Here is a 144,179-nt window from a genome sequence, read left to right as displayed (position 1 = left end):
TTATGTATATTTAATAATCCTTCAATACAGATGCCTACACCTTACCTCGGAACATGTGCTTTGGATCTATTTTGAAGTTATTTACTTCTTGCTCTTCCTGTTAGTTTTTCTGTACCGTGACTTTGAGCAGCGCACTCTCGACTTGTGTATACACTGTTAAATTGGGGGTCCCCCCTTTCCTCACATATTCCCTAAATTCTTAATTTCAGGAGGCTCTGCTTGGTTGCAACCTCCACTTTAATTTATTGCATTACTTCCTCCACTATTCCTTGGCTCATCATTTAGCGCAGTGGTTTTATTGCTTTAATTTCTCCACCAATTCTTGGCTCATCATTCAGCACAGGTTTTTGTTTTCGCTGCATCATATTTATATACATTGCCCGATCAATGCATGTTATATATTTATGTTGCCCGATAATGTTACTTCAGGAGCACTTTGGTTTCAGCAATTGGGCTTTTGTTTACTAATATATGGGCTTCTGCCTTCGTGCCTAACACTTTCATTCTTTAAGGTTCCGGTAAGTACAAGGTTTTAATTTTGTCTTTCTTGGTTGCTGTAGTTCTTTCTACACTCACCCAACATGGCGGCCTCCCTCGGTATGCTAAATTGCTCTTAGCTACGGTTGCTCGTACACTACGTGGGTGAGGGTTTGTATAAAAGTTAGTCCTACCTTCCTTTTGTGGCTCTCTCACTGGAATACCAGCAGACACTTCCATATGCACGTGCAAGTAAGATGGTTTTTCACGCTCCCCTGTGTTCTCTAACATCAGGGAAGCTTTCAATTGCCTTATTACCTTATGCATCCCCCGCGGCAATCCACTTTGTGCTTCTACATGTCGTATTTAAATTAAGTTAATATGCTAACTGTCACTTAACAGCATTGCAATTTACTTTGTGACTCATTTGGTTCGTTTTTCTTATTTCAGCCGTTCCGCAATTGCGAGGCATTTGAGGTATGCTTTCATTTTCTTTTTCTTTTTGGAGGTTTCCTTTATCAAATTTGTTACATTTGGTATTTATAGCCTTGATTCCTTCCTTGCAGTTTCACATTCTGGCATTATCCTTTCCTCCACTTCTCTTGGGAAGTCCTCTAAGTGGTGTTTAAGGTAATTCATTTGAACTTATTTTTTCTATATGTCAAGCCTAATTCTGGCATATTTAAGTGTATTCTTTAGTCTTTGATTGCGCTGCTAAAGCTACGTACTCACCTTTAATTTTGCAACATGATCCTCTTCTTTTTCATACCTTTTTCCGATTGTGTAACACTCTTCAATCAATCCAATTCTACAATTTGGAGTATTTAATTTTACTCTTCAATGTTATGTATGTTGATTTTGCTTTGATACCTTTCGCTTTCAATTTGCATGTGAATTTTTGTTATGTATTGTGCTATACTACCTCTTGCTTTCCAATGTGCATTATACCTGGTTCCCCCCTTTTCCTAAATTGTCTATTTTTAGTATTCTTATTTTTTGTACCATGATTTTCTACCACAACTTTGTAAATTAATTTGTGTGAGTTAAGCCTCAGATGAAGAGCCGTTCAAAGCTCGAAACACGTGTCAGGCTTTCCTCCTTACATTTCAAATAAATTCTTTGGAAATCATTCTTCAATTTTTCCAATCCCTTGGCGTAGAGAGACTGGGACTATTTCGTGTTTTCATTAAAAAAAATACAGACCCGAATTTGAATTTATTTGAAAAAGTCGAGTGCGGTTTTGTCAAGGGAGACAAAGTTGTAGGGGGAAACCATGCCTTTTGAAATCCTGATAGACTTCAATGGGAAACACATTTTGCTCGCAGCTACAGCCGAAACACTGGATGGATTTGCACAAAACTTGCACGAGGAACGGCTGCCTGGTGTCGGGCAAAGCGTAGGTACAAAACATGTAATGATATCTTGATATGGTCCATGGACTCACTTCCTGATTTTGTGTCCACAGATTCCTCTGGACCAATCGAGGACCCACGAAACACCCACAAACATTGCGCAAAGGCACTGATTGGTCTCCTGAGAAACATGAGGTCCTTCAAAACAACTGAAGCAGCTTCCAAGTTGGATTCGCAAACTGCACCCACAGTCCACCACATCACACATTTCTTTTTTTAAAACACAACATTACCCTTTTCTTACAAACGAACCAACCTCTGGGAAGATGAGGGGGTGAGGATGGGGTGGAATATATCTAGAAAAGGGCAAAAGAAGGCTTTTTTGAACTCCGAAGTCTGTGAGCATCTGAGATGTTTGCGAACGTGAGAAATATTCGGAAACGTTTTGCATATGTGATCCTATATGTATATTACAGAGTTTCTGGTAGCAACCATGTAGTTATGGATACGTTGGCTTTCCCATAGGTTGAACCCCCCATTCAAATTCTACTGTAGATTGATTGGCAGCGTCTGCAATATGACTAGAGCACATGTCCCAGGGATTGCAGCCACTGGTCATGGCTGCAAACCATGAACAGTGGCTCCCGATGCCACTATGGGGTGCAGTGGATACTGGATCTGGCTGCAGGCTAAGTCCAGTGGATTTTGATGGTGGTTTGGTGGGGCCGCGGTCATGGTTAAGCCTCAATCCCTAGGCCATTAACCGTGACTTGCATTCCCATCATGTGCTGCTCAGAGTGACACACATCAGTATGTGCTGCAAAAATATGTTTCTTAAAGGAGCATTACAGTTCTTTCATATATGTTTACAGTGGAATCATTAATAACTTACATACAGTGCTGAAACATAATGAAACATCTTTACTCGTAAAAACCGTTGAAATTCAGTGAACAATCTTTGTTAAATGGATGTTATGGTTCAGTTTCCCTTATAAAAACCTGTGCAATTCAGTGAAAAACATTGCTAAATGGACGTTAAGGTTAAGTTGTTCAAATTAAACCCTTTGAAATTAAGAGAAAACAAAACTTTGTTAAAAGGATGTTATGATTCAGTTACTCTAACAAAAACCTTTGAAATTCAGAAAAAACATGTTGTTATAGGGACAGTATGGTTGCAGCATAACATTGAAAAACCAAAGAAGAAATTTGCCAGTTATGGTAAGCTATGTAACCATGACTCGAACCACCGCAAGTCAGTGCTCAGACTAACACCCAGGATAGCAAATATGACATCAGAAATTACATAATTGATGACATCACTGATGACATCACACATAACATCACTAATCTGTAACAATCCTAATGGAAACTGCTTAAACATGGTTCTGTTTAGGGTATTTCTACCAGCATATGAAGGGTGATAAATATGCTTCTCTTGAACTACTCCATGTATTAAATACATTACATAGACAATCGCTGTAGCATGAACCACAGGAAGGAGAGTATCCCTGACCCGGTTGACTTAACCAGAAAAATGATCTGTTTAAGTCTTTCAGAATCTTGAGAAATGTAAAAGAGACAATGGCAATATATATATTAATTAATAGACACGTCTGTAGATACAGAGTATACTTAAGGAATCAATACATACAAATCTGATGCACACAGATGTAAACTGGAAAGAGAGAAAGAAATACCATGACCAGAGAATGGAACTAAAATTAAAGTTTGTCGTCATGCATAGAAAGTTTGTCACAAGTCCCCCGAAACTGGACATTTTGAAAGATTTGTTAAAAAATGAAAAAGGTCATGAATAAAATAAAAAAGTGCAGTTTTCATCCTGCTCCCATTGATGTTGCCATAGCGAAAAAGTGCAATTTGTCAACAGTAATAGCGTGAAAACCCCTGGACGGCCTTGACCAAATAAGAAACAACTTAGGCCGAAAGCATTGACTTCATCTCCTTGACAGGTTTGTGGTAAATCCATCAAGTAGTTTTTAAAATATTCGATGGAGAAGGTGGTACCCACCTGCTCCCGAACACTTGTATTTATCTCCCATGTTGCTTTGCTGCAGAGAAAGCAAAAACAAAGATAAAGATATGATTCCTTGAAGGTTTAGAAGTCATCTTAAAACTGGCAATTGCTCTGGGCAACCCTCCAAACCATCATTATTTGCCTGGCAAGCCAGTGACCTAGCAGTTCAGGCAGCCCTGCCCCTTTTGTGGTGGGACCAAGCCTTATTTACATATGGTCTTTCCCCTTCTGTCATTGCTTGTCAGGTGAAGAACAATGATCTGGAAGGTTGCCCAGAGCAATGCAGGGGTTAAGATTAATTCTAATCCTTCCAGCCATCCCCTCTTGTGTTTTGCTATAGCTTTCCACAGGAGAGACTTTTCATAAATGAAATCCGCCATTTGCTTTGCTCAATGTGAACTGTTCCCGCAATAACACAGGGGGAAAGCCAAAAACGAGAAGCGCTCAAAAGGCTGTTTGGAGGAGGAAAAAGGATGCAATCGCATCATGGTAGAGGTTGGGAGGCGGAAAAGGGACACCATGTGCATTTGGGGAGTTGTGGGTGATCTGGGGAGCCAGTTATAGTTTGAAAATCTTTGGCTTATCTGGTAAATATAGGGGGAATCTAATGAAATTACAATGGTAAGACACGTTCAGCAAAGAAAGGGCATCACACAAACCGAAGAGTGATAGGGTATAATGGGAGAGGGCCAGGGAGGCAAAAATCATTTGAGGGGTGTAGTGGTACCAAGGAAAGAGGAGGGTGGCACATCATGAGTGACTTTTAATGGTGGGGAAGAGTTTTTAATTTTCAAGCATTATCTGGGGAATACCGGGGCAATCTCGTGAGAATCAGAAGACTGTAACACTACCGCAGGAATCAGCGTAATCAGAATTGATTTCCACAAAATGATTGCAGGAATGGAGAGGGAACAAAAACTGGATACCTGCAGGGGGGCCTGTTGCACACTAGCAAGATGTCCGCTTCCTGAGAAGCTCCGGCGATGGCACCAACATCCTTTAAATTATCCTGCAAGTTGCTGCCCTGTACTCTCCCTGGAGCAGATGCTGGAGAATCGTAACTGAGAAAGGCAACACCGGAGCACAGTGCCGAATTGTAGCAGAACCCTGGTGAGACGAACGAGGAGAGGAGACGCAGCCCTATGCTGGCCCAGACCCTACGAGACCTGCCGAGAGAGAGGCCGGCCCGAACCTGCACCCGCAGAAGTGACTGAGACCTTCAGTGGTGTCCAGCTGCCGACGCTGCAGGGATGTGCGAAGGGAATGTGGCCACGTCCCCCTGGGACGGTGAAGCTGTGAGATCCCGTCGAGTGGTGGGCCCGCCGTACCGTGTGGTACCCCCCCCCTCAACAAGATCTGAATGGCTTTGTGTGCAGCTCCCTAGGTGGGTGTGGCTGCGTTACCTCGGTGGGCTGTTGCCTCTGTGTGCCGCTCCCCGGATCTTTGGCCGGCAGAACCGGAGGAATGCTGCGACTGCCTGTGAATTGTATTCATGGACTGAGTACCAAACAACCAACGCACTGCAATATTTTACCACTGCAGAGCATAACACATCGTAGATGCAGCAAGTACATGTCGGAGTAATTTTGTATTGCATTGCCTAAGCTGCCGGCCTGCTGCCTACTCATGATACCCAATACCTGAAGTCTTCCTGGTGTGCATATATCCACTGTACTGGGGCCTCCGTTGATATCCGCAGGAGGCATCAAACAGTGACTGGGAGAACGGATGGGAAGCAGAAGGCTCCCAGGGGCAATGGGCCACTGAATCAATATGACTGGCTCAGGACTGTCATATCAAGGACTCTGCATGATAGTCAGAACGGATGGCACCTCATAGCCCATATACATTTATGACACAAGGCACAGAGGCCAGAGCCGCAACAGAAATTGCACCAATTCATAATACATTACCTAAGGTAACACTGCTGGTGCTAGGGTTGGCACAAACCCAGTGGACGTCACAGCGAACCTCCTGAGTGACCCAATTGCTACTTACCTGCACTCCGGTGGGGGGGGTGATCCCGAAATAGACCCAATGCAGCCTTAGGCCCACAACCAAAGTCCAAGTCAATATAGACTGACATACCCGGAACGCATTCGTTACACGCCTCCATGACAACTCTGGACATTGCTGGGGCCTGGATCACATTTGCACAGACAAATCAACCACACCCTTCCCCATCCCCAGAGCAGAACCACACATCAGCCCACGTAGACATGACTGCCTTAAACCAGACTCTGCTGGCCCTGAAAAGCAGCATGGACAACCTAGGGGCAAAGATCAACGGCCTCAACTGTAAGGTCGATATCTCTGCCATACAAATTCGATAGGTTGTGCAGTCAAATGACAGAGGCAGAACAAAGGATAGTGGAGGGGGAAGACAAAGTAACCACCCTACAGCGGGAAGTAGCCGAACTACAGCAAAACCATCACGAAATTGGTGGCGAAGAATGAGGACCTGGAAGGGCAATGTACGCAAAACAATATTTGTATCCTAGGAGTACTGGAATCCACACCAATCGACAACATGGAGACGTTTGTGGAGAAACTATTGGTCGAGGTCCTGGGGCACCCCCCGCTCATGACCATATTCATGGTAGAGCAAGCACACTGATCACTAGCAGCAAGACTCCCCCCTGGGGCCCTGGAGCGTCCCATCATCGCTCGAATTTTTAGCTATTGAGACAGAGGCATTCTGCTCCGCTCTTCCAGGGACAAGAAGGAACTACGTTGGGGATCCTCCACAATATGGCTTTTTCCAGACTTTAGCCCATCGGTTCAAGAACAATGCAAGACCTTCCAATCCGTAAAGAACATCCTGGGCAGAAAGGAAGTACAATACTTGATGATATACCAGGCTAAACTGAGAGTACTACATAATGGCTCGACGACCTTCTTCACCTCACCGGAGGCGGCTTAACCCTTCGCTATGATTCTGCCAGATCCAGGGAGATCACCTCGACACTCGCCTTGAAGGCACCCATGTATTCCTTCTTGAATCACTGTGAGGATGCCTCATTAGCTTACATTGATGGCTCCAGAGGAGTTAGACGGGACCGCAGGATATCGTACAGCAGCCATCGCCACGAGGAGTGTACTGGCCGCCCTCGGCGCCCTGATATCCACAGACACTGCAGGAGTTGTTGAAGGGGTGTTAATGTGGAATGTTTCGGTAGGGGGAGGGATGATGGAGCCGGTAGGTTTTTGTTTCTGACATGGGTGCGAAAGGGAGAGTACAAAGGTTGGGTATAAAGGAAGTTTAATTAGAGTAGTTTGTATAAGGTACAAGAGGGAGAGCTCTAAGGATTGCGCAAGGGAGGGATTTCCGACTCTTGAAAAGTGCCATGTTAACATGCGGCCTGTAGTCCACCATATAGATCAATTTAATACAATCTATAACTCAGGGAACTCTGTATCACCGTTTGCATCAACGGTACACCTAACGTAGGGAAGGAATCAGACGGCAAACTGTCATTAATGTCAAGGAATATACGTGGGTTCACTAACCAGAAGAAAACCTGGTTAATAGCGAATTATAGCAAGAATCATAATATAAACATACTATGCTTGCAGGAGATGGACCTAGCTCAGGAAGCTACCCTTCCTAGGCTAGTGGGCTTGGGGGTCCACAGGTACTGCCCTCTCACACCACACACTCCAGAGGGGTGGCGGTTTACATGCACTGCTCATTGGAATTCAAGTTACACGAGCAGATTAGTGACGAGGAAGGGCGGTACATCATACTAGCTGGGGAAGTCGCTGGACTAAAACTGCTGTTGCTAAACATGTATGCCCCTAATATTGACTCCCCTGATTTTTTTCTCCAATGCGCCAGTCATATCCCCAAATTCCTGGGTTACGATATCGTTTGGGTGGGTGATTTCAATATGTCCTTCATGCTAGAACTGGATAGGTCCTCCACAGTACAACAATCCCTACCGCGTGACACCCAGGCATGGTCCGCTATCGCTAAATATCCCGAGTTGCATGATGTGTGGCGCTAGATGCACCATACAGATAGGGAATATACCTTTTTCTCTGGCATTCATTGCAGCTCTTCAAGAATTGAATAGGTCATGGCCTCTCCCTCCATAGCTAGGTGTGTGGCGGAGACTAGTATACTTTCCCGAACCTTTTCGGACCACTCCCCAATTCTGACCCGCATAGTTGGTCTGACGGGACCCCCGAGGCAACTGTACTGGTGATTCAAGGCCACGTCACTAGAAGACATTGCATTCAAGGGGGAAATTGGCCAGGACATACAGAACTACTTCTAAACTAATGTGGGCTCAGTACCTGATCTGGTGTTGATCTGGGAGGTCATTAAAGTATATGTCAGGGGATGCTGCATATCAAAAGAAGAGGGAGTGCGGAAAGCCCTGCAAAGGACCATGCAAGCATTGGAAGTGATCATTAAGGAATTAGAGATCCAACAGGGGACCCAAGATATGGCTGAAGTGTGCGCTGCTTTGAAAACTCCATCAAATGCCGCTTAGGGAGGAGAGATTTCTTGGGGACCCGATAGCTGTGACAAGGTATGGAGAGGGTGACCACCCCATTAAGACACTAGCATGGGCTATCAAGCGGGAGCATCAGGTAACACCTATTGTGGAGATCATGGACTGAAATGGGGACCTCATTAAAGATCTTGTAGGGATTAACAGCACCTTTCGTGAATACTACGATCAGCGATATACATCCTGCTCCAGCATAGAGCATGATGCCATAATGCAATACCTAGACGAGATAGCCCTGGGATGGTTAGACCCAGACCATGGGGAGATTTTAAATGCACCCATAACTGATGAGGAGATCCCTAATGCAATACTCTGCCTCCCTAATGGTAAGGCCCCAGGCCTCAAAGGAATAACTGCAGAATTTAATAAAAAGTATATGGACTTCTTGCTCCCATCTCTGCGTGAAATGTGTGAAAACGCCTTGTCTACGGGCACCCTCCCAGACTCTACAAGAGCTGCACTGGTAACAGTGCTCCTTAAGCCAGAAAAGGATCCCCAAAGCTGCAATTCATATAGGTCGTTGTCATTAATTAATACTGACAACAACATACTTGCTAAAAATACTGGCGTACCGACTCCTACCGCACATGCCGGCACTAGTCTTGTCAGATCAGGCAGGCTTTAGCCCGGGCCGCTCGATTCAAAATAATCAGAGGTGGCTGTTCACATTAATGCGTAATGTTGACTTGAAGGTCCCTATGGCAGTGCCAGGAATGGATGCAGAGAAGGCCTTCGATTCCGTCAAATGGCCCTTCCTCTTTGAGATCCTATACCGCTCCGGATTTGGTCTGACATTTATAATCTGGATCCGCTTGCTGTATACTGCACCAAAGGCAGCAGTTTATGCAAATGGGATGACATCAGAATATATCTATCCAATGTGGGGCACGCGGCAGGGGGGCCCCTATCACTGATCTTGTTTGCCCTTGCAGTGGAACCCATAGCTTGTGACATACGAAAATTCCACGCACACCGAGACATACAAATACATTCACATCTTACCATTGTTTCCCTCTATAAGTGGAAACGCTATATCGACTATATCTTTATGATCGGTGAGGGGACCAAAGAAGATTGAAAGAACTTCTACCTCTGGCTGAACCAACAGGACAGGTTACTAAAGTTTACGTCTCACCATAGTACAAAGTCATTGTATTTCCTTGATATTACGATTACACGGGATGACACTAATAATCAACTTTATGTGAAACCATTCAATAAACCCACTGATAAGAACGCGATGCTTCACTACACCAGCTTCCACCCTCGGCACATGAGAGACAACCTGCCACTAGGACAATTCCTAAGATTAAAAAGAAACAACCCAAAGAGGGTAGATTTCAAAGCTGAGCCTGATCAAATGCAAGAACGCCTGACAAACAGAGGATACCCCTCCAAAGTGACCAACAATGCTCGGAAGAGAGCGCACAACAACAATAGAGATGCCCTATTGAAATATAAGGAGCAAAGAAATGAGAAAAAAAGAACTGGAAAAATCGTTTTTGTCAATACCTACAGCCAGATGTCTAACAGTATTTTAAAAATCATCGGTAAACACTGGCACATTATGGGAAAAAAGTGACCAACCTATTCCTAGACCTATCATTGCGTTTAAAAGAAGCAGGAATATTAAAGATCGGATCACTCGGAATGACATCAGTTTAAGACTCATTAAACAACCAACTTTACCCCAACAGTGGGGTTTGCCTGCCATGGTCGGACACCACCCCTGCGGCCACTGCGCATGCTGTTCAGGCACCGAAAAGAGCTCCACAATAGGTCTAGGACTGCCAAAAGCATGGCAACAAAAAAACGCTTTAAATTGCAATTCACCAATGGTTATTTACGCCATTTGGTGTCCTTGCAAAAAATTCTATATAGGCAAAACGGAATGTAAATAAAGGTCAGGAATTGTGAACACAAAAGCTGCATAAAAAATCGCACGCCTAATGCACCGCTGGTTGATCACTGGACGGAATTTCACCATAGGACTGAAGACATTAGCTGGTTGGTCGTATAGAGATCATTTTTCTAACTAAAAGCATGCTGACTGGTCTGAATGATAAAATCGATTGGAACACCTAGACAAGCACGCTTTGCTGTATTCAAATTTCCTTACCTGGCCAAAAAGGTTTAGTAATCGACACTTGCATTAAGAAAGTGATTAAAATATCTGCCGAGTGAATTCTAGACGTGGTCCCCCTGAAGGACATTTCCAAGTAAGCTGGGCAACAGCGGCGGTACATTAGCAATAAGCGCGGGATGTTTTGCCTCATTTCGGCCGGCACGAACTAAGATTGACATGAAAAGAGGACAAGCTAAACAACCATTGAAGCACGTTTCCATGACAACGCGTGGCACTCATAGGGATCCGACAGGCAGCACCGCACTGACGTCAGTACAGAGCGAAAGTGAAGCCAGACGAACAGGCGAACTAGAGAGATACGCACGGGGACCAGGAGCTCGGAAGGTAAGCCATTTTCATTATGGAGGAAAGTGGCGAGAGGAACCATCGACCTGACAAATCATGCAGATCTATTGGGCTTAATCTAGGAACTTGAATATTGTGTTTTATCCTGTAGCTATTGCTTTGTTTCGGAGCGTGAACCAATATCGGAGATCCTCCCACACACCAACGGAGTTTGCATGCCCCATCGTGCTGCTACTTTAATAAGCATCCCGTAATGTCTAGCCACCATCCGGGAGCTTTGATGCCGTGAATAACGTGACCAGGAGGTAAGACCTCCATTTGTGGGAACCACTTGACCCGTACATTTAATAAACAGATGATGTGAGACGTAACTAGGAATGCCGACTAGGACGGCTAAACGCACTATTGTTTGACTTAAAACTAGTGCAATGCTTATGCTGCTCAATGTTAAAATAGGCTAGTTTTTTATGCCTTTGGAATTTAACTACATGTCCGTGGTTGGGGCCATTTTGTTCCCCTAGATCACAGACCTATAATCTATCATAGACAACTTGAGCCACGACAGTGGATACACAATACGCACCAGATACACTCGACTGGCCTGGGATTCAACTAGCAGTGTTAGCAAAACACAAACCGGACGGAAACCTGAGGGTCTCTCACGTATACCATTTCAGGTATAATTCAAATAGCTTAATGGGCGAATAGTGATATAACTAACAAACCAGACGATGGCACGTCTAACTTAAACTACTTTTCCTCCGTTCAGATCGATGTACCCTTTGAAATGGAAGGAGCAAGATGGATGGCGCGGTAACTGATGCAAATAACCACAGTACAGGAGCTGATTTACAGCTGACGTTCCCATTGGAATCAATAACTGGTAAGAATACGAACCAGCCCCAACAGTGGTGATGAAGAGGGTTGAACTTCAATACATGAGACATCTTACGTAGACAAGATGTGAACCTCAGATGATGAATCGAACACAGGTAGTAAATATCAGCGATAGTAAGGAACCTCTGTGTGGGGCACCGAGAGAGAGATGTGGTGCAGTAAAGTTTATACTCAGGTAGCTGAGATTGACTTAAAGAATCTGTAAGCTGCAACGAGATTGATGCTCTTTTACATATGGATCTTCAATATCCAATGTATACCATATGTTTTTGTACCGTAGGGGAAGACACCCAGGACAATCTAAACACTTTTTGAAACTCTACTTTCCGGGAAATCAAGACCGGCGAGATCAAGTGGAACGTGACATTAGTAGTTGTATTTGGATTATTTGAATAATGTGTATTTTGTTCTTCCTTATTTACAAAGAGTATAAATCGATATATTGACACATGCCCCTGATGAATTTCCTACACTTTAGAAAAAGGGAAAGAAACATGTTGGGCCTTATGAACACGAGTATGACAGAATGAAGATGTGTTTTTAGATACCAAGGATGTATTTTAGCATGAATGCAGCCATGTGAATGGGTTGTAAGAAAGATGGTGTTGATGAATGAGGTGCAATGAGTACACAGCACTATGATTTAAGTGTGGGTAAAACACAATTCCCGCCTGTTTTATATGTCGTGTGTGTATTTGTGTTTTCACTCTTCGTTTGAATTGATTTAAGGTGTAATGTTGAAAGACAGGCTTATTCTTTGCCCTGTTTTTGGATCTTTTAAGATTTAGATTAATTATTAAAATATGTTTTTTTTTATTCTAATCTGTACTAGTATTTAATGCAAAGGTACAGCATCTACTGGTGCTCTTCTCCCACACAGTGACAAATTCAGGTATACCACAGGCATTTTATGTGTGCAAAGTTTAAGGTTTAATTCCTTGGTGAAGGGTTTGCCTGTTGGTATTATTTCCTTCAAACCTCCCTTAGTTGTTTTGTTCCCTCTGTGCGGACGACATATTACTCTACATCAAACACCCTAGGCTGAACTTACCCCCACTGACACAAAAGATTGGTAGATTTAATTGGAATAAATCAGAAGTACTGCCCCTGATGCCAGGTGTTCAACAGACGGAAGTGGGAGAGGAATTCCGTTGGTGCCCCCAGGGCATAAGATATTTGGGTATCCATGTGACTTCATCGGTGGGAGATCTTTATAGGGAAAACTATGTGAGAGCTCTGGAGCTACTGGAACACATAGTGGATTTATGGATTCTTTTGCCCATCTCCCAGGCGGCATGCATAGCGCTGGCTAAAATGGTCGTCCTGCCCAAACTAATCTATATTTACAACAACATACCCATCTGGACTCCTGCGCACTTCTGGTCCTGAGGCAAAAGCTTAATGATACGATTGGCCTGGGCAGGTTAGAAGGCCAGAATATCCTATGACACCCTTACACTGCCATATGAGCGGGCGGGTTGGAGTACCCTGACCTATACTTATATTTTTTGTCGGCGCAGGTCCAATACATAGCGGGTTGAGGGGCTCCCATCTCTGATTCCCCTCACTCTCAACTAGAAAGGTCTGTTGTGAGCCTAAACAACCTACTTGGAATGCTCTGGGGCACCCAGGAGAAAGTACCACAGGCTGAGGTCCAGCCTATAGCAGCGACATGTAGAGCCTGGGAGCAGATCAGCTGGATCATTGGCGCCGGGACATGCTACTCCCCGGACTTCCCTTTATACAAAATTCATGGGATGCCACTTACACATGAGAGAGTTTTCTGGATACACTTTCAGAACTTGGGAGTCCAGGTATTGGGGGATTTAGTTAACGAAGAGCAGTTTATAAAATGGGCACCCTAAGAGCCAAAGGTGAATGGACTGCCATGACCATGCTTCTGTACTTTAGGATCAGGGAGATACTGCGATCCAAATGGCCCATGTTCCCCCGGACCCCCACCTCCCACCCAATTCTTCAATATGTACTCAATCCTCTATCCACCAAGAAACTGGTGTCCAGCATCTATAAGATGGTCAGGGGGATGAGGGTGGCGGGTGGACAGACATATAGAAATACCTGGGAGAGGGCACTGGGCTCTATGATAAGTGAAGAGCATTGGAAACTCATATGCATGCAGACACGTAATTTGTCCCTAAACAGCCGGTTTAGGCTAATACACTACAAATTCCTTCACCAAGCTTATTAGTCTCCAGCCCGGTTATGCAGATTCTTTCCTGAGAGGTCCCCCTCCTGTAGAAGATGTGACAAGAGCCCTGCTGACTTTTATCATGTGGCCTGGGCGTGTTCACACATTAGAACCTTCTGGGGGAAGATTGAGGAGGCAATGTCTACGAAGTTACCGACATCGTGGAACTGCTCACCAGAGCTATGGCTATTGATATGATATGATATGATAAGGCATTTGTAACGCGCCTATACACAGGTGTTTCAAGGCGCGACGAGGCAGGGAGGGGGGAACAAGGGGAAGAACAGACAACGATCCTACTAGGCCAGGTGTCATTCAGATCGCGCAAGTGCAGGGGGAGGGGGAGGTCCAATCCCCCTGCGGGAGGGGGATTGGCACTGGTTGGGGAGGGGCCCCATCCTGAAAAGAAGCTACTAGGGATGGCCACATTGACAGCAAGATATATGGTTGCCAAAACATGGAGAAAAGTAATGCACCCTGTTTTATGAGATGGTTGGAATTTATGAATACATCTGAACAAAGAGAGACCCCATATGCAGCAACACTCCCAAACAATAGCAGGCCGATATATTACTGGCCCCGCTTTCGACAATACTACTCAGAATTGAAGCAGAACATGCTGGCGAGTGGGGAAATCTTGTAATAAAATGACATAACCCAGAAAGACAAAGTTACCTCAATGGTAATGAGACGGTTAAATATTCTTGAAAGGACATATAATAAGCTGGAACTTGCCCATCGATCAGCGTTACCCACTAATTGCTGCTCACAAATGGAACTGGATAACGGTGGCGTGACTCTTATGACAGGTATACGTTGTTAATAACGCTTGCAGAATTACTGTGATGGACAGACACGCGCAATACCCTATGTGCAACGCCAAGAGCTGGGTAAGGAGGTGGGAGGAGGGGGCTAAGGGGACTGATGTTTAACTGTTATGTAATCTCAGGTGAATCAGGTGTGTGTGGGTTTTTTGGGGGATTTTTTCATTATATTTTTGGTTTGCCCTCCTTTCTGGTTTTCTTTTGAAAATTCAATATTTAAAACTGCTTCACAGATGAAAAACGTTTCCAAGTTTTGTTCCATTTCTCTGTCTACAGGATTTAAACATTTCTGGCCAAAGAAAACAATTCTAGATTGCCAGAAAGAGCCTGTGTTCTGTTTGTTATTTTTTGGAAACACAGTATAAAATAATCTAGAATTGTTTTCTTTGGCCTGCAATTGTTTAATCCCGTGGACAGAGAAATGGAATAAAACTTGGAAACGTTTTTCATCTGTGAAGCAGTTTTAAATATTGAATTCTCAACAAAAAAAAAAACGAGAGGAGGGCAAACCAAAAATATACTGAAAAAATCCCCCCAAAAAACCCACACACAACTGATTCATCCGAGACCTCCAATGTGTGAATATAACTAATAAGTGTACACTCAGGTGTAAGACCCCCTTTTGGTCCTATTGGTGTAAGGTGTAACTGTTATGTAAACCAATAAAGAAAGTTAAAAAAAAACGGATACCTGCAGTCACCACATCTACTAGGCATGGGGCGATGGGTCTTTGTGCCACTGTCACTTTTAACACTGTTGACCACTTCTCTCCAAAGCGTTGGGTTACACAAATCTGTTTATGCATGGATTGCCTCCTACCTGTAGGGTTGTTCCTTTAAACAGTGCTGGAACTGGCAAACCTCTGTTCCCACCTCACTCCCTGGTCCTCTCTTCTTCACCATCCAAACATCTTCCCTAGGTAAACCTATCATCTACTTGGCTTTCACTATCACCTCTTTTCTGATGACATTTAAAAACGGTTCTCCTTCCCTTTCTTCACACCAGTCATCTCAGAACAGATTACTAGCTGCCTCACTGCAAGCCATCACTGGATGGCTTATGGTGCCTCATGCAGAACTCTTTAGAGTTCCAGCTTCCAATGCCTTCTATATCCTCCCCTCTCCCATCTCTTTCCCACCTGACCTTCTTTCTCCCTCACCCAAGACTGGTGATCTTTGGGTCCTCCTGGATAGCGACCTCAGACAGCAACAATTCATCACTACCACCACCGCTTCTTCTCATAGTTACCTACCTAGAGACTCCCACACTTCCACCTACTGACACCATGCTGGTTGGCTCTCCATGCACAACCACTCACATTTCTAACTCTGTTTTCAAAGTCTACAAAGCTATCAATATTCTTGCTCTTAAGTACCTGGCTGACTGCATGTCTGTCCTCTTGCCATATCATTCCCTCCACTCCTCTACACTCAGCCTTACCATTGTGTGCCCCCATTTTGACTTCTCTCACTTCTGCTCTTTTTCCCTACCAGCCCTACACCATTCAAACCCTCTGCCCATCACAATCAAAGCCAGCCCCGTTGTGGATCTCTTCAAAGTTTGGCGTAAATACCTCCATCCCTCCTCCATGCCTTGTCCCTACCTGACCTCACCACTCCCTCCAAAGCTGTGCAATAATGTATTTTGTTTATATTTGTACAGTACTGTTCTTTAGTTTAGAGAACGTTCCTCTACCTGCGGTAATGTCACCTTTCTAAGTGACCTGTTGTTATGACATTGATCAATGTCCTACTTTGTTCACACCCTTATAAACTGGGTCACCACGTGTTCACGTCTTTGTGCTACCGTATCGGCACGCTTACAGAGAATGCATCAGCTTTTTGTAAATGTGGTACTGTTAGTCATTCCCGACCGAAATTGACACCCCTGCTCTTCATATAACTACAAATGCAAACGTGCTTGAACGGTGAGGATTCCAGTTTTAGTGGCACTAGAAGACATTGGTCATTCTTATATTAAACAATTGAACATAAACCAAGTTGTTTGAGGTACACACTTTGAATTCTTCCTTCAGTTTTTCTAATGCACAATGTCTTCAGTATGGACCTAAACCAGAAACATCTGAATGTATCATTCAAGGTGCAAAAAAACAAAAAGGGGGCATTGATTTATGGCTGAAACTTATATACAAAAACTGGAAGGAGTGCTGGGTGGATTCCTTCTCATGGATCCACCAGCTAAGGCAAGAACACCCAACCTACATGTGGCATACATTACCCTTCCACGGGCCTGGTACAGCCTATATAATAAGATACACAACCATATAAATGTTTTGTTACCTTTAAGTCCAAATCCACAAGGTGAAAGCTCCCCATCTCAGAGTTGCTCTTGCCAATATAATCCCAGTACATATGCAGGGACGTCTTGCCTGCTTTAACTATTTTCTTGGGATTGAACTGAAGGAACCTGCACCTATATCATTAGGTGTATTATTCTCATAGCTCACCCAAGGAAGACAAAGCATGTCATGTTGAGGCAAGGGGTCTGTTAATGCATCCCTACAAAAACATCCATCTTTATTAGTACATAGGCAAATCCAAAATGTGAGGGACTGATTTAACCTCAAGTTCTTCCTACCAGCAATATGTTGGTGGGCTAGAGGGAAGACTAAGACGTGTTTCATTCAAATCCTTTTTGTCCAGCTGATTTAGAGCTTGCTCCAGGCTTTAAAGACCTAGCAGATCTGTTACTTGTTTTACTGCCAGAGTTTGACCGCAGTTGACCTGTATTTGTGTGTTTTTAATAAAGCACAGCCGTGTTAATTTACCACAGAAAAGCCTACTGTTTACATCCATTATACTTTTCTGTGACAATAGTGCACACCTTTTACACATACAGAAAGCCAGATCAAGATAGACTTCCTTCTCAACTCGTCCCATATTCAAGGTTGATTAAGGTCATTTTGCAGCGCAAATGAAGGCATGAATTTAGGAAGGTTCAAGATATTTTTAGGAAAAACATCCTCAGTCCTCTGTAGAATGGCAACATTGTTGAAGTGCCGTATCTCAGTGTCACCCAGAGCAATAACACATGTTTTAGGTTGGTACGCACACAAATTAGAGCAAATAGAATCTTTAACTAAAAATCATTATGTGATAAATAACCCCAGATACTCGGGTCATCTCCTATGTGTAAACCCTTTTAAGTTCTCGGAGGGCACATCACCAAGATATTTGATGTTGTTCCCCCTTTCAGTACTTTCACCATTCAACATGAGGTATCTAGATAAGTAATTTCTTCCTCCGAAAATGAACAACCTAGTTTTAACAAAATTAATAGGCAGTTTCACCTCGGTCATTTTACCTGTTTGTCAATTGTTGTAAGGCCAGTGGGGATCTGGCTAATAACGCAGTATCGTCCACATATGTAAGTGCCAGAGTTGGACACCCTCCAGAAGTTCGTACATCTAAATCCCCATTTGTCAAATCCTTCTGAACGGATGTTGATTATAAATTATACAACAGAGGTATCAGCATTGTTTTCAGAAGCCCCTGGTCACTGAAAATGTTTTAGTACATTTGCATTCCAGACCATACATGACACATGCAATTGAACACTGGGGCAAAAATGTAAGCACATTCAACAAGAAAATAGAAATGTTAATTGGATAGAGAATGTTGCAAAGTTTCACTCGTGACATCTTGTTGAATGCTAAAGAGAGATTTGTGAATGCCAAGTAGGTAGGACTGTGACCGAAATGATAGCACTCTGCCAGCAAGAAGTATACTTTATGAAGTATATGTTCCAAGTTCGAATGCAGGCCTGAAACCCTCCCTGAGAGTCAGCCAGAACATTTCTCGTGGTAACCTACTCCATATACCTGGCACAGCCAATTTGGAAAAGAATTCAGAGGAAGCATCAAACAGGGAAACGGGGTGCTATGATTTTGCCTAAGAATAATCGCTTTTTGGTAGAAATGGGCACAATAACTACCTGGTGACAACTATCAGAGCTCTTACCAATAAACCATTAAAATATCTTGCCCATATAAGATCCCATAAGTCAATATTGTGCTTGAAGAAATCAAAAGGAACTGAATCTGGTCTTTGACTTTTATATGAGGCTTAAGATTGAATAGCTATTGTGACCTCCATTCCAGAAGCCTTTTGGCCTGAGAGTACAAGTTCCCTTAAGTGTAATCCAGGATCTGAAGACAACATGCTCAAAGGGGAACTTTATACAACAGAAACATTATAAACCCGTGCTGAAGATGTAACACATTTATCATCTGGATTTCAACCTCTTTTGACCTATGCCTACCAGATTTCAGACCAACCAAGTGTCCCATGATTTTGTAGCCCATTCAACTTCTGCCCAGGAATTATCAGCCCATTTAGAAATGGACTTCACACATATTTTTATACCTCTGGTGTACCTCTGCAATCTTTACTGAGCATCAGACTAAGGCTTTCAGTTCCTGTAAAAACTTTAGTGTGGCTATTCTGGAAGAACTATGAAATCGTCCATTAAACTTATTTATCCTCTTGAGTTTCACTACTTTACAAGAGACTTTGGAAATTGGTTCAATTTTGAATATACGTGTATTAAAGGTCACAAAGGTAGCAGAAGAAAATTAATCCTCAGTTAGGATATATGTCAAGTTTAACAGCATCTATTACCATGATGCAGTGAAAAGACTCTTTGGGCAAAGCAATTCCCACCCAGCAAATCTCCTCTTTAGAGATATGGTGTTATCACATAGGCAACCTAATACAGTGGTGGGTGTGGAAATATTAATGTTGTTTAGAGCAATGCCAGATGTTATGATTCATTCAAACCATTCCAGCAATCACCTTTCTGTGTTGCTCACATCCCAGAACGTGGAACAGGTACGTTTAGAAGTGGATTCCTGAGCTTGCCATGCCTAGAGACCAAAGCAGCATCTCACTGACCATGGCCAATGAACCTAAAACATGTCTGGGGTTGCTTGCAGTTTTCGGCTGAAGGGATGTGACCTAGCAGTTTGTGCTGGACTGCCCATTTGGGGTTGGACCAAGCTTGCTATGCATATGTCTTTCCCCTTTTGTAAATGGTATGGCAGGCTGAACAACGATGGTCTGGACGGATGGCCAAACTGATACCAGAGTTTATGATCCATTCAAAACCTTCCAGCCATCACCTCCCTGTTTTAATTAGGTTATAACGGTAGCAGCAGTGAATCAATTCTCATTCAGGGATATGACAAGTTCAAGAGCACCCATTGCCATAAGGCTATGTAGCGGTAAGGTCTCACTGCAAGGGCATCCTAATACAATGGTGGGCGGAGACATAAGGAGATTAGTACAAATGTTAGATGGTGTTTCAAATGATCAATTTCTGCCCGCTCAACTATGATTACATTTTTTTACATAATGCCAATCCCTCCCACGTATTATAAAACAGTCTGTAATGCACATAGACCTTTTGTTTCCAAAGGTCATCGTGACAGGATGGTCTGATGGACTGCTAACATGTATGGGACAATTCTGTTAATAAGGTATATCAACCCAAACCTTCATTATCACAGTAAGGATCTAATGCATCAACATCTGACATTCCTCAAGCAAATTCTTCCTCACGCTCAGAAAATCCCTCAATTCCAATTTAAAATGCCCCCAGATTATTACAATTTAATCCAGTGAAGTCTCCTTAGTGGGTTATTTAATACATGAGAAGTCAGATCTTCCATCTGGCCTATTGGCACTTTTTACTTCACTTTTCTAGTGGTGTTTGTGATTTTAATGATAAGGACATCTTTAGTAGTTGTGTAGAGGAGCAGGTGTACACATCCGCAGGAGATCCTACCCCCCCACCTTCCCTGTATTGGAGACATGGGACCGTGCCCTGTCTAACACCAGCTATTATACCAATCCCGCAGCGACTATTCGGAAGACAGAATCCATTAAGACAACCATATCGAATGTACCCTCGAGTTGATGACGGCCTGCAGGAGGAAATCCCTGAAGGAATATGAGAAAAAGCTAAGAAAATAGACTGATGACGTTATAGGAAAGTCCTGAAATACTGAATGAAGACAATGTATGAATCCTAGAAGAGAAATGAGGAAGTAAAGAATCAAGTGAACCTTAAAAGTATAAAAGAAGAAGATTCCATGTTAGAAAGTGCCGTAGATCAAGTCATCGTATAAGCTAGCTACAATTAGTGAATAGAATGCAGGCGGAGCCTCAATTGTACAGGAACTGGACATTGGTACCATGAAATAATTAATCCAAAGAACCATGAAGAGAAAATGAAAGGCTGTGCCGCAATAGAATAGCAGGTTGTTGGAGCTGCATTGCAAAGCTGTCTGGCCTGAAGTCAAGAACTGAGAAGTCGAGGTCAGATATTTACGCTGAAGAGGGATATGTGTGTGGAGGATGAATCCTCTCACGATAAGGTGCAAGAAAGAAAACAAAGGATGCCAAGTCTTTATTCATTTAAAACATTTAGAAGCTTGCAGAATGAACAGAATCGTGGTCTCTTGTCACGTGAGTGGAGGCTGAAAATAGGGCTTGAACTTGGAGTTCCAGACACGATAGCTAGAACCCCCACTCCAGTTGCATTCTTAGGACAATAATACTCTGCAAGGCCTAGTACAAAGAGAATTTCAAGGCAGAAGGCATGGGTTATGAGAGAAATTCGGATAAGTGGGTGGTAGGGCAGCTTCAAGTCCTATCTACTTGCACCAAGGTCTTGTCTTATGTGCTGCTAATGGAACTGAATGTTCCAGACATGGCACAAGCGTGCCAGACCAATTGTATTTGTCCATATAACAAAGGACCTAATAGTCCGAGAAACCAATGAAATACTGTGTAACTGATTTTTCTTAAATAACACATATGAAGAGGTAGTCATGTGTTGTCCACCTGATATCTGATAGTCAATAACAAACCTAGCTCCTATATGATTGTATATCTAGATCGGTCCCTTTACCAATCCTGGGCCTTATTTATTTATGTGTTCATTTATATGGCGCACCTAACCCTCAGGTATCTGAACGTGTTACCTATGGTTACATATTGAGTACATGACAGACAAAAGGGCAATGCATAGATTTGTTACAGACACATCACAGAGATAGGGAAATTAACATATAATACAAGTTACCAGGATGATGGGTACAGTTATGGTCTTCCTGAGTTAGGAGTCAATTTTTTGCATTATTCCTGAAGCAAGAGAATGATGGTTCTAATCTTAGGGCTACAGGCAGGGAATTCCAAAGTTCCGCTGCTAATACAGGGAAGCTACTGCCTCCCGCTTTCTGTAGCTTGAATCTGGGAACTTTGAGGCAGTGTAGCTGTGAAGACCTGGTAGGTCGGTCAGAAAGTTTTCTTGTGAATTTTGCAGGCAAGATATTTGGGAGCTGAGTTAGAAAGGCATTTATGAGTGAGTGCTAAGGTTTTGAATGCAATTCTATCCTTAACTGAGAGCCACTGTGCATTCCGTCTTGCTGACGATATATGGTGAGTTCTTGGGATGTTTAGAGCAGTTCGAAGGGCATTGTTTTGGAGTATTTGCAGTTTTTTTAGGTTTCGTTTATTAGTTCCTAGGTACAAGGGATTGCAATAATCTAGTTTGGATAAAATAAGCACTCTAGCCAGGGTGGTGCAGCTTGCTGTCGATAGGAAGGGTCTGTAAGTGTTTATTAGTTTGTACATGTAGGCTGTGGCAGAGGCTGTTGCATTGACTTGTCTGGTCAAAGTTAGTGAGGGGTCAAGGTAAATTCCAATATTTTTCAATTGCTTGGACACACTAATATTGATGCCATCTATATTGAAAGATTTGAACTGGTTATCTAGTTTTTTAAATCTGAGAACCAATAAGAAGTAACTTGGTCTTATCATCATTTAGGCAGAGGCTGTGTGTGGCCATCCATGCTTGGATGAATAGATGGATTTTGTTCGGCAATTCCATGTCAGTGTCGTAGTCCCCAGTGATAGGGATGAGGATTTGGGTGGCATCTGCATAATTAGTGTAGGTGACACCCAAATGATCAAGGTTATCGAAAATGGGTATAGTGAAAATATTAAAGAGCGTTGGGGAAATGCATGAGCCCTGTGGTTCTCCGCAATTGACTGGTGCTGGTTCAGCCGCTGCAGTCGGTGTGAACACTATCATGGTTCTTTTGTCCAGGAAGGATTATAGCCAACCGGTTGCTTCAGCTGAGTAATGAGCTGCTGAAGATAGGTGTTTGCACAGGACTTTATGATTGACTAAATCAAAGGCGGCTGATAGGTCAAGTAGAAGAAGGAGTGCTAGTATGCCTTTATCTTTTAGTTCATCCATATGAGTATTTAGATCTAGCAGGGCCGTTTTGGTGCCATGTCTCGGTCTAAAGCCTGATTGCCAGAGGCCAAGAAGATTATTGGTTTCAAGGTGTTCCTGTGTCTGTAAGTATGCTGCCCTGTCTGAGATTTTCAGCAGGAATGGTACTGTAGTTATTGGTCTGTAATTAGTAGGATCAAGGTAAGTTTTTTTAATAGTGGGATGACCCAAGCATCATTCAGATTAGAGGGGCCCGTACTAGTTTCAAAGGAAGCGTTTATTAGTGTAGTGATAAACGGCACAAAATCTGGCTGCCTCTTTTTTGATTGTTGCTGGTCAGATATCCCCTTGGCATCTAGATGGTTTGAGGCTATTTATTATGCCATCTACATCATTGATGGTGAGAGGGGAGAATTTAAATAGATTGCAATGTTTTGAGGAGGAAGGCTGGACTCGGGTTGATGTGAGTCAGTGGTGTGACTAAGTTTTTTCGTTTAAATGTTTGTTTAGAAGCACTATTTTGTCAAGCAAAGCTTTTTGTGTGCTAGTGCACCAGGTCTTATCTTTGGTGCAAGTTTCTGGTGGTGGTATGGGAGACTCTAATTCTCTGAGGATAGTGAATAATTCTTTGGTGCCTGATTTAGCTTGTTGATTCTGTTATTGTAAGTGTCGCTTTTGGTCTGGTGAATAGCAATTTTGTAGCAGTTAGAGGCATTTAGGAATGTTTCTTTGTTCAATACTGAGGGGTGATATTTCCATGAAGTTTCAGCACTTCTTTTATTATTGCGTAGGGTTTTAAGGTTAGGGGTGAACCAGGAGTTTAGGTGAGTACGTGACTTGGCTTTGCTCATTTTCATCAATGGTGCTACAGTATCGATGGCTTGTTTTTTTTTTTTTTATAACATATTTTATTGATTTTATAAACATACAAATTAACAACAATTAATACGATCACATCGATTGGGCATACAAGCATTCACTAAGCACGGTTATACATACACATTTCAAATTTCAAATAGCAAAGTCCTTCATATAATAAGTAACAGGGCTTTCAAATTATACATGGTGCAGATGGGTCTCTGAGGGACTCCAAAAGTCTATCGAGTCTATTCATGAGTTCACAACATTCTATGTGTCTTCCCATTTTTGCCAGATCTTGCGTGCTTTCCCTGGGCATCCTCTGGTAGTGTATATTCTCGTTTCCATTTGCACACAGATATCTATGTCCGTTATCCATTGTTCGTATTGTGGGGATGATAGTGAGCCCCATAGTTGGGCCAGGTTCCTCTTTACGAGTCCTGTGGTTGTTGCCGGCATGAGTTTCTCAAATCGGGATATATCTAAGTCTTCATCCATCCCGAGTAACAGCAGTTTGGGGTCCATAGGTATTCGTTGGCCCATGACCGCTGATAATCTGTCACAACATTTCTGCCAAAAGATCTGGATTCGTGGGCACTCCCACAAGATGTGAAAAAAGGTCCCTCTCGCCTGTTGGCATCTTAGACAGTTGGGGTCCGTTGCTCTCCCCCATTGATGTAAGGCCTCTCTTGGGTAGTATACCCTATGTAGGATTTTAAGTTGGATCAATCTGATTCTAGCTGACATGGCGACTTCCCTTGGGTACATGAGTGCTTTGGTCCATTCTTCCGGTTGTATTGGTCCCACATCTCTTTCCCATTTTGCTTTCAAGTCTGTAAGTTCCGTTGTGGCGAAAGAGACTATTGCATTGTACATTATGGAGGTTATTTTACTATCGATACGTTCTACTACAATGTTCCTCTCAATTGGTGTGCAATCTGGAATGTTTGGTGGGTCTATCGCACATGTGGTAAGTGCATGACGCATCTGTCTGTAATGAAAGTGTTCTGTGGGAGATAGCTTGAATTTGTCTCTCAGGGTCTGGAATGGCATTATAACTCCATTTTGTATTATGTCTGCTAGCCTTGTTATCCCAGCTACTTCCCAGGTTGCCCATTTCGGAAGTTTACCAAGCTCCGGTAGGTGCCTATTTCGCCATAGGGGCTGTGCCAGTGTGAGCTTCCCATCCCATCCTAGGTGCTTGTGTGCGTCTAGCCATATTTGCGTTCTGTGTGCTTTAGTTGTGTTGGGGATCATGCGTACCCTGTTTTGGTAGAGGGTCTCTAGTGGGGTGAGCCCTGTTCTCATCTGGCTATCCGCTTTAATGTGTGGTAATTCAGGGTTGTTGTGCAGGATGTCATTTATTATCGGCATCTGGGCTGCCCAATAGTATGTTTGTAGGTGGGGAAGTCCTATACCTCCTTCCCATATGGAGCGTTGTAGGGTTTTTAGTGCAATTCGGGGGTGCCCTCCACCCCAGAAGAGCTTTCTGAGAATCTCGTCTATTTTGTGGAATTCTATTTTGGGTACATACAGTGGAGCATTCTGGAGGATGTATACGAATCGTGGTAGAGCCAGCATTTTGAACATTGCCGCCCTTCCTGATAGGGTAAGAGGGAGGGTCATCCAGTGTTTCACATCGTTTGCGAATCTATCTCTGATTGGGTGTAGATTTTGGGATACGTATTGCGTGAGGTCCGTCGTAACCTGTACCTCAAGATATTTGAACTGCTCAGTTTCTATTCTGTATGGGCAATTATTTAGAGCTGTCGCATCAATTCCTTTAATCGGGAATAGAATGGATTTGCTATAGTTTACCCGTAGTCCGCTAAATGCTCCATATCTATTTAGTATGTGGGTGACGATGGGGTATGACACTGATGGATCGCTCAGGTAGATCAGTAGATGATCGGCATAGAGGGAGACTCTATCCTCCCAGTCCTGGGCCCATTGGAACCCCTTCCACAGCTGTGATTCTCTCAGCATTATTGCCAGGGGTTCAATTGCCAGTGTGAATAGCATCGCCGAGAGGGGGCAGCCCTGCCTGGTCCCTTTACCCAAATTGATGCTACGTGAGGTCCATCCATTCACCCTTATCTCAGCTGCCGGTGCATTGTATAGCAGTTTGACCCAACCTATGAATTGTTCACCCAGCCCCATTCTACCCATGATGCTCCACAAGGCCTACCAGTGGACTGAATCGAAGGCTTTTTCGAAGTCAATTGTGAGGAGTGCTAGTGATTCCCGCAGTGTTGGGGACTTTTCAATGGCGGCGTGCAGCCTATGGATATTCATTCGTGTGGATCTCTGCGGCATGAAGCCACATTGGTCTGGGTGGATAAGAGTGTTTATTACTGTCTGGAGCCTGTTAGCCAGTATCTTGGCTAGTATTTTGGCTTCTATGTTTATAAGTGAAATCGGCCTGTAGGAGCTGCATATGTCTGATGGTTTGCCTTCCGTATGTATCACCACTATAGTGGCCTTTCTTAGATCTGGGGGCAGGATTCCTCTTTCTTTGGCATACAGGAACATTTTATGCATATGTGGTACTATTTGTTCATTGCCGATCTTTTTCCAAGCCTCTACTGGGAAGCCGTTAGGCCCTGGGGTTTTCCCATTTTGGAGTTGGGATAGGGCTGTTGATAGTTCTTCTTCTGTGATTTCTGTTTCTAGACTCATTCTTTGCGTATCGTTTAGGTGTGGAATGGTGAGTGTATCTAGGATGCTGGGGTCCACCGAAGTCGTCGGGGAGGCGTATAGTGCCTCATAGTACGCTGCGAAGTTTTCAGAAATGGCTGAATCAGTCCAGGTCCGTTCTGCATTTATGGTGGTTATACATCTTATCTGGGGTTGCCCCTCCTCTCTCTTCTCCAACCACGCCAGCATCTTGCCGGCTTTGTCTCCAGTCTTGTATAGTCTAGTGCGCATAGCTCTGTGTGCTTGTTTCGCACAGGTGAGTGTGATATTATGCAACTTCTTTTGTGCCACTTGCAGGGTTCTGTTGTCATCTGGTGCGCCTGTATTTATATATTGCATTTCGGCATTTCTGACCTCCGTTTCAGCGTCTTCGACCTCTTTCCTGTGCGCTTTTTTGTAAGCTGCTGTCCAACTCAGTATTTCACCTCTCAGAGTTGCCTTATACACTTCCCATATGGTTCCTTGGTCGTTTATCGAGTCTTGATTTAGTTCGAAATATGAAGCAGTGGCTTCCTGAATCTTTTCTACTAGCTCTGGGAATCCTAGATAATATGAATTTAGTCGCCATGTCAGTGGGGGCAGGGGTCTTTCTGTGTCAAGTAGGATCATCAGCGGAGAGTGGTCTGAGATCCCTCTGGGCTGTAGAGTTGCCTCCGTTACCTTGTGTATGTCTTCGCCAGGGAGGAAGAAGTAGTCCAGTCTAGACAACGATGCGTGTGCACCCGAGTGGAAAGAGTATTGTCTTTTTGTCCGACGCAAATCTCACCATGCATCCTTCAGTCCCATTGCCGCAGCGAAGGTGGCTATTTAAGTTGGTATCGCTGGATTTCTCCCTCTTATATGTGTGCGGTCCATATTGACATCCATTACTTCATTGAAATCTCCACCTATTACTAGTATATCTGCAGTATTATTGGCTATGATCGGTGTGATGTCGTCGAGTAGAGTAGTTATAAGCGCCGGGGGAGCATAGACTGCCAGTATGGCAATGGTTTGGTTCCATAGTGTTCCTTTTATGAGGACAAATCTCCCTCCAGTATCCTGGGTTATACTGGATATCTCAATAGGGATTCTCTTATTTATTAGTATTAACACACCTCTCGAGCCCATTGAAAAGCCTGCATGTATTGCTGTACGGTATTTGGTTCTCTTGAAAAATTGGCATCGTGTGCCAGCCAGGTGTGTCTCGGTAAGTAGTACTATGTCTGGATTATAACGATTCAAGTATTGTGTTACCAGTCTTCTCTTAATACTGTTTCCCAGGCCATTAACATTCCACGTCATGAGAGTAAGCTTTTTGGTATTTGGCCCAGTCGCACTCATTCCTTGTCGTGTATGAATGTCTGTGTCAGTGGTCGCAGTTTAGACGAGAGGAGTCCTGCGCTGTGGCTGTTTGGGCTGCCCTGGTGTCTTCCCATCTCAAAGTGCATGTCTAAGCCGTGCTTTCCTTGTTGCCAACAAATAACGCGAACAAGTCCCAACTCTCCTCCCTCCCCATACTCCTTCCCCAACTGAAGCATATGTCGCCCACACAACCAAACTTAATCAAACTGTTGAACTTGGGGTGTCTCTTGTCACTGTGGCGTTGGAGGTGCCACAGTGGAGACTCTGGGTTTTCTTTTCGCCGTCGTGGGTTGGAGATGCCACGGTGGGTGATTGCAAGCTTCCTTCTTTGCCGGTTGCAATCGAGGGGGTGGATTGCGTGGTGTGGCTTATCGTAGCCGCCAGCCGTTCTGTGTGGTATTTGTTCCAGCTTGTGCCTCCGTTTGTCCACTTGCGGAAAGTGTTTCATGCAGTTGTCTGTTGGTTGTGTTTAATCATCTACGTTCTGTGGTATTTCTTCCATTTGTTGCTGTGGTGGCTCATTTGGTGGTCTGTTTGGTCGGGGTCTGTTTCTCCGGTTTTCTTGCCGTCTCCATGGCCCCATTCACCTTCTAGGTTGCGTTCCGCCCAGCTCCATGCCTCTTTTGGGTCTATGAAGTGCACTGTTGTGCCCTTATGGTATATTTTCAGCTGTGCCGGAAACAGCAAACCGTATTTCACATTCAGCCCTTGTAGCCGCTTTTTAAGAGTGTCAAAGGATTGCCTTGCTCTTTGTACTTCTCTAGTAAAGTCAGGGAAGAAGGCTATCCTGGAGCCATTATATGTCATGGTCCCCTTCGTCCTCGCCATGTGGAGTATCGCATCTCGATCCCTGTAATTTAGGATCTTGGCTATCACTGTTCGTGGTGGTGCTCCGGGAATTGGCCTGCCAGTTGGTATCCGGTGTGCCCGCTCAATTGAAAAGAAGTTTGAGAGGGATTTGGGAGCGAATAGATCGGCGAACCATTGTTCGAGGAACAGCTCCATGCTGGGTCCCTCTGTTTTCTCGGGCAGGCCGAGGATTCGAATATTATTCCTTCTCGATCGGCCTTCTCCTTCCTCCACCATCTCCTCCAGTGCTTTGATGCGGTCTAGTGCGGTATTTATTTGTTGACCCATGCTTCTTATACTGTCCTCCGTCACTGATATGCGCGTTTGTGCCTCCCCTGTTCGAGATGATAATTTCTGGAGATCATGACGCAGCAAGGAGACCTCTGTACAAATGCTGTCCATTTTGACTTCCATGGCGGTTCGAGGATTGGAGATGGCATTCATCACGTCTCTAAGGGATATGTCGTCCTCGGGCTCTGGTGATTCGTCAGTTTTATTCTGATCCATAGGCGGTGTCGGGGTAGACGTTGTGTATTGCTCCATTGTGTTCTGGGTTCCAGTTCTCTTAATCCTTTCTTTGCCCATTTCTGGTGTGTGGGGGTACAGCGCGAGGTTTCCCCCGGCTATTCTTAGCAGTAGGTCGGGCTTTGGAAGTCAGGGGGGTAGAGGCAGGCAGGCGGACGGTCATTCCGGGGTGCCGTCTGCTATGCTTCGGTGTCTCAGGAGATCACCTCCCCTCCTCCCCCTTCTCCTTACCGGTTCTGCCTTGCGCTGCTCTCCAGGTTCCCTCCGTCACCGCAGCGGTCACTGCTGCTGGCGGCAGGCGCTCTACGGGGGACCGGAGCGCCCGCGCGGTCCTCGGCCTGCCGTGTGTTGGGCGCGCGCACTCGCCGGATGGAGGTAGGTTTCCCAAGGTACGCTGGTGTTGTAGGCCTCGGATGTCGTCCCGGAGGATGGCTAGCCCAACGAGGGCCACAGGGGAAGGGGAGGTGCTTGCTCTTTTCCGTCAGCAACGATTGTCAGAGTCGGAGCAGCTGACTTTTCCAGGCGGAGGTTGGCGCCACTTCCGTCGGATCTGTGGGCTGGGTCTCTCCCAGTTTCATACGATTTATCTTCAGCTTCCGCGAGAGGCAACGCCTGTAGTTCTAGATTGTGTCGCCGCCGGCCATTTTGGTTTTGTTTTGGCGCCGACTGCTTCTCTCTCCAGCTGTAGATATCTTGGGATTGACGCTTCGGAATTAGCACCAGTTGCAGATAGTGTTCCTACTGGGTTTCCGCCACCTTTGAGGAACCTTTTTCGTGATATATTTGCCCAAATTCCCAGGATATTTCAGAATGTGTCTGGCGGCTTCGGGAGCTCTACGGGCTCATGTCTTCATCGGTCGCCAGCTGGCCACGCCCCCCACGATGGCTTGGTTTAACGTTTGGTTGTATAGCTCTACTAATGATGAAGGGTCTGTTTTAATGATAGGGTGATTGATGATGGGTTATAATAAGGGTAGTAGTTTCTCTACTGTAATATTACGTTTGCTTCTGGTAAGTGGCGGTGGAGTCGAAGACTTGCAGTGGTTTGTTACAGTGCTGTTCTGTAGGGTGAAAAAGATGATGTGGTGGTCAAACCAGGCAGATGATACATTTGAGTGGATGTTGGTGTCACAGTTAAGGTCAGCGATCCAGTCTAGGGTTCTCCCTTTTATTGTGCGTAGGCTTGGTAACCCAGTGTGAAAAACCTAGCTAATTGACTGTGTTTGCAAGGGCTGAGGCATTGTCGTCAGTTATGTCATGGGGGCCTAAATTAAGGTCTTCCAGCAGCATAATTTGGGAACCTAGTTTGGTGTTTGCAGAAAGGAGTTGTGTTATATCTTCCTCAAAGGTAGATTCAGGGACTGGGGGTCTGTAAATGATGTCAATTGTTACTGTTTGTGATGCCATAATCGGTAATTTAATGGATAGGAGTTCTCCTGAGGGGAATAATTGATTAGGTAGAGCCCTTATGCCAAGTTGGGTCTTGGCAATAAAGGCTACTCCACCACCTCTTGAGGATTCTCTGTCAAGTCTAATGATAGTATAATTGCCCGGTATGGCTAGTGAAAGTACAGGTCCTGCAGCAGCGTGGAGCCATGTTTCAGTTATAGCTAAGAAGTGAAGCTCATTGAAGATTATCAGGTCAGCGATGTCAAGAGCATCTGCAGTGAAGGATCTCATGTTTATGAGTGCTCTCTTGATAGGTGGGGGTGATGCTGTCAGGGCTATTTAGTGGTAGAGTGGTATTTGTTGACAGGATTGAGTTGATATTGTCTGTGTTTTTCTTAGGTTTGGTCATATTGCTCTTTATAGGCAAGGTCTTGGTATTCATTTTGCTTCTACGGTTCGTAGGTGATAGATAAGGGGTATTGGGTCTGGATCCTAACCTAAGGTTCCGAATTTTTATAAGGCATGGTTGGTTGGCTATTGGTCTGGAGGCATATCGCTGAATCCATTGGAGAGGTGTAAGAGAGTAGTTGTTATTTGCTGCTGGCCTTGCAATATAGTTACGTTTTATTTGCTCTAGTTGCAAAGATGGCGGGAATTTCATAGGTATTATAGTGTCATAGTTAGTGAAATGCTAGGTTTGTTAGGCCTGGAATAGTAGACATTGGTAGGCTGCAATGTGTCATGCCTCTCAGCTATGGCGATGGCACTTAAAAAGCAAGTCAATTCCTTTGCCTCATCCACAACGTACACTTGCAAACTCATCAGAGCTTCCAGACCATACCTCTCGAGAGCGAGCTGCACCACACTAGCCAATGCTCTTATCAGGTCAAGATTAGATTACTGTAATGCCCTGTACTCGGGAGTCAACAAATACATTACAGACAAAATCCAAAGACTGCAGAATAACGCCCTGAGGGCAGCATTGAACATCCCTTACAGAGAGCATATTACCAAATTCAGGAAGGAGGTTAACTGGCTGAAAATAACGGACAAAATTATCCTCAAAACAGCATCCCTCACCTCCAAATGCCTGAATAACATAGCACCCCCATACCTTATGGATAAAATTACCAGGAAAATAGCTACCCGCCCTACGAGATCTGCTAACTCATTTATGTTAGAGATTCCTAGGTTCAAACGCTCGACAGCAGGAGGAACCAGTTTCCGTTAAAGCGGCACAATGTTGGAACAAATTACCACTTGACCTCAGACTAGAACAACACTACCCTATATTCAGACATAAGATACTCAATTGGCTACACACTAACGACACCTAACTGCCGAACTACACTTCTACCTCTCCAGCCCCTACACGACCCTTTGTTCCCTCAAACTACACTGTAGATTGGTTAACTATACACGCATGGTCGTCTGTTCTGTCATATTTGCATGCACCATGGATACACGTTAACGTAGACATGTAAGGTTGTATATACATATCTGTATATGTATGTGTGCATATATTGTTACTCACGATAATGCCTCCTTGACTTACCAAGACCATTGCTTTGCGTTTAATGTATATTGTACCAGTATTTTTGCTCCTACTGCAATCACTGCTCTACGTATTGCTACCTTGTACTGTAACTAAGTTTTAAGATTTCTTGTTTCTGTTGTGCCCGTCTACCTAAGGGATTGGTGCGCATTACCAAACCAATATACAAACAAACAAACTTGAGGCGTGTAGTACCATTGTGAGCAGTGAGGCAGTCCAAAGTACAGACAGTATCCACGTGGAAATGATGTTGTTAAAGAGTATGATTTGACTAGCTTGAGCTGGTCTGAGTAGTGAGACAGAGTATTAGTTTAAACAATTAGGTGTGCTATTGCTATATTGATTGTTTGAACTGTTTCACTTTAGCAGTTGCTATGTCGGATGCTAGGAGAAGCAGGTTATGCAGATGCGAAGGAGGAGGTGTCAAGCACAAGCCTATTCTAGCATCATAGGATCAAAGTAGCTGATAAAAGCAGTTTTACATTTCAACATGTAGGCAGCATAGAGCAAATGTCGATATGCCGAGCAAGGCTTATTCTAGTGTCATAGGATCAAAACAGCTAATAAAAGCAGTTTTACATTTCAAATGTGTAGGCAGCATAAAGCAAAATCTGATTGCCGAGGAGAGGTGAGCACTGATTACGTATCCACAGGCAATTTTGCATATCAGATAGGTAAACCGCTAAAGCAATATCGGATTAACAGAAAGTGGTGAGCCGCAATCAGCTGTAATCATGGGAACGTGAGCTAGCGTAAAAAGGTTAGCAGAGCCGAAGGCGGGAAGCCGTGGACAGTTTGGTAGCATAGTATCAGTGCTAGGCAGGAAGCAATTTTACATTTCAAGTACGGTGTAAACCATAATGCAAGTTCACTTTAACATTACCATAAACTGACATGGAGCCGATTTGTGGTGTCAAAGGTAAAGGTCAGTGGACCGTTTATCAGCTTAAGATCGACACTGGGTAAGAGCACATTTTAGATTACAGATAAGGTGAACAGTCTTCAGCAGTTTCACATTAACAATGGTGGTGCACAGCGATCAATTATCAGCATAGGATCTTAAACTAGCCCAAAATAATGACGTAATACTGATATTAAGGTGCAGGGAACCTATAGCAACTACCGATTGGAACAAGGTAGAAATAACGTCATGATCTTAAGTATGTAGCATTCAGTTGGCGGGTCAGGCAAGTGGCATAGCAAGAGTTATGTTGCAAAACAGATGTGGCAAATCAGGTTAGAAGCAGCAAATGATGAACTGTGTTTTGCTGGAGCGTATATATGGTATGCCCATATAGTCAAGACGCCAGTTCGAAGGAAACATGATCAGCGAGCATCATATTATTTTGTATAGTCATAGATAGTACTGTAGTTCGGGCAATCGTGGAAATTGCAGCAGGAGGTATCGTGGCAAATTGACTATATTCGAAGATGGTAATTGCTGACTGCGGGAGGAAGGAGGCAGAAGGTGGCGTCCCTTGGAGGTCTCACTGAAGTTTCCCATGGGTAGGTAGTACTTTGGTCAGGTCGGCGAAACAATGAGGCATTAAACAGGGGTGCCATGTAGGACGGGCAGCATGTCTGGCCCACAGCTCCAGAGGACTGGTCAAGCAAAGCCAGGGCCTTGTTGAAATCGGCCCTTTGTTAAAGTGGACCGACTTCCGCCTACCGGCCAATGCTATTGGCTAAAGTAGGGGAAGCAGGCCAATCAATGGGTATACCAATGGGCTTAGGGCTGCACCTAGCAAGGTGTGAAAGTAGCAGTGGCCACTTTGTAATGGCGAAGGTGATTTCAGCAATAAAGGAAATAGCAGTTTGTATGCAACATTATGGTATGTAGCTAAACGCTGAGGCTTACAAATGCTGCAGAATTGTGCTCTGGCATAGACCCAGAATTATGAATGATATTGGGAGCGGGTGGGTCAGAAGGCTTGAGCTCCTCCAAATCTCACCATAAAATCTTGCAGAGTTCCTGTAGTGATCCTCAGCGTCAAGTGAAACACCTGGTGGAGAGGGCTCCTGCCCTCTCGCCGTCGCAGCCGGCTGTGTGAGGATACTAAGGCACAGACCGGGCCTTGTTGAAATCAGGCCTTTGAAAAGCTTGATAGGTGTTTCACTATTGCCACATATTATAATGTCTGTACAAAGAGAGTATATCATTGTATTTCATGTGGAAATTGCTGAGAAAGAACGTACATCTGTTGATGTTCATTTTAACTCCCTGTTTTAGATCATTGCTAATAAACCAGCAACTTGCCATCTTATTGGTTATTTGGACTCAGAATTATTCTGGTGTAATCCCATCCAGTAACAGATGCACATTTCCAAGGGCCATTAGCACATGTGATAGTAGCGCGGATGGTTTCAATCTAAATTAGTTTGACTTCAAAGTTTTGGGCGATTGGTCATCCTCCGCCATTAACTGAAAGATCGTGGAGTTTCCTGTGGAGAGCAGGCGATAGAAATAAACTTGCAATGAAAAACCGAGACTGATGGCAGGTCCCTCTTTGAAGAAATCCCTGCTCAGTTTGCACGGGTGCTCTGCGGACAGAAGACAAATTGGTCGGATTGGAGGAGGAGTCGATACCGAAGGCCTCAAGTCAATTAAATGGATGTAAGTAGACTAAGGGAAATGGCAATATAAAGGGGCGGGGTTGCAATATTTTATGTAAATAGTTTGGGTAATGGGAATTTTATGTGGATAAAGGAACAGCTAGGTAATCCTATCTCAAGGGAGATAGAAGAAGACGTATCAAATTCAAATTGTAACATTTGGATTTGGAGTTGTTTTGAGTTAAGTGTAGTAAATGACTGGTGCCAGTCAGAAGACAGATAGGGACAGTTAGAACAAATACGACCAATCAGAAGACTGATAGGTGGTTGAGATAAAAGAGGATTGAGCGGCGATTGATGGTGCTTGCTCACATTTATTGTTTTTCTGATTAAAAGTGGTGAGCAATAAGCTTTGAGTTAAGTAGAGATTTATTGAATATAACAAGGTAAAGATCTGGTAAGTATCCACAGTTAATTGTGACTTGTCATTATGGAGGACACTCCTTTCATGCACCTTTGTAAAACATTATATGCCCAAGCTCAAACAGTACAGTGCAGAATGGGTAAAGGGCACAGCTGATAAAATGTTCATGGCACGGCCACAAGGGGGATCATTGTCAAAGGCAGTATTGCAACACATGGCCACATAGGTGCCTGCTGCGAACACAGGAAAGAAATTAGAGAAAAGACTGGCAGTTTTAGAACTCTGGAAAATGTATCAAGAGGAGAAAGCGGACCTGCCACTGGAGGGATGAATGCTTAATCGGCATAATGGGGAGGGCGCTGAACCCTCTGCTCTCCTTACTCCACCTGAAACTAAGAATGTAGATGCAGAGGAGACAGGATTGTATCCCTTAAAAGAATTAAAAGCAGCAGCAGGGTATAGTAACCCAGTATATGCACCCCAACTTACAGTAGTGATGACAGTCCAGAAGAGAGTAAAAAGAAAGAATACGTATTTAGGTTCATATGAGAAAAAGAACGAGGCAAGAGATCGAATTTATCAACAGATATAGACAAGGAAATTAAGAGATGGGAAGGAGAGAAGGATGTGGCTGGTGAGGTAACGCTTGTACAGAACAAATGGGTGGGAGGACAGATATTACTCAAGTTAGATTGGAAAAGCATCAAGGAGGTAAGGCAAAAGGAAGACAAAGACAAACAAGAAAAGAAGGTTAAAGAACGAGAGAAGCGGTTTAGGAAGGACAAGCAAGGAACGACGGACAAAAGATATATAGAGAAGAACAAGAGAAAGATGTAAAGCAGGCAGAGAAACAAAGAAAGTCTGAAAGTCGGATAAAAGAAAAGGAAGAAAGAGATAGGAGAGAAAGAAAGGGAGATGAAGAAGAAGCACAATGAGTAAAAGAAAAAGGATTACAGACAACAAGAGAAGAAGAAGAACGAAGAGAAGAAATAAGAAGGGAAGCACGAAAGCAAAAAGAAGAGAGGGTAAAAAGAGATGCAAGAGAGTGAAGGGAAGTGGAAGAAGGAATATAACAGAATAGAAGGCAGCAAGATCTTGACACCAGTCTTGTTCTTAAAGAATGAATAAGACCGAGTGACGAAATTCAGGGCCGATGGGAATTGATAAGAGAAGTTTTCCCGATAAGGGAAGTGACTCAAGAAATACCTAAAGTAGCACAAGAAGAGGAAAGATATGATGCAGAAGGTATTGGAGAGAGGCTCAATAAGGTATATCAGCAAATAAGTCAGAACAGCAAGTATGGGAATCAGGGGAGCGGCAGACGATCCCTGATACAGAAAACAAGGGATGAAGAAGAAAACAAGTACATTGATGAATGTAGAGCATTGTCTTTGAGTGGGTTAGATTTAGATAGGGAAGAGGAGGATGATAGTCACACCCAGTTGGGGTGCAGCAATGTCAGATAACAAAAGGGAGTCAGGTAGAAAGATAGAAGGGGAGAGTACATGCACCCCCTTGGGAAGTCGAAATCTGGATAAAGAAGTAAGATGCCAGATCTGGAACACCCTAAGGAAAGAGCACCAGATCCTATACCATATCCCAAACTTTTCTGAAGACGATCATGTAGTGTGAGAGGAGAATCTCCACCCTATGTGAGTAGGTTAAGGTTGTTACCAACAGGAAGACAATCAAGGGTGACTACATCTGGATTGAATAAACAAATAATAGGGTCCATTTATGGGACACGGTACACACAATTTCCATTGTTAGAAAAGCGAGGGGCAACACCACACTATATTCCATGGCCCCATGTGGATGAGGATAACTTAAAATGCAAGTTGCCTTGGGGAAAAAAGTGGCATTATTCTATCACATTTTGTGTCAGTGATTGCTAGATACAGTACAGAGACAAATAAAAAAACAAGTAGGAATGGAAGCAAAGCCGTGGGCTGAGATACAGCTGACTGTTGTGCATCATTGCCGATTGTTACCAGAGAAGAATAAAAAGAAAGATGAGAACAGGAAGGTTGAGGAATTCAACTCAGTTCAGAGGAAATTGTCAATATTTGCTATAGAAGGGGCAGTATTGACAAGTGGAGAAGGAGGAAGAATGCAAGAAACAACGTGTGCATCACAGGTGAATAATGTACACCCAATGGATCAAAGTGGGTATCTGTTTTGGCCACGAGGTAGAGATGTAGGATTCCGAGGAAGAGGATTTCAGAAACCCAAGGTGGATTTCAAAATGCATAGGGTAGAAATCAGAACAGACTGGGAGGATATGATGGAGGGTTTGCCAGAGGGCCAACCTCATTGTGTTCGAATTGTGGGATAATATGGCATATTGCGCGTGTATGTAGAAACCGAGGAAACATGCAACAAAATGGTCAAAACTCAAGAGGTGGGACAGGTCATCCACCGACATACAGCACACAAACGCAAGAGGGATGTGCCCCAGTTCACACATCCTATCTGATACAGGCACCACAAGCACATCAAGCAAAACAACAGGAACCAATGTATATGCACCCACAGGTTCATAGTCATTTTTTCGAAAACAAAAATGTCGAAAGTCATTTTTTCGAGAAAATAAATTTGGAAAAAAAAGTCGAATTTCTTTTTCAATACGTTTTTTTTTTTAAATGGAGGGGGTTCCCCCCCCCCCACACCCCTTTTTCTATTTTTTTTTTTATTTTACCCCCTTTTTTTTATTCCCGGACCCCAAAATAAATATATAATTTAAAAAAAAAGAATTTGACTTTTTTTTTCCATATTTATTTTTCAACATTATTGTCTTTCGACATTATGTTTTTGAAAAAATGACTGCACACCGCACCCACAGCAAGGGCAGTCACAACAAGCACCTATGCAAATACAACAGAATGCGAACACAGGGCAACCACTTGCACCGAGGACAGGGGGTGTCACTGTGGTAGGAGGGAATCCTTTTACGGGACAGGGATGAATGTGTACCCTCAATAGGACTGCTCACAGGGTGACTTTATGTATTAATTACTATCAGTAACACCAGACCCCCAAGAGGAACCAAGGGTCAATGTGATGATAGGAGGCAAATCATTTTCTTTTCTTGTAGACACTGGGGCGACTCGCTCTTGTTTAAGAGCGGGTAAATATCCAATCTCCGGTATTGCCATGAATGCTCAAGGGTTCTCTGGAGCAATGAATTTAGTTCCTTTTACTGATAAATTACCTGTTTCTATAGGGGAATGTGACATGTCTGCCCTCTTGTTATATTCGCAAAAAACGCCAGTTAACATTCTGGGTAGAGATTTGATGACAAAACTAATATGATGATTTCATTCTCGGATCAAGGAATGGTGTGCTCCACACCATGGATACACTATTTAAATGTAGGAGAGTTTATACTAACATTTACAGAGGGGTCCTGGTAGATCCAGACATTTCCCTGTATGTGCTGAGCATTTTATTAACATGGCTTCCTGAATTAGTAGGAAGAATTGTGAGGGTACCTAATGAATTTATATTTAGACTACAAGTAGTACCTATGGATGAGGAAGAAGGGTAGATTATTCCCATAGAATTGGAAGCCACTATAGTACGAGGGTAAATAGCAATGCTTGAAGGCATAGATGACAAAGGCAGATCATGGAGAACGGTAATAGCTCTTGAGGAGGGATATAGATTGACTTATATAACAGATAATGATATGTCCAGAGATGAACGTATAGATGAGCTAGTGTTTTTCATAAGCATTACACAGTGGACAAAGATAGAGAAAAGGGAAGTCCCACAGGGAATGGCACTAATGTGGCAAAGACCAGCGTTCTTTCAGGAAGACATAGAACATGTGCCAAGTGTCCTTTGGACTATGGCCAATATGGCGTTGGCCTATTGAAGGGAATTGGGGAGGTTCAAATAAAACTGAAGCCATGAGCAATTTTGCCCCAAGTAAAACAGTACCCCATGACTCGAGAAGCTGATGAAGGCATATTTGAGACTATCTCAGCGTTGATGAAACAGGGAATCCTATTGCCATTGGAGTCCTTGTGCAATAATGCATTGTATCCGATAAAAAAATCAAAAGGGGGTTGTAGAGATTTATCCAGGACTTGCACCCTCTTAATCATATTGTAGAAGCAGTATTTCCATTAGTTCCGAACCCTGTGTTGATATTGTGTAGCATCCGAGTTGAAGCTAAGTATTTCACAGTGATCGATTTGAAAAAAGCATTTTTCTCGATCCTGTTGCACAAAGACTCACAAGATGTTACTTCCTTTACGTTCAGACAAAAAAGACTAAAACATACTAATTTGCCTCAGGGGTACTGTGAGTCCCCTTCAATTTTTAATAAGGTCCTACAGATGGATCTAGGTAATATTGGACTCAAAATTGTGGTAATTCAGTACATAGATGACATATTAATCTGTAGTGAAACAGAGGATGAATGTAGGCAGGATTCTGTTCAGTTAATGACTGTATTGGCAGACAAGCGATATAATGTAGATAAGGAGAAATTACAATATTGCCAGGAAGAGGTGTTGTACATAGGCCAGTTAATTTCACATGAAGGAAAGAAAGTGACACCTGACAGCTGAGGTTATCATGAAAACACCAAAGCCAAATACAGTGAGGCAAATGCAGCAATTTCTGGGCCTATGCACTTATTGTAGGGCCTGTGTGTTCGACTACAGCACATACATAAGACCACATTTGCAAGCACTTAAGAAAGCACAAGCGGGTAAGGAAAAGATAAAATGGACTGAATAAATGGAAGAAGGATTTGAGGAATTAAAAAGAGCAATTTGTACAGCTTCAGTTTTGGGAATTCCCAATTATAGTTAAGAGTTGTATTTGTTTTCACACACCAACGGGTCAGTGATGACAGCAGTGCTCACACAAAGAACAACATTAGGGTACAAATCTTTGGCGTATTAGAGTGGGATTTTAGAACCAGTTATGAGAGGACATTTTCCATGCCAACAATCTTTGGCTGCCACTGCATTTGCAATTGAGAAGTCCACACGTATTACTATGGGCTGTGCAATGACGTGATGTGAGAACACGCCTTATTTGCCATTTTAGAGAAACCCAAAAGTACATTGATGTCACAAACAGCATCTGCATTTGAAGTACTGATTTCTAATCCAGCGATCTGTATCTGAACCTATAGAATAAGGTTATCATGCACACAATTGCACTAACTATGTTGAATTCTATGACACCCTGTGTGAAAGAAAATGCCTTAGCGGGAGGGGGAATTATTTTTATTGATGTGTCATCAATAATTGATCAGACAAGTGCAGATGGCATACAGGATCGGCAGTTGTAAGACACAGATTGAATGGTGAATTTGAGGTAATGGCGAGTGCAAGACTCCCATCCCATTTTTCGCCACATGCAGCAGATTTGGTAGCGCTATTGTTGCGCTCGAGAAACACAAAGATCAGGTAGTGACAGTGTACAGTGACTCCACCTATGTGACGTCAACTGTACATGCATGGCTGTCACATTGAAAAAGGAGGGGTTATTTTCGTGCAGACAGAACTCCAGTTCAAAATGCATCTTTATTGGACAGGCTCATTGAGGCACTACAACTCCCAGTGGCCATAGCAGTCATACAAGGCGCAGGGCATACTAAACAAACATACTTTATTTCTTGCGTTAACAAAGCCACAGATTTTCAAGCCAAAATGGTTGCCTATTCCTCTGAAATTTTGAGTTTCGAAACTGAAAATGTTAAAGAAGTATCAAATAGAAGTATGCTGGTACGAGAGGGGTTTAATATACTGTCAATTATGCAATTAAAGGAGCTACAAGTAAAGCCCTATGAGAAGAGCAGGAGTTATGGAAACGAAAGGAGGTGTTCTTTAACCCCATGTAGACAGGAAGCACTGGAAAGCCAGTGATGCCATTGGCATTACTAAAGGTCGCACTTGAGCAGCTGAATTACCCCACACATATTACCCAAGAAATTCTTGCTGCCACTATTGCAGAAGACTGGTTTGTTCCCAATTTTCTGGTGGTATCGCATTCAATGCCTTTTCCATATCTAATGAGGCATAGTTCCCCCTTTTCACTCTAGTCGCACCTAGAAACACTTGTGTAGAGGCAAATTATAAATTCCATATCATATCATTATCATATCTACAGATCTCTCTTTCTTGTGCTCGTATCCATTTTAGGGAACCCTTCTATTTGTATGTCTTTCCAGTGTTTAGATGTACAAGTGAACATATTCCTCTGCAGTTGGGTGGCAGCTACAGGTATGCCTTCGATCCGCAGGCCCGATAGTGGTCCATGTTCTGTTCTGATCTTCATGCCTGATATCTTTGAAATCTGCTTACATCCTTCATTTTCCCCAACCTCTACTTCACCATCATTCTGGAAACATACAGCTGCTCCCTTGAGTGGTACGATGGGTATGGGCCCAGCTTCGTTTTCTACCCATGTTAGCAGTTTCTCACTTGCTTCCCATTCCCCGAGGCACTTGTCATTTTCTTGCTGTAATACTTCCACTGGAACCGTTAGGAGACCACGTCCTTTGCTCCCAACCACTCCTTCTTTCCATCCATCTGTTGTATATACTTGTCCATACACAAGCATCTGCAATCTTTCCCAGCATACTGGCATTCCTCCTATTTGTGGGTCCAGTCTTGGAACACTGTAACACCTTCTGGATGCACTCATGACATAGGGGATGAGAGAGCAGACATAACATCTCTGTTTTGTCATTTGCTTTCCCACTTTGGCCATATGGCTATACCACATGTTGTTTGATACATAGGAATTTACCTGGTTAAAATCTACTTCTGCACTGTGCCTGACTCTCTTTACTTCTTTAGCAGTGCTTATTGCCTGCCCAGATATGGCTTCCGTAACAGCATGAATTGGGGTTAGGTTAGTGAGGGTCAAAGCTTGTGCTTAGGAAAACAGCAATCTTCATAGAACAAGGAGTGTAAAGAGGTAGAGACAGCAGAAGGCACAAAACATTATCACAATATTACAAATAACATTTTCTTGATTGCTTCTTTGTGTTTATCCAAGGGTTTGTGCACCTCACCTGAAAAGCCTGTGAAATGCTTTATTGTCAAATTAGTGTATGTGAGATTAGGCTCTACGCCTATAGTATTGGGTGAGTGCTGTGAACAGCAATCGCTCCCACACTATACAGATTCTTGAATCACCAAGCACCGTAATGATAGACGGATTTCTAGGGGTCAATTGTGGGTAGATGTGGGCAGCATATACCAGGAAAGCATGAAGTAATATCCTTGGAGGAATCTTTTGTTCAGTTTCTGTCCGTATCACAAAGCAAAGGAAACATTCCTGAAATGAGTTATCTCTATTCAAAACATTGTGGCTTGGACAGTCCTTTCTTTCTTGATAAATACCTATTGTAAGGAAAAGATAGTGTGCCTATTCTAGGTGTTTGTATTTTCCCTCCCTAACTCTCTGGCTCTGGAACGTGTTATCCCGCTCTGGCTCTGGACTGTGTTGTTGTTGTTCTTTGTCTTCTTCTTGCATCAGATCGTCTTATTTTAGACAGGAAGAGGTCTCACCTCAGCAGGGCTTAACGTCTCCAATGTATTTCCACACTTTCTTCCTATTTAGTTTGACTGCAGGCTCTGTTGCTTGCTCTAGTAGGTTTTGGACAGAGGACAGAGGACTATTATTTTGACTGACTTTCTGACAGTTTCCTTAGTTTTGCTTGAAGCAGGGAAACCTCTCATAGATTTAGAGAAAGGTAGGATTTTCATTTTCGGCTTAATAAAAAGGCTACCAACAATTAAAATGCCACCACTGTATCTGCATCCTGCTTCTGACTCTTAAACTTGTTTTAACTCATTTGATAGAGGGGAATTGCACAATTGCAAAACACATTTGTTTCTACATAATATTGTTGTGGAGTTATGTCCAAAATCATTTTTATGCATTTTTGATGCTAACTTTACATGAGTTTCATTTACTTCAATTAAGAACACTTTTGTCCAAGCATGCCTTTCAGTTAATGATTAGTAGGGCTTGTTGGCATGTCTACTTTGTTTGTACAGTCTTTCATGGCTCCAGCTGTAGAATTCTATGGTAAGCCCTCGTCAAGAGTTAAAATCTTAAGTGCAATTTGGACTTTTGAAGCTGGGGAGCTTGGAAAACAGAGCCTCATGGCATATGTTAATCCCATAATGTATCAGTTTGAGGCCCATGGCTTTGCATTTAATTTCTGCAATTTTTCTATATTTGGGTGAGCCGTGGACAGATGGTGTTATTTTCACAGGGTGTGAAATGGATTTTTCTGCTGCAAGATAAGTAATGTTTGTTTGTCTTTAGATGGCCAGGCTAATCCCTGGGACTTTAAAACCACCCCCATCTTAAATACGGGGCTGAACATTTATTCAGCTTGTTATCAGCTTCCCTGAAAAATTTGCATTAGGAAAGACACACTAGAAAACCAAGGGTTTCCTATACATGAAAAGCCTGTTATATTAAGGGCACGTAAGCCATTCTTTATAAATACCTGAAGTGATTTCTTTCTTTTGTGTTCAACATTTCCTGAATCAATAGCACATGGGCGATGCATACACTATGTCATTTCCATTTGTTCCCTACTGAAATAGAAAGGTGTTTCATTCAAACACATACCAACATTTTGATTTATGAAATTAGAGATGAATGCATTAAGCTTGGTTGAGAAATTAACAATTTAATTTTTTCAGGGTAATGTAGGTGTAGAGGAGCAGGTAGACACGTTCTCACTAGTTCCAGCCCCCTCACTGCCATCATATTGGAACAGCAGGAGAAGAGCATTACATGGGACCTGTGTGTTTTTCTCATACCGCAGCAAGTGCACAAGAGATGTTATGCACTCAGACAGCCGTAGGGAATGTGCCCTCGCACTGAAAACATGGAAGGATGCTACATGGAAGGATGTTAGCACGCACCTGTGGATGTCATAGACGTATGTTAAGTGAAATCTGATTAGGGCAGAGTGATGTCATAAAGAAGATATATGAACCTATGCTGAAACTATATGAAAATACTTAACAATTACAATGTAACTGAAGCAAAAAGAGAAACATGTACTTAAAGCTAAAGTAATCATGTAAACAAGGAAGATGAAGTAACTTACTGGTCAATAACTGTAAATACACACTAATGCAAGGTAGAAAGGAAACATATAGAGGTTTGCTATAGAGGAATATATAACGCGGCTAGGACAGCCATAATAAGAAAATGGACGCTGGCTCATGTTGAATTCAAACAAGCTACCTCAGAGACAAACCAAGGCTGTGGAACCAGGGGACGTGGAAGAACAGCTCTGTGTGCAGAGCTGACGATGGGTCAAAGTTGGCCCAGAATTAAGGATGCTATTTAGGGGGATGAGCACAGAGCACAAAGGGAGTTAAATGGATGAGCTCTAAATGTGGGACATTCCTCGTAGAGTGAATAAGTAGAAGACATCTGCAAGAGACAAACTGTTGGTCAATTAAAAGTATACAAAGTTCATATAAGATAGATTGAGCAAGTCTCTAGAGGCAAAGAGGAGTAACAGCACCCTGCATAATTAAATCAAATAGCAGTAAATAGAAGGCTGAAATGTACAAATTTGGGGTCTCTTCAAACGTGACTTTGAACTAAAAAACAAGGGCTATTCATTAGAGCCTCAGACTTAAGATAGCGGTGTGCTCACGGTCCCTTGAATGTTCCAGGAAAGAGAGCCTTCAACAAGGTCAATTACAAATGGAAGACTTTGGCTTATGGCCTACCAATGAGAGATGACGGACTAATTGGGGAAAACGCAGAGTAGTCTGACTGGATTCAAACACATACATTTTGTTTCTCAAACATGCTGCTAAAGAGCCAGAAGTCCAAGGTTGGGATAGTATTCCAACCAATCAGTGGGGTTGAGGGACAAACTAATATACAATGTTGCATAGACCAATCCACTGCTGTTCTGTCTGCTATAATCAGTACTATATGTATTTAGAGGTAGTTCAATGTGTGCTCTACAGATAAGGGATATCCACTGATGCACTAATCCTTATATTTATTTATTTATTTATTTATTACATTTGTCAAATGCCCAAACCCTCGGGTATCACGGCGTTGTTACAGACATCTTGCAAAAACATTCATTAATATTCCAATTATTTCCAGCGAAACACTGGTACAAAAACACCTGGGTTAAAACATTACATGGTCAATTACAATATATAGACATTCTAATGACAGTCAACCCTAGGGAGGCAGCTGTCTGGCCTACAACAGATAAGTATTTAGGTTATATGTGTTTAGCTAGCATTGGTTGAATTGACAGGTTTTTGGAGCTTTTTTGAAGTGGTGGAAGGAGTCTACATTTTTTATGTTTAGTGGAAGCTCATTCCAAAGTTTTGTGGCCATAACTAGGAAGCTACTGCCCCCTGCTCTATAGCTTTTGAAACGGGGGATAGCAAGGAGCGATATGCTTTATAAGTAGATATGTTCCATTAACTAATCCCTTCCCTCGATAGGTTTTGTATTTTTCCACATAGAATGACGTCATAGATGACGCATGTTGGGGTATAAGACCTCTATGTAATCAAGCTACTATGTGAGTGGGCATGCATCAGTCTGATGCATGTGAGTTCTCCCTGCTTTATTAAATAATAATAAAGTAATACTTTCCCATATTCCTTGAGTCTGTCCGATTATTTCGTCTGAGATCATTATTTGTAATTCCATCTAGCACAAAAGAGGCTTGATGGTGCTAGAGCACATTTGGTAGCAGAGGATGGTTCTGATCCATCGACTTAGGCCAGATCCAGACCATTAGCCAGAAGACCACACAGCTTCCTGTGACGATCTGCACGCAGAGTCACGAGCAAGAAGGTTTGGTTGGCAGGTCCCACTTTGACGAAATTCCTGTCTGGTCCCCACAGGTGCCGCATGGACGGAAGACTAACCGGTCGATTGAGGGAGTTTCGATGCCGGAGGAGTTGAGCTAAGCCATGGACATAAGTAGAACATCGATCGTGGCAAAAGTAGGGGGAGGCATTGTGTTGTAAATAATACAGATAAAAGTAACAGGAGTTTTGGGAAGATTATAAAGATAAGAAGTAGATACCTCGATTCCTGGTTCCAAGCAGACAGAAGGGTATGCACTAATGTAAAGGGTGTTAAGGATTCCTGGGGCAAGGCCCGCAGAAGAGTGCATATCAAACTCCAAAATGGATTAAAAAGGAGAACGGAATACATTTACTAAAATAGTAATGGAAAGTTTATGCAGCAAAATTGAAAAAGTGCACATATGTGGGGTTATAAAAGTGTCAATATAAAGCTTTTGTTCTGTCTAGACTAATAAATATAAAACAATAGTAAAACTTTTATGAGATTGGTGAACATTTGTACCAAGAGACTGACGTCAATCAGGAAGGAAAAAATCAAAGGAAATGAATACATAACTAAAGAAGAGACTCTTAAAATACTAATAATACAAGAACGAGATAATAAAACGTGATAGAAAGTGTAAAGAGAGGAGCAAACAGAATATCATTGCAAAGATTTTTTTAAATAAAAAAATAAGTAGATAAATATTTCTTTTTGGGAATCTAAACAGTAATTGACGGAGCCTGCGCGATTGATCGCAGTAGTACATTGGATAAAAATAAAGAATTGAATAAAAGAACAGGTAAGTATTGATGATCAAAACCAATCCATCAGCATGGGGGAGACACCTCTTTTACATCTGTGTAGGACATTGCCGAGATACACAACGAAGATAAGGAAATATTATTCAGAATGGATTCAAGACACGCATGCCGTGGCTTCAGGACGGTTTGCTGTCAAAAACCATATTGTGGCATATGACGACATATTTGCATGCCACATATAAGGGGAACAAGTTACAGAACAGGCTGGGCATTTTAGAACCATGAACAATATACCAGAGTGAGAAAGAAGACACAACAGAGTGGGAGTGGATGCTCAATCCGCATAAAGGGGATGAAAACTCCTTTGGCTCCCCTTTTCCCTCCCAAAGACAAACACGTAGATACAGAGGACAAGAGACTTTACTCTTCAAAGGATTTAAAAGCAGCAGCAGGTTATGTTAATCCAACGTATGTGTCGCTCCCACTTATAGCAGCAAGGATAATGTGGAAGAGGGCAAAAGCAGAGAACGCAAAGATATATCAACACACAATAAATGTAAAAACAGCGTGATGAGAGAAAGGACAGACAAAAGGAGATAGAGTAAGAAGCAGGTAAACAGAAAGAAATAAAGGACAAAGCTAAGGGAATAACAACAGTACAGAATGAATGGATGTTAGGACAAATATTACTTAAGTTAGATGAGAAGGGCACTGACGGGGTTCGAGAAAGAGAGAGAGAAGAGTGGGAAAAGAAAGAAAGGGAAGAGGAAAGAGCATAGAAGGAAGAGAGGGATAAAGAATGTGAGCAAAGGGAGAAACAGAGATGACACGAGGCAAGGAAAGAAAAGGAGGGATTAGAAAAGAAGAAATGAGAAGAGATAGAAGCCCAAAGAATGAAAGTACGTAGGTTGCTAAGAAGGCAAGAGGAAGATGAATTGAATAGGTGAGGAGAAGAGAAGAAAAAATTAACAGGATTAGGGGATTAAAAGATGACGAGATAGAATATTTATGCCATAGGTGAATAGTGCTGATTGATGCATGAGAACGGTTGGAGGAAGAGAGAGGGTCACAACAGCCCCGTAGACACCTGCAAGGAATGCTGAGATCACCATGGGTTGATGGGCAGGACACAGAAGTCATAGTACAAAAGCTTGGGAATTTATACAGGCAAATAAGGGATAAAGACGGGCATAAAACCCAAGAGAACGTAGAGGGGTCTCTATCAAAGGGAACTGAAGATAGGTTAGATAACGTCAAATGAGTTAGGGCATAACAATGTCAGATGAAGAAAGGTAGGAAAACGAGAGGACGCAAAGAGAGGGTGCATGCAGTTTTCAAGAGAATCAAGTGTAGAAAAAGAGATAACACCAGAATTGACACCATATACTGAGCAACCACAAGCACGATTGTGCAGTACAGGGGATATATCCCCACCATATGTAAAGAGATTAAGATTATTACCAGGAAGAAAAAAAAACGGGTGAGGCTAGGTCCTCCTTGAAGGTGCGGAGTGTAGGCAAGTTTGATTATGGACCAGGATTTCCACTATTCCCATTATTGGCAAAAGGGGGGGAAGATGTAAATTGCTGCAGAGTTTGACTTTTGGTGCGGGAACATAGATTTATGAGTTAGAGAAAATGACATCAGGAATTCTGCTAGCTATAGTTGACATAAAAGGCTTGCTAACAGCTATACTAGGGGAGAGAGCTGACAACATTTGGAAACAAGCAGGATATGCAGGTCCGACTGCACAGAACACAACAGATGATGGAGCGCCAGTTAATAATTGTATGGTAGATGTATGGGGGGCGCTCAGAGCTCAATATCCTGATACATCATACATGGGTGCGATTATGACTAGGAAAATGGGGGAGTATGAAGACCCTGTTTCTTATTTGAAGATATTCAAGATATTCAAGATAGATGGCGGCAGGAGACTCGCGAGCCGTGGGATAAAACAGTAGCATTTGTTTACCATATTTTGTGTCTGGGGCTGCCCGAGCCACTGCAACAGCAAAAACAGGTGGGAATGGGATTGAAGCCATGGCCAGAAATACAATTGATGATTGTGAATCACTGCCAATTAATGCAGGAGAAGAATTAGAAGAAAGCAGAGAATAGAAAGCAGGAGGAAGCGAAGTTAGTAGAACAAGTTGTCCAAAATAGCCATAGAGGGAGCAGTATTGATGAGTAATGAAAGAAGGGTGACACAGGAGATGCAGTCAGGGCAGCAAAATAATGCAGGATAACACACAGACCAGACTGGGTACAACGTTTGGTAAAGCGGAAGAGGGAATGGGCCTAGAGGAGTGGGACAAGGTGGATTTCAAAACCCTCAGGGAAGAGTAGGATTTAATGGTGGACAGCCGCAACAATGTTGGAATTGCGGAAGAATATGACACATAGCTAGGACATGCAGAAGCAGAGGAGGCATGCAACAGAATTGACAAGGTCCACAACGGGGGAATTAGTTATCCTGCCCAATAAAATACAGAATCAAAGGGATATTATGCTGTGATCACACTCAGGTTAAGACATGTATGCCGTGTTAAGGATTTCCATCAGGCGACACACACCTGGTCTCGGCCTAGTATGCAACGCACGACTAAAATGCTTATCTTTTTATATATTTAGATTCAATATTCAGATAGTACAGCGCTCATATCACACCCCCTTTTCAAATACCCCGGATCACAATGGACCGTGAACCAGGCTGGTTGGTAAAATACAATATTTGTTTATTTATTTTCAAATTCAAAAGAAATCATACAATTTTTTATATGGGCAGCAATCACCAATGGGGTGATAATTACAATGGGAATGTGAGCAATGCACTGGATTTAACCTGCTAGTGGAACGTATATTCAGCACAGCGGAATAGGAGCACTTTTTGATTTAGGAAAGATAGCACCCAAGTTAGAATTTTCCACTGCAATTTTCCCTCAACCCCCAAATAATTGAATTCTGAAGGGATAGAAAGACACAGCAGGTATTCAGGAATAATAATTGGGAAACAGAATCCAAATCTGACCCTCCCTCCCCAAATAAGATTCAAAAACAGATTTTAAACCCCTTGCAATGTGATGAAATGGCACTCGGAAATGGACAAATAAATAATGAATGTTAGAAACCTTGAAGCAAATATAATTCCTCACTAAAGCAACAGTGCAAAGACACTAACAATCGCAAAGAATGGATTAACAAAAGCATACAGTTCGAAAATGAGTGGCAAGTTTAAAACAGATTGCTGCAAAATGGCACGTTGGAAACTTTGCAATTTTGCAATTCCCACCTGAAATTACCCAAACGGTGTTTCATAAAAACAGGTGAAATACACTGCTTTTGGTTGGGGGGTAGAGGCATATCTCAGGAACAATATGGAAGTGAAGTTAAGTCTATAGCTGCTAAATTGGGAGAGTTATGCAAGATATAAAAAGGTGTGCTTTGAGTAAAATGAAGCTGTGAAAAAGGAAAGGAAATCAGTTGTGACAAGAACAGTTTTACTTTACACTAGAGTATTCAGGCTAGGCCACCAAAGAGGGACACAGTAAGCTCCAGAGTTGATACGCGAGTTCATCCCTCTCACCCCAGCGCCCAACCCTGGCAGAACTAGTCCGATCACTCGAAATAGGACTAATGGTTTAAGATTACCAAGACAAAATTACTAAAGAGATGGCACTAGCACTAGAAATCAAGAGCAGGGTTGCATGAATGATTCTGACAGTGTGAACAAGTTATCAGGATAATGATAGGATGACTTAGAGAGTGGGATAAGGACCAATGCAAGACAAGTAGACTATGGAGTTCTATGGGGTAGGGATGATACTTAGAGTCCACTTTAGTTTGGGATTTCGGACTGTCAAGGGTTCTAGTCACTATACGGCAGCATGCCTGGGAAACTGCTGGGCAGTTCGGGTCACCGGATGGCACTTATGGAATGGCAATTCTGGTCTCTGGATACTAAAGGTCAAGTGGATGGTAGGATAGCAAGACGGCAGGATGACAGCGGTTAATGGGCAGCAAGCCAGGCTGGTTCAGGGTGCTTCCCAAAAGAATACCACAGCTTTCCCCTTTGGTTACTTAGGAATTTTAATGGGATTTCCTTCCGATTTGAGGCCTTGCTGGAGCAGGATCATCACTGCTTGGGTTTTGCAGTGGGATCTGGAGTAGGGTCAGCAATGCTTTGGCCTTGTAGTTGGGATCTGGAATCTGTATGGATGGAACAGCAACACAGCACAGCAACGTCAGGAAGAGTGTGTGTCTAGAGTCTTGTCAGGGACTCGTATTTATAATGCCTAGTGACATCATCAAAGTATAGGACTGGGGCAGACTTAAATAAACACGCCTCTAACAACAGGATTGGACAAGGGTGATAGTCTTTGCCCCACTCTCAGCTGGTTGGATTTCAGGAAAATTATGTCAGATTTATGAGGTAAGTTTTACAATGTCCAAAAACATCCCACAGTTACTTTAACTAAAATCCGATTTTGCCACAAACATACATCTATACAATTGAAATCTCTTTGCAAGTTATATACAGAGGTTACATATTTTGTGCAGCACATTGCAGTCCAAACCTCCAGTCCATGAGAACTTGTTTCACCCTTCTACCAGTTTTTCATGCTTTTCAATGGGATTTATATTACTAAACATTCTATAACTTTATACATGGGTGTGGATTATCATAAGGGATGTATGTACATAAATGTGCATTTGCGACATGGATGCTTTTCTTGTAATCTGCCATATTTTGCCATTTCTATTCCCAAGGTGTCAATGAATACTACCAAGTCTTAAAAGAAAGACCAAAAATTCACTTTTACACTGCGAAAATTCTACATTTTTACAAAGTCTTGCTGCAGAGATAAAAGTCTTTAAAGTTTATGTATGAAAACAAATGGTAGTCCTTTGTGACTGGATCATTTTTTTTCCTTCCTTCAACTGCTACCAACTGTCATTTCCTTCAAAGCAAGGTGGGGGTTTCTGATCTTAATTGAAGGTTTTATTGCCCCTTCACACTTCAAACTTCCTTGCCCTGGGAGTCCATTGTTAGTGGGTTAGCCTAGACTAGATTCTTTTTTTAGTTTATTAGTTTAGTTTATGATGTGGCTACCTTCCTTAGGGGGAAGCTTTTAGCTCTGCCATCGGAAATAACTGGTTTTTGAGAGCTTGCAAATTCAGCCCATGTGTTTTAAAATCTTTATTTTCTTATTTTGGGTCCTGAATTAAAACAAACCTGTGGAATAAAATAGCCCATGTGTGTATTATCACCAACAACACAACCGCTTCACATTGCTAGGTACTACAAGCTTTCATTCCCCAATTTCCTTTTTAAACGGGCCATTTTATTTTCCTTAAGTTCGCAAATGCCCATTTTTACATGTGTGGTAAAAAGCTTGCATTTCTTTCTTTAAATTCGGTTTGGCAGCTCCATCGGAATCCCACACTGTCTTTGCAGCCAAAGTCATTTCCTTGCAAGCAGGAGTTTTATCTGAAGCACAGATATATTGAAACTGACCTGGCTCGGAAAGTTAGAGTCTCTTTGAACTGCTGAGCTTTGGATACTTTTGAGAAGAATAACGCGTGCTCCCGTGCGAGTAAAAAGTGAAGTTGCTTGTTGGTTTCTCTCAGAGCTGATTTGACAGGGCCTGTCATTCAGGAATTGTGCCTTGTTTTTTTCTGAGGCACCATGAAATATACTGGGTATGGCAGGGCCTTTTTAATCACAGTAGTTTAAGACGGAACAGATGGAATTAGCGTCAAAGCAGCATTTATAAAAGGTGAAAAGGTTTCATTTTGAAGGGGAATGTGTGGTTTTCAGCAAAACAGTGCTGCCTTTTCACTTTATTCCATGTATATGTTTTAGAACACACTGGCACACTCCTTCAGTGTGTCCCCTTGCTCCATCCTGCCTTAAGTGTGCTTGGAAGGACGATGCAGCCATCTTTTTGTTGCTGCAAAAACGCAGTTTTGAGGCCATGGCGCTCACAGGCACCAGCGCAGCCATATTGCCGTTTCTTGTGCAAATGCAGCTTGGTGATGTGGGGAAATGCTGTTGAGTGATCAATATCTCCCACATATCCCCCCGACTTCTTCTGTGATTCATAGTCGAGGAAGAATCGGGCAAGTACGATTCCTCAATGTGGCAAAGCAAGATCGGTCAGGTAGGTGTCCTTCTTCCATCAGAGAGCGGTGCATCAGGCTCCTCTCGCTGTCTCTGGTTGGACAGTAGAACAACACCCACGGCTTTCTCTGAGGTCTTCCTTTATGGTCTTGAGAGACACCACCGGATTTCCTTTAGTTTCTCCTTTCCCGGTCGCCGGGGAGGTCCTCCTTGCTATGAAGGTGCAACCAGTCCAAATCTATGAAAGAGAACACAAACCGGTTACTACCATTTCACACTAACTGCCCTCCAATCGGGTTGACAGCAGTGGGATAAGCAGGCATTGTATGATGACAATTGATAATGAAAAATACTCCATTACATAATCATACCGAAATCTATCTGTTCCCTTTTTTCTTTTTCTTATTCTCATGTTTCAGATGTATATGATTCTCTCTGGGCTCCTCAATTTGTTGCAAAGTGTGCCTAGGTTGACAACTCTTTAGCTGATTAATATGGGCCCATTCTCTCTGTCAATTTGCCTTTGGGATGTGGATTCTGTAGGCGACCGGTGAAATTGTATCTACAATTTCAAAAGGACCGGGCAAGTGGGCAAAAATGTGCACTCTTTGTTCTGGTTCCTATGGAAATTGTACAAGTAGATCCTGACTCCTACTTGGTATTACTTTTTGATTATTTTTAGATCATATTGAGTCTTCATCCCCTCTGCAGATCTTTCTAGATTCCACTGAGCGTACGCAAAAGCATGTTGAAGGTGTTTCCTCAGATTCTCAACATACTCATGAGTTGTGGAGGCATTTATTAGTGACTGCTCCTGTGTTCTATAGAGCAAATGCTGAGGTAACACCATCCTTCGTCCAGTCATCAGTTCAAATGGAGACATCTTAGTTGCAGTAGAAGGTGTAGATATGATGGCCATCAGGACAAGCGGTAATCGGATGTCCCAACTTGGCCTAGAGTCTGCCACAAACTTTTTTAGAATGCTCACAATGGTTGTATTGTACCTCTCAACTCCACCACTAGAGGACTGGCGGTATGCAATATGAAGTTTCCTTTTTACCCCAAGTATCTCCCACATCTTTGTCATCACTTTGCTGGTGAGGTGACTGCCTTGGTCTGACTCATTCCTTTGGGGTAGGCCAAAACGCGAGAAGATGTGATTGATCATCAGGGCAGCTGCTGTTTCTGCCTTGCAATTTGGGGCCAGGAGACATTCCACCCATTTGGTAAACAAGCATGTTACAGTTAACATGTACTTGTTCCCACTAGAGGAGCGAATCACGAGCATGATGAAATCTACTTGTAAATCTGACCAAGGCAGTGCCATCCTCCTCTTCTGGAGGGGAGCTCGGTGTGTGAGTGATGTTGACTGAAATTGTGCACACACAAGACACCCCTTTAAGTATTGGTCGAGGTCCTGCCCCATGTGTGGCAGTATGCAACCTCTCGCAAGATTTCTAAAGTAGTGTGAAATCCCTGATGACTGCCTGTGGCCGCATCATGGGCATGACTTAGCATCAGGCTTCGGAATGAGGTAGGGACCACCCACTGGTCACAGCCAGATATGGATCTCCTTACCAACAAACCATCTTGGATTCAAAACATTTTTGGACATTTCATCAACACCCTAAGGTCCTCTTTCCCAAAGTAATCGGTATCCATCAGGGGAAAGTTCTCAGGGTCCTCAATGTGAAGATAACATCTACCAATAATCGGATCCCCTTTATGTGCCATGATTAAATCAGCATTTGGGGGTCTCCTTATTCCATTGGGCAGTTGAGAGTTCATTGTGAGCATTTGTCTGGGACCTAGTGATAGCAGTGACCTGGATCTCCCCCAACAGGGATTCGATCTCAAGGAGATCTCCCTGGATGGCTCTGGTTTTGGCCAACTGATCAGCTAGGTCGTTTCCAGTTTTGTCTGGTCCCTCTAATTCTGGAATGACCCTTGATCTTCTTCCAATAGATGGTCATCCCACTAGAGGTGACCAAATCATCAATATTTTGGATGAGCTTGCCATGTTTAAGCAGTTTATTTTTAGCACATAGCTTGCCTCTGGTCTTCCAATTAACAAGGTGCTCCACAAACCCGTTGCGGACATAATCTGAATCAGTGATTATGACCAGTTTGTGGAGTTAGTGTTGGACGGCAGTGAGGATGGCCTAATGAGCCACCATCAACTCTGGCACCCGACTACTGCGGTGACCGATTTTGTACCCAGCGGAGGGTTCCGGGGCATCACTTACCCAGGCATTCCCAACGCAAGCCACCAGTTCCTTTTCCCCGTTGTTATCAACATGGTAGAAGCACCCATCCACATAAACTGTGGGCATTCCCTCGCACTTGTCTTCTTCATAGACTTTGTGCAGGGAATTCAGGTATGCCTCCATGTTGTCTTGGGTTTTAAGACTTTCGTCCTCGAGACAGTTTTCTCTGGCACAATCATGCAAGTCAGCCAGAACTTGCGCGAGGGGACTCTTCTTGTTTTGGCCATATCTGACCTCCACAGGAAAGCCTTGCATTTACAGAATCCAGGAAGTACTTCTGGAATTACTCACATTTCCAGCCCGAATTCTGTAACTTTGGAGCTATTGAAAACGCTGGAGGGGGGGGCCAACAATGATGTGTTCCCCCTGGATGAACGGGCAGTAATTTTTCAGTGCCCACACCTTTGCCAGGAGTGCCTTCTCACAATCGTTGAATTTTTCCTCCACAGAGGATAAAGTCTTGCTTGCATAGGAGATGACTTTATTGCCCTTGTCATGCTTTTAATATAATACTGCTGTCAAGCATGTATTTGATAACCCTGTCTCCAAGAAGAACTCCTTGTTTTTGACAGGGTAAGCTAGACAAGGCGCTTGTGAGAGGCTTCTTTTGAGTTGCTTTACTGCCTTGGCTTGTTCTGGACCCACTCCCACTTGGCCCCCCCTTGAACAGATGGACCAGGGGTCTTGTGATCTCTGCGTAATCCTCAATGAACTTCCTACAGTAATGAGTCAGTCCAAGGAGGCTCCTTAGCTCACGCAGAGTTGTGGGTTCTTTCAGTTTTAGGAGTGCTTCCACTTGCTTCTTCTGGGGACAGACACTCTCAGGAGTTATTTCATGCCCCAAAAAGTTGACATGGGTCCTGCACCACTGTGCCTTTTGAAAGGACAGTTTTGCTCTGGCAACCCTCAACTGTGTCAGAATATAATGGATTTCCGCTATGTGTTCCTCCACAGTTGAGCTTTTTTATCAGGACATCATCCACATAGTCCAGGTTACCCCTTTCACCCAAGTCGGGCATAGCCTTATGTACGAAGATGTTGAATTTGTTGCCGGAATTAATATATCCGAAGGGAGTCCGGGTCCACGTGTATTTCAGCCCGACTAAGGAAAAGGCCAGCTAATATTGGTTATCCGTTCTGACAGGCACGGTTTAGTACCCATTGGTCAGGTCAATGGCAGTGTAAACCTTTGAAGCCTGGATCTGGGCCAGCCCCTGGTCAATGTAGGGGAGAGGCCATCGGGACATGTGGATCCATTTATTCAGCTCCCTCAGGTCAGCGCAGAGTCTCCACTGGCTGTTCGGTTTTAAAATCCACAGCACCAGATTTTTTAAGGTACTGTGGACTGGACGAATTATCCTACAGGACTCAAGGTTTTTGATTATTTCTGTCAGGGACTCCATGGATGCGAGAGGCATGCGGTATTGCTTGACAAACACTGGAGTCATTCCAGGGTCTGTGGGAATTGTTGTTGTATGGATTTCGGTGTGACCACAGTCATACGAGTCCACTGCCAAGAGATCTTGAAAATCTAAGAAAACCTGTTTCAACTTTTGATTTTGCTCCGGAGTCTCATAGGCATCAGCTAGGTTGACTCATTGAACCATTTGCCTGAAGCCTGGAAAGACTTCCATTTTTGCTATCTCAGCGGCCTCCTCCAGCTAGGTGGAGAGGTCCGTGGTTAGAGTATTGACCTGGACAGAGGGTTACAGGCAGGGGAGGCAGTCATTGTGGACCTGGAAGATAACCTCATCCTGCCTGATGTCAGAGGTCACCTCTTCCACAAAGTGAAGGCAGGAAGAGTACACCATGAAATTCCCCCCTTGACGGGTGAAGATCCTGTCAGGTAGTAAGTCTTTGTCACTTTGACTGTCAAAGCAGTCATTGGGGATTGGTCCTATCAGTTCATTACCTAGATCCAAGGAAAAATGTTGGTCATCAACCGCCATTCCAATAAAGGTGCCTGCACCCAGAGTGATACTCCTAGGGTTGCTGTTATCCATCAATATTGGAATGGTGTTGTGTTCTACACTGACTAATGGTGTTGGGTTTAACCCCAACCCCTGCTGTTGGAGATGGGCATTGAGGTGTACATATGCATCAGGATTTCGCAGTTTCTGTCCTCTTTTAATTTTTAATTCAAGTGGGAAAAGTCAGGTCCATCCTGGGATGGTGACCTCCTCTCCAATTTGAACTTCAACTGCATACGGCAGCAATTGGGCTGACTGAAATACGTTTTCTGAATCATCAAAGTCCATGGGATTACCCCCTAGTCGGGACCAGGTTTTGTAATTGATCAGGTCCAAATTAATGGCAAACCGATTGAGAATGTCACTGCCTAAACAGAATGTTGCAGGGACATCGCGCACGACCCAACAATTATGGACTATGCTTTTGTTTCCTATAGAATTTTTGAGCATACACCTGCTAGGCAGGAGATGTTTGGAATTGGGAGTTTCCTGCCCATTTCCCACTTATCAATCAATTTAAATGTGGGAATGGCTGGATATTTTGGGAGCTTTCGGAACATGGCTTCGCTGATGAAGCTCTTACCGTTGTTCATGCTCACTCTGGCGAGAACAGAGTCCTTCCCATCATTTAACTGAATAGGGATGAACAACTGTTCTCTAATTTTCTGAATGTCAGCTAAACTTTAAGCTGGTTTCTCATCGCTTTTGACTATGGAATTGGGATTTTCAGATTGTGAATTAGTATAGAATTTCAAAGTATTTCCTTGCAGTGTGGAATACCAGTTGAGACTGGAAGGAAGGTTGATTTTCAGGAAAGGAGAGGAGTTCCCATGAACAGGTTGTTGTCCTACAGCAATTACTGTCAAGTCAGGTATTTGATTGTTCTGGAAATTAAATTCAATATGATCAGGTTTTTGTTCAACCATGTGGCATGTGCCATTTAAACTAACATGGTCGATACTCTGTTTCAATTTTATTGGCCTGTTAGTCTGAGTCCAGAGGGCCTAGTTCACACAGTCTATTAGGGGGGACAACCTACGAAGGATGTCATTCCCCAGTAGACAGGTTGTGCCCTCTGGAGTCACGACTATGACCGGGTGTTACACTTTGTGTCACACAATTTTTATTTCCAAATCCACATTCCCCTCGACAGGAATTTCGTTCCCGTCGAAGTTTTGGAGTTGTCCAGGAAGAGGGGTTAGAGGGATCTGGTATATCTCCCCCTTTCTTGAATTTAGCTGTTCAAAGGCCCTTTTTGACAGAAGAGTGGCTTAGGATCCAGTGTCCACCAGCCCCCACATCAAAGAAGGAGAAGATCTTTTGTCCCTGAATCCTCTAAGGATTCTTCCCCTTCAAATTGGAGGATACCAACTTCCTCCATAAAATGGGTCTTTTTGTGTTCTTTATTTCTCCTACACACCCTCTGTTCTTTGGGTTGCAGATTTTCAGGGGCAGGAGATTTTTGTTCCGTTCCTGGGTGTCCAGGGGCTTTTCACGAGTAAGGAAGGAAGCTTCCTCTTGGGCTTTACACCCCATTTCCCCCTGAACCTCCTCCTCGGTAACCAGTGAGTTGTCATGGTTCTCGTCTCATCATTGTTCTGGGCTACCAGACCCTTGGTTTGTGGGCTTATGAGCCGCCATGTTTATCTGAGGGTTCTGTTGAGCCCTCAACATGCAACCCAGATCCTGGGTAAGGTTTTGGACCTGGCGCTCCAGTTGGGACACCCGTTCCGGCTGTTACGGGGGTCTCTGGTCAACCCTAGGTGGATCACGGGAAGGGTAACTATCCCTTCTCCCATAGTACCCTGGATATTGCGAATTTTGTTAACCCTCCACCCTTGACCTCCCCTCTCCTGGATTGGGTTGTCTGGGCTCCTGAAATAGGGGACTGAAAGGATGGTTGTCCTGTAGGTTGGGGTTTTGTGAGTATCGGGGGAAGAAACTTAACCCAGCATTTGGGGAATTACTTCCCTCCTGGGGGAAGTTAGGAGGGAAGTTTCCCGGGGAAGTACTTACCTGATTGGATCCCCCCTTGCGCTGGGGGAGTTCATACATACCCCAGGATTGGTTGGTTGTCCTTGTATCGGGGATGATATAATCAGGGGAGTTAGGGGTCCCATTGGTGGGATTACCTCCCTGACTGCCACCTGTTTGTGATTGGCCTAAGGCCCTCTGGGTCTTTGATTTTGCTGATTTTGTGCAGGTATATTTTTAGGCCCCCACATCTCTAGGTCTAAAATTAGGTCAACCTTCACCTTTGCCACCTTAGCAGCAGCAGGGGTGTTGGCTGGTTTGGGGTTTTTGTTCAGATTTTTATTTTATTCAGGTTTTAAGACCTCATATATGCGGGTTGCCTGCTCTATGACCCAGTCCAGAGATCTTTTCTCGTGGAAGTCCCTCACCAGCTGTGTCATAATAAACTTGGGGAGTGCATGTAAGAAGGTGGTTACAAACTCCCTGATATCCGTGCGCACCCTCCTAGTGGTTTGTGCAATGGTGCGTTTGAGCTCCTGCACAAATTCTCGTGGGGCCTGATCTTCCCCACACTGCAGATTGTAGGCCGCTTTGCTAGCCTCCTGGGGGTTTCTGTGGGCGGAAAAGGGTTTCAAGATGGCCGCCCTGTAGGTGGACCATCTTGAATGGTTCTGGTCCTCCAGTCCAGCAAAGAAACTGGAGTACTCAGGGGAGAATGTCCATTTAACATACTCTACGCAATTCTGGTTGTCTTTCATATGAAAAGTGTCCATCATCTGCTCATAGAGTTCTAAGTGTTCCCAAACAGAATATTTTGCATTTTTATGCTATGGGGTTATGACACTTCTAAGGGCCTTAATCTGCCTGATGGGGTCTTTTTTTCATATCTCTCTTGAGTTTGTTTGCCTTCTTTGGCTTAGTCACCCGACTCCACTAAGACTCAGAGGCGCTACTACTTGAGGTCCCATCATGATCATCTAGGCTCTCCCAGATTCTGTGAGCTTGAGAGGGGCTCACTGAATGGTGGGGCCTAGTTTCTCCACTCTGTGGGGCACAGTAGAGTAGTCTTCTGACTCCTCCCTGCTTTTAGGGTTGGCAGAGTATTCCCCCCACTGCCCTAATTGGCTAGAGGTCTTCGGGATGCTCTTTTTGGGGCTCATTTCATTGGGTCTTTCATCAAATTGGACCGAAAAGTAGTGTTTCTGTGGATCTAATTCCCTGACTCTCCCCTCATAGGAGACTTGATGATTTTTTTCGGAATAGTGTCTACATAAAAAAGGCAGTAGTAAAAATGCCTGTTGGCGATACAACATGGAACCCTACCAGATAAACAGTGAATGTTTAAGAACGTAGAGATGTATGTTGCATTCAATGCCTTAAGGAAGACAATGCCTGTTTCTTTCACTTCAGCACAACAGAGTATATGACTCAAAAGAAAGAATTGCATTTGAGGTAAACCCATATCCAAAAGGGCCTGTGTCAAAAATTCCAATATAAAAAGGAAACATGAGTTTGAGAAGAAAAAAAAACGTACATTGTTAGGGATGTATGCATTCAATCCCCTAAATAGAGTGTCAGAATGTGTCTCCAAGTACAGAAGTCTGAAAATGTATCATAGCAAGTTTACGATGCATCTTTACATGGACAGGATCTCTTTAGGTTGGGTATCTCTCGATTAATCTACAGCCAATGTCAGTCCCTCAGTGGGGGGTAAGCAGATTTGTGATATTCTCTCAATCGTTACTGAGTCCCTCCGTTTTTCAAGGACTTATATTCCTCTGCTCAACCAGACTCTGAAACACCCTTGGGTAAATGTGTCCATTTGGTGACCTGTAAAACACCAAGAACCTTGCAAGTTTCTCTCATGCTATTTGTGGCTCGGAGGTATCCCAGCCTAATGTTTACGCAAGAACAGATTACGCTAAAATTAACGGTGTCAGAAAACTCTACAAGTTTAATTCACAAAGCTTTGCTGTGAAGCAAATGGGGAGATGCCCACGTGCTTCTCAGACTTGACTCTCACAACTTTATACCTTACTCACAAAGGAAAACATAGCAAACAGCAGGACAATCTTTGACATGCTCATGTGGATCTCAAAGGTCATCTCTCTAGTTTGCTCCAGTTTTCAGCTTTGTGACTCCGGCAAATTGCTCTCACGCTGTTTATGGCTGGGAAGGATCATCAGGAACATCTCTGAGATGCTCACGTGTATCTCAAAAGTCATCTCCAGTTTGCTCCCCTTTGCAGCTTGGGAAAAGGTAGTGGCATGGACTTCTCCTAAGTTGATCCAGTGAACCTATTTAGAATCGGGTCCTGCAAATTAAATTAGAGCGAATATTTCACTTTTGTTGTGATCTCATTATTGTTTTGGAGATGCCAATCACACCCCAATGCTTCAAAATCTCATCTTTAAAGTAAAAGGCTGTGGCGTCTAAGGCATGAGTTTAGCGGGTGCTATTTATTCCCAATAAATGCCATTCTTTCAAAGATAGTGGAATGTCCTACACTTTTCAATCAAATGTTGCTGTGGTTTGACCTGAGTGTGTGTCAAAGTTGCTTGTTGTGACAGCAAGTCAACACTTCCTTTCTTCGGCAGGCTTGATCAAGTAGTATAGCCGTCATTAAAGAGCGAAGAGTGCACCCCTTGTGGTGTTAATACCGCTGTGCGTTTGATCCCGGGACTCACACATTTAAGGTTATCTAATTCTAGCATGCCTGGGAGCCCAGTTGTGGGTATCTTTCACACCACCTCTGGTCCACAGGAAGCAGCAAGAAACTGATGGGAAGGAATTCAGTGGCGCCGGAACTGGTGTCAGCAGCATCATGTACATGTCAGCAAGGGTTGCACTCTGGATGACCCTGCTCCCACTGCACCTATTGCATGTGATGTCTGATCTGTCAGATTGAAGAAACGGTTAATCAGTGTTGCATGTATTGCAGTTTGGTATCCACTTCCTGTGAATTCATAGGGTGACAAAATGTGGTGATGTCACGCCTAGTGATTTTATCAGGTGAAACTGTGTGTTATAGCACTTTCTGTGACATCTCATTTCCACATGGCAGCCCTGCAAGTTTGATGAAAGATGCCAGTGTTAATTAGCCCTCTTGCGGCATAGCACTTCTAGCCTGGGTCTGAGGAGTGATAGCTGTGTATTTCAGTGAAAAGCTATCCATATCCCTGCATTGCCTGGAAGTGAAGCAAAGAGGGGAGGTCACGGGGGAGCATAACTGCGCCAATTCCTTTCCAAATTCTTAGATGTTCAAAAATACCAGAAAGCCAAAGAATGTTTTCTACACATCTCTTTTTTAATCAGTTACTACAATATAAATATACTTTTACAAACATCTTTTAATGATAAACATTTTAACAGAACTAGCATGTAAAATACATAAATAGTCATATTTCAGTTATTAACAATTGTCACAAAAGAAAAATTGAGACGAGATGAAAAAGAATTAAAGGGGAAACCCTCATAGGAAAATGTCACCAAAGTTTGTTGAGAAAAATGAAGCCTGTGTTTTTCAAATAAAGAAACTGAAAGAGAGAAAACAGAAAGACTTCCTGAGAAAGTTAAAATAGCTGCTTGATGTGCTGGCAGGGAGCAAACTGGCCAATTACCATCAGTGTGGGTATCCTGAGCTGTGTTTCATGGGTGGTTCTTGTGGGGTTTACCTATGAACAATTGAATCAAAAAAGAGCTCACTTTCTGTTAGTTAATGCTCTTGCAGGAGGGTTGAGGCCTAATGCAAATGTGGCCAAAATGAAAAATGCATTGATTATTGATGCAAAATGTATAAAGTTGCTCAAAGTCGGCCGCTCTGCTGAACGGTTCCGGTCCTGGTCTTTTTTTTCAGCTTAAGTAATTGTAGAACTGCAGAGCTCCAGAGTGGAAAAGGAATTTAAGACAACGTAAATAAATATGTATTTACATAAAAGTCATGGCTGCATGGGCAGCTTAGTGTGGGGAAGCGAGGGGGCAACCTGGAGACCGGATGGAGTGTGAGGCTCAAGACTCGGGTTTCTCGTTTTCTCTTAGTGTGATCGTTTGTAATATGTTGTTCGTCTATTCTTTTCCTATCTTCCTTTTTCTCAGACTGACAATATTCCATGTACAAATATTGCAGTACTATGCTGTTACTTTAACCTGCGTATGAAATTCATAAAAATACTATGTTATAAAAATAATGGACTCAATCATTGTAGGTTCCCAGAGGAGTAGAATTGGCAGGATGTTGATACAGTCCAAGGAGGAAAAAAGAGCCAGGGATGGGTATGTTTTAATCAATTTATACCTGACAAAAAATCACGCAGGTAAAATCACGCAGGTAGATGCGGGTGCATTTGTTCTGTTGCTTTGGAGGCCAGATGAATGTACAGCATTTTAATCGGCAAACTCACTTAAAGTTCACATCTAGTTCTACAGAGAAACTAGCTCAATTGTTTACTTTGCCTGAACACCCACAGGTTAAAAGGAGGTGTCTATCCCTCACATTACATGATACTCATTTTATGAGCCGAGAAAGGTTACATCCGTTCAGGACTCAAATGTCTGCCCTTTAGATTAGCAGAAGATTTTTTAAGCAATAACATCATGAGGTGGCGCGGTATTGCAGAAACAGTGCATTTGTGCAAAAGCACGCAGCACTAGGGCGAACATTACCCAAGTGCAAATAATCTTTCAATGCAATTTTGCACCACGGCAAACGGCTGACAATAGAACTCGTTTTGTCCCGATTTAAAAATGCATTAAAAAACTATATGTTTTTGTACCAGTGGAATTGTTTCCCCCAGTGCTACTTTCATTAGGACCAGTGCAAAGTTCTCAGAATACTGCCCGTGATCTTTCAAAGATGGTGGCAATTCGTATTTTGATTGCCAGCTTTCAAGACTAGATAATTCCCGTGTGCCTAAGGGCGAGAAGCATCAAATAGAGTAACTCTAATAAAAATATAATATCTACAAGATTGCAATTTTTTTCATGCGGTTTCTATAACATAATATGCCCCCTGCGCCCTACATCAGTCGCTCTAGCCACCTGAGCTTTCTTACAGGCGACTCAAACATGCACGTCTGGATTGTTTCTAGAGTCACCATTTTATGTACAAAAATAGACATCTTTGTTAGTGTTTTTTTTAGTATTGAAAAATAATTCATTTATAGTGTGTATTATTACAAAATATATACAATACTGAAAGAGCTGAGAGGAACCAGCAAGGAGGAGTCAGTTACTGTCAAGGATAACATAGGAAAGGGTGCAATGAGCCCCAAAACCTCCTTCACAACGTTATATTAATGTCAGGGAGCTTTCTCTCGCGAGAGTACCTATTTGAACGCTCTTTCAACCCGGTGGCAGTGGTAAAAAGTTATGGATGTTCACCACTTCATCGTTGGCGTTCAGTGATGGATGCAGAAATGTGTATGGGTTGGGCCCAGATCCGCTCAGTAGACACACACTCTCGTGAAATGTGTGCTCACGAATGAAGACGGGTAACTCCCTGGCACCCAGCCAGCAGCAGGTGAAGGTGCAATGTTTTGGCAATGGGCCGTATAGGTGCACCGCTGATGCCAGTGCTCTCCTTGAAGTGTGTCTGTGGCGATGGGCGGGCCATGCTCTAAAATTGCGCTGAATTTAAGCAGCAACCCCTTAGTCTGGGGAAGTTACAGCAGGTATCTGCTTGGGCGCCAAGCTACAGGGCAGAGCGGGCCATTAAAGATCCCTGGCGTGGGGGTTATAGCTGTAAGTACTCATTACATGCACCAAGGAAGCATTGGAGCAGGACGCATTCGGGAAGCTGAGGGGAACGTTGCGTGGCGTGCGAGGGCAAGTAAAATAGATGAAGGACAAATGGGGGAAAAGAGCAAGAAAGAAGACGGCACATCAGACAAAAGTCCGATGTTGCAAGAGAGATGATCTGTAGAGATTGAAGGGTGGGGGGTCTGGGTGTCAGGGGGCGTGATCCAGGAGGAGAGGTCACCCAACCCAGTCAGCAGAAGTTGCTGGCCTTACCTTCAGATGAAGCCCACCTGCAAGCCAATGGATAGTCTCAATGAGGAGAGCACTCATTGTTATCAGTGAGGGTGCAGGCTGCTTTGTTATTACTGACCATGCTGTACACCTTTTTTGTGTTTGTTAACTTGCACCATCCATTTCCTTGCTACAACTGTTCTTTGTGAAGGCGTAGCTTGCACTGCCAGGGGCTGTGTGTTCGGTGAAGCTTGCTTCGTCAATGCCCATGAAATATCTGTGTTGTGAATGGGTATAGTGTGCGCTTTCACAGACAATGCTGAATATGTTTTGTGGGTGGATGAAGCTTGTCGCTTAACTGAACCTATGTTGAACCTCTCAGTGGAGCTTGCACTGAAATTGTCAGTCCCTGGGTGTCTGTAACAACCTGTACTGGGTTTGTGGGTTGAAATTACTTTGTCAATGTCCATGCTCCATCTGCTCTACGCAAGAGTGAACCTTTCACTATAGCAGCTCAACAGTGCTTTAAGTGGGGTGAGAAATCGGGTGCTACCTTGACGAATCAGAAAATGTTTTTTGGGGGCTAAGGGGGGGGTAACCTGGGACGTGTCAGGCGCAGCCATAGCAGCTTAAGTACTTTCAACGAGGGGTGGCATTTACAAGTAAAGGTACAAACTAACAAATACGGTAATGATTTCGTTCTATAACAAAATATAGGTAGCTTGGACAAACATCTTTAAAGAAATGTGTGTTAAATATAATATCATTAATCAGTAGTCAAAAAATCGACTAAAATAAACATATAAATACAGAATATGAAATAAAATCTAAATATGTTAATGAATCCATGTTCCAATCTTTGTCAGTACTCTGTCTATTATGTGTGCGGGTGAAGTTTTCTCTGTCCCTATCAGTGCAGCAGCTGATCTGCGCATGGGCGGGGCTTGCTTTGTTCCAGTCCACACTGGAGTTGATCTTTGTGTGGGTGAAGAGTGTAATGTCAACATTTACACCAGATTTGACATACAGTCTGGGGGATGCAATATTTGAAACTATTTTCAGCCCAGAATCTTGCACATACATATTTTTATGAGCACGGAAAAGCGTTAAGGGTCTTGCAGGATTGGACTGGCCTGTTGGACAATAAGTCAATACCCGTAGGGCTGGCCCAGTATTGTAGTGCGGGCCTGTTATTTTGGACAAAGTTGGCCAGTTGTATACGCTACTGCACTTACCGGCCAAATGTCTCAAAAATGCACTATTTGCAAAATACATTTCTACCAAACATTCCCCTTGGGTAGTTCTCAAATCATTCTTCACAAAAAGCTGCCATTGTGATTGTGGGACATATTTATTTATTTTTATTTCAATCCTTATTGCGCAAACCTAGCTCAAGAGCAGCGTGGCGCTTTACAGCAGGTTTGTGCCATTATTTGTCCCCCTGCCTACTTTATGTCCCCGTTTGGCCCTGGGTTCTTGAGACCAAACTGAATTAAGAATGTAACATACTTTCAAAGTATTATGCGCCAGTCAGGACCTTGCCTTGCAAGGCCTACGCATCACTACGCATGTCCATCTGCTGTGAACATCCCTGGTGTATGAGACTCAAAAATATACCTCTGCACAAAGGAAGCAATCAGGTGGGTTGAGAGTTCAAAAATGTAGCTACTCATGGGTGAATACACACTGTGGTAGAGCGCTATCATGGACCGCAGTGTGGATCTATCTGGAGCAGGTGTGGATGCCTCATTGCGACTGTTGGGGCAGTGGAAATAAAGGTACAATGTGTTGTGGCTCTAGGGTGAATGGGAGTGGCTGTTATGCCACGGGTGTCCTGCTGTGGCTGGAGTCGTCACTCTGCTGTGGATCAGTCATGAGTGGGTGGGAGTGGGTGACGTACTCTGGCTGTAGCGTGTGTGTACATGTGCATACATCGTGATGTGGCTATGGGCTGAGTGTAGGTGAGTGTTGCACAGTGAGTGTTCTGATGTTGTGGAGCTGGATATTGCAATGCAGCTCGCAGGTTGAGTTGATGGGTCATTGCTCTTTGGCCATTGTGAAAGCAGTCGTTAAGCTGATACTGGGACTCTATAACGAGTGGATATTTTGTTGTTGTTTTAAAGAAAGTGTCTGATGTACTAGGACTCCAGTATGAGTAATACACTGTGATGTTCCTCTAGAGATTGGGAGTGTGTAGTGTATTGTTACTTGAAGTGGGAGTCACCTTGTGCTATGGCTCTAGTGTGATGTGTGCTGTTTCATTCATATCATGCACCCCACAAACTAAATTGCGTGGCGATGCTGGCAATCACAGAGCAAGAGTGGTTGTGCTCCAATAAAACGGTGGTGAAAAAAGCTGGATCCATCAGGTGAATAGGAGAATCATTGCCCTGAGATGCCAGTAAAACACAAAATGCCCACAATGTGTTAGAGAGAGCGAAACACCAGGAACAGAAGACACAGAGGGAATAGGAGTCAGGGAGAGGGGTGGGCCGCTGATGTGAGTGGGACCTGTGTGGTGGGTCTATTGGTAGTGACAGTGGGTGTCTTACAATAGCTCTGCTGAGTGTGGGTGTCCACATTGTGCTATGACGCAAGTGCGGGCTTGGGTGGATATTGCACGACACATGTGGCGTGGAAATTGTGGAGTAGCAATGGGGAATGCAGGTGCCCAGTGCAAGTGGACATTGGACAGAGACCCCGGAGGTGCGTCACTCATGCCTTCGGCCGTGCTGCCGACTGTGTCCATCGGCATGGGTTTGGCTGAGTTTATCGACATGCACAAGTCGCCACGGACATATTCGGATACACCTTCAGAACCACATTCCTGCTCTCGTCCAAGAAGAGGACGCTCAGAGAGTTCATTTTATCTGGAACGCAGCAGGGCTCCGGGATACCGGGGATGATCCCCACTGTCTTCACAATGCTCTGGATCGTGGCATGGTTCGATGGTCGAACAATCTGCAGACAAAGAAAAGATTTGGGTTTAGTTATGACGTCAAAATCCTGTGCCTGTGCAAATTCACCATAAGCCTCCATTCACATACAGTACAAAATGGATTATCCTCAACACGAGAGGAATGCACCAGGATTGATCCCACCCGCAAATTAACATTGAATCAATTTATCCGAATCTACATCTCAGAAGGCCCAATCTGTTCCTTGGACTCTACGACAGAACAAGGCTGGCAGAGTATACGACGCCTTGACACCGGGTCTCCTCACCTGTCCTTTAGGAGCAAAAGGAGGGCAATTGTCGTTAGAGCGTGCATGGATGCATGTGTAAACAAATTGTAATAAATAACTGTACTGGCTGCCCTGAACAAATCAAAAGTCAGCAGGAATAGCACATGGGAGATTGGGGCAATAGCAAGAGCTATGAATGTAATCTCAGGCCAATGGGGGATATGTCATGGACAATTTCAAAGCTAGCTCTGTGTTGTAGCTCAGTGTGAAAAGACGGGGCTCTAGAAGCACATCAGTAGGGGAGACATGGGAACCAGTGGTCCAAGCTCGGTTCTCAGTCAATGGCAACCTGCTACTTAACTGAGAACAAAACATAAAACGCAGAGGGAAAGACATTTCCAAGCTAAATGGACCCCTACAAGGAAAGAAGCCCTGTCGAACGGGTGCCACTCAGTTAACCTATAATTCGGGACCTGACTAAGCAAGGAGACACTTGTTCCTTCCTTGCTAGACCGCACAACTGAACCCTTGCTGTCCATACTGCAGCCCTTCTGATCTCTGGGACGCATGCATATGACCAAATTATTCCTGCTGAAGGACCTCATTGGTTGTGACATCTGTACACAATTTATATCACTGTCTATTGATGCGGCCCTCCGCTGTGGCATTGTGGACTACCTGAAGGAGGAACTAAAACTGCATAATTTCAAGTGCACAACCCACTGTTCCAACGCGATTCTACTGGAGATCCAAAATGCCAGCAAGTTCGGTTGACCGAGGTAGGCGGTGAGTAATAGGGGACATGGACAGAGCCTTAGAGGACAGCGACTGTGAAGGAGGTTGAATCAGAGGTGCCACGTTCTATGAGATGGAGAAGAACCAATGAGAGTTTTAGAAGGCAATTCAGTCAAGAGCAGTGTCCTGGATTCCGAGGTCGACCAGGGTCTTAAGAAGTGAGGAGTGGTCCAGTATATAAAAAGCAGATGATGGGTCCAGCACGATCGTGAAACACAATTGACTTGATGTATAAGCACTTTAAAAATGCACAATAAAAAATAAATAAAAACAATTGTGCTAAAGGATCCTGAACGGTACTAGTGTCTAGGCAGGAGGACATAAAAATAGGTCATTCAATGAAGCTAGAAAAGTAGAGGAGGAGTGATGCAGACCGATATTTGGCAGTACTACTGGGGTCAGCTAAGGGCGTGTGTGCATCTGTACCCAAGCATGTCTTGGGATGTAGTGCTTTCCTTCGTGCTGGCTACAGCACTCCACCAGCACACTCTGTGCTGTTCTAACAGCCGGTCTGATAGCACAGCGAGTTGAGTGCTCGCTTTGACATCTGCGCAGAGCCTGCTGAAGCAGGTTCGAATCCTCCTTCCGAGCTCGATAAACGAGCACCACACATGGTGGGTAATAATAAGCAGCGCTCAGATGCCAGAGGGTTCGTAGTGCTATATAAATACTAAATTATTATTAAATACCCTCCATGAGCTAAAAGTGGTATATACTCTACGAACGACATGTCTTATGATGAGCTCATGGGTAATTGTACCTGTCGCCCCTTTAGTGGTTTGGCACACATTTTTATTTGCTGCACAATCAGTGGTTTTATCAGAGGCACAGTTTTCTGTTGGCTACAAACATGATTTACTACTGCATAGAAATAATGCTCCTCTACATCTGGCATTCGCTCTTTGCCTATTGGAATAACTCATGAGTTTCCTTGTAGCCTGTAGCCACAATATTTTGAAGGTTAGCCCGTACAATGTACTGTTTGGCCCACATTGCGTGAGGCCAAGCCCGCCAGGTGGAGGCTGGGGGGGTTCAAGCTCCTTGATTTGTTACCTTGATCTGTGCGAAGCAGGAGTAGGGTAGCAATGAGCCACCTGTTTCAGCTGCCATTATTGGACACACAATAGAAATTAAAGTTTCGGGCTGTTGTGCGCTCAACACATGTGAATAAATAGATAAATACATAAATAACAGTGATACGATACAAGTCATCACTAGAAAACAAAATACAAATGATTTCAAAATAGCCCCTGTAGCAAATGTTTCTTTGAAGTTATGTTTTTCTTTTTCATTTTACAGACTTCATCTACAGTATGTTGAGGTACTTAATTGTAGGCATATAATGTCTGTGACATACTATGTTCAATACATTCTAAACAAATGATGTATGCTTTGAGCTCGGTAAATAAAGGCACTTTTTAGGGTCATTGACCTCTGACTCTCAATAGGCTTGTTATGCATGCTGTCTCATGCCTTAATACGCGTTGCTTCCCTTGCCACATGCAAATTCCTTTTGTTTTTATATTTTACCAACCTCAGTGGTCGAAGTGGGTTGGAGCGGTCGGGAGCGGTGCTCCTATACTTCTTTTGAATAGGTTTTACTGTTCCTATACTTTTATTTTAAAAAGAAACCGTTCCGGAATGGTTTCATTTTAAAATAAAGGTGTAGGAGCACATTGAAACTTGCACTTTCAGTGCACTGCACTGGACGTTCGCTTAAACATCAGGCACATGTGTTTTGGGGTTTGTATTGTGCATGGGAGGGGGTGCATGAATGGGGTTTGTGGGGAGTGGTGCAGGCCAGTAAGGAACATAGTTCCACTACTACTTTTCGTACACTTCGACCACTGACCAACCTTTATAATTATTTGCTATCTCATATCTCTTGCATTCCACTCATTATGCATCACATTCTGCCTATATTTCTACCCCTTTTAGAATGTTGCTATTTTATCTTTCCTTTTATCTATTTCAACACCTTTTCCATCACCTACTATTTAACTGACCTGAAATAATTTCTGCAATGTATCTTTCTCTCACTGTCTTCCTTTGAGTTCCTCTTTGGTAGCTTTATCTTTTTGTTTTCAGTGTTACCATTTTAATGTCCATTCTCCTTTGTTTCATTTTAATGACATTACCTTTGTAGATGAGCAGTTATATGCCTCTGCAGGAAGCCCAGCCCCCCTACCACCTGTATGTTGGGAGCCTGAGATTTTGCCATGTTTGACACCAGCAGTTGTGATAATACTGCTGCATATATTCGAGAAAAGGTACCCTCTGAGAAAACCCTATCAAATGTATCCCTGAAGAGATGACAATCTGAGGGAGGAGCTCCCTGAGGAATATAAAAATGAGAGAAAGAGGAGTTGGTGATGTCACGGAAGACGAGCGTGATGCACTGAGAATACTGGCTGAAGAAAAGAACATATGGACCTTATAGAAACTGATGACAAAGTTAGGAATTGAGTAAACTTTCATATGCGAAAGGAAGATTGCACGTGTTAAGAGCACTGCTGAAAATGCAAGCCGTTCAATAACTGTACAAATGCTGTAACGCAAGTAGATCAAGTAATCTTAGAGGCTGGCTATGAGTAGTGAATAGAATGCAGGTGAAGCCGCCACTGTATAGAAGCTGGACATCAGTTTCATGAATTTAGTAAGCCCGGGCCCATGGAGAGGAAAGGCCGATGGCTGTGTCGCAGCAAGAATTAGCTGAGATTGTGGAAGAGTCTGGAAGGGCTGTCTGGCCTGGTACCAAAGCTGAAGCAGCCAAGGCTGGTTATCTATTCTTGAAGCCGGTGGACATGAGAAGCTGGATCATTCCTTGTTAAGGTGCAAAGAAAGAACACCATGTGTGTCAAGTTGTATTAATTTAAGACAATTAAATGCTGCAAAGTGGACCAGATCCTGGTCTCCTGTCACGCGAGCCATTGATGAAAATAGAGTTGGGCGAGGAATTCTAGAACAACAATAGTGTGTGCTCGCACTCCCTTATATTCCCAGAGACAAGGATACTCTGTAAGGCCAAGTTCAAAGACAATCAACATGGCAGAAGGCATGGGTGATGAGAGATGTTGGGCTAATTGGGTGGGGAGGTACAGTCACGTCCACCTCCTGGCACCTGGGTTTAAGCTTACGTGTTGCTAAATTAGCTGAATGTTCCAGGCTGGCACGAGCATTCCAACCAATTGTAGAGGGCCATATAACGAAAGGGCTTATAGTTTGAGAGCCAATGATATAATGTGTACTTAATAGTGTTGAAGATGACTTGCTTTAGAGGTGGGCATAAGCACTGGCATAACAGGGGCCCCCACAAACCCTGCGGTGCGGGAGCCCCGCGACCACATGTCCTGGAAGGGGGCCCCACTTAGAGTAAGAAAAAAAGAAATTTTTTTTCAACAGTTTTTTTTTACATTTTCCATTTTCTTTTTGAATTCACTCTGCATTTATAAAGAAATGATTTCTGTAACAGAAATAATTTCTTTATGAAGGCAGAGTGAATACAAAAAGAAACATTCTTTTTGAAGTCCGGGGGCTACCCCCAACCGATGACATGAAGACCCTAGGCTGGAAGCCTCCATGTTATAGGGTGGGGGAAGCCCCATGACTTCAAAAATAAATAGTTTATTTTTGAAGTCACTCTGCCGTCATAAAGAAATTATTTCCGTTATGGTTCAGTTCTTAACGGAAATAATTTCTTTATGAAGTCAGAGTGACTACAAAAAAAAACAATTTATTTTTGAAGTATTATGGCTCCCCTCAACCCCACGACGTGTATGTGTGTGAGTGAATGGTGAAAGAGTGCACACAAATGTATGGGTGGCTGAGTATGCGTTTGTGCGTGTACAGTGAAAGGATGCACACTTAAATGTATGGGTGGCTGCCTGGGTGTGCCTGTATGGTGAAAGTGTCCACACTTAAATGTATAGGTAACTGTCTGTGTGAGGGTATGGTGAAAGGGTGCACACTTAAATGTATAGGTGGCTGCCTGTGTGAGTGTATGGTGAAAGGGTACACACAAATGTATGGGTGGCTGGGTGTGCGTGTACGGTGAAAGGATGCACACTTAAATGTATGGGTGGCTGCCTGGGTGTGCCTGTATGGTGAAAGGGTGCAAACTTAAATGTATGGGTAGGTGCCTGGGTGTGTGTGCCTGTATGTTGAAAGGTTGCACACTTAAATGTACGGGTGGCTGCCTGGGTGTGCCTGTATGGTGAAAGGGTGCACACTTAAATGTATGGGTGGCTGCATAAGTGTGCCTGTATGGTGAAAGAGTGCACTCTTTAATATATAGATGGCTGGGTGTGCGTTTGTATATATGGTAAATGGTGTGTGTGCTTGTGTTCAGGGGCGCAACAAAACCTACATTTCAGGGGGGCTAACCCTTCAAATGTTGGGAGAGGCACCAACTTCACATGTGGTTTGGAGGGGAAAACTTATTTGTGGGGGGGCATCTAACTTCTTTACGCATTTTAATTAGACTATGCTAGTGCAGCTTCAATGTTACAAGCAGTTCACCCTCTCCTTTAAGTCTGAAAGCACCCACCTATTGACTGCTGTGAGAATGACTAATCTCCTGTTCCCTCTCTAGCCTTCCAATCACTCCCCTGGCATGCAAGTACTAAACCCACATCACAATTGCAATTGCTTGAAAAATTGGGCATTTGAATGCAGGTACTAACAGTGAAATTCTGTACATTAGTAATTGCTGGCCCGGGCCCTTGTTAACAGCGAAACCCAGGTGCTGTTTAACATCTGTGTCCCTTTCTGTCCGGCAACTGCTTTGTAGGTCAGCCAGGTCAAGTCAACAGAGCCCACAATTTCAGTGGGGGGGGGGAGTGCTGAAGCCCAGTCAGCTCAATGGTGTTGCACCACTACTTGTGTTTAATGCCTTGATTACTTATTGGTAATCTTCATTACACCTAGCCCTATTCTTTCTCATCCCAGTACTTGTGTATGAGGCAGTACTTGTGTATGAGGCAATATGCCTCATACACAAGTACTGGGATAAGGTAGAGGTGCATGAAGGTAATGCCTGATTTAGCTACATTCAATTTTCATTACTCCTAGTCCCACTCTTCCTCATCCCAGTACTTACCAGTGAGGCAAGGAGCCTCACACGTAAAGACTGGGACAAGGAAGAGGGACGTGGAGGTAATTCTGGGCCAATTAGCTAATTTTGGAGGTTGGGGTAGGGGATGGGAGGGAGAAGGGATGTGTGGGGAGTGGGGTTGTGAAATAAATCATAATGGTCGTCCATGTCCATGCCAAGCAGGCATAATATGTGGTATTAGTGGCTAGAGAGGCATTTTGGTGCAGCCAGTCTAGTCATTCCTCAGTTTGGTATGACCTTTTTTAACTGGGCATTTCTGATAAAGCAGTCCTGCTAAGTGTAATTACCTGGCTAGACTGGCATTTGGGTTCTGCCAGTCTAGCCGTTTCTTACTGCGGCACTGTATATTTTTCTGGGCATCTGTGATAAAATTATATGATATTATATGATAAGTCATATATAACGCACCTGTACACAAGTGTTTTTAGGCACGACAAGACAAGGGAAGGAAAACAGAGGGAGGACAAGACAAATGATCTTACTAAGCCTTGTGTCAATCAGATTGTGCAAGTGCGAGAACGAGAAGTGCAAGGGCAAAGGGAGGGGGGAAGTGCAAGGGAGAGGGGAGGGGAAAACAGGGCAGGAATGCTCTGAGTAAGTGCAGCCAGAGCAGTGTAGCTCTGGGCAGTGCAAGGAGAACAAGGGACTGTAGGGTTACAGTTACAGCTCCTAACTGCGTGGTAGGCCTGTAGGCAGTGCAAGGGTGACTGATCAAGAAAGAGCCTGGACTCAGTGAGACTGAGGGTAGCCAAGCAACCAGTTGGTACAGCAGACAGGTGAGTCAGGTAGGTCAGCAGGGGTGGGAGAGAGAGAAAGCAGAGTAGAAGAGGAACATTTTGAGCTGCATCCGGAACTTCAGGTGGTCCTGTTCAAGTTTGGGAGGGGCATGGAGGTCATTCCAGAGGGAGGCACCTGCAGGGGAGAAGGATATACCCCCCCACCCCACTCTCTGCCTGGAGAAGCATCTAGCCCTTTGGGCTCGAGAAGGAAGGTATTTTGGAAGAGAGCATTGGATGTAGTGCAGATCCCAGCCCCAAAAAAGCCTTGTGGACAATGCAAAGGGTCTTGAACTTGATCCTTGCAGCCACCGAGAGCCAGTGGAGAGATTTCATGGCTGGAGGGATACGGTCCCTGGGCTTGAGGCCAAGGATAAGTCTTGCAGTCCTGCTCTGGATTAGTTGCAGAGGGCAGAGAGTAGAGGAAGGCAGATTGAGAAAGTGGCTGTTGCAGTAGTCCAGCCTAGAGAGAACCAGATCTCTGGAGACAGTGAGCTTCTGGGGGAAAGTAAGAAAGGGAAGAGTCCCTTTGAGGATGTGCAGCTGGTAATGGGACTTCTTGGCGACGTCCGAGATGTGAGGAGAGAAAGAGAGAGTGGAGTTGAAGATGACACCAGAAATGAGCGAGAGCCTGGAAAGCTGGGTGTCATCCGCATAACACTGTAAGTTAGAGGAGAAGGTAGAGATCAGGTGGGCCAAAGGGGTCAAGTAGAGGTTGAAAAACCAAGGTGAGAGGATAGAGCCCTAGAGAATGCCACATGTAGAAAGAGGTGGCAGAGTGAAAGGGACCAAGTTGGACCTGGGAGGGGCGGTCCAAGAGGAAGGAGGTCAGCCACTCCAGGGCCTGATCCAGGATGCCCAGGTAGTCAATTGATCAGGGTGGCGTGGTTGACCGTGTCGAAAGCAGAGGAAAGTTCCAGGAGGATGAGGACAGGAGGAATGCTGGAATCAAGGTTAGAGATCAGATCTTTAGAGGTGTTTAGGAGAGCAGTTTCTGTGCCTCTGGCAGCTCTTAAACCAGACTGGTGGTCATGGGGACAACCAACAGATTCAGTGTCGAGAGTAAGCTGGCAATTGGCCAGCTATTCCAAGAGTTTGGGAGAGGGGAAATTTCCAGTGGCAAAAGAATGATTAGAGAAATCGCCCAAGGCTGGATCAAGGGGATCAATGTGGTCCTTGATGGTTCTGGAGGAGCAAGCGAGCACCTGTTTCAATGACACTTCCATAGATGGGACTTGTCTAGAAACCTTGTCAGGTGTTAGAGAGAAAGAGGAGAAAGGAGGAGGAGAGGGAGAGATGGCCAAAGAGAGCTGAGAGACGAAGAGGGAGAGGAAGAGGAGCTAGTGGACTGTATGTCCTGAGTTTTAACGGAGAAGTGAGAGGCCAAAGTACAGAGGGCCTGTTTAGGGAACAGGAGAGGTAGAAAAGAGTTTGGCTGTGTTGTTAGAGGCCGCAGAGACGCAGGCATGAATGTGTGCTCTCTTCTTGATAAATCTCATTGCTTCGACTGGCATTTTGGTGCAACCAGTCTAGGTATGTCTTAATGCGGCCTGGCATGCTTTACAGTAATGTTATTATAGTTCTACAATGGTCTGCATTGTGCAACCAGTTGGACCTGTTTTCATTGTGGCATAGCATTTTTAATAGCAAAGCATTAATTTTCATGTGCTCTGTTGGTGACTTGCATGTATTGGATTGGTGTTACCCTACACAACAATAGCAAAGACTGTGGCTTTTTAGCCAATTATTCTCAGAAAGCGTGTTGTATATTGTATTAAAACACATATTTATATCTTTCTCCTAGTGCAGTGTGTGGCATACTCCTTCAGAAACACGTTTGTGCGTATTGCGCAAGCGTGGTAATCTAGGCCGGCCCAGAGTGTGGCGCGACTCGTGATTTGTTGCCGAGTTGGGGGGGGCCTCAGCATGGCTCGCAAGGGGGCCCCCAGGTCTTGTGTTACGCCACTGGGCATAAGTTGTCCACCAGATAGTAGATATCCAATAACAACCCAACCCCTTATAGAAAGTATACTTAGATGTTCCCCATGAAGCAATCACAACTCCTCATATGTTTTTCTTATTTGCCACATAGTATGACGTCTCCTATAACGAATTTTTAGTATATAAATATGATTTTTTTGGTAAGATATGCTGAGAGCTCCTCGAGCGAACATCTGTTGATGTCTGTTGTAACTCCCTGTTTTAGATCATTGTTAATAAAACAGCAACCTTTGCCATCTTCCTGAGTCGGTTCGATTATTTAGTGTCAGAGTTAATCTGCAACCCATCCATTGCATGCACGTTACCCATAGGGCTCTACGCTCATCTTTGCCTTCATTCGTTTTGCCCCCTTTTCAGACCCTTCTTCTTAATACTGCTGTTGTTCCTTGCCTGTTTTCTTTTCTTTATTTCTGTATTGGGTATTTATAATGCAACTATACAGCAAATGGTCGTTCAAGGCACATTTTTACGCTCACATTTTCCATTTCTTCCAACTCTTCACTTTTTTTCCAAACCACTTACAGGCCCTCCATCACTCCCCAGCCCCTCGCACTCCCCCTCCCCCTCCCCAGCCGCACCGCTTGGAAGAGATCATATTCCTGGGCAAACAGCAGCTCCTGTAGCCCAGCACCATACTGTCACTGTTAATAAGTGAGAAATAATGGGTTCTGGCTGCTGGGCTGCCAGGGATATTGTGGCATCCATAGTTGCTGTAATATATGGGGGACGTACAACTACTATAGATTATAAGGAAATTGCAAGTCACTGAGAGGTTTTGTGACCGAATAGAGGAATATGGCCAAAGGCCAAGTTATTTTTATAAAGTTACTTTATAAGGTCACAGCCCTCCTAGGTGACTTGGAATATCCATTTAAATTATGGTAAGGCATATTTTATTCCTTATAATACAGGGTCACCATCACCCACTCAATACTTGATCTCGTGCATTCTCTCATACAAGAGAAATTCCAGTTGTTTAAATGCTCAATACATGTGTTAGTTGGGGGAAAAACACTCTACACATTATAGCTTGTAATGTGCTTCAAAGTCATATTTTAAGCACTTTAAAACATGGATTAAGTGGCAACATGCATACGCTCTCCTCTCCTGGACTCCAACATTGCATCCATGAGCATACTTGCATAGATGCTTCCTAATTATGACTCTGCATTGACTTCAACAATTAATTTAAAAGAAAGGAATCTGAAAAGCTAGTCATGGGGCCTCATTACTAGGCAGGCGCTGACGGAATGAAGGGGGCCGGTACGGGACCAGCCCCCTTCATTCCGTCAGGGCTCATTACGAGCTTCCCATTGCGGGACTCGGATCGGACGCCTGGTAAAACCAGGCGTCCTTTCCGGGTCCCGCGAGGGGAAGAGGGAGGTAACAACGGGACACTTATAATGTGCCCGTTGTTACCTCCATGCCCATTCCCATTGAGCCCTATGAGGGCTCAAAAGGGAATGGGGAATGGTTCCTGCAAGGAGGACTTACCGGGTCCTCCTATGTCAGAATGACCCGGTAAGTCCCCATTGCAGGAACCGGGAAAAGGAGCCCGGTTTGGAGGCAGCCATGGAGCTGATAGCTCCATGGCTAACTCCAAACTCATAATGAGGTCCATGGGCCTCATTACGACTTTGGAGGTAGCCATGCCTGCCTCCAAAATCGGGTCTGGGTTCCCTGAATGGGAAATTACCGGGTAATTCCGAATTTGGAGGGCCCGGTATTTCTTCCTACAGGGAACGCGGGCCCAGACCTTCCCCATTCCCATTTGAACAACGGGCCCATTATGACCGACCCGTTGTTAGCTCCCTGGTCCGCTCGCGGGACCCGCTCTGGACGTGTGGTTACACCATACGTCCACATCGGGTCCCGCCAGGGAACCTCATAATATTGCGGAATGCGTTTAAGGGCGCCGGCACCATTACCGGCGCCATTGAACGCATTCCGCAATTGTTGTAATGAGGCCCTATGTGACATTGCACCTCAAATGCAATAAGAGTAGTGTTGCCATATCTGATTACAGCACACGGGCTATAATAAGAATATTACATATGGGCTATTATTCAGATATTCCAGGCCGCCATCTACTACAAATCACTCTTGCCATGTGGCGTCACAACTGTATTGTTATAAGAAATAAGAACACTTTATATTTCGCTCTTCATCGTCATGCAGAGAACATCTGAAGAAACATATCTGCGTGTACCGTGAATATCCAGAAGGGGGCATAGTTGGATAGATTGTTGTTTGAATTCGCTGGAATCCCTGTGGGCGAATGTACTCTGCAGGATAACTAAGATGGATGCTGTCGTTTTAGTTATCGTTGCTGTTCTGGGACCAGGGGCCAAGAAAATGGGAGATAGAATTGGTCATCAAAAGTTCTATCAACCCGAAAGCTTCCCACACACAGACAAATGCTGGCAGCTTCTCTTCTTGCAACTTGTTTATATCATAATTCAATTCAGACAGGCAGTAGGATTGTCTTTGTAAAGCTGACTGCATAGAGCCAATCAGTGGTCGAAGATTACTAAAGACAACTTGGCGGACTTTAGCCATGGCTGAAAATCAAAGTTACAATGCACTGGAAGCATCCACATATTTTGATTAATCAATATTATTATCTCCGCACCACCACCCTTTAAATCCATACATCATGGACTAAATCGGGAGGATAGCTCAGGGGCAACGTGCTCGCCTTGGCAGCAAGACGCCACGGAGCATCATAGGTTCGATCCCTGGGTCCGTGCTTAGCGCGTTATAAATAACCTAGCATATCATGGCAGATTTAAAATGCACCTATTGATCACATTATGACCACTTTGCACACATATATAGTTTCCTTTGGTCGCCACATCATGGCTGCTTGCATTATAAATAACCTATCATATCATGGCAGATTTAAAATACACCTATTGATCACATTATTGCTAGTTTACATTATGACCACTTTCCACACATATATAGTTTCCTTTGGTCGCCACATCATGGCTGCTTTCCCTTATGCTCCGTTTAACCATCATTGTTTTGCGTTGTACTTATTTATGATAGGAACGATAATAAGTGACTGATCAGTTAATGTTTTAGAGCACAAGATAGATACATCAGGAACAGTGCAAGTCACAGGACAAGCAGTAGTTCAAGGTACTCGAAGTGTACAGAGTTCTAAATACAGTTGGCCTGAACACCAAAGCCATCATTTCACCCTGCGCACCACCTGACTCGCTAGACACCACCTGCCCTCTCCTCCTCGCCACGGGAACAGCTGTACCCCTCCTCTGTGCCCTTCTGTATCCCACTACCAGTTGTATATCTGTTCTGTTGTTATCTCTGAAAAAAAACGCTCTGCTCTTTTATTGTATACCACAGTAAAGAGCTCTGTGGCTTCTCAAAGCTAGGTCAGCGCTCAATAAATACAATAATAATAATAATAATAATAATAATAATAATAATGGCCCAGAGAGTTGCAAGTGAAGCCTCGAGGCCGGTGCTTCAGAGTGGATGCTAGTGGTCTTTTTGATGCAGGAGTTTGCTCCAGTGGTGGGAAGCATGGCGGGAAAAGAAGTGAAAGCAAGAGAATGTACAGGGTGGTTGGAATTGGGAGAAGAATCAGACCTTCCAGGATTTTGCGGCATGAAATGGCAAATTTTACGGCATGAAATGGCAAATTTTGCGGCACCAACCTTTATTTATTGTGGCATTATTTAGGGACATTTTGTATTAACTGGAGGGTGTAAGATTGCCACCTTGCAGGAAATAGGCAGAGTGCAAGGCTACAAGAGAGCCAGGGTATCATTATTATGTATCTTTTGTATTAATTTAATAGGAAGAGTCCCGGATGTCTCTGGCTTGGCAGAACAGTGTTTGATTTGGCTACATTTCTGGTTTAATGCTCATGCCTATTTAATAGTATTAACTAAATTGATCATTATCAATTGTAATGCTGAAAATATTCCCCTTCTATGTTCTCCAATTCCCAATCACCCACACACCTCTCTCACCAACACACATCTCACCAACTCTCCATCACAGCCTACATTCCTTAACCTCTCACTCTGTCATACAAATACTCACGTGTTATGTCACACTGTCAAGTCACAATTTGCACTGCCCAGCCCCTGCCACACTCCAAATCATACTCTCAACTCAAACCTTTACACTCTACAATTCCTCCTGCAATATACAGTCCTTCATTCTTTTGTGCTGCTTCTGCATCTTGCATCCTTTCTCCCATTCTATCGCACTCTTCCCTCATCCTTTTTCCCAATCTGCAGCTCGCTGCCTCTTTCTGGCCAACCGCTTCCTCTCTGCTTTCTGGCTCACTGACCACACGCTCCCTCTACTTTCTGTACCTCTGCTCGCTCTCAGATTTCTGGCCCACCGCATCACTGCTTCCTCTGCTCTCTTGTGCAGCGCTTCCTCCTCTGACCCACTGCTCTCCCTCTGCTTTCTTGCCTATCACTGCACATCTCGCTCATCACTCTCCCTCTCTCTCATAGTGTAATCATTTTTTTCAATTTTTTTTAAATGTAGATTTTGACCCAGTTCCTCAAATAATGGGGCATTTAAAAAAGAACGGAGGATATGCTATTTTTAGACAACCCATTTTTGGAAATGAGCAGGTCACCTTATTCTCAAAGGTGACCGGCGCATTTCCACAGGCTTGAGCTGTAGCGCAAATTGTGCACTGGCCAGCTGCCTTGAATGGTGTTCTGGGTTGTTTGACCGAAGTGTAATTATTTGCAGCAGAATTGCTGCAAATTAATTTGCACTTCAGCCAAACAACCCAAAATGTACCTTTCACCACCATCCCTCCCCCTCCCCTACTTAACTGCTTGGTCGCTGCCGCTTTCCCTGCAACCCTGCGGTGCCAGATCCGTCCCTCTAACGCGGGTCAGATCCGACTCTGCAGAGTCCCTTTTTCGTTATTTTCTTTTTTTTCTGTCCCTGCCTCCAATTTTGAGGAAAAATGGGAAAACACTTCTGCAACCACCCTAGACCAAAAATACTGAACATGGGAAGCGGGTGACACCCCCGCAACACATGTTACCACCCTAGACCAAAAATACTGAACATGGGAAGCGGGTGACACCCCCGCAACACATGTTCAGTATTTATAAAAATCGATCAAATAGTACTGGACAAAATAGGTCAAATTGTAATATTTGTTAGATTTTTGTGATCAAAATGGGCAGTACTTTGAATAGAATCGCTCTCCCGACAGTGTTCTGCAAGCTCCCAGCACCTTTCACAGGGACAGGCCCTCCAGGTGCCTGCCGCTGTAAAATGCGACCCAAAAAATGCATTTTTATCCTGTTTGAGGAACAGAAATGCAAGCGACACAGCAGCGCTTCATACCTTAAAAGATATGCATGACAGGGTCAGGAACGACCCTGTCATGCAGTGGCAGCCCCACATCCCGTGCGCGTAGGGTTGCCTACAATTTCTGCACATTTAAAAGTGCATCTTGCTTGGAAATGAGGGATGCACTTTTAAATTGACAGAAACGCCACTTTATTTGATCAAGGATGTGAAAAAGGCCATCTGAATGGGTGCGCATATAAAATGTGCCCATTCATGTGCCCCTTGTGGATTGGGCAGCACTTTTTTGGGGCTCAAGTGATGAGATGTGTTAGCGCATTTCTTGTGTAAAAAAAAAAGTTGAGAACCTGGCACCCTGAGTATTATTTTTTTCAAAACAGTAATTTTTGCAAATTACTTTAAATAAAATGTAAAAAAAAATGTTTTTTTTTAAAGATGCTGTTTTTGCACAAAACGGCCGTTTTTGCGGCATTTTGCGCAAAACGGCCGTTTTCGCAGCATTTTGCGGGATTGCAAAATCGCTATAAACTGGAGGGTCTGAAGAATGGGGGAAATTATAGAGGGGGCCTATGGTGAAGTTGAGGATTTTGCCAAGCAGGGAGAAGCATTGGGGGCGGTCAAAGAGGGGACTAGTGCAGTAGTAAAGGTGACTGAGGACCCGAGTTTCTATGAGGGTTTTGGCAAAGTGGTAGGCATGGAGAGAGCACATTTTCCAGGTGATCCTGGCAGCAGTGATAAAGTGTTGGAGACTGGGATTGCTGTCAAAGGGGCCCTAATGTTCCCTTCTGAGATCGGGACGGGGGGTGAGGCGGAAATGAGATTGCCAAGAGAAGGCATAAGAAGCCAGGAGATGGGTGATTTAGGTCTTCCAGGAGATAAACATGCACCATTGAAATGTCATCCAGTGGCACGCTGCTGAGTGACCATCAGCAACACGTGCTGAGAGATCTAGAGTGGGATTAGGAAAGCAGAATAAGGTTTGTGTGACGCCCACAAAGAGGTGATAGGAGACCCAGAAAAGGAGATAGATGGCTTGGTCGAGTGAGTTGTAAAGGGTGAATTAAGTGTAAAGGGCCAAAGACAGATCCTTAGTGGGGTAGAATTTGGAAGAATGTCAGATCACAGCTGACTGTGTTCCATGAAACCAAGAAGGTATGGTGTGAGGGCTAGGCGGCAACCCACTCCAGGCCAGTACCCCAAATTCCAAAGTCAGCAAGCAAAGGGTCTCAAGGAGAGAGAGGGTGGTCCACCTATTCAAAGCCTGCACATGGGACAAGAAGGATTATGGTAGAGGAGAAATCAGGGAATGGCAGATTTGAGGGAGGGCTGTTTCATTCTGCGGAAACCAGACTGAAATGGGTTCTGGGCATCATTAGTGTCAAGGCAGGAGGAGGTCCTGTTAAAAACAAGCCTTTGTTGGATTTTATAATAGTGGGAAAAGAGATGTACAGGGCAATGGTTAGATGGACTGTCAGGGTCAACTGAAGCTTTACTGAAGGATCATTAATAGAGAATCTTCCTTGAAGTGGGAAGGAAAGGTCCCAAGAGAGGGGGAGCAGTTAAAGGAGAAGAGAGATATCAGCAGGTGGGAGCGTCAAGCTCATTGCTCATATGAGGAGCAAATGGGTCAACATAGGAGGGCCGGGCTGTGCTTGGCATGGGTGCTAGTACACACACTCTGCGTGAAGTTGCAGAGAAGCAAAATAGGTAGAATGTGCTAGCGGCAACAGGGTGGAGAAAGAAACAGAGAAGGGGAGAGAGAAGAGAATCATTAGCAGAAACTGTGGAAGAGTCAGTACAGGGGTCTAGAGGAGCCAGCCAGGCTTATTTTGGTGAGGAGGGTTTTGAGGGGTAAGAGCAAAGATTAGTAATGTGATTAGTGACTTAGGATGATTTGACAGAGTCTAGGTCCAAAGTGGAGAGGAGTGCATTCTTGCAGGTGAGAAGAAGAAAGCGCTATATTGTGTGTGCTACTTGTGAAGGTGGTGTTGCATGTCTGCCTTGAGGACACAAATCTGAGGGGTGATGCAGGGTTGGGGTTGAGCGGTCGAGGGAATGAAGGTTTGAGAGAGATGGTAGTGCTTAGAGGGAAGAGCTGAGAGCCAGGTTAAAATCAGACCATTCCTATTTACTGGAGTCAGTCTCAGGAGGAACAAGAGCAAGAAGCAAGGTAAGGGGCCAGAGGCTAGGTTTGAATTGATGTTTTAAGTTGGAGGAGATGGTAGGGGCGCCAGTGGTAGAGCAACAGGAATACTGAAGTGAAGGATGGAGTGGTTGGAAGGATACTGATATTAGATGAGGGAAGAGGGGTGCATAAGACAAGGGCGAGAGTGCTCCCATGGGAGTGAGTGGGTACGCTGTGAAGAAAGGTCAGGGAATGATCAGAGAGGAAGGAGCCAAGTTCAAGTTGATGGGTGGGAGAGATTCTGGGATGGTTGAAGTCAACCATGATCACTATGGAGGCTTCATGGGATGGGGTCAAGGTGGAGGTCTTGAACAGAGAACAATGAGTTGAGCGATTCAGGGCCACAAAAATCAGCAGGACAGTGAGACAGGTGGGTGGGAGGACATCATGAACTCACAAAAGAGTGATGGACATTCAGATGGGGGCAGGAGAGCACAGAGATGTGCTTTATTTACCACTAGGCTAACACCACTGCTTCTTTAAAATGAGAAGGAAAAGTTAAGAAAGGTTTTTGTACTACTGTGCAGGGATGCAAGGGCAGTGGAGAGGGGTATGAGTGAGCCATGAGTGGTGATCCAGGCTTCGATAATGCCCATGACCACAATGGGCAGTTGTAAGCATTGAAATTAACTTGGATAAATACTTTTTTGAAGAGATGTATTGGGCAGAGCAAAAGTCTAATAGCGGGAGAGGGCAGCAGGAAGGAGGGAGTACTGGAATGGAGGTAGTGGAATAGGTAAAATATGTTGGTTGGCCTAGTGGCCTTTTCTGAGCAGAAGTGGGGAAGAGTGGGATGGAAGACATGAGCAGGATATTCAAGGGGCGATAGTCAAGAGGCAGGGAGAGAATGCTAGGAAGAGGGTGCATGTAAGCAGCAGGTAGCGTGTGAGATGCATTGTAACAGGGTGCCATTGAAGAGGAGAGATTGAAGTGTTTAGTATGGTGGCATGGTTGAGTGATGTATGTGACAAAAATCTGGTAATTCAGGAATTGCAGGAAGCAGAGGGCGTCTGGCGCCGAAAAATACATGAACATGCCACAAGCTACTAAAATACAGTAGAATAGGTTGGTGGAGGGGTCTGGATACTAGTGTTGGGTCATAGACCATAAGGGAATAAAGGACCAGGCAGGCATTCAGTAACAGACCAAATGACTATTTCATGGAAGAAAAACGAGCACTCAAATTGCTATTTATTTCCCAGACAAGGAACCAGTGCCATAAGACCACTATAGTATCAAATGGTTTAGTATAAAGGCTTTACAACATAACAACACATGCATAACACACAACCCCACTCCCTGTTAAGAAAACAAATTTCTTCCTAATATCCACATCTAATCTAACGACATCCAAAGACATCTAATAGCGACATCCAATGACATCCGCCTGGAATCGACATCTAATAACGACATCCAATAACATCCGCCTGGAACCGAAAGCTTACAACAACAAATAAACTTGGAGGATCATCTTTCTCCCACCAGGCACCAAAAACATGGAATGACCTACCAAAGAACATACACAACACAGGAAACACCCTACTAATCCGGAAACTGCTCAAATCCTGGTTCTTCACTTCGTAACTAGAAATAAAACAATGATGAATGAAGACACACATCCTGATTCCCACCAAACAATCAACAAAAAAAGAATCCAGAGAAGACACCCCACGACATACCGATCAACTAACTGAGAGATAGCCATGCTAGGAAGACACTAAAAAATGAATTCATAGGCAGACCAAGACGGAAGGCCTTGGACGACTCATCAATAGTACCCTGGCCCTGAACCGCACCCAAGTTCGAACAGATGTATTTCACAATAGATAGCAAGGGAAAAGGGAGCAACCAATCCTCAACTCCAACAGCAGAGGGAGAGAATATACATACCCAATGACATTACAGAAAGCAAATTAGAACACAGCTGGGATCACGCCGCACCATCACACAATAGTCAGACGGCCAATAAAGGAAATAAGCAATAACGCCACCCATAGGAATACAACTTAAATTGTACAAGGTGCACTAGAATCAGGATAAAGACCCCACCAACCCAACTTTCAAATCTCTGCAGGCCTAACACTCCCAAAAATTCACACACCATTTCTCGCCCAGCAAACCGCACACACTTTACCACACTGCATCAACAACAAACAAACAATCATGAGGGATTCGCCAAGGCCAGGTTTTGATGGCAGTGCTAATTCATGTGCCTTGATAACTGTACCCTTAATACAATTACCAAATAGGGATGTCTTAGCCCTTCTCCCGTGATGTTTGTACCAGTGTTAGCTCTGGTTATTTCACCAAATTTGGCATTAAGGCAAATCCTTTGATTGTACCATTACTAAGAGCAACATATAACTGATTGTTGAGCTGGTTCTACAATGAGGAACTGACAGAAAAGAAGTGCAAGAAGAAAACATCTGACAAACATCTTATAGTCCCAGCCTGCAGAGAACATATCATGACACAACATATCATGGCAAGAAAGTCCATGACCTTCCATGATATGACACTTCGTTAAATTTCATAATAGTTCTGTGCAGTCTTGAAGATATCACAGAATAGCAGATCCTGCAATGTCAAGATATGGTATGATCAGTCATGGTACAATACGTCATGTCATGCTACTGGGTCATTCCATCTGGGTTTTACTGATTCCAAGGACTTCCATGCCTCAGATGTATGCCTCAGACTTATGGGCAGCTTGAAAAAAAGTTGTCTCTTCCCCGATACATATAAAAGGATACATCCAGGACTGGCTTTTATCTCGCAACAGCATCAAAGGGAATCCCAATGCTGTCCATTGGATAAGACTGCTGATTATGGCATTCTTTTTAACGTCAAGGAAATCAGGTAATAATGTTCCCATACATACTGTCGCCGGGAAAAGCCACTGGCGACATTATACATGGTAACATTACGTTTGGGAACGGGTTGCGGGGATAGCCCCTGCTCCACTTGTAAATAATGTGGGGGTTGCAGGGGTGTCCCCCGCATGTTCAATTTAATAATGTCTGAAAAAAACTGTGACTTTTTTCTCAGGAGACATTTTTGCAGGGACATTATTACATGGAATCACTTCAAGGTGTTACTTGCAAAAAGCCCTCCATCGGTAATGCCTGAATGTAGCCATTATCAAAACATATGCATTTTGTGTGAGGACGGGCTACTTCTCACTCTACTTGACACACCTGGGTTCATTTATTTAGGGTTAAGACGCCCTGATATTGTTGAACTTTACCATTCTTCCCTGACTGCAGCTGCCGATGACGTTGCTCCTCTGGAACTAAATATATCACTTCCACTAAGAAGTGCAGAAGCAGGTATTCTAAAGCTCTGCATATACTGAGATCCAGGCCCAGAGCTGCAGCGAAGAACATGTGGGACTGAGCGTACGCCCCTTCCCAGAGTGTTCTTAAAATCTCTTTGCACACAACACAAATCTTCCATTATGGAGGCCAAAAAAGCTTATTCTAATGCCCAGTTAGTTAATGTTGACAATTTCACCAAGGCATTTTTCAAAATTCGTATGCAGCGCACTCAGCTGTGCGGTCGCCACTAAGCCCTACGCAGTCTCAAACCTGGCGTGATGTTCTACAGAGCTTTTTTCTGAATAAGATCAAGAACATGTGCCGCTTCATTACATCCTGGAATCACACAATATCAGATTCTATCACCAGTTACAGGGTGGGGAGCTGGCAGGGATGAGATTTTGCCAATGCCAAGGCTAGAGTTTTCTTATCATCCTGGCAGCCCTACTGACATCTGCTTGATGATAAACAGTCTTAACCAAACCAATTGCCCTGGAGACCAGTGTCCATCAATTCTGATTAGGACCTATTCTCAGGCTAAGCCCCACTCACGGCTATCGGGAGGGTTGTTTTCCGGGAATTCTAAAAAAGACTTGGGTCACACAACTCAAGAAAACCCCTTTGCTAGTCTCTTGGCCCAGCTCTATTCGTGTTAAAAGTTCTTGACAGGGTAGCCTTGCTTCAGCTACACAAGAAAATCACAAGTTTCTAGGGGACAGACAATCAGGGCTCAGGCCCGATCATGGTACCGAGCCTGTACATTTGGGCGCGAGGGAGAACTTGGTTCAGCTTGTGGGAGCAGCCAGATCCGACATCTTGATGTTCCTGGATTTGTCGGCTGCGGTCGGATAGACTCACTTCTGAATTAAGGCTAGATGCAATGATTAGGCATTGCTTTCACTCCCTTCTTCATGACCGATTATTGCTCTGTTAAGTAAGTCAGCCGTGAATAATATTCTGATCCTATCAAATGTAGGCTTTCGTGGGGTTCTTGCCTTTCACCAACATTGCTTAATGACTACATCAAACTGCTACATACTTTATTAGTACGGGAGGTGAGATCCTTTGACAACTGTGAGAACGACTCCCAGATTCTGTTGAGCTTGACAATAAACCCTTTGGAAAATCCTGTCCACATTCCACCCCCTCTTTAATACCATTGAGGCTAGGATGAGGGACAGCTGGATGAGCGTAAACCAATCAAAAACATAATTTCTACTATTTTATACTGGGGCCACTTGACTGCAAATACGAAAATCTGTTATTTATCTCCATCTCACAATCCAGGAGTGTATGGCAGACAAAGTAAAAGTAAAATGTTACGGGGTCATTGTTCACCCCGTTTCCCCATGCATTCACAAACCAACAGACTTGTAAGTTCTTTGTCTTATATTGCTACAGCAAAGCCGCCCTTTTCAGTCTGAGTCAAATTGCGCAACCATTGCTCACTCATAATTGGAGCCAAAATAGATTATTACAATGTCCTCTGTCTCGCTGCAATAAAAACTCCTTTTCGCCATCTGCAGGCTTTGCAGAATAAAGTGGCCGGATATGCTACAAACACCCCTAGCATTTGCGTATCTAGCAGGTCTTTAGAAAGCTACGCTTGCTGCCTGTTCAGGCTGGGTCACCTTCAAAGCACTCATTTTGGTCCAGAAAGCTGTATACGGGCCTGCACCCTTTTATCTCCACTTACCATATCTACACTCTCTCTACTGCCACCCACCCTTACTCCACTCTATATACCCCACCCAAGCACCGTCCCTCCACTCTCTCTACCCCACCAACCCATTCTACCTGCACTCTCTCTACTCCACCCACCCAACCTCCACTCTCTTTCTACCCCACCCACCCAACCTCCATTCTCTCCTGCCCCACCCACCCTACCTCCACTCTCTACCTCCACCCACTCTTAATCCACTCTCTCTATCCCCACCCATCTTTCACTCTCTCTACCCCACCCATCCAACCTACATCCATTCTCGAGCCTCACCGACCCGCCCTAGTCCGACTCTCAATTGAAAATGGGAAGGGAGCATCATCAATGGACCCCGTGAAATGTGATTGGAGGCGGTGGGCAGGTCAAATCTCTTTTGCAGGGATGGAAGTAGCAGGCGAAAGTGGGGAATCCTATTGTAGAATTCTTCACACATAACTCATCAGTAGGTGCCTCTGGGTTGTCAAGCTGCATGGGAAGCATGGGACTGTGCAACACTAGAGGCTCAGGGCAATGCAGGATGTCCAGATGTAGGTGTAACAAATCAACTTCCGGGTTGCCAGTGGTCCAGAGATGAATATCGGTTACTAAACCATCATTCAGCCCTGCACCTCTAGTACACAAGAAGGGATCCATACAGATTGAAAACACAAGTCAATTATAAACCTCCTTGCCCAATTTGGTAACATGGACAGAACGGCAGGCTTATCTCTGCAAGGTTGTTGATCATTGGTTACTTGCAACACAACGAAAATACAATTATTACCAAATGATAAAAGGCACTGTCCAGTCAAGGTTGTATACACATACCTACTGTATTATTATCACAACAGACAGTTCTAGCACACTACAAAATACAACCCAGCCTGTAAAGGAATGCAGAGGACAGACCGTTTCAAAGAAGGAAAAAGGATGCAGTATGGATACTGACAGGGGGGTAGTCGGTAAAGTCCCATAATGGTCCGACGTGGCAACATGGTGTGATGCCTTGTCATATGATAGCAGTTCCTGGCAAATGCTTTGCTAATTCCTATACGCAAGACAAAACCGTCGGCTTTGTCAATGCTTGTTTTTCAAGTTACTTCATTGCAAGGAACATATTAAATCAAGTGGCTGAAGACGCACTTGTTTAAAACATTGGTATTACACCAGTAGCACGTTCACGGGTACAATTACGCCATTAACAAATAGCTGACTGCCTAGAAATAACACTGGCAGGTCAAAGGTTGATGTTACTGCTTGGTGGAGCTAGTTCAAAGAGGTCACAGGAGGAGGTTTTTGGGGTGGGTAGAGGATGGCAATGGCCATACTAATTAGCGTAGCAATGAGCAGTCAATGGGTTGGTAAATAACCAATTAAGGCACACAAGCTGTGTGTCCCCCCACCTCATGTCACCTCCTCCCAGATATACTCCAATGCATTCCTTTTATCTTATAGGAGGCGCTGAAGAACTACCAAATATCTATAGGCACGTTTTAGAGGAGAATAAATAAACCGAATGGTACGCTTTTAGATAAAGTAATGAACGAAAGGTTTGTTGATCTAGTGTGATTACACTTCACCCTACGGGAGGGCAACAGATACTGTATGGGTATCGATTGATTTGAAATTGTGGAAAGCCTTTTGCTTGAAAGGAGTGATGTCTTGCCAGTTGACCAGGTTTGGGTTGGAAAGATGACACTTATATTTGTGTCCGATGGGCAGGTGGTGTGGTGCTGATGGAAGGCGGTCCTACGTGTGCAGAGGTCATTCCCAACTAAAAAGTGTGCCATAGTTTTGCTTCAGTGAAGTTAGGGGGCTCCATGGAGAAACTCATTGGCCCTCATTCCGAATTTGGTGGTAATCATGGCGCTATTTGCGCCATGACTGCCACCAATAACGGGACCGTGTCCGGTTTGATGCAATGGGGACTTAATGGTCTAGTCCGACCTTGGCAGGACCAGTAAGTCCCCATTGCACCAACCATTCCCCATTCCAATTTGAGCCCCGATAGGGCTCAATGGGAATGGGGAGGGCGCAAATAACGGGCTCGCGAATGTCAAGCCCGTTATTTGGGCCCTGGTTCCTTAACGGGTCCCGTCCACAACGGCTGGTCAGACCAGCCGTTAATGGAGGGACCCGCTAAGGGACCTCGTAGTAGGACAGTAAGGGATTACAGGCACCCGTCTCCGTAACAGTGCCCGGTATCCCTTACCGTCCACCTTCGAATGAGGGCCATTGACAGAAAAGTAGGCTTGAGATTTATCAGGCTGACGTATCTCACAAACTCTTACATAATGTCCAATAATCTTTGAGGAGTACAATGCCTTTTCCTCCCGTGGTCACCTGTAGACCCCATTGCTGACAATGCCCCTACCTCCTCTTTTGTTAGATACCCACTCCCTTGTTTCTCTGCTCCCTAACCTTGTTCTTCCCCCTATGGCTGTAAAGCGCTCCATTGCTTCCCAAAGCTAGGTCTGTGCTTAATAAATACCCTAATAATGATACACAAAATGCATTGCTATGAAGCAAAATTTAAATATGTAAATATGGATATGGAATTATGAAAGCTGTAAAGTAATTTACATCAGATTGAGAAAAATTCCAATGTTTTTGTATTAGCTTTCTTTCATCTTATGTATTATATTTTATATTGTGCCCAGTATTTGTAGTCTATATGGTTTATATAAACAAAAATTCATCAAATAAAAATATATTTCCTCTACGCTAATTTTTTAATATTTTTTGCAGCTATGGTTTGACCAACAGAAATCCACTACATATATCATGAAGCTCAAACAGAACTGGTGCACCCAAGCAGCTTTTGTAAACTGTCCCACCTTCCAGCCTCCAGGGTGCGCTTATGGAGTGAGGTGGCCGGGGCACCTTTTGTATACTGTCCCACCTTCCAGCCTCCGGGCTGCTCTTATGGAGTGAGGTGGCCGGGGCACCTTATGTATACTGTCCCACCTTCCAGCCTCCAGGCTGCGCTTATGGAGTGAGGTGGCCGGGGCACCTTTTGTAAACTGTCCCACCTTCCAGCCTCCAGGGTGCGCTTATGGAGTGAGGTGGCCGGGGCACCTTATGTATACTGTCCCACCTTCCAGCCTCCAGGGTGCGCTTATGGAGTGAGGTGGCCGGGGCACCTTATGTATACTGTCCCACCTTCCAGCCTCCAGGCTGCGCTTATGGAGTGAGGTGGCCGGGGCACCTTATGTATACTGTCCCACCTTCCAGCCTCCAGGCTGCGCTTATGGAGTGAGGTGGCCGGGGCACCTTTTGTAAACTGTCCCACCTTCCAGCCTCCAGGGTGCGCTTATGGAGTGAGGTGGCCAGGGCACCTTATGTATACTGTCCCACCTTCCAGCCTCCAGGGTGCGCTTATGGAGTGAGGTGGCCAGGGCACCTTATGTATACTGTCCCACCTTCCAGCCTCCAGGATGCGCTTTTGGAGTGAGGTGGCCAGGGCACCTTATGCATACTGTCCCACCTTCCAGCCTCCAGGATGCGCTTTTGGAGTGAGGTGGCCAGGGCACCTTATGTATACTGTCCCACCTTCCAGCCTCCAGGCTGTGCTTATGGAGTGAGGTGGCCAAGGAACCTTATGTATACTGTCCCACCTTCCAGCCTCCAGGCTGCGCTTATGGAGTGAGGTGGCCAGGGCACCTTATGTATACGGTCCCACCTTCCAGCCTCCAGGCTGCGCTTATGGAGTGAGGTGGCCAGGGCACCTTATGTATACGGTCCCACCTTCCAGCCTCCAGGCTGCGCTTATGGAGTGAGGTGGCCAGGGCACCTTTGCTATATTGTCCCACCTTCCAGCCTCCAGGCTGTGCTTATGGAGTGAGGTGGCCAGGGCACCTTTGCTATACTGTGCCACCTTCCAGCCTCCAGGCTGCGCTTATGGAGTGAGGTGGCCAGGGCACCTTTGCTATACTGTCCCACCTTCCAGCCTCCAGGCTGCGGTTATGGAGTGAGGTGGCCAGGGCACCTTTGCCATACTGTCCCACCTTCCAATCTCCAGGCTGTGCTTATGGAGTGAGGTGGCCGGGGCACCTTATGTTTACTGTCCCACCTTCTAGCCTCTAGGCTGCGCTTATGGAGTGAGGTGGTCGCGGCACCTTTTGTAAACTGTCCCACCTTCCAGCCCCCAGGGTGCGTTTATGGAGTGAGGTGGCCAGGGCACCTTATGTATACTGTCCCACCTTCCAGCCTCCAGGCTGCGCTTATGGAGTAAGGTGGCCAGGGCACCTTATGTATACTGTCCCACCTTCCAGCCTCTAGGCTGCACTTATGGAGTGAGGTGGCCAGGGCACCTTATGTATACTGTCCCACCTTCCAGCCTCCAAGCTGTGCTTATGGAGTGAGGTGGCCAGGGCACCTTTGCTATACTGTCCCACCTTCCAGCCTCCAGGCCGCGCTTATGGAGTGAGGTGGCCAGGGGGGCGTGGCCAGCACGCATGGAGTGAGGACTGCTCTCCACGAAGCTCCTGCCCATGATCCTGAAGCGCGATCAATCGCGGCCGAAATAATGCACTTTTGACGCTGAAACTCAGCTGAGCCACAGATGAACCACCTCTGGGGGACCGGCGAAAATACCGGAGAAAATCGGAGCGGGTAACACCGAGAACGAAGCGTCCCGAAACTCCCCCCAAGACGTCCAAGATGGCGGCCGGACCATGGGACCCACGACGCTACGGCCTGCCGAGAGCGTAGGATCGAAGGGCGGACTGCGGCCATAACCACACTCCTCCACCAAGCACAGGAAGCGGACGATTGTCTGCATCGCCCCGAGGAGAAGGAGGAGGGAGAAAGCGGAGAACCCTGCGACAGCCAGAGAGCGAGGGGACCCGGCACCGCCGCTAGCTGTCCCTGCCGGCCCGCCGGCGAGAGCACACGCGGAAGCAACACACCCAAACATCGGTGTGGGCCCCAGCTGGAAACCCACGGATCACCCAGCCCGGGTCAAGGCCCGGATCAGGAGAGGCAACCGCATCCCCGACCAGCACACCAGAAGTAAGTGCCTGCCATTACGAGCGGATACACGGCCACCCACCGGCGGGGGCCGTCGACCGTCCCATCAACTGCAGGGTGCGGCGGCGACCAACGCTCGGAACTGCTTCACACCACCTAACCCCGGGGGGAGCTATCATTCACCCAGCTACCCGAACTGCAAGCCCACGGACAATCCGCTGAGGGTCGCGCCGCGGGGGGCGCCACGGACGGCCGATGACGCGGTTATAGCGGGACTGTGGAACCATCTAACCACCCCCCACGGCCAACGGGGGTGAACACGAGCACCAAGCCAGGGTGTGACTCAGCTCTGAAACGATCCCCAGAGGAGAGATCCTCATAACTCAACGGGGCCACTATCCATAAACTGGCACCGGAAAAACCAGAACCATCAGGCGGTGTAATGTCTCCTCCCAAAGGCAGATCAAAAAACATAACGATGGACGCATTTACTACCCCCAAACCGAAACAACAGATATCACACGCGGAGAACAACATGGCCGAGGCGCCAACACCGACGGCAGACCCTCGTGACTTACAGATCCTTCAGGCAATCGCGGCACTGAGAACAACGGTAGAGGACATGAGGGGGGAGATAATATCAGACCTCCAATTAATAAGGCAAGATGCCCGAAACCTGGCTGAAAGAGTCACCGCCACAGAAGCCACCACACGTGAGACCTCAGAGGCGACGCAGGGACTACAAGCGAAGGTCAAAGCGCTAGAAACAACGGTGGCAAGACTAGAAGCAAGATCCGAGGAAGCAGAGGGCCGGGCACGACGGAACAACGTTCGAATCTTGGGAATTCCCGAGGGCATGGAGGGCTCAGACCCCACAGAATTCATAGAATCATTGCTACTACATGAAATTGGGGCAGGCAACCTCACCCAGGGGTTCTCCGTGGAACGTGCCCACAGATCTCTCCAGAAACGCCCACCCCCAGGGTCTTACCCGAGACCTATGATTGCAAAAATTTTGAATTTCAGGGACCGAGAAACTATACTGAGGTTCTCCAGAGAAGGGGGAGAGATTAAAAGAAACGATGCATTAGTAGTCATGTACCCTGATTACACGCCGGTGGTGCAGCGAGCAAGAAATTCCTTTGTACCCATAAAGGCCAGACTACGCAAACTAAATCTTAAATACATGCTGCTGTACCCAGCAAGACTTAAAATAATACACAAAGGGAAGGCGATCTTCTTGGAAACCCCGGACGCGGCAAACTTATGGCTCGAACATAATAACCTAGCGGAAGACACAGAGGAACAGGCGAAAAGCAGCAAAAGCTGACTCCGCAAGAGTCCAATGCAAGCGAAATAGAACGTAATGATTGAACCCAGATCCGCATCAAGGAAACAGAAAGATTGGGCAGGAAGCAGGAGCCCCAATCACAAGACAGCTGCTGAACCCCCCCAACAGACAAGGTGTAGTCAACGCAGCTACACACCGCCCGAACCTGAAGACCTGGAGAGGTATGGAAGGCTTGGGAGCCCCCGAGCGTTGTGAGTTTGAAACAACTGCTGGGGGCAGTTTCTTCTTGTTGTTTTGTAATGTTAATCCATTCCCCGGAATGGTAGTTGAAGTAGTTAGTCAGTCTCCAAATGAAGAAGCACAACTGGAGGGCCAGGGGGCCAGAACGGTGGCTGGGAGGGGCAGAAGTCCACGAGCAAGGGTTGACCTTGAGGCCCCAGATGAGAACGCAGACACACCAGCGAGAAGCAAGACCCTCCCGCACCTCCAACATAACCCAGATGGCAACGCACATTAAGATACTGACCTGGAACGTAAGGGGCCTGGGCACCTACCTTCGTAGAAATAGAATCAAATCCTACCTAAGCAGGAAGAAAGTGGACATAGCCCTGATACAAGAGACACACTGTGACAAGGAAGCAAACGCAAAGCTTGATGAGTACTGGGGGGGACAGGGCTTCGGAGCACCTTACTCTAAATACGCCAGAGGGGTTTACACTTGGATCAACCCACGAACACCAATCCACCTGCATAAAACGGAAATAGACCCAGAGGGCAGATACCTCATAATATGGGGCACCCTTGAGCACAAAGAGATTTGCATAGTTAACTCATACTTCCCCAATAACAACATCCCCAACCACCTGAAAACACTGGGTTCCAAGATGGTGCAGTACAGGGAGGGCCTCTTTTTGTGGGGAGGCGACTTTAACTGTGTTCATGACCCAGAACTGGACAGATCCTGGTCCCCACAGAAGGGTCCCTCCGCAGCCACTCTATCCCTAGTCACCTTATTAAAGGAACTGGATCTGACCGACACGTGGAGGGAATTACACCCAGTCGAAAGGGCCTACTCATACTACTCATCACCCCACAAACTCCACACCAGGCTTGATTACTTCTTCATGAGCAGAGAACACCTACCCCAAGTAAGTGATACGCAATACCTAGGGAGGACTATCTCCGATCACTCCCCCCTACTGCTAGACTGGTGACACAATAGCCCCAGACCACCCATCCCCATGTGGAGAATGCCCACCGAGGCCCTAATAGATCCAGCTTTCAGGGAGGAACTACACGAAGTTATAGAGAACTACATAACTGAAAACTCAGGTAGCGTCGAACATGCCAGGACATTATGGGACGCCCTAAAAGTAGTTACGAGAGGGGAAGTTATAGCGAAAGCCGGAGGAATCAGGAGAACCCTAAAAACCGCCCTTGAACAGAAAGAATGTGAGATATTATCACTTGAATCCACGCCAGTGGATACCCCCGGGAGGGAGAATGACCTCAGAACTCTTAGGGAGGACTGCTCGGGGGCATGGGACAGACTAGCCAAATTTGATTTCATAACCAGAACAAACTGAACACACTCAGAAGCGGACAAACCTGGCCGGCTACTAGCCTGGCTTTGTAAAAGAGAGCACCCTAAACACATAACCACGACACTACAGGATGAACATGGTGCAGTGCATGGTACCCAACAGGGCATCAACGATGCCTTCAAAGCTTACTATGCCAGACTATACTCCCATACAGAAAAAGTCCCGCAAGAACAAATCTTGGACACCATAGAAGAAATAGGGCTACCCAGACTATAGCCAACACGATCCGAGACCCTAGACTCTGACATCACACAAGAGGACATATCAGAAGCCATTCGCTCCCTAGCCACATGTAAAACCTCGGGGACAGATGGGCTCCCCCCCGAGTTTTATAAAGCATTTGAACCTTCCCTGACCCCCCTACTACACCAGGTCTTCTTAGAAGCCTACGAAGAAGGCATCCTACCAGACAGCATGAGAGAAACCCTGGTGATACCAATGCTCAAGCCCGATAAACCTCCCGATAAATGCGACTCCTACCGACCGCTCGCTATGCTGAATTATGACGTCAAAATATTGACGACGGTCCTAGCAAACCGACTCTCCAAAGTGATTGGAGACGTCATACACATAGACCAGAATGGTTTTATACCCGGCCGAAGCACGTCCTTGAACTTGCGAAGGCTCCAACATATCATAGCCCAAACCAACGCATGTGACGAACAACTAGCACTACTGTCTCTAGATGCCATTAAGGCGTTTGACTCCATATACTGGGAGTGGCTCATAGCGGTTATGGAGGGATTTGGAATTGGCCAAAGGTTCATCAGATGGGTTAAGATCCTATACAATAATCCGAGGGCTAGGCTCAAAACTGGGAAATACGTGTCGGAAGCCTGGGACATCCAAAGGGGCACTAGGCAGGGCTGCCCACTCTCTCCCATGCTTTACGTTCTGGGACTAGAACCCATAGCAATTTACCTTAGAAACCAGTTCTTTGATGCAGGGATCAGGCTGGCAGGAATAGACCACATCATCTCATTATATGCCGACGACGTCCTGATATACGTAAACAACCCCCACAAAAATGTCCCGACAATATTGGACGTCCTTGACAACTATGCCAAATACTCTGGCATTAAGTTTAGCAAAACTAAATCCTGCTTGTTCCCACTAGCAGGATTAAAAAATAGAAGCACTGATGAACTCCCCAAGGTGGGCGTCGAGTGGCGGACGACGGCTTTCCGTTACCTTGGGATCCAAGTAATGCATACCCCGGAGCTGATGCATGAGCATAACACGAAGGCAGCGGTTCCCATACTTAGGAAATCCATAAAATTCTGGGCAAAGCTTCCATTGTCTATGCTAGGCAGGGCCTCAATAGTTAAAATGATCATCCTCCCCAGATTCCTGTACGGATTTCAAAACGTGCACTTCTACATTACAAAACCCTTTTTCCAACTCCTTGACGCGATAATCAGGGAATTTCTGTGGGGAAACGGCAGACACCGGGTGGCCTTATCTACGCTGGTCCTGCCGTATGAGCAGGGCGGAATTCAACTACCAAACTTAGAAAAATACTACCTGGCGGCCCAACTGAGCCATGTATCCAAATGGCTAGCAGACGATGTCACTTCCGAGTCCCCTCTGCTGCAAGGGCTGATAAAGCCGCTTCGGCTGAAAGAATTGATCTGGGCCCCTAAAAACCTTATGTGCAAACCACCATTCCTGGCAGACCTAGGCAAGAGAATATGGCACAGAGCTATGATGATCCAGCATCTGAAACAACCATACTACCAAGAAGTGCCGATATTGGCTGGCCTGGGCGAAACACACGTTAACTTGAACAACATCAGATCGTGGGAAAGGAAAGGGCTATACACCTGGGGCGACCTCTACATGGACGGCATATTTAGAGAATTTGCCGAAATACGGGAGATGGAGGATATCCACGCCGGACAATTCTTGTGGTACCAAAAGCTCCGGAACATAGCCCGATCTAGATGGGCCACCTGGCCCGAGGAACCGGAGGCAGATCCCTTTCTGACATTGATATACAACCTGAACGATGGCGGGAAGGTAGTATCGCAGTTATACAGCATCATGCGCAACATCCCCAACCCTCGAAGCGAAGCAATGAGGGCCCGCTGGCAAATGGACATGAGGCAGGAAATGTCCGACAACGAATGGCTCAGGGCACTGTCGTTCCCGAAGGAAGTGTCAAGGAACCAGAGATTCCGATTAATACAAATCAATGTGCTCTACCGCACCTACCTGACTCCAAGAAAACTAGCAAAGTTTAATAAGACCAACCAAGCACAGTGTAACTGGTGCGGGACGGAAGGAGCAGATCTGATCCATATGCTATGGAACTGCGTTAAGACACAAACTCTCTGGGCAAAAGTGAAGCAGACTTGCGAAGTAGCTGAAGTCACGAGATACAAATGGACCCCAGCGGAATGTCTCCTGGGTAGCTACCCCAGGCTAGCCAAACTTAAACATGCTGTGAAATTGATGGACCTGTTGTGTATAACAGCCAAGAGGACCATCGCCATGGCATGGAAAAAACCTGCGGGTCCGAGCTGTAAAGCCTGGCGCATCGAACTGGAAAGGTGGGCAAATGCTGAAACCAAAGCCTGGGAGGACAGCATAGCCAGATCCACCGAAGAATCAAGCACGGCACTGGAGGCATGGAAAGACACTATGGCTAAAATATTTCGATCCTCCGATGATAAACCCCCTTGAATAATGAACTCGAACACCCTACCGACCCACTGAAACGAATAAACATTGGAATACGGCCCCCCGTCAACCAGGCCATCCCAGAAGGATTCCCGATGGCCCCCCCAAAGCCGTGCCAACCGCCCATCCCCCCCTCCGAAGACGGACTAACCTCCAGCTAACCCCCATAAGGAGACAGTTAATGTTTTTATGTTGTATTAATGTTGTTAACTTTTGTGAATGTAATGGCATGTTACCTGCAAGTAAGTCAGTCAGCCTGAGCTAAAGGCCTGACCAATGAAAATGTGTAATGCATATAACCACAAATGCCAATAAACAAATTTTAAAAATAAAATGGAGTGAGGTGGCCAGGGCACCTTTGGTATACTGTCCCACCTTCTAGCCTCTATGCTGCGCTTATGGAGTGAGGTGGCCGGGGCACCTTATGCATACTGTCCCATCTTCCAGCCTCCAGGCTGCGCTTATGGAGTGAGGTGGCCAGGGCACCTTTTGTATACTGTCCCACCTTCCAGCCTCCAGGCTGCGCTTATGGAGTGAGGTGGCCAGGGCACCTTTGCTATACTGTCCCACCTTCCAGCCTCCAGGCTGCGCTTATGGAGTAAGGTGGCCGGTGCACCTTATGTTTACTGTCCCACCTTCTAGCCTCCAGGCTGCGCTTATGGAGTGAGGTGGCAGGGGCACATTATGTATACTGTCCCACCTTCCAGCCTCCAGGCTGTGCTTGTGGAGTGAGGTGGCCGGGGCACCTTATGTATACTTCCCACCTTCCAGCCTCCAGGCTGCGCTTATGGAGCGACGTGGCCGGGGCACCTTATGTATACTCTCCCACCTTCCAGCCTCCAGGCTGCGCTTATGGAGCAAGGTGGCCGGGGCACCTTATGTATACTGTCTCACCTTCCAGCCTCCAGGCTGCGCTTATGGAGTGAGGTGGCCGGGGCACCTTATGTATACTGTCCTACCTTCCAGCCTCCAGGCTGCGCTTATGGAGTGAGGTGGCCGGGGCACCTTATGTATACTGTCCCACCTTCCAGCCTCCAGGCTGTGCTTATGGAGTGAGGTGGCCGGGGCACCTTATGTATACTGTCCCACCTTCCAGCCTCCAGGCTGTGCTTATGGAGTGAGGTGGCCAGGGCACCTTTGCTATACTGTCCCACCTTCCAGCCTCTAGGCTACGGTTATGGAGTGAGGTGGCCGGGGCACCTTTGCTATACTGTCCCACCTTCCAGCCTCTAGGCTGCAGTTATGGAGTGAGGTGGCCATCGCACCTTTGCTATACTGTCCCACCTTCCAGCCTCTAGGCTGCAGTTATGGGTTGAGGTGGCCGGGGCACCTTATGTATACTGTCCCACCTTCCAGCCTCCAGGCTGCGCTTATGGAGTGAGGTGGCCAGGGCACCTTTGCTATACTGTCCCACCTTCCAGCCTCCAGGCTGCGCTTATGGAGTGAGGTGGCCAGGGCACCTTTGCTATACTGTCCCACCTTCCAGCCTCTAGGCTGAATTATGGAGTGAAGTGGCCAGGGCACCTTTGCTATACTGTCCCACCTTCCAGCCTCTAGGCTGCACTTATGGAGTGAGGTGGCCAGGGCACCTTATGTATACTGTCCCACCTTCCAGCCTCCAAGCTGCGCTTATGGAGTGAGGTGGCCAGGGCACCTTTGCTATACTGTCCCACCTTCCAGCCTCCAGGCCGCGCTTATGGAGTGAGGTGGCCAGGGCACCTTTGCTATACTGTCCCACCTTCTAGCCTCTATGCTGCGCTTATGGAGTGAGGTGGCCGGGGCACCTTATGCATACTGTCCCACCTTCCAGCCTCCAGGCTGCACTTATGGAGTGAGGTGGCCAGGGCACCTTTTGTATACTGTCCCACCTTCCAGCCTCCAGGCTGTGCTTATGGAGTGAGGTGGCCAGGGCACCTTTGTTATACTGTCCCACCTTCCAGCCTCCAGGCTGCGCTTATGGAGTAAGGTGGCCGGTGCACCTTATGTTTACTGTCCCACCTTCTAGCCTCCAGGCTGCGCTTATGTAGTGAGGTGGCAGGGGCACATTATGTATACTGTCCCACCTTCCAGCCCCCAGGCTGCGCTTGTGGAGTGAGGTGGCCGGGGCACCTTATGCATACTTCCCACCTTCCAGCCTCCAGGCTGCGCTAATGGAGCGAGGTTGCCGGGGCACCTTATGTATACTGTCCCACCTTCCAGCCTCCAGGCTGCGCTTATGGAGCGAGGTGGCCGGGGCACCTTATGTATACTGTCCCACCTTCCAGCCTCCAGGCTGCGCTTATGGAGCGAGGTGGCCGGGGCACCTTATGTATACTGTCCCACCTTCCAGCCTCCAGGCTGCGCTTATGGAGTGAGGTGGCCGGGGTACCTTATGTAAACTGTCCCACCTTCCAGCCTCCAGGCTGCGCTTATGGAGTGAGGTGGCCGGGGCACCTTTGCTATACTGTCCCACCTTCCAGCCTCTACGCTGCGGTTATGGAGTGAGGTGGCTGGGGTACCTTATGTATACTGTCCCACCTTCCAGCCTCCAGGCTGCGCTTATGGAGTGAGGTGGCCAGGGCACCTTTGCTATACTGTCCCACCTTCCAGCCTCTAGGCTGCAGTTATGGAGTGAGGTGGCCAGGGCACCTTATGTATACTGTCCCACCTTCCAGCCTCCAGGCTGCACTTATGGAGTGAGGTGGCCAGGGTACCTTTGCTATACTGTCCCACCTTCCAGCCTCCAGGCTGCGCTTATGGAGTGAGGTGGCCAGGGCACCTTTGCTATACTGTCCCACCTTCCAGCCTCTAGGCTGCGGTTATGGAGTGAGGTGGCCGGGGCACCTTTGCTATACTGTCCCACCTTCCAGCCTCTAGGCTGCGGTTATGGAGTGAGGTGGCTGGGGCACCTTTGCTATACTGTCCCACCTTCCAGCCTCTAGGCTGCGCTTATGGAGTGAGGTGGCCGGGGCACCTTTGCTATACTGTCCCACCTTCCAGCCTCTAGGCTGCGGTTATGGAGTGAGGTGGCTGGGGCACCTTTGCTATACTGTCCCACCTTCCAGCCTCTAGGCTGCGCTTATGGAGTGAGGTGGCCGGGGCACCTTTGCTATACTGTCCCACCTTCCAGCCTCCAGGCTGCACTTATGGAGTGAGGTGGCAGGGCACCTTATGTATACTGTCCCACCTACCACTGTTAATATCACCACCGTATGCAGTGGACTCTCTCGCACCCATTCCTGACAGCTAGACTGGCTAAAGGAATATGATTTCCACTATTTAGATAAATTGTCTCCGGAGTTCATAAAAATGATATTTAGACGTAATTCATGTTGTATTTGTTGCAAAGTTAAAATCCATTTATTATTATTATTATAATTATTATTATTGTATTTATTGAGCACGGGCCTACCTTCGAGAAGCAACGAGCGCTTTACAGAGGTAACTGCAATGTGCCAATACTTCATTTGCATCCTAAATGTCATCAGGAAAAGATGTCAACTAAAAACCTTGTGGTGTTCAGAAATATTTCAATAGTGGACTTTCTTTTTGAGTAAACCTCATTATTGCCCACATTTGCACCTTGATTTTTGGGGTAAACCAAGTGTGGTTTACACCTTAGGGCTAAAAGAGGAGTGGGGAGTGAGATCTTCATCCTTTCTCCTATTAGATAAACATCTTTACTCGCATAAACCAGGCAGATCCTGTGATCCATTCATGCTTCTGGAGGTCCCCAGATCCATGGGCCAGATACATTCTGAAGCAAGTCGCCTTAAGTACTAATGCAAACATAGGCTGACTACGTTAAGCGCCACACACAGGCAAGAATTCATAGCTGGAGGCAGACCTCTCTCCCTGCCTGAATGCATGCCTATTGGTCCCTTCCTTTTAGATATCAGGGCCCTGATTGCTATGAAAATATGTGAACATGAATGTAACATGCATGTGTTAAAAGACACACACGAATGTGTTTTCCTTAAATATATTTACTTTTGATTTCAACACGAGATGAGCTTCTTGTTCAACAAACTTCTCTTTTTGCAAATAAAACTTTATGGACCCATTTCTGGGCTGGAGTGTGTTACGTACTCTGCAAACAGTGCCTGTGTTTCTATTTTTGGAACAGTGGAGGTATTTTTCCTCCATAGCAGATGACTGTGCAGTATCTTCCAGATGATGCCTTCAGAAAAGCAAGGCTGAAGTGAAATTAGCACATAGAGGTCATTATTGACCTCCTCCAAGACCATCGGAATGCTTAGAATGCAGTCACTATCTACAAAATGCCATTCTAGCCAATAATACATATCATGCTTGCATTATCATGGATGACTTGTATGTATTAGTGCACTCCTCTCCTGCCCCACCCTTCCCACATGTCCCCTCTCCCTCCCACTCTCCTCCTCCAACAGCCAAAATCAACTCCTCGGCCCAGTATTAGCGCAACGTCCCACTTCCTCGTCCTAGTACTTTTTATGAGGAGAGGTGCTTCATAGGCAAGTAGTGGGATGAGGATGAGTGGGATTAGGGGTGATCCATTTTACATCTAAGTAATCCAGGTGTTTAACACAAGCACACACATTCACACACCACGTGCCCATTTACACATGCGTTCATTCACTATTCACTCACACAAGCATGCCCAGCCACCCAAACATCACGCATTCATTCACATACATTACATGATATATACACAAGGGTGCATTACATAATATACACACAAACACATACACTTTTACATTATAAAAATAAATGTACCGTCCAGAATCCATTGCTCCTTCTCTGCAGGCATGACTCTGGCTCCCAGGCCCCAGGACGCATGAAAGGAAACAGCTCTGGTCCTGTGGTGGGAAGGCTCGGATTTCAAAATGAAATAATTTCTGTTTGAAGTCACTCTGTCTGACTTTTCAGTTACGGAAATAATTTATTTTTGAAATCCGAGCCCTCCCCCAGGCGTCACAGAGGCAGTTCCAGGGGTTGCACAGCAGTTGCCAGGGTCACCAGTGTGATAACTAGTGTCCCTTGAAGCGCTCCTCCATAATACCCAGGTCCACACAACCTTCACTCCCCACCTACCCTGAGACTGTGTAATCCTCTCCTCCCTGTTTCCTTATCTGGTTCCTTGTATGGTATGGCATTGCTTATTTATAAAGCACCTATACACAGGCAAGTGTTTCAAAGCGCTCAAGCAGGTTGAGAACATGGGGAAAAAACAACAGTCGCTCAGAGCCCTTGACGAAAATAGTCTGCACAGGCAGAATAACTGCATAAAATACATTTAACAATTTGAGAGACAGCAAATAGGGCTGACGGCGATTCTGCAGTATTACCAGTGCAATTAAGGGGTGTAGGCAAGGGAGAACAACAGACAATCTTCAGGCACAGTGCCTATGGATCGTGCAAGTGCACGGACGTTCACAGGGAGGGGGAGGTCCAAGTGCACCCGGTTGGTGGAGACTGGGTTAAGTGCAGAGAGAGGCACTCTGTTGTGTTATTTCTAAGTGCAGTGAGTGTGGGTGGGGTGTAGGGCTCTCAGGCAACTGCGAGAGAGGACTGGAGGGGGTGCCAGGGACCTATGAGACTCTGAGCTACACCACGTGGCCAGTCAGCAAGTTGTAAGGAAGAGGAGGGAGAGAGGTAAAGAACAGAGAACTAGGTTAGCAGGGTAGACGGAGAGAGAAAGAAGAGAAGAGGAAGGTCTTGAGGAGTTTCCGGAACTTAAGATCAGGCTCAAGAAGGAGGGTGTCAGGGAGGCTATTCCAGAAGGAGGCACCTGCTGAGGATAAGGATCTCCCTCCAAATCTCTGCTTGGAGAACTGGCTCACTCCCAGAAGGTTGGCGATAGATGAGCGGAGGGCTTGTAGATACCTTGCTGCCAAAGGGCCTGCCCTTCCCCTCCACATTGCAAGACACCCCCCACCCTTGTATCTCTGCTTCCCTCACTGTGCCCTTCCCCCTTTGACTTGTAAAGTGCTCTGTTGCTCCCCAAAGCTTTCTCCACGCTCAAAAAATGCAATATTAGTAATAATAATAATAAAAATAACATTAATAATAATGTATCGGTGCACCTTTCATTACAATTAGAGCAGAGAGGGAACAGTAGAGAGGCAGTGCACAAACGTAGCTCCCTAGGAAGGCCTGCAGGCGTTGCGCTTAGAGACAGCATAATGGTTAGAATGTCAAGACAATGTAAATCAGTAACAGAGGTGGGGTAGGAGATGGCCTTAATTGTGTATGGACCTCGGGTACACACAAACATATATCCTGCTAATGCACATTATCCCTGCACAAGTTAGGATGGTGGCAAACTTGAGTGTGGGTGTCTCATTTAAGGTACTTTTTGTAAACGATTTCCGATGCTCGTGTTAGAGGGTGAGACTGTCGAATCCGTCTCGTGGATTGAATTTGAGCTCTTGAATTTAAGAGACAGCATTTTGCAAAAGTTCACATTTCTATGCTGCGTTCCTCAGAAGGAACGCGCTATTTATAACCCCGGGCAGACTTTTAATAACCTGGTTTGTGACCTCCTGCAAGTCTCCGAGTAAGAGTAGGGCTGTTTAGCGTGGGGCCAGAGTCTGTGTTTGGATACAAAGCACAAACAGCATTGAAAGGATAACCTCACAGAGAGGGAACACTACAGGGAGAGGTGGAATAGCTGGGGAAAGTTTACGGTGTTGGTGAGGTTCGAGAAAGGGAATAGCAAGACCCTGTAGAGTGGTGTAGGTCAGAAAATAAGCTCAGCTCAGGAGGGTAACTGTGAGATTTAATTTCAGCCCTGTGCCAAGGTGGGTCAGGCAAAACCAGTCAGATGCAAAGCATCTCTGGGTCTGCCTTTCTTTCATGATTTAAAACATATTCAAATGTGTAGCATTGCAGTTTGAAATAATACAATACAGAGTGTAGCTCTGCAGGTCCCACAGAGCTGGGACAGAGTTTGCCACACACAGTTCTGAATGAATCAGTTGTTCATCATTTTTAGGGCGCTTCATAAGTACCAATGCAGTTGTTAATTTTGTACTAAGGACACTCCAGACCTGCCAGGCAATTACTTTGCAGAGGCTGCTAGGCTGTGGCCAGTCACACACTAGGTTTGGATGCTGCACTCTTTTATGCTTCTGAGTTTGTTTAATGAGTACCACTGGGTATGCTTCTGAGTTTGTTTAATGAGTACCACTGGGCTTGCCAATTTCACAATTTGGAGACTTCTGGACTGGAAGGCAAACTTATGGCTGGGGCAGAGTCACTCACATAAGTGTGGAAGATGACGCATGGCATCCTTCTGTGGTTCCTCCGGGAGTATGATTTTGCTTGGTGATTGTGCAGTAGGTTAATGCTTGCATGCAATTACCCTTAAAAGGCCAGTACTGGGTTGGTGTCAGTGACCTATTAAGTGTTCAAGCGACACCATCTCATCCCTGCCTCATTCTTCTGAGTTTGCTAAATGAGTGCCACTTACCATTGCAGCTAGTTATTATGTATCAGGAGAACTTCATGGCTCGGAGGCAACTATTTTGAAAAGGTCATTAGGTTGAAGGCGAGTCAGCCACACAGTATCTGTAGGATGCTTTATGTTAGGATTCTGAAGTTGCTTAATGAATACTATTGAGCTTGATCATTTTTGCAATAGGAATAAACCATGGTTGCAAGGCAAACACTTTAGTAAGGCCTCTAGGGCTGGGGCAGAGTCAATCACAGATTAAGTGTCCAAGATGCAGCATTTGAACATGTTGTCGTTGCTTTAGGAATATTATAGTATCTTTCCTTGGTATTATCCGTTGTCATGTTTCCAAAGAGAGGGCTAAGGCCTGGAAAGCCAGTTCTATGGAATCGCCATTCTAACTAAGCAAGATTAAACCATGGATTATGAATGCAAGATACAGCATGGCTGGTAGGCACTTACTGTGGGAAGTCCTGAAAGGCTGGGAAGAGTCAGGCACATACCGGGAGCATGGATCAAGCAGCTACTCATTCGTCTGGCGGTGCCAGACTTCTTAAAAGTTTGGAAGATGCATCAACTCTAAACACCTTGAAAAATGACATGATTGGGGTGTCAGGCTCAGCCAACCTTATTTACTCAAACCAAGTTACTTGGTGTGTTACAACTGTGTTCCCTTTGCTCTATGGAATCTCATAAGGTTTAGTTCAGGATTAGTGGCAAAAATTGTTATCATGCGATTGAGCAAGCCAGACCTTTGCGGTGGTTTGTGGCAAGGGTCCTGTGTTCCTTTCTCAACACATTTTGGAATAAATTAAGTCAAACTGTGCATTTTACTGCTCATTTCATAAAATATATTGGCTTTGAAACCTTATGTTCCAGAGTCAGCATTGGAAAGGGAAGTTGTGAAATAATCCACTGATGGGAGGCCTACCAAGATGAACTCATTATTCCACTGCAGCAAAGAATGTCAGCTGCCTGTTGAACAGACAATACAGTGAGTCCCCAATGTAGAGTGTGACTTCACCAAGCTCTTGGGGAAGTCTCCTGCTTCACAGTTCCTCACGGCTCTTGCCCAGATCTCAGGCAAGCGAAACTGCCAACAGGTTCTGCAGAGCACAGTGGCATTAACCTGGTGCCCAGGAGTGCGTTGAGAGGAAAAGCAGAGTGGATCCTACCAAACTGCTTAAGACATATACGACACTTGGCTGGAGGGCGCGCAGGAGCACGAGGTAGTGGTATTTTATGGGCAAATAATCAACAAGTGAGTTCAGCACGAGCAAAGCACACCGTAGCGCGTTGAGAGGAAAAGCAGAGTGGCTCTTGCCAAACTGCTTAAGACTTATCCAAGACTTGGCCGGAGCGCCACTTGTTCCAGAAAATGGTTTTTGTCTTACAGGGCAGTGATACTTTGCAGATAGTCTTATCAACTCAAGACAGACATTTCTCAAGGCTGAAGACAATTACATACCAGTTGTACCCTGATATTAGTAAGGACCATCAATGCAGTATAGTCTTGAAAACCGTTTGGTTGGAGCATTGGGGCATGTGAATAAAACATCAAGTTGTGATGGGTTTAAAAAGGCTTGAAAAAAAACCTTTCACATGAATTACGAATAGCCTGCATTTGGGCTACTTTGCATAACCACAATGGCTTGCTGATGTGGCTCTGAACTGAAGCTAAACTTCCACTGATGGTTACTAGGTGGCGCTGTGGTATCTGTGACTTGGCTCAAATGGCTTTTTCTTCTTTCACATTTCAGGTGAAAGGGATTTTTCCAAGCCTTTTTGGGAAAGAAGAAAAAGCCATTTGACCCAAGTCACAGATGTCAAAGCGCCACCTCGTAACCACTGCTGGAAGCTCGCCTCCAGTTCAGCAGGAGATTGTGGGTATGCAAATTAGCCTGAATGCATGCTATTCACATTCCAGGTGAAAGTGTTTTTTCAAGTCATTTTAAACCCACCATAACTTTGTTGCTGTTTGCTTCACATGCCCCAATGCTCCAATCAAATGGCTGTCAATACTATACTGCTTTGAAGATCCCTAATAAGGGTGAAACTGGTATGTAGTTGTCTTCAGCCTTGAGACATCTCTGTCATGGGTTGATAAAGCTATATAAAAAAAACTTAGCACTGTCCTGCAAGGCAAAGACAATTTCCTACAGAAAAGGGCTTGCATTTGTGCTAATGCGTGTGAATGTGCATGTAACAGACACATTTAAGAACTTAAACCCGTACCCTATTAGCCTGCAATAAACAATAGCACTTGCATTTCTGAATCTCCCAGAGACATATTTACCTGCATCGTCAGAAGGCAACAAGAAGAGACACGTCACTCAAAAGAAAAAACTCGAGGGGGTAGCAACAAACTATTAACCACCCCTCCAATAAGCCAATATCAGTGGCCTTGAAATTGTGGAGCAGGACCCCTAAAGGGTTTCCCGGGAGATGGTTAGGGGGTGTGAGAGTCCCTTTCAAAAAGTGGGTGACTACTTTTAATTGAAAATATCAGCATTGCAGGCTTTGGGGAGGAGGACTGCCAGTGTTCTTCTTACTATAGTGGAGCTCAGCATAAAAGATGTGGACACCACTGGCCTAGATGATGACTCCCTCCCTCTTCGCTACTTAAATTTCACTGTAGGATTTCAACCTCAGTGACTATGTGTTCTGAAGCAGACAACTGCGGTTCCAAGGTGCCCTGCAGAGGTGGTGTGCAATAAGGACCTGCTCTTGTCATTATGGACTCACCCCTCGAGTGCATTCATGGCAGTTATGCTCCTGGGAAGTGATGAAGGCGCTGTGCTATATTGGTCCTCTAGCGCTAAGTGATTGTGTTAAGCCAGGCTATATTATGTGATGTCACGAAGATGTATACCACACACCGCTGCCATTTTCATGGTCTTCCAAAGCTCAGGGGAATCTGAAAATGAACGAGGGTTGGGGAGGGTTAATTAGTTAGAGGGAGAGGGCAAGAGATATTTTTGCTGTGCTGTTGGTAGCTTCAGTTCAGACGAAATGATCACTGCATGTTGGGATTGCTCATAGATTTATTTATTTATTCTTTTTTTGCATTTATAAAGCACACAACAGCCCTCGGGCATTGCAGCGCTTTTACAGAAAGCTTACTTGGTTACATAAGTGCTTGCAAAAACTTACATACATACATGTTGCCTAGCCCCATGTTGCAGGGCGGCTTACTTAGTGCTTGTAAAGACATACAGATTGCCTAACCCCATGTTGCAGGGCGGCAGCAGCATACAATGGAGAGTCAATTTAGGTGCCAAAAACATGCTGGGCAACCCCATGTTGCAGGGCGACAGCAGCATACAATGGAGAGTCAATTTAGGTGCCAAAAACATGCTGGGCAACCCCATGTTGCAGGGCGGCAGCAGCATACGATGGAGAGTCAATTTAGGTGCCAAAAACATGCTGGGCAACCCCATGTTGCAGGGCGGCAGCAGCATACGATGGAGAGTCAATTTAGGTGCCAAAAACATGCTGGGCAACCCCATGTTGCAGGGCGGCAGCAGCATACGATGGAGAGTCAATTTAGGTGCCACAAACATGCTGGCCAACCCCATGTTGCAGGGCGGCAGTAGCATACAATGCAGAGTCAGTTTAGGTGGCACAAACATGCTGCCCAACCCCAAGTTGCAAGGTGGCAGCAGCATACAATGCAGAGTCAGTTTATAGATGACATGGGTTAAGTGTTATTTTAGTGTGTGAGTCTATATGGGATTGATTTGTGTGTCTGTGGCATAGTACTGGAGATTTAAGCTGTTGGGTTGAGTGAGACTACAGAGGGGTTGTGCCGTTTGCTGTGTGATTTACCGTTTGTGCTGTCGTAGGGGTATGTGTGGGGTCATATTTGGTGGTTGGGCATTGGGTTTGTAGGAAAGTTGAAGGTTTTTACTAGGGTTATTGTGAGGGAGGCCTGTGCATTCGTGTAAATTGCATTGATTCGATCGGGTAGAATTCCTTATTTTGAGGTTTGTCTGCATTGCGATCTTCTCTTTCTTTGGGCCAGTTCACTTTGTTAATTGTTTATGTCCTGCATTACTCACCGTCTTCCTGGAACATATTTCCAGGGACCATGAGATGCATCTCAATACTGATGGACTAAGTATTGGAAGCATCCTTGCCCAAACTGTGACGAGTTAAAAGACTTTCGGTGTGTGCCTTCTCAATGATGACATTGCCTGGCTGGCGTGTCAGCGTTATTGTGGCGTTTCTATCTCACGGGCAATTGTGGAACCTCCTTTACGCAAGCACTTCAAATGCGTGTCCCCTGCCTGCAGGTACTTGGCTGCACAGCAGTCTTATAGTTACACCTGCAGCTCCTGTCTTTTGAGCAATATGTGAATGCTCTAAGCTGGCATAGAGTTGCCTCCTCTTCTAGTCAATTCTGACATGGTGCAGGGGCTGTATAACAGCTGACCCGGGGCTCCAGTCAAGCAGCCTGCTGCAAGTATCTACATAGACTGAGACCTTTCAATTTGGATCTTCGCGATCGAATAGGATTTTTGCCATGGTGACCCACGTGCCTACTAGGATTTCATCTGCTAAACGCCTCGATGCCCACTGGTTTAGTGCGCTCTATAAATGTAAAAATAAATAAATAATTAGGAAGTGCACAGTTAAGGAGAATGCCTTATAAGCAATCAGTGCACAGGAAGTCTCTGCCACCCACGTGACACCTGCTTACAAACCTGGTCACGCGGTAACCCAGATTCACTTTGACAATGCTCCGGCATTACAGAATGTTAGCAAAGCCTGACCAGCCTGTGGCGAAGGAACCATGGCCTTCCATCATGCTAGAATGTCAGGGATGCAGTCAGCAGTCACTGAGGAAACCTGTGGCAGGTAGATCATGATCTCACCCCCAGAGAGCAACTGGTGCCAAGAGGGCATGCAATTGGCAAACATTGCACTAAAATTCCACGTATCCTATCATAATCCATAATTCTTCTGTCTACTACAACACAATGAGACATCCCATAATGCTTTTCATGCTCAGCCTGAAGGAGGTTGCAGTTTGGAATTGATGAGTCCCTCTAGTATGAGTGGTGCACTTTAATATGGGATGTGCAAAGATAAAGCATTAGCATCTTTGCACTTCTAGAAGGACGGTGTCAACCTTTCCAGTTGAAATGGGTTCCAAGGGACACCTGATCAACTTCCCCGATATTGGCAGTCTTACTACACAGCAACAGATGTCTTTAGTTCATGACATTAATTGTGTGCTTTACTGTGCGCATGTTACAGGCTGTCTTTTCTTGGTGCTATCACCTTAATTCTGCCTGCCTCATCATAATATGCAGCGATTAACAACCATGCTGCATTCCTTTGTATCCATTATTATTTAAGTAGCCCGCGGGGGTGAAACACTTTTTTCCCAAACTGTACTGTAGAGGAGCAGCTGCATGCCTCTACAGAAAACCCTGCCCTCCTCCCTCCCATATGTTGGAGACCTGAGACTGTGCTGTGTTTGACACCAGCAGTTGTGCCAATACAGCAGCGTGTGTTCGAGAGAAGATACCCGTTGAGACAACCTTACCGAATGTATCCCCGAAGGGATGACAACCTAAGGGAGGAACTCCCTGAAGGAATAGGAGAAAAAGCAGAGAAAAGAAGCCAATTACATCATACATATTATGCACGATGTCCCGAGACACTGATTAAAGAAAATGTATAGAGTTAAAGAAACTAATGACGAAGTAAAGAATCAAGTGAACTTTAAAATACAAAGAAGATTACTCATGCACGAAGTGCTGCAGAAAATCACCCATTCAAAAAGTGTACAGACGCTGAAACGCAAGGTAGACTAAGTCATCATAGAAGCTGGATATACGTAGTGAATAGAACGCAGGCAAAGCCGCCATTGTATAGAAGCTGGACATCAGTATCATGAATTTAGTAAGCCAGGATCCATGAAGCGGAAAAGGAAAGCTGTGTCGCAGCAAGAATAAGCAGAATCGTGGAGCTGCAAGACGAGGCTGTCTGGCCTGGAGTCAAGACTGAAGCAGCCAGGGTCAGCTATCTATTTTGGAAATGAGTGAACGTGCGAAGGATGAATCATCCCTTGTTAAGGTGCAGAGAAAGAACACCAATTCATTTAAAGTATTTAAAAGCTGCAAAATTGACCAAATCATAGTCTACTGTCACGTGGGCCAAGAATGAAAATAGAGTTCGAACTTGGAGTCCAAGAACATGATAGTGAGTGCTCACACTCCCATGTATTCTAAAAACAAGGTTACTTTGCAAGTCCAAGTTCAAAGACAATGTTCATGGCAGAAGGCATGGGCGAAGAGATACTGTGCTAATTGAGATGTGGGATAACATCAGGCCCCATCTCCTTTCACCTGGGTCTGGGCTTAAATGCTGCTAAGTGAACTGAATGTTCCAGACCTGGCACAAGCATGACAACCAATTGTAGTAGTCCATATATATTGAAGGACCTTATGGTTTGAAAACCAATGAGAACCGGTGTATCTAATGTTTATGAAGATTACATGTTTTAGAGGTAGGCATATGTTGTCCGCTTGATAGTGAGCAGCCAATCACAATCCTAGTTCCTATAGAAAGTATACTTAGATGTTCCCCTTAAGCCAATCCCTACCCTTGGTAGGTTTTTCCATTATTGCCACATACTATGACATCATCTCTGATGTATTTTTGATATAAAGCTATGATTTGTGTCAAGATCGCTGAGAGAAATTGAGCATATGTCCGTTGATGTTCGTCATAAACTCCCTGTTTTAGATCATGGTTAATAAAACATTACTTTGCCACCATCCTGAGATGATTCAGTTATTTGGACTGTGTGATCTCATCCCTTACAAATGCACGTTCCTAAAGGGCCCTAAACTCAGTACGCAAGTGGGCCCCCAAACATCACATTGAATTAGGGCCATACGAGCTCTGACAAATCTTCTGCTAGCCCCGACTCCCGGTGGATTGAAGAATTTTATTGGGTGCCACAGCACAGGGAAGGAGCACAGTCATATGATAAGCATTTCCTTTTGTGTCTTTGAATTCCTGTAGCTTGCTATGAACTGGAATTGATCACAGCTAGAAAGTACTGACATACACTTTCAGACCTAAAAGGACGTTCACTCTCAAAAGAGACCTTGGAAAGGTCCACAACTTGGCCTCTTGGTTGCCAGTTGGCTGATGAGGCAAGTGAATCAGTGATTCTGGAACTCTGATTCGTTTCTCCTCTTCTGAGATGCATTTGTGGAGAATCAAGTGACGCTGTCTGCATTTCTTGCTGCTAGCTTGGTAGCCTATTTCCTTCCGTCTTCCAAGTGCAGCCAGATTCCTGCATCCACTTTGCGTACAGCCCATGGCTCAGGAGTTGCATCTCGGGCAAAGGATTCACATCAAGTGACCCTCCTGTCTACCTTTCTTTTTATAGATAGATCCAACAACCTTAAGGAGCACCAAAAGCCTTAAAAGGGGTCCTAAAAGGTTTGGCCTCTACCCCTTTCAACAAAGTGCAAAGAGAACCATGAACAAGGACCAGCACAGACGGCCCTTTGTGAAAGGTGCTTTGGGGTCCCATCACCACTTCTTTGTACATCTGCTGTCCCCTTGACCCACCAGCTCCACCAATGTGGTTGGAAGTCACAAACTGCTCTGTAAACTAGCAATAATTTCAGTCCTGGGGACTCGGTGGGGACTAACGCCATACCCAGACCCAATTAAAGAATCAGAGAGTCTGGTACCAGGAGAACTAGTTGCAGACTATGTTTCTTTCAACACACTACAGAAGCACAAGGATTCTCAAGCTGAGATCCTATTGAGAAAGTTAAGAACATATGTTCACATTGCTCTGACCATTGCATGGAGCAAGGGTTTGTCTCTGTCATTTAGATTCTGTGGACCGGATTCACAGGGATTTGTACTGAAGCAAATCAGGAGATGGCTGTTAACCTCTGTGATGTGTGGATTACCACGAAATGACCAGAAAAAAAATACCTACTGAGAAATAACAGACTTTTTTTGGGTTAAATCTTTTTTTAATAATGTGGGGGGAGACCCCCTCATCCCCCACATTCCCTAAACGTCACCTATACCCATACCCAACCCCGCATCTATATATTATTAAAAATGTACAAAAATACCTAACAAATCCAACCAAATACATTCAGTCATTTCTCATTAGGTATTTTTGGATTTGATTATTTCTGCGGATACCGTTATGTGCACCTTTTACCTGATTCACCAAGTTTGTCAAACCGGATATTAAATTATGCCTCCTATTATAACGATTTGTATGTATATTGGCCTACGCCAAGTTGCTTAAAATTGTACGCGAATAACTCTCTATGGCAAGGTCTTGACCTTAGAAATTGATGTAAGCTGCCATCTTGAATCAAGCCTCCATTTTAGTTTAGAACCGCCATTTTGGGGTTTTTGTACAAAGTCACCTTGTAATCTAAAATGGCCGTCTCGTTTGCCCTTGTTCTTGCCTTAACCTCTCCAACCTCTGTAGGAGAGTTAATGTCCAACCTGCCTTCAGGTTACATGTTAGGGACATGTAGACCTTGTCCTTTGTTGACCTCGGCAGCAGGGGATTACTTGAATTAGCAATGTTAAACTATGAGTATACAAGAACAGTAATGCTATCCAAATATAATAGGTGAACCATTTGTTTGGTCTGTATTAAACCAGCATGCAAAGAGTGTAAATGTTAAATTAAAGAATAATGGAGTGTGTTAGTAAATGTGTTCAAAAGTAAACCGCATGCACGAGATATGTAAATTAGGAAAGTGAACCTGGCGCGACCCTAGCCCAGTGTATGATTAATCTGTAAGAGGGCTGGACATCATTTTACAAATTGTATAAATGCGTCGATGTCCAGCTAGGAAATTCTGTCACTGCTCACATTGAACCCTTCTGGTGGTCTCTGTGATGTATTGACGGCCGAATAGCTATTTGTGTACTTTGTTGAATACTGTTCAGTTTTGTAATAAAGATTCTGGGAATCTTTATAAGCCTGTGTCGGTGTATTTTCCTTTGCTCGGTGTAACAGCCGTAATATTGTATTTTTTTCTGATTCCACAAGGTAAAATGGGGAAAATCTGGAGAAGTCCTTGACCCACAAATATTTATGAGTGACGTTTGCATGTGAGCATCTCAATGATGCTCCAGGCATCGCCAGGTGTGCTCTGGTTAATCGGTTAATGGTGTCATGAGTGGCTCAGTCGGTATTAGCATAATTGACCTAAAAACATTTGACCTAAAACATTTGATCGAATAGTCTAAGATGGGTTATGCTGTGAGTGAGGAATGGTATGAGATGTATTTGATTATAGTAAATGAGTGCAGATCACTTGTGCAATTAGCGGGCATAAGAGAGTACTGATGGTTTTGTTGAGTGGCTGGTAATGATGAGCACTGAGTGGCTCATATTGAGCGGTGGTATGAGCTGGTCTGTGAAAGGCTGAGGACAAGGTTATGTTATGTTGTCTGATAGTTGTAAAGCGCATCCTGCCGTTGGTGCTGTGAATGGTGTTTTAGTGGTTGGGTGAGAAGAGCGTTATTGGTGGGGCTGCGAGTGGCTGAGGTCGAGTGGTGTTGCTAACGGCTTTGCCTGTTTGATGCTATGACTGACTGTGGGAGAAAGACAGTGATTAAGATTTAAGAAGAGCTGGGCAACACTCTTTGCTTGGCATGGGGCACACAGCACAGCTTTCCGGTCTACAATTGGGAAGTTGTTGATGGTGTGGGGGTGGCTGCCGTCTGGTGCTCTATGCAGGCATATGAGTTTGGGGCACTGCTCGCTGAGGCATTCGCCAGTCTTTAGAAGAAAATGGACAGTGAAGGGCCTCAAATGTGCACACGTGCCTCTCTTCTCGCTTCTAATAAAGTATGATGCCTGTTCCGAGTGCTGCTATGCTGAGGCAGTTAAGGGTGGGAAGAGGATGAAAGTGTAAGGTGTGGAAGGTTTTAAAAACTTTGATTTTTGCAACTTTTAAAAGCAATTCTGGCTTCAGGATTGTCACCACTTTGCACTTACATTGCACTTGACTGCATGTGCGCAGTACTCTGCTGTAATCATGCTGATCGACACAACCCTGCACTCACACAGCACCCCACTGCACTCACTGTTCACTACACTACACACACTACACCCCACACATTCCAACTGAAACACACAGCACACGTCACGCATGCAGGCTCTAACACACTGCACTGCCCCAGAACACTCAGTGTACACCAGAGCACTTCCACATTTTCTCCCATCATACTGGTATATGAAAGTGCTCTATGTACAGCGCTTTGACGAAAGCACTTTATAACTTCCAGATTATTATTATCATGTATTGTCTGCGGTGGCTGCCTTGTGGCCAGAACTTGTTCAGTGATTGAGCAAAACAATGCAAACTATGGCATCAAAATACATTATCTGTTCTGTCCATGCTTCCTATGTTATGTTATGTTGATTTATACTGAGCACCAATAGCACCGAAGGGCAGTCTCAAGGCACTCTATGTCAAAAGAAGTTACTAAAACCAGTATTCACAGAGCGTTTTCCAATGGGATTTTGCATTTATAAAACACTTCCGTGAATTAGGCCCTAAAACTCACCACATGGACCTGCTGGTGACAATGGTACTCTCACAGAGCAGTGATGTAGTCCTTCTTGTGTGATGGTCACACAATGACCAAACATGACAATCTTTAGTTACTTCTACTATGATAATAAAAAGCATAGCTGAACTATTCGGAATCCTAGTATTATTTGCTTGCTTGTTCTGCAAAATTTGCTTTCTTATCATGGCTCATAGCCATTCATGAGTCACCTGTAATAGCTGTGTGCCTTTGCTCGTACTCAATTTTCTTTACTAAGAGGTCCCTGGATTCTGATCATTTCTGAGTATTATTTTATGTTATGGACAGTATCCTTTGTATAATACAGTAGAGGGCCATGTAAATACGCATGGGTGAGTGCAGCATCGCTTACCTTCGGCATCGGGAACTCACACACCCCAGCACAGTAATATGCATCGAAGGACTTGGGAGAAAGAACCCACTCGCTCCATCCAATGTCAGCAAAGTCTACTTTCAGGTAGCGTCTGGAGCAGAATCGGGGTTCGTTCCACTGCCGACGCCTCGCTTTCTTCATCGTTTTGTCATCAAAGTGTAGGACGCCCGTCTTTCGGCGGGATGCTGGAACTTCCTGGCCCTTTTTCCTCCGGTCTCTACGGGATGTTCTGGGCTTGAGGGACTGGTAGGCACTTTCCCAAAGTTCATGCTTGTTGAAGTGAGGGACGTTCACCTCAGGCAACTCATTGTCATGTATTGAGCCTGAGACTAAGGCCTCACGCCTTACCCGGGTGTCTGAAGAAGTGTTGGGTGAGTAGCTTGGATCGCCACCACTGGAAGGAAAGGGGTCGTATCTTTGCAGGGTTAAGGACACGCTGTTGGGTTCCGAGATAGCCAGGTCATTGGCATAAACCATGATGTATGGCATGTGTGTTGGTACCGGATGGTTCATGCCCGTTTGGCTGTTACTAAAGTGTAGTTCAGCAAGGATGTGGAGCTCGCCGTGTTTCTTGCTCTCCTTGATGATGGGTGTTATGTCTTTCATAAGCCACGTTCCCCTCCTCTGCGGCATTAGGGTCATATTCAACTTGACGAAGCCCACTTCTAAGCTCTGTGAAATCCTCTGAAAAGTCAGACTGAGCCTGGGCATCTGGGGCGCATGGAGTAGGCGGCAGGAGGCGTTCTTTGATCGTTTGCAGAGGACATCTTTAGTCTGCTGGAGCTTGTCGAAGAAGAAGTGAAAGGTTGCCGCGAGCACCACTTCAGAGTCCTGCAGGGACGAGAGATTGTACCGGTACACAAGACGCTGATCCACAGTTTCTGCGAATTAATTGGAAAAGGTGGAGGGGTTAGTGATCGGAAACAGACTGGAAACTGGTGTGATCACTAGATATTCAAGAATGTTTGTTTGTTTGTTTTATTGATTTATAAAGCGCACCAAACCCAGGGGTATCTGGCCGCATAACAGAGGTTACAAGGTTACTTAGCATAAATAGGTTGCAACATAATGCATACAAAATATACAATACAAAGAAAATAGTATCCCATGGGCCTCCATAATTTACCCATCACTTCAAACTAACAATCGTGCAAGAAAAGCCACAAATTGCATGTAAAGCGAAATTACTACAAAATCTTTACACGCTACTAAATCAAACAATGTAAGAACACACACCCATCTCCCTATCCTTAAAAGGCACACAGTGTGAACAACTTTCTAACTGAATGGAAAGGACCAGTGAACATGTTCTTTTATTGACTGCCATGGTGTTCCAGAGGTTGGGATCCTGCAGAGAGAATCAGCCACCCCTTAAAGAGGATGACAAGCCGAACACTGTGGGCATCATTACGAGTTGGGCGCAAAGGGATACCGGGCACCGGTAAGGACACCGGTGCCGGTAATCCCTTTGCGCCATATTCCGAGTTCCCTTAGCGGGTCCCTTCCTTAACACCTGGTTTTACCAGGCGTTATGGACGGGACCCGTTAAAGGAATTCAGAGCCAATAACGGTACCGCAATTTGCGGTACCGTTATTAGCACCTTCCCATTGAGCCCTTTGGGGGCTCAAATGGGAATGGGGAATGGGTTTTTCTATGGGGACTTACCGGTCCTGCAAAGGTCGGAATAGAGCGGTAAGTCCCCATTGAACCAGGTCGGACTCGGTACCGGTATTGGAGGTAGTCATGGCGCAAATAGCGCCATGATTACCTCCATACTCGGAATGAGGCCCTGTGTTGTTCTTTGTACCCTTTCTTCCATCTATTCCACACTTTTTCTTGAATGTACATTGTTATCTTTTTTTAAAACGCTAGGATCTAAGATACTACACATTCAGCTTCTTTGCTACTTTTCATGCATGTAGCTAGGATTTTGGCAAGGCAGGTGATGGAAGGAGGACAATGCAACCCAAGTGAAATTACTGGCCAACCAAATGCACTGGCATATAAATCGCAAAGGACTAGCAACACGCGTCTTCCTTCAACCTCAGATGTCTTCTCACCATAGACATATGTGTAATGCTAGTACATTAGCTCAAAAAGAAACATTATTTACAAAAATGCAATTTCCCTGAAAGCAATGCATTTGTTCTTCTGCACTATCGCACTTGCACACCAGCAGATGTGTCCCGCACGCATTTACACAATCAGCAAGAGTCACCCACCCCCACAGACACTAGTCAATGAACCAGGGGAAGCCTCACTTGCCACACACTCACCGCCATTCGCTTGCCAGCTTTCTCACATTCATTGTGGCAGCTTCACAACTTTTGGGCTCTTGGCTACACCGATGGGGGCTGTCTACAGATGCATTGCCTCCAGGTCCATTCTTCCTCGCTCTAATCATTACCTTTGAGAAGCCTATCTCCCAGACAGAACCCTTTCCCGAATTTCCCAGGCCCAACCGTGACTAGCAACCGCTCAGTTATTACTCCATTCTCTGCATGTGACGTAACAACGCTATTTTGGTTGTAGAGCTGCACCACTGACTGTACCACTGTCTTCACCACTCCCCTTCTAACCTACGCTGCACCTCACAGATGCACCCTGCCACAAGAAATCCCCTGCTCCAACCACTCGCTCCTTACCTGAATGAGGTTGGCGCTAATGGCTGTGCCCGTTGCCAGCTCAGTCTTCGCCGGGCCATGCCCTGCTAATCCCACTAATGCATTCGGCTGCCTCCATTACTTTGTGGGGCCCCTCCTGGCAGACATGGCGTAGCTGTTATCTAAGCCCTGTCCATCCCATCCATCCACATCGCATTTCTCCTTGATTGCTGGTAACAAGGCAATTCTCCTCAACCGCCCCAGGCAGAGTGCCTATATTTTGCCCCTCTAAACCCCAAATTTCACTGGGTCATAATAGCTTTATATCTCTCACCCTCAGGCCATACAAGGACTAAACCTCAATAAACGCCCTTGCTATGCTCAGGCCTTGAATTCGGTCTTCAGGGCCCATAATTCTGGGTACGGCCCTCAGGCTAGGTCTATAAAGATTAATTAAATAAACTTTATTTTTACGCATTACGAACATAACGCTTTAACCTCTCTAAAATTAATTGTCTGAAAGCGGCTTCATGTCAGTGTCCCCTTCTTGATGTAATGTTCTTCTTTGTACTGTAGGAACCTTATATATTAATTAATTAACCTTTTATTACACGCTTAACACCGGAGACCAGTCTCTAATCACAGGACCAAGATTCAAACCTGTGTTGCCCTTTGTTTTCTTGCTTCCAAGACAAAAGTGTTGCCCCTGTCTCAGATATTTTCAGTCAGCTGTACTTTTTTAAATCTCGGTTTAGGGTATGAGCCCTTCGTTTTTGAGATAAAGCCCCCATGCATTCTGTGAAATAATATTGCGTTAGGAAAGAAAGCCTGGCTTGATTTAAAACATGTCACTGATTCTCCCAGTTAAGCCTTGCTGAACTTCCCAAAAAGAAATCTGTGATCTCCTGTGAATGAATCTAGTTAAATTTGGGTAGGTTTGCAGTTTCCCAATAATTTTTCTTCCAGTCTGAAACTGCCCAAATCGCTATTAGGAACCATAAATCTTCAGGGAAGTTTGGGAGAAGTTCAGGCAAGTGTGGGTGAATCTTGAGGGTCGGGGGGGCAAACACATAGCTGCACAAGGGAGAGATAGTTTAGGTGAGAGGGAAGGATCAGGTCAGGCTGGCTGCCGGTTAGCACGTCAACATTGAGTCCTGTGTATCTATGAATGGTATCAGAGTAGGACAGCACATTAAACTCTGCAGTAAGATATCTCAGTAGTTTAATGCACCTACTGTGTAGATCTATGTGTAACCTGCACGTCACAGGTAAAATCTGTGCAAGAAGAACTCATCCTTCTGAAGTTGATCAAATTAGTTGAAGTTGAAGTGAGGAATTGTAAAATTGCATGCAAGACCACCAGAGTCAGTGTATGTCAGGCATGCCAGAGGTGGACACAATTATTATTGAGGCTTGTAATATTGCAAATGATACAAGCGTCTGGGAACCCTTCTAGTGAGAACGAACATGGTTCAAATAGCCTGTTCTATAGGATTTCCTCCACTTGGGAGGGTCTACAACCATATTTTAGCTCACTAATCCTTCACAGAGGAGAAATATCTATTTGCATATCAGTCTGGTCCCATCTATTTGGAAAGTCCAGCACCAAAATGCTAGGCAATTCTCCTTTGAACAAGAGTACTACCAGCAACCCAAGGCACATGTTTCGCCTTCTTGGGCCTCATCAGTGAGGTGAAGCTGAACCTCTCTAGGGCACAGTGAGCAAGGGTTCTATGTCTGGATTACAGCACCTCATCCTTGACGCTCCTCGACTCCTATAGCTTGGTTTTATCACCTAGCAAATGCTTGTACCCACAGATGCTGGATATCTTTTGTCCATATGGAGAGTTTCACCCTGATGAAGCATGCATTTCCGAAGATGCATTGGCCCGCATTTAAATGTCTGCTTCTGTGACACAATTCTACAAGCTGATAAATGGTTTTTATAACACAAGATCACACAACCTGATTTAAATAATTGGAAACCTAAGGGAACCCTTATGAGTCAATAGCCTCAGAGAGTCAGCAGACAGCACTGAGGGTTTCTCCTTCAGTCTTTGATTTAACATTTCAAATATCGCCACAAAATAAAATTCGTCTAGTTCTGCAAGAAACGGACATTTAGTTTGCACTGGAGATGTGTTTCCGAGAAGAGTTGTTTGCCTTGTTTCTACTTCCTGGTTGTGCGCAGAAGTCCCTGTAGTTCAACTATGTTGGATCGTAGCTTTTCTGGGTGGGGTGGAGAAGTATCTGTATACTTAGGTCTGCAATATGCGATTTTAGGTGGAGAGTTGTACTTTGAGCTGCATGAATTGATGAAATGGCAATATTGTATTTTTCATCAACTATCATAAAGATTGTTTAAATTGCTGAAATAAAATGAGTTCACAGTGTTGGGTCATGTGATGTTTTTAATTCCCTTCATGGGGCGTGTGGCGGGAAAGATGGTGTAAAAGAGAGTGGCTCTTCTTAACCCCTTAACTGCTGAGCAAGCGTATGCTTGTTATGAATTGCACCAGCAATCCGTGTAAGCTCTGCCTACTCTCGAACTTTACTTGGAGGGTGCACACAAATGGCGAGGGGCACCATGCAAGTGCACGATGGCTGTGCACAAAATATTATACCACGAAAGGAACAGATATGATGAGTGGAGCACATGTTAGCTTGTGCACATACACCACTGACATGTGCAATTGCACAGTTTAGCAGCACTGGAGAACATTAACACAAACATGCTGTTTTACATGACAATCTTCTCTTGCACGGTGTAGTATAGTTATTGTAGTCATGCTCCAGGGTGGGATGAGGTATATAGCTGACTATGGAAGTGTGTGGAGTTGGGGGAGGCCGTGTTCACATCTCAGACCACAGAGAGGGCCATTGTTTTTCCTGGTGAGAGTGTGCTATGATGGCTGACTGATAGTCTTCATCACACCATGTCCTATTCGTCCCTGGCACAGTCCTAACTCTGAGACATTCTGCGTTCCCCAATCTATTTCTTTCTTTGACCGAGCCACCTCCCCCAAACCCTTCTCTCAGAGTGTATCAGGTTCAACCTATCATCAAGTCCTCTTTATTTCAAAAGCAAAGTAGTCTAGGTGATCAAAACCCCAGAGAGGGAGAGTCAGGTGTCAGGACTGTGACGAGGAAGAGTAGGACTAGGTGCAATAAACATCGCCGGTCAGTAGTCTGACCGTTAGCCATACATCCATTGTTCCTTGCCCCAGTCCTAACTCTTGAAGTGTACCAACCATAGCAAATCGACCTTTTTATTCATCGAGGTACATATATAACTGCTGCGAGATTCTGTGTACTGTTCTCACGGCTATCAATAGAGCGGGTCTATCCTGGGAGAGCAGCCAGGCGGACGGCGAAGCAAAGCCATGACCGACATGCCCAGAAAGGTGAGGCCGGTAATGACGGGCCAGGAGTGGCCCAGGTGGCCCTTAATATGTCTAAAAACCTCCTCCCAAGAAGTGGACATACCCATTGTTGATCTATCCATAATAGTGTTACCATGGTCTGATCCCACCAGTAGGTCACCCGGGGAGATGATCTCCTTGAGCCAGCAGTGGATGGACACATGGGAGGTGGAGTGCCCACTGTTAGCTCTACTGAAGGTGACAAACAGGCTTTGGCTGGTTAGGAAATAGGAGGTCCAGTTCCAGGTAAGAGAAAAGGATGGAACGAATGTGAAGGGAAGACGGGAGCCACTTCTCCCGCAGTTGGGGCTCCCCTGGCGGTGCTTCTCCCTGAATACATGAAATATGGTAACCAACTTTGTCCGGAAAGTTGAATCACATCAGGGAGTGACAACTTTGGGCAAGATCATCAAATCGCAAGCTCCCAGCTCCCCTATTCACATGGAAGAAGTGATTGCAACCAGGAAGATGGTCTTCAACGTAAGAAGCTTCAAATCCTCCAGGGGGAACTGCCCCAAAGGAAGACCCAGAAGTAGGGTTGGGGAGGTGAAGGATTTGTGGCTGATTTCCCTGCAACAGCATGGTCTCACCGCTGCAGGGCCACAGCACTCATTGTGCCCCATGCAATTGTCCCGCATTCGCCCAAGCTCAGGCCGATGGGGTCAGCAATGGCTCAAAGGGGCAGGAGCTCACAAAGGCGAGATATGGAGAGATAATTGAACAAGCCCAGAAGGACTCGCTGATAGACAGTCTGACTAAAGCACAGCAGAAAAACAGGAGAATTGTGGGTAGGTTGAACCTGATATATTCTGGGAGGAGAGAGGAAGTAGTCAAGCAGGAAAAGTAAAAAGAGTAAAGAGATTCTTTAAAAGAAAAACCGGCGGAGGCTAGACTGCCTTGCAGAGAATGGGGGTAATGACGACGATATGCAGGCCAGCATAAGGATACATTTTGTTTGTATTGTATATGGTTATCAAACCTTTTACAAAATCAACATATCATCTAAAACTTTTACAAAACAATTTCAATCATCCATATTTGATTGGTTTAAAAAAAAGTAAACATCCAATGCAATCTAACAACTCCAGAAAGAAAACGAAGGAGAAGAAAGAAGGAGATGGTTCTTCAGAATGAATCGGGAAAGATCAAGAGGAAAAGGAGAGAGGCGACATGCCTAGACCAAGACAAATAGGGAACAATCGGGGAACAAAAACTACCCTCAAGGGCGATGGCCTGTAAAAAAGCAAAACAATTCAGACCTGAAGGATACATTGTGAGAGACCGATGCATATTTCGGTACTAGATTACCAGTGCTTGGTGCGTGCTGTAGGTCAGAATACAGGTGAATTGCGAGAGCTGTCATGCGCCTGAGTGCAGTGGTATCAGAGGATAAACGTGTAACACAAGGACTGCATCTAGATCCCCAGGGAATGGTGCTGGCCAGGGTACAGGTGACCTGTGAGACCTGTGCACATGTCACAGTACTGTTGGATTAGTGCGTCGTATCGATCCAGATAGGGGCGTAACATGAGAGCTATGGGACGGATCAGTACTAGGATGCTAGGGTACATGCTACAAGACAAGCCAGAGGCGTATGGGGAGCCCTCTGTAAACGTCTCAGTACGGAAACGGCGGCGTCTCGTGCACATCAAGGCAGCGGAGCATTGTGGGGGCTCTCCGCGGTCACAGTACTGGGGAGGCAGTGCAAAGTCAAGTTCGGGTGCACTCTGAGAACACTGCACATGCCTTGGTACTACGCTACCAACGCACAGTCCATGTCAGAATGGAGATGAATTGTGAGACTTCTGTGTGCCTCAGTACTACGAGACCAGTGCATAGTGCATAGTGCCGGACAAGCTAAGTGTGCATTAGGAAAACACATGTCTCCGCACTGGTCTGCCAGTATACGTGCAATGTGAAGCTAGAAGCGCACTGCACGAGCTTTGCGTGTGTCTCCGTAATGGCCTGTTGGTGCATTCGCGTGGCAGAGTGGTGCCCGGGGGGGTTCTGTGAGGATTCTGTGAGGGCCACGGTTTTAAGGCCGCAGTTCATAGTGCAGGGCGTGAATTCGGCCCAATGTGAGAGCGCGCCGGCAGCAGGGGTGTCAGTACTGGAATATCACCCGCGCGCAGTGCGCGTGCATTGAGGCAATGTTAGAGCTGAGCAGGTGGCTCACTGCGGTGCTGCGTGCTACCGTGCATGGGGCAGGACAGCATAACGCATGCGTGTCATTTGAGGAAGGGTGGTGTGGCGCTGCCCGATGACGGGCGCGCACGCGGCGGCGTGACGTTGAACGCCGTCTCATGCAGTATAAATAAACGGGGCGTTTCCCGGCCGCGTTAGAGCGACCGGGAAGCCCGAACCAAGACGGACGTGTGGGTCTGTGTTCTTGGGGCCGGGGCTTACGGCGAAGCGCGCGGGAGGCGCCAGTCATCCTCAACAGTGGCGACGAGTGGGGGAAACGATGCCCGGGCCCGGCGGTGATATTCGGAAAAATTTTTCACTGGAACGAGGTCGAAGGACAGACTTTGTTTCATGCCACGGGTAGTGCGTTGCCTACGCGGCTGGCTGCCATTTTGTGCAACGGCTGTGGGATTTCAAGGAGCTCCGGTTTGGGCCCTGAAACGACCCCAGGCCTAATTTTTGGACATTTCAGTAGCTGACAGCTACATCTACACGGAGGTATGCATATTTAGTGCATCGACTCAATTTTGGGTTTCCTACGTCGAGTGGAAGCTAGGAGAAGGCCTATCTTGACTGGGCCTGCTGAATCCAGTTACTATTTTGCTACCAATTTTTGGAACACTAAAAGGCATTCTGCTTTTTCATCCCCTTCATCATCATCCTGGTGACTCCATCTATCTTCGTCCTCTTCATCATCACAGAGGTGGCAGGAGTCACTGCATCCAGGAGTGGTCCAGGCTGAGAGTCACTGTGGGCTGAATGTTTGAGTTGCGGCCCCAATCAGCATTATGGGGGTGCCTGTGCGCTCAAACTCATGAGTGACACCGAGGACCAGGACGGAGCACATGGTGTGGCGGCGCAGTTTCATCCTCGTGCACCAGTGGCCCCGCAGGGTCTTCTACCTCCAATGCAGCAACCAGCAGCTCCAGTAGATGGTCAGGCAGCGATTCCCCCATTTCAACCTGCTGCTGCTCCTGGTGTTCAGCAGGCAGCGCCTGCCATGGCGCAGGTACGTGCGCATGCTGCCCTGCAGCCCATCCCCGAATTCGATGTGTCGGGCCCGCCATCCAGCCTGGGGCCCCGATGGAGAAGGTGGGTGGACCGCCTGGACATGTATTTCAGGGCTGCGCAAGTGGTTGATGATGACACCAGGCTGGCCACAATGTTGTACTCGGCAGGGCCCTCTGTCCAGGAGATTTTTGAATCTTTGCCACAAGGGAATGGAACCTACAATCATGCAAAGGCCGCCCTCCAGGCATACTTTTTGCCCTTAGCCAACGCAGACTATGAGCGGTTCGTGATGCTCTCTGCCAAACAAGAAGATGACGAGACCTTGGACACGTTCTACGGGCGCCTAAGGCGTCTGTCGCTCGCCTGTGCCTGGGGCGATGCAGAGGACATGATCAGGACCATGCTTATCCAGGCGTGCTCATCAGGCAAGCTCAGGCGCCAAGTGCTGAGGGAGCCGGGGATAACGCTCCAGCGCATCCTTGAGCTAGGAAGGAGCCACGAGGTGTCTGAGGCGAGAGCAGCAAGAATGGAGGCCGGGTCACGCCCCATAAAGACTGAAGAGATCTGCGCGATGTGGCGAGGGGGAAGAGGTGCTAGGAGGTATGGCGGCGGCACATGGGACAGAGCTGGGAGGGCAGGTGAGATTTGCCAAAAATGCGGATACGACCTGCCTCACCGAGCGGAGTGCCCTGCAGCTGGAAAGACATGTGGACGGTGCGGGTTGCCAGACCACTTCTCAAGGGTGTGTAGGGCAGCTTTGCCCGTACTGGTGCCAAGGGGTCAGGGCCGAGCGGTCGCCATTCGTCAAGGTCGGCCGTCCAATGTCGCCCAGGTGGACCAGGGCGAGGAGGAGGCTCAGGCAGAAGAAGCAGAGGAAGAAGATGAAGAGAATATATTCTTTGTCTCAAGTGTGGAACTCCTAAGAGGCATGAATCGACGTCAACCAAGGTGCGTGGTTGAAGTGAACCAGTCTCCGATCCCTGTACTCGTGGACACAGGGGCATCGGTGAACGTCATGGCCCGAGAACATTACAACGCCATGGATCGGCCGCCCAGGCTGGTCACCTCAAAGGCCCGCATCTTCGCGTTCGGTGGTGTGGAGCCCATCCCTCTGGACGGGGCCTTTGTGGCAAAAGTGGAACACGATGGCTCCCACATCACAGCCCGCTTCTACGTGACACCAGTGAGTAAGAACACTTTGCTAAGTTGTGCAGCGGCGGAGGCTCTCGGCATCGTAAGCTTTGCATACTCCATCTACCTGGAGGACATTAATGACTTGCTGGAGAAGCATCATGCCCTATTCAAGGGGATTGGGCAGATGGTCGGGGAGCAGGTGCGGCTGCACATTGATGAGTCGGTACAGCCGGTAGCCCTCAAACATCGGAGGGTACCCTTCCACCTCCGTGAGCAGGTAGACAAAGAACTGGACAGCCTCGTTGATCTAGACATTATCGAGAAGGTGGAGGGACCGACTCCCTGGGTGTCCCCCATAGTGGTGGCAAGGAAACTCAAACAACCGGGCGCAGTCAGGATCTGCGTAGACATGAGAATCCCCAACAAGGCCATCAGGAGAGAGAGGCACCTCACACCGACGCTGGATGACATCATCGCGGAGGTGCAGGGTGCTCGGTTCTTCTCGAAGCTCGACCTCAGGGCCGGATATCATCAGGTCGTCCTCCACCCCGACTCAAGGTACATTACCACCTTCACCACGCACCGGGGACTATATCGCTACAAGAGGTTGAGTTTTGGGGTATCCTCGGCCGCGGAAGTATTCCAGAACATCATTCGGGGTGCCCTAGCCGACCTCGAGGGCGTCCTAAACATAAGCGACGACATTCTGGTCTTCGCGAGGACAGAGGTGGACCACCTGAGGCGTTTGGCGAAAACATTCGAGAGGCTGCAGTCGCTGGGACTCACACTACATAAGGAGAAGTGCGAATTTCTGCGCCCCTCCCTGGAGTTCTTCGGGTTTGTGTTCAGGGAAGGGGGGGTGTCTCCTGACCCCAGAAAGGTACTGGACATACAGAAGGCCCAACCACCGGAGTCTGTGTCGGAGGTGCGAAGCTTTTTGGGCATGGTCACATACTGTGGCCGGTTCATCAAGAACCTGGCATCGAGGTCTGAGCCCCTCCGGGCCCTCACAAGAAAGGACACCATCTGGAATTGGGGTCCGCTGGAACAGGCGGCTTTTGATGACATTAGGGGCGCCCTCACGGCCGAGGACACGATGTCATTCTTTGATCCCGCCTTACCATCGGAGATCATCGTTGATGCTAGCCCATTCGGCCTGGGTGCGGTGTTGACACAGATTGACCGTGATGGCGGCGTCCGGCCAGTCGCATATGCCAGTAAGGCACTGTCAGACGCCGAACAACGCTACTCGCAGATTGAGCGCGAGACTCTGGCGGTGCTGTGGGGATGTCGCCATTTCCGGCTTTATGTACTCGGACGCCCGGTGACGGTGGTTACTGACCATAAACCTCTGCTGCCAATACTAGCGGGGTCGTCATCTAAACCGCCGGCACGCATTGAGAGGTGGATGCTGGATCTCTTAGAGTATGGGGTGACCCTGGTTTACCGGCCAGGGGTAAACAACGCAGCCGACTACCTATCCAGACACCCTGGAGCGCCTGGAGAAGGAGATCGTGACATCTGTGAGCAAGAAGCTGAGGAGCATGTCCAGGTCGTGGTAGAGGCTGCCACGCCAAATGCCATGCCTCTCCAGGAGCTGGAGGCTGCGGCGGCACGGGATGAGTGCTTCAAAGTATTGAGGCAGTCCATGCAGCAAGGCTCCTGGAAGTCAGCGCTTGAGGCCCTGGCGGGACGCACTCATGAGGCCCGGACTGGTCTGGAACAACTATGGAAGGTTCGTGAGGAACTGTCTTTCTCGGCGTCGGGCCTGCTACTTCGGGGTGATCGGATTGTGGTTCCCCAGTCAAAAGTGGGTGAGGTGATCGCGCTGGCACACCGGGGCCACCAAGGGGCCGCCAAGACCAATGCCCGCCTCCGGATGAAGGTGTGGTTCCCCGAGCTGGAACGCAAGGTGGACGAGTTTGTGGCGGCTTGTGTCTGGTGTCAGGCAGCCTCGCCCTTACAGCGGGAGCCGGTCATCGAGGCGATGCCGAGGGGGACCCATCCGTGGGAGGTGGCTCATGCCGATTTTGGGTCCACCACCATGGGCACCCACTTCCTGGTCCTAGTGGACGAGTACTCCCGCTACCCCGAGGGGGAGTTTGTGGAGTCAGTGGCGTTTGAACACGTGGTGGTGGCGATGGAGAAGTTGTTCGCGGCTCACGGATTCCCTCACACGCTGTGTTCGGACAATGGTGCGCCTTTTCAGGGTGAACGATTTGCTGAACTGATGGTGAGCTGCGGGGTGGTGCACCGGAAGATCATGCCCCTGTGGCCTCGAGCGAATGGGGAGGCAGAACGCCTGATGAGGACCCTCAATAAGACATTTAGAATTGCCCAAGGCCAGGGGCAGTCCCTACAGATAGCCCTGTACCAATTCTTGAGAGTATACCGCACCACGCCACATGCGTCCACGGGGGTGGCCCCGGCAGAGGCAATGTTCAGGAGGTGTCCGCGAGGGCTATTGCCGGAGGTCGGAGAGCGGGAACCTGCGGTGATTGACGACCAACGGGTCGAGATGGACCGGCAAGCAAGAACTGAGCAAGAAAACGTGCGGAGGGGGCTTCGCCCACAACAGCTGGAGCTGGGCGATGAGGTTCTCATTCGCAATCGACACCCGCATGGGAAACTCTCTTTGCCATACGAGCCTGAGCCACTCGATGTCGTGGCCGTCCGGGGCTCCATGGTGACGGCGTCGGATGGACTGTCGGAAGTGACGCGCAACGTGAGCTTCTTCAAAAAGATCAGAGACCCGAGAACTGACCCACCTCCTGACCTGGACCTGGGAGGAGTCCTGGAGAACGAGGGAGACCCACCCTGCATGCCGGAGTCCCCAGTGCGGGGTCCGTCGGTGGACAGATCACCCATGCCGGAGGCGAGCAGGAGGTACCCCCAGAGAACTGGGCGAGGGAAACCAGCTCGCCTCACCGATTACGTGCTGGGACAATTGGCTGAGAAGTCAGAGGGTGAGAAAGTCTAGCTAAGGGGACCCGGGTGGATGCCAATAAAGGGGTGCTCATGGGACAGGGGTTGTGTGATTTGTTTTCGTTGTCCCATTGTTCTCATGACTTGTTTCAATTGCAGTGTTGTGTAGTTTGCAGTGAAGAGTTCATGATGGTTGTTGGTTCTCCCCGAAAAAGGAGGAGTGTGGCGCTGCCCGATGACGGGCGCGCACGTGGCGGCGTGACGTTGCACGCCGTTGCGTGCAGTATAAATAAACCGAGCGTTTCTCGGCCGCGTTAGAGCGACCGGGAAGCCCGAACCAAGACGGACGTGTGGGTCTGTGTTCTTGGGGCCGGGGCTTACGGCGAAGCGCGCGGGGGGCGCCAGTCACCCTCAACAGGTGGGGTAGAGGTGTCTGTCCCTCTCAACATTGGTAGCACTGCGGCCCCGCCCTCTGTTATTCGGAGCTTAGTATGTTTACAATTCCGCTTCACCTTGCAAGTGGAAATCGTGCTTCTTGTACTTAAAGTCTTAAAGATGGGGACAGCACAGGCCTCGTGCCTCACTCCGCCCCGGGCTGCGCGGGTGACATTCAGGGACGAGCTGGGAATGATTAGCCCGAAGTCAGGCAGTCAAGGAGAGCAGGGGGATAAGGAAGTAGGAAGTGTTAAACAAGGTGTGAACTGGCTGCAAGGGTTAATCCTCCTAATGTGTTGGGGTAGAGTGGGAGCAGGTGTCCTCCCCGCCTCCAGGTGTACTTGCCGCCATCCAGAAAGGGGAAGGTATACATCACATACGGATCACGTGGTGCAAGATGAGGAGGCGTGGCTCTGTTGTGGGAGCCTCTAAGAGCTGCATGTGTGATGGACAGGTGGAGGTCTATGAGCAGGGACCACAGGGTAGAGAAGGACTACTGCAGAGTGAGTGCACTCTCGGGCAGGGCCGGCTTTAGGCTCGGGCCATGCGGGGCACCGCCCGGGTTGCCATATTAGCCCGCCTGCCACGCCAGCTCAGGGCAGTCTTTCAAGGCCTCCCCCGAGCTGGCGTGGTGGGTGAAGGCACAGCAGGCACCCTATTGTAATGAAATGCGCCCCGCTCTCGTGCTGGCACTGGTCGCGCCAGCAGGAGACCTGCTAAACAAGCATGAGGCAGCCTTTGAAAGGCAGCCCCATGCTGATTTGACAGCCACGCTCTGTTGAAGTGATTAACTCCCTACTCCTGCTGGTTTTGCAGTGGCGCTCTACTTAGCTGAGCAACTAAAAATGTGACCCCTCTCACCCTCCAGCCCCGCCCCCAGGCACCCAGGTGGGAGTCATCAAATTGTGATGACTAGCCCCAGGCACTGCCAAAGTCAAGGCCGGCTCTGCTCTCTTGTGAGAGAGCCAAAGTCGAGCTAGTGAGCCTGGAACTCAGGCACCCAGGGGCCCCTTTCCTTATGCTGGTCACATATGCTTGCCTCAGAGTTTCTGGTGATGGCGCCACGTGCTACTTGTTTTGCTAATGTATGTGCCTTGGCCATTTAAAATGTTTATAATTGAAATGCTTGTTTCCAGGTGCTCTAAAATGTATTACTAAATCCAGTGTCAACTCCTCAGACTACACTGCGGCTTCTCAGACTGTTCCAGCTCCTCACACTGCCCACACTACAGGCACCAAACGCTATCGACCAGCAAGAGCTCCTGACATCACCTACCAGTGCACCAATGTCACATCTTCATACTGGCCACCACTGCCAGCTCACCACACTGTCCATAGTACAGACACCACACGCTGTCCACCTGCTACAGCTCCATACATCACCTACTAGTGTAGTGCCACTACTTCATACTGTCCACCACTGCCAGCTCATCACACTGTCCATAGTGCAGACACCACACGCTGTCCGCCTGCTACAGCTCCTTACATCACCTACTAGTGTAGTGCCACCTCTTCATACTGTCCACCACTGCCAGCTCATCACACTATCCATAGTGCAGACACCACACGCTGTCCACCTGCTAGAGATCCTTACATCACCTACTAGTGAAGTGCCACTGATTCATACTGGCAACCACTGCAAGCTCACCACACTGTACATAGTGCAGACACTGCACGCTGTCCACCCGCTAGAGCTCCTTATATCACCTACAAGTGTAGTACCACCTCTTCATACTGTCCACCACTGCCAGCTCATCACACTGTCCATAGTGCAGACACCACACGCTGTCCACCTGCTAGAGATCCTTACATCACCTACTAGTGTACTGCCACCTTGATACTGTCCACTACTGCCAGCTCATCGCGCTGTCCATAGTGCAGACACCACACGCTGTCCACCTGCTACAGCTCCTTACATCACCTGCTAGTGAAGTGCCTCATCACACAGTCCATAGTGCAGACACCAGACGCTGTCCACCTGCTAGAGCTCCTTAGATCACCTACTAGTGAAGTGTCACCTATTCTTACTGTCCACCACTGCCAGCTCATCACACTGTCCATAGTGCAGACACCAGATGCTGTCCACCTGCTAGAGCTCCTTAGATCACCTACTAGTGAAGTGTCACCTCTTCTTACTGTCCACCACTGCCAGCTCATCACACTGTCCATAGTGCAGACACCACACGCTGTCCCCCCTGCTACAGCTCCTTACATCAGCTACTAGTGAAGTGCCACCTCTGCATACTGTCCACCACTGCCAGCTCATCACACTGTACAGAGTGCAGACACTGCACGCTGTCCACCTGCTAGAACTCCTTACATCACCTACTAGTGAAGTGTCACCTATTCTTACTGTCCACCACTGCCAGCTCATCACACTGTCCATAGTGCAGACACCAGACGCTGTTCACCTGCTAGAGCTCCTTAGATCACCTACTAGTGAAGTGTCACCTCTTCTTACTGTCCACCACTGCCAGCTCATCACACTGTCCATAGCGCAGACACCAGACGCTGTCCCCCTGCTAGAGCTCCTTACATCACCTACTAGTGTAGTGCCACCGCTTCATACTGGCCACCACTGCCAGGTAATCACACTATCCTACCTATTGCACACTGATACCTGCAGGGCGTAATCAACCTGCCGAGCTAGCTTATTATGTTAACAACCACTGTAAGTCCAATACAACGTGTACCAGAAAAGAAAGTTTCACCTGAAAATGTACTATTTCAAACACTTTATTAAAAAATGCCCTCTGTGCAATGCCCCCTCGTTTGCCCCACTCCATTCTGTCAGCATGCCCCTTTCTTCACCCGCCTCCCGCTTCCTGCTGATATTATACCCCCACAATTTGTTTAGCAAAATTGCTCCTCTGGCATAACGTAAAACTGCAAGAAGCCTAGAAGCATAGAATCCTTGGGGACGTAGCTTGAAAACACACCTCTTTATGTGATTCTGGGTGTTTCATGGCTCCATGGCCTGTAGTGTATTCTGAATTCCTTTTATTTGTGTATAGGATTGTTTGTGATCATGTTATGTGTGTGGACCCCTATTGGGGCCAGCGCCCTTATGTCGCCCCCCCAAACCCCGGCACTTTACAAATAAATACAAATAGTAATGAGCAGAGCTGGTGCTTGTCTATTGGGATAGCACCGCCCGCTATACCTGTCAATAGAGATGGACGGGGGAGATGCCTGCATGTCGCTGTGTTGGGGTCGCCGGCCATCCTGCAGTCAGAGCTGGGGTGCAGTCAGAGCTCAGCGTGGGCCTGTGTACGGGGATTCAATGCTGTGTACGGGGATTCCCTGCTGTGTACAGGGATTCCCTGCTGTGTACGGGGATTCCATGCTGTGTAGATTTCTCGATGCTTAGATATACGTGCACATCTGGTTAGAGGTGCCGTGATGGAACTCGGGGATTTGGGCATGCTGAGTTACAATTGCTTGGCTCTGGCAAAAGAGAAGCCCTTTGTAAAGGTCATAGTATTCTCTATGCTATGCCATCTGAAGATGTGTCGGGGCTCCTAGGGGCCCATTGCAACATGATGGTTGAGCCCCCCCCCCACCCCTCCTGCTGAGAGCAGAGAACAACAGTCTGAGGAACGCGGATGGGTGCATACATAATGATTAAGCCTCCCGGTTTTATGGTATTTACTTTTCCATCATTTCCATCTGTATTTATCCATCGTAATGTTTTGCCCATTTTTTCAGTATGTATCCACATTTATTATTTGTCATATAAAAGATAGCTCGCGACCATTATTTTTCTGCATTTATTCAAAGGAAAAAATGCATCTATTAAAAAACACAGGCAGCGATGCAAGGTAGACATGGAACTGAATTATTCCATATCATTGTCAGCTCCATTTTTCCAACATCAAATGGTTATTCCGATGATTCTTACAGGCCGAATATATATGTTGCCAGTCATTTGAAGAACTTTAATGCTGTTTTTCGATCCACTTTTACACTCTCCATGCAGCCAGTCTGCAATGCGATTGGTCTCCAACGAATAATTGACAGCAAAGGGAACCAAGGAGAGAGTCTGCATTTGTCAATTTTTTATAGTTAAATACAGACAGAAACCAGTTTGATTTCTGCTGCTAGTTATGTGTAAAAATCAGTTAAAACTGAAAAGTGGGACCCTAAATTATAATGGAGACAAAGAAGTACAGCCAAGAATTAATAAGCACTGATTATCACGAGATGGCCAGCCAGCAAGGAGCTGCAACACTAAACGCCCCCTGAATAGCTGCAAATCCTTCATTGACAGCAAGGGGCCAATGGAGAGAAGCAGGAATAGCCAGGTTCTGCAGACGCCTGACGGAGGTGATTCTCTGAAGGGCTCCAGCAAAGGCAGCTTGTAATGTGCGTGCTCCAAAGCGCACATTTAAAATCCCGAATGAAGGTCTTAGATTGCCAAGTCGTAAGAGTGCTGGCTGCCAACACTGAGGCAGCTGCTGTACCCCCTGAGCCCCCCTCCGAGGCTCAGGCCCCCTTTAACTGAAAGGCCCCGACGCCGTCCCTGTCTCTACGTCTGGATGTTGGTCCATATTGCAGGGCATGATAGAGACGCATTGTGTGAGCTATTTGGATGTCTCAGTGTTTGGATAATAAGGCATAGTGCACAAAAGGGTAGAGGTGCTTTGTAAGTGCTCTGGATATTTCAATACTGTATTAGCAGTACGCATTGCAGGTTAGTGAATTACGGGAGATGTATAGATCTGGTGTTATGTTATGTGGTCTTATCTAGCGCTTCTGCTCTTTGCATGGCCTCTTGGCGCTATGGCAGTACTGGTGCTCAGGTGTTGCACAGGTCAGGATGAAGGCTGCATTGCAGACACTTTTGTCAGCGCAGCAATACCGGGGTACAAGTGCACATTGAAAGCCTAGAAAGAAGAGCAGCGTGACACCTCTGTTGAAGACCCATAAATAAGATGCAGTTCACACTAGAGGGCAGGCTAGGGGGGGGGCAGGAAGATGTCTGCATATGCCTGTGCATGATGCAGGTGGTCTGCAACCATAGGCTGCCCAGATGTTTATCTATCATAGTCAACGGTGAAGGGTCGTGGGAGTCAGAGCCCAAAACATATAAAGAGCAGCGGCTTGCAGACCCCCGAAAAAAGTGAAAGTGTGGACAGCAGTACAAGTAAATTTCTTCTTAAAAAGACTGAAATGATAATTGGTGCCACCTTGCTAGCAATGCAATTACCACAATTCATCTTTGGGGCGCAGAGCATAACAATGCCTTTGTGGGACACTGACGTGTCACAAAAAGAAACTGGTATCACACAAATGCAATTGACAAAAGTGAAAAGGTTCCATGCTTGCACTGCCTTTGCCCCATAACACAGCCCATTGCTCCAATCCTAGGCCTGTTTCTCCAACATTGTGCCAATGGTCGCTACCATCTTCACCATAGGTCCTGTGGCACCTCTACCTGTTAGGTACAAATCTCGGTGCCACCTAACACCCCATCTCTTTCTCCAAGAGTTCCAGGCGCCTGCGCAGGCCGCCTTGCCCCCCCTCCAAACTGCCCCTCCTAGTACAGACCCGTTCGGTACCTTGTTTTAGCATAAGGCAGAATTATAGAACATATACAGATTGCGTGAGTGCCGTGTCATTTGCCAAGTTAAATGTACCTCTCTCAGTAAAGCCAAACCAACACAGACCCCTGGAAACTGCTAACTCAGACCACGATTCTACTGTCCCAACAGAAGTGCCGACCCCTGGAGACCCCTACTCAAGAGGTTAGCATGGGTAGGTAACCGCTAAGATGTTTTTCTCCAGTAGCGTCTGTCGGTGTACTGTGCTGGGCTAGAAGACACTGTTCTGGGACAGGGAATACTGTGCTGTGGTAGGGAAGCGTCAGCTGGAGTAGAGCACATTGTGCTGGGTAGGGGAAGTGACGACCCCTCGAGACCCCTACTCAAGAGGTTAGCATGGGTAGGTAACCGCTAAGGTGTTTTCCTCCAGTAACGTCTGTCGGTGTACTGTGCTGGGATAGAAGACACTGTTCTGGGGTAGGGAACACTGTGCTGCGTAGGGTACACTGTGCTTGGATAGGGGACTTTGTGCTGGGATAGAAGGCATTGTGCTAGGGTAGGGAATACTGTGCTAGGGTAGATGTCACTGTGCTTGATAGGGAACGTTGTGCTTGGATAAAGGGCACTGTGCTAGGATAGGGGACACTGCTAGGGTAGGGAACACTGTGCTATGGTAGAGAACTCTAAGATGTGGTAGGGGGCTTTGTGCTGGGATAAAGGCACTGTGCTAGGATATAGACACTGTGCTAGGGTGGGGGATACCGTGCTTGGGTAGCAGCACTGTGCTGGAGCCGGGGATACTGTGCTGGTGGGTGGAACATTGTGCTAGGATAAGGGGCACTGTGCTAGGGTAGGGAACACCATGTTGGGGTAGGGACACTGTGCTGGGGCAGGGGACACTGTGCTGGGCTAGGGGACTTTGTGCAAGGATAAAGGGCACTGTGCTGGGATAGGGGACATTGTGAGAGGGTAGGGAACACTGTGGTTGGTTAGGAGGCACTGTGCCTGGGTAGGGGACACCGACTGGGGTATGGACACTGTCCTGGGGCAGGGGACACTGTTCTTGGGTAGGGGACGCCGTGCTTGGGTAGGGGACACCGTGCTGGGAGAGTGGACACTGTGCTAGGGTAGGGAACCCTGTGCTGAGTTAGGGAGCACTGGTCTAGGAGAGGGGGCGCTGTGCTAGGGTAAGGGGTACTGTGCTATGGTAGGGGGCCCCGTGCTGGGGACACTGTGCTGCGGCAGAGGACTTTCTGCTGGGGTAAAGGACAGTGTCCAAGGATAGGGGATACGGTGCTATTGTAGGGAACAATGTACTGGGTTCGGGGGCAATGTGCTAGGGTAAAGTTTCGAGGTACCCGTTTTGGTTGTAGTGCCTTCCGAGCTCTGTGATGGGGTCGGAGATCTCCTTGTAGCAGTAAGATATGCGCTTGGATAGAGTTGCCTCTGTAAAAGCAGCACAGACCTCGGGAGCCACCCACTACTACACCACAGACACCTTCCCCAGCATATACCCCCAGAGTCCACTACCCCAACACTGACCCCTGGCACCCACTACTCCAGCAGAGGTCACTAATGACCGCCTAACTCAGTTCGGAATCATATAGTGCCCTGCCGCCGAAGCAAACACGGCCCAGACAGTTCACACTCTAGGACACAACACTCTGTCACAGCCTCACACGGACCCGCCACCTTCCCTGCCCACCCGGGACTGCCAATGACCCAAGTCCTGAAAGTCTCCCCGATTTCCGAATCTTCTGGTGATCTGACTTTTAACAGGGGTCCCACAGAGGCACACTTATCCCGAGAGTCCCGCCACTTACCAATGCCCAGCCTCCCGGGTCCCCGCCCTTCCCTCCCTCGGGGTCCCCGCCTTTCCTTACCGGCCACTGCACGGAAGCTGCGCACGGTGTTCCCGTCCCGCGGCCGGTTCCCTTCTCTCTGGTATTTCTGGTAGAGCTTCATCATGTGCAGGGAGACGGTGTCCGGGGCCACGTCCAAGAGCAGCCCCGCTGCCCATGCCCAGTCCGCTCCGATGAGCAGGAGCAGCGGGAGCAAGAGACGGGGGCTGGAGGCGAGCATTGGGGGAATGCCCGGGGCGGCGGATTCAGAAGTGCGGTTCTTGGAACTGGAGGCTCAGTGGGGCCGCTCAGATGTCTCCTCGCTGCTCCCGAGTTGGCGGCCACTGTGGGTGCGGTGGGCGATGGGCACAGACAGGTGAAAGTTACTGACAATCGGGTACCCTGCTTCTTCTGGAATGTTGTTGCAAGTTCTGGGCTCAGAGGTTCGCGTGGTTCACACGTATTCTGGTTCTCCGTCTATAATGCGTCGTCGGTCCCCTTCCGGTCCTGGGCAGACCCGGGCCTCCTCTAGGTGCTGCGCTGTCTTGGATATGGGTTGCTGTCGCGTTACACTGATTTCCTGCTGTGCCCAGGCACAGGTAGGGCTGCTCCTCTGCCTGCCGTGTTGTCTTGGCCCGAGGTTGCTGTAGAGTTACTCTGGTTTCAGGGCTTGCTCGTTCTGCTCTCGGTCCAGAGCTCCTCTCGTTGGTTCGTGGGATTTTCCCGGCGGTTCCGTTAATGCCGGGGTGTTGAAATCCTCCCTCGAGGCGCCAGGCTTCTTTGTGACTGGAGCTGGGGCCCGCCTGTTGGTGCTCCGTGTTTTGGGGAGACTGAGGGCTTCTGTTTCGGTGATGGTCTTGGGGTGTGATAGCCACTGGACTGCGTGTGCTGCTTGCCAGGTGTTGTGGTACTTCTCTGTCTGCACAGTGCTTGGATTCCTTTAAGCGTTGTACCTGGTCCTGTGATGCCAGGGTTTCTTTCGGGTGTTCTGACTTATCTGTTGGTGGGAATTGCCCGTCTCGCGATATGTCTGCGGTGCTCTGTGGTTGTACAGGCTCTTCTTGCTGCGTGGCGCTGCTGGTTCAGGGCTCCTTCTGGTGGGTCGGGTGTGTCGCAGAGCTGCCCTGTGTTCGGATGTTCTTCAATTGGTTGTCGAAGCTTAATTGATGGGATGCTGCCGGCCTTGGTCGCGTGCGACCTCCCCCCGGACACTGTTAATTTAGCTGGGCACAGAATGGTGACAGGGGCTGTCCATGGTCCTCACGGGACATCCACCTCTCCTTCTAATGTATAGAGACTGAAGCTCGCGTACCTCGGAACAGAGGAACTCTTCTGAGTCCGGGCAGACCCCCAACCCCGCCTTAACCACCGGGGCGGAGCTTAAGCTGGCAGAGGACGGAGCAGTGGTTGGAATCAGCGCGCTCGGGCATCAATGCGTTGCTTTTCATAAACCGACTCCAAGTCCATCACACTGGGAACTCGGCTTGTGGGTGGGTTCTTGGGGCAAGGGGCCACGACGTGTGTTATTCCCGGGGCTAGCTAGACCCCTGTTTGGAAGGTTTTTAGGGGATGTCTGAAACAGTCCAGGCGAGAGGGAGGAGATGCAGGCGCTGTACTGGAACAGGTCACTGGTAGGAGGAGAGGGACACATTCCGCGGGGACTTAGAGGTACCCAGAGAGCGTAGTACATAAGTATATCTGCACGGGTGGATTTTGTAGGGGAGAGACGTGGAGCAACAGCGGCATCGGAACAATGCTCGAGTCCCCCGTAGGGGAGCGCCAAGAAGGGCAGGGGAGCAATGGAAGTGCAGGACGGACCTCCACAGAAGGCATGGCTGCGTTCTCAAGAGAGGCGAGGCGCGCGCGCACCTACTGGGTCAGGATGCAAAGAGACTTCGCTGCACGTGGGCAGCGTTAACTGCATCAGAGGTGCATGGGTGAGTACTAGGGCTGACGGCAGTGAATAGGAGAGATGGGGCCGAGCAGAGTAAGTGCCCACTGGAGACGCGAATGGGAATAGAGGCACCCTCCAGGTTACATCAGCAGGGGTTGGAGGAGAGGGAGAACACACAGATGAAGGCAGTGAACCAGGAGGAGAGGCGCGCGCTCGATGGCTGGCGGCTGCTTGCAAGTGCTCCCAAAGGAGTTCGAGTTCAGGTTCTTGGCAGGGAGGGAAAGATGTGGGCAGCAATGACCCCATGTCGGGTCCACGAACCCTGTGCTGGGTTTGACTCATTGAAGGATTTTGACGCATCAGCTTCTGGGGCACCAGTGGTCCACTGAAGAATATCGGGTTCTGCACTCTGGATACTGACAGGAGGGTAGTCCGTAAAGAAATCAGTCCTAACTGTTGAAGGTTATTTGGTTTCAGCAGCAAGGGAGCAAGGGGTCGTAAATGTCACTAGGGGCCTTCGGAGAAGGACCAGGGGGACAGAACCACAATGTACCTGGTGCTTGAGATGATCATGATGCTCGACAGCATCAAGTTGGTTCCAGGGCTCTTTGCAGCTCCTTGCTACAGAGTTCAAGATGGGAGACAGCTGTGGGTATCAGGCGGCAGGCAGTTTGGCAAGCACGGCTCGACTGACAGCTAGCTGCAGGCTGGCCTACACAGCGGCTCACGGTCAAGAATCATTGTCTCTGTGCTGGTTGGCAGATCTGGTAAGCTGGTCAAGGTGTCTCAGATGGCTTTTCTGACTGCAACGTGACAACAGTCAGCGGTGCAGCCAGTCGCGGTTCGAGGGCTCTGCCTCGAAAATGTTCTTAAAAGATGGATGCTGGTTGATGCTTGTTGTGGCAATCCTGCTAGCTTCTTCACAGGGCTCGTGTCATCCTTTAAGGCACACGGCCCAAAGCTGAGGAGAGTGTTTGCCGTCAACTGCCTTCAAAGTGTCTCTCTGGTTAATTGAGCTCTCTTTGACTCCTGATCAAAGTGCAGGTCTCCCTTGAAGTTTGTGGCACAAACAGACTTTCTGCCTCCCTCAAATCAAATACTTCTTCCCTCTGAAAGGGGGTCACCCTGCAGGGGTTGCCTACTGTAAACAGTTGTCCCAGACATCACATTTCCTGCTCTACATACAGAGGGGTGGAAGCTAGCTTCAAGCTCAGACATTGCATATAAAAAAGGTGTTGGGGTTTCCTGCCCTTTTTTAGTTCTGCGAACAGGCCTCTTCGCAGGCCTGCTTCGATGAACTGTCATCAGTATGTGCTGCCACCACACAGAACGTAACAATAGGCAGGGTGGATCCATGTAGTCTTTGATATTTTAATAAAGGTGGCCTAAGCTGGAGGAAGGTGTTGCCTTCCCCCTTCTTGAGATGCTTGGATGTACCCATGGCTGTCACATTCCATCTGATCATGACAGGATGACCACGCCGGTAGGTTGTTTCCCCCAGAGTACACTTGACTATGTGTTTGTTGTTCAGTGAGCATTGGCAAATGTGTGCAGAGTATCCCCCTACTTTTCCCAGAGGTTTAACTACCAACATTCAATTTCTTTAAAATAAAAATCAAAACAGACCAGGAAAGTGCACACTCCCCGTGCAGATGGTCGAATTCCTCACATGCCCACCAGCCTCAACATGTAAACCACCACCCTACTGAGGTTTTGGTTCATCATCGAGCTAATTGCCCTTGGAAAGTGCATCTGTTACTGGATGGGATTACAACAGAATAATTTGGAGTCCAAATAACCAGACAAACTCAAGAAGATGGCAATTTGGTGTTCTATTAGCAATTATCTAAAAAGGAGTTTACAACGAACATCAACAGACGCACGCTCATTCTTAGTGTTTTACACATGAAATACAATGATATACTCTCTTTGTGCGTCAGAATGACGTCATGCTACGTGGCAATAGTGAAAAAACAATCAATGGTTGGATTGGTTAAGGGACACATCTAGATATACATTCATATAGGAGCTAGGTTTTTTATTGGCTGTCAGATATCGGGTGGACAATTTATGACTACATCTTCATACGTGTCATTTAAGAAAAATCAGTCACGCAGTGTTTTATTGGTTTCTCAAGCTATAAAGTCCTTCATTATATGGACTAATACAACTGGTTTGGGATGCTTGTGCCATGTGTGGAACATTTGGTTCAATTAGTAGCACATAAGCCAAGACCCAGGTGCAAGTAGATAGGACACCACCCAATTAGGCCAACATCTCTCATCATGCATGCCTTCTGCCATGACATTCTCTTTGTACTTGGCCTTGCAGATTATTCTTGTCCTAGGAATTCAACAGGAGTGAGGGCACTCTCTATCATGTCTGCAACTCCAAGTTCAAGCCCTATTTCCAGCCTTGAGTCACATGACAAGAGACCACGATTCTGTTCATTCGGTAAGCTTTTAAATGTTTTAATTAATTAAGACTTGGCATATTCTGTGTTCTTTTTTGTAACTTAACATGAGAGGATTCATCTTCTGCACACGTGTTCCTCTTCAGTGTAGATAGCTGACCTTCGACTTCTCAATTCTGGATTTCAGGCCAGACAGCCTCCCAATGCATCTCCAACAACCTGTTATTCTACTGCGCCGCATCCTTTTATTTTCTCTTCATGATTCTTTGGCTTACTTATTTCATGATACCAATGTCCAGTTTCTGTACAACGGCG

The 144,179-nt window shown here is 46.0% G+C and overlaps 1 protein-coding gene across 1 annotated transcript; it reads right to left on the bottom strand.

The window, feature by feature from the left end:
* Window positions 1–62,431: 62,431 nt before the first annotated feature.
* On the bottom strand, window positions 62,432–140,887 carry GDF10 (growth differentiation factor 10). The gene is made up of 3 exons (XM_069611185.1): window positions 139,600–140,887; window positions 118,438–119,339; window positions 62,432–68,073 (listed from the first exon to the last, which is right to left on the bottom strand). The coding sequence occupies exons 1-3, from the start codon at window positions 139,796–139,798 to the stop codon at window positions 67,882–67,884; spliced, it is 1,293 nt and encodes a 430-aa protein (XP_069467286.1). The 5' UTR covers window positions 139,799–140,887; the 3' UTR covers window positions 62,432–67,881.
* Between the last annotated feature and the right edge of the window lie 3,292 nt (window positions 140,888–144,179).

The sequence above is a fragment of the Ambystoma mexicanum genome, chromosome 8, assembly GCF_040938575.1.
Source record: "Ambystoma mexicanum isolate Mex_15411 chromosome 8, UKY_AmexF1_1, whole genome shotgun sequence".
Lineage (NCBI taxonomy): Eukaryota > Metazoa > Chordata > Amphibia > Caudata > Ambystomatidae > Ambystoma > Ambystoma mexicanum.
Note: the sequence above shows the minus strand (reverse complement) of the source record. Positions and strands in the feature narration are given on the sequence as shown.

What these genes read in the sequence shown, in the direction of transcription:
- GDF10 (XM_069611185.1), bottom strand. Translation starts at nt 139,798, where the DNA reads ATGCTCGCCTCCAGCCCCCGTCTCTTGCTCCCGCTGCTCCTGCTCATC. An exon ending in CAGCTTCCGTGCAGTGGCCG is followed by an intron (nt 119,340 to 139,599) that starts GTAAGGAAAGGC and finishes ATTAATTCGCAG; the next exon opens with AAACTGTGGATCAGCGTCTT. An exon ending in GTGAGTTCCCGATGCCGAAG is followed by an intron (nt 68,074 to 118,437) that starts GTAAGCGATGCT and finishes CTTTGTCTGCAG; the next exon opens with ATTGTTCGACCATCGAACCA.